The sequence below is a fragment of the Cynocephalus volans genome, chromosome 2 (genome assembly GCF_027409185.1).
Source record: "Cynocephalus volans isolate mCynVol1 chromosome 2, mCynVol1.pri, whole genome shotgun sequence".
NCBI classification, from domain to species: domain Eukaryota; kingdom Metazoa; phylum Chordata; class Mammalia; order Dermoptera; family Cynocephalidae; genus Cynocephalus; species Cynocephalus volans.
The window spans coordinates 75,349,162-75,493,340 of NC_084461.1; the positions used below are offsets into that span (position 1 = coordinate 75,349,162).

Genomic DNA, 144,179 nt, shown 5'->3' on the forward strand with positions numbered 1-144,179 from the left:
TTTTGAACATTCAAGAGATACTTTCAATCTAATTACACATACCCTACAGCTCTAAAAAACAAACTCTGGTATTTTTTTCTAGTTCTTCTCTATAGTTATCTTTTTTATTTCCTCTTCCTGAAATTCCTATTAGTTGAAGTTGGTTTCTAAGATTAATTATCTTTTTCTCTTGCATTTCCATTACATTTTCCATTTCTTTTTCTATTTGTTTTATCTTCTTTGAAATTTACTTAATTTTATTGTTCAACCATTTAATTAGTGTTTTTTAGCTTGACAATCACTTTTTTTTTTTTTGGTGGCTGGCCAGTACGGGGTCCAAACCCTTCACCTTGATGTTACAAGGCTGAGCTCTAACCAACTGAGCTAACTGGCCAGCCCTGATAATCACATTTTTAAACACCAAGAGCACTTTCTTATTGTATAATTTTTTTTACAGCATGCTCATGTTTTATAGCACCCTGTTCTTGTGGGAAGAATGTGTAATGTTTTTAATGTCTATGTGGTATGAATTAGAATTTTAAAGTTTTTGTTGTTGTTTTTCATGAATTCTCTATTTCCTGAAGGGTGTTGCTATCTTCCTGTCTGTCTGTTTCTCTCTTTTTATAACTTGTTTTCTTGGCCTTTCTCATTTATATGGCTGGCTTTCCTCAAAAGGCTAGAGATACTTTGTTTCTGTTTATAATTAGGAAAGAGTAAAATGGCTGACTGGTAGCTCTCTGAATGTGAGTAGGGTCTTGTTTGCTGGCAGTCCAATTAATGAAATGTGATTGGGAAGCTGGCTGTGTATTGAAGAACACATACTTGCCTTAATTCAGAGGTCTTTGCCCTGAGGTATCAACACCCCACAAGCTTCCCAGGAACCATTTTGGCAATTTCTCTAAAGAAGACCCTTCATTATATTTGTCTGGGAAGTGGTACAATTGCCTATACACTACACAAAAGCATCAGGGCATTGATAGTTTCATATGGAATCAATTATTATACTTGTTTTTATTCACACATCTCACTCCTATACTTCCTTACTACCGGTATTTCTGAGCTGTGAGAATTCTAGGGTTCTGCAGAGCAGCCTGGCCCCCTCTTTTGCTGTACTCACCTGTGCATATGTTCTAAGTACTGGCTGCTTCAGCCCTTGTTCATCAGTTGCCATTCCTCCATCTATTTTGCAACATTCAGAACTTTTTCAAAATCTCTTTTTTGCTATTAGCGTCTTCCTGTGTTCTTTGTTTTATACCTTTAAATATGGTTTTCTATAATTTATTAACGTTTTAGGAGGGTCAGACTGCCATATTGAACTAGAGTCTTATGTTTAAAAAATTTTAAAACCTTTATGTACTGTTTAAACTTATTTAATACTACACTTGGTCTATTGCTTTTTATTGGCAATTTTTAGTCAATAATGAACCTGAGTTTAATTTATAGCATAAATTAGAAAGTTCAATTAGTTGTAAGACCTGTATAAATTGGAAAGACTAAATTTATATGTATTTATTTACTGAATAAATTACAGTATAAATTGGAAAGAAAGTTCAATTAGTTCATTATTTGAATGACCCGACATAACTCTTTTTTCAACCTATGCTTCACAATGTGAAGTGGATGTGAAATGTTTACTTCTAGGGGGCCCTAAAGAGCCTAGAAAAGACAACTTTGGTTTTATTAACATGTATTTATACCACATATTTTCAAAAGCAACTTAAAGAAACTAGAAAATCCTACTTGTAACAAAAGCATAAACACCAACCACTGGCATTCCATTGCTAGATTTAAGTTTGTTTATCAACAAAAATGGAATCTTAGATTCTTTCTGAAAATCGTTTTCAGTATGTTCACAATGGTGAAAGCATTATACCTGATACTGCAAACGATACACATTCTTTGACCTTAATTCATACATTCACTTTACACATCAGCTCCACAAGGGCTGTGGTCATATCTGTTTTTCACTACTACATCTCCAATGTCTAGCATAACTCTTGTATATTGTGGTCACTTGATGAACATGTGTCTAGCAAATGCTGAATGAACTATGTGTCCAGACAAGGGTCTGAAACTGATAATTAGGTTTAGGAAATTAGATGTATTAAGATGTATTAGGAGTAAAAGTCTGCAGCATGTGATAAATGTCATAGAGGTCACCTGAGCAAGTGCAATAATACGCATTCAAAGCAGGGAAAGATTGCTTTAAGCCAAGATAATTGGAATATTCAGTAGAAAATAAGGGATTGGATTTTAATAGGTAGAAATGAGAAGAAAAGATCTTTGCATGACTAAAAGGGTTTAAGTTAAAATAAAATCCAGCTCCTAAAATGTTTGCACTCATCGATAGACAGTATTTATTAAAAACAAAAGCCTGACCTAAGAATTTAAGAGTAAGTTTCCAAAGGAATCACAGAAGGCAGATCAGATTTTCTTTTTCAGATCCTCTCTATAAAGTGTACTGAATGGACATAATCATCATAATACATAAAACGACTTTCTTGAGACAAGGCTAAAAATTGCAGACCATATTTGCTTGACTTAGGAGCCTAATTAAAATATACTATTAATTCAATATGCAAATGTTCCTTATTTATGGCTGATCGTCTGCTTAGGAAGTAAGGACAAACACCTCTCATTTGTGATTATTTTACTAATTTTGGCAATTTCGACTCATAGTTCTTACATATTCTTAATGAAAACAGAATGCCTGAATATTTTCATATTCTGTTTACAAATATCCAGGTGTTTGAACTTTGATCAAATAAACCACAAACTGGATCAGGCAGATGTAAATAAACCTGGCTGAAATTCCCCAATAAAGCACTGCCTGGGACAGATTGTGACAGTCAGTGGTGGGTCGATGCACACACTTAACAATGGTATTATCTGGGGCCTCCTTAAGAGCAGAGGGTTGGGGGTTACCATCAATTCCAATTTTCCTGACAAGAGAAAGCAACATCTCAACAAAGACAGGGATACCCATGACTATTTGATGTGTTCCCTGGACCATGGACTTACCAGCCTCCAAACTGTAAGAAATAAATTTTGTTTCTTTATAAATTACCCAGTTTCAGGTATTCTTTTATGAGCAACAAAAACAGACTAATATTGTTTGGGCAATCAAAAAAGGCATTCTCTGAGGTATTCATTTGAATCTCTGTTGGAGAGCCAGATGGAGGGAAATACTTAGTGCCTTTAAATGTATGGGTGGTGGGCACTCAAATTAATTATATTAATAAATTTCAATGCAAACGCTATATTTCTAATGCATAAAACTAGGATAATATGTTGTATTTTAAATTATTTATAAGCTATATTATAACATGTTAAGCCCTCTTCTAAAGTGGTGCATCATGCCTTTAAATGGAATGAATGACCAACAGCATGATAGTAAAAAGCACACTCATAAGATTCTTGAAAGTGTGTACTATGAACTCAACTCAGGCAAGAATCACTTGTGTAAGCTAACCACACAAACCAAGATTTCCAGACATTCCTAATTTTGCCAGATACTCAATACTAGAGACCTCGTAAATCTCTCCCAGAACTGGTTATGCCTTTGAACTGAATTTTGTGCATTTAGCTTTGTTCTGATTTGAGATTGCCCTCTTCTTAATAAACTAAGCTCTACAACTCTAGTCCTAAAGAAATAAAATGTTGTGCCATTTAGGGCTATCACGCAGAGGAACAATATATCATTCAGGATGCATCTCAGTTGTGTAAATTCTTTTTAAAAGGCAAAATTGTTCCTGTCTTCTAGTGGAATCCCACATTACAAGCCAGTGTTTAAACCACCTGGTCATTTTAAATTTCAAAGATTAAACCTTATTTTTCCTATTTTACATAAGCAGGGCTTACTGTTGCGCTACAACATGTAAATCAAAGGTCAGCAAAATAATGCAAGCTAATAGCAAAACAGAAAGAAATCACTAAAACTTGCTTTTACAAAGTTTCAGCCTCCCTCAAAAGCACCAACTTTTTAAATGTTAGTCTCTTGCGTATCTCAAAGGAAAAGAAAGCCATTTGCTAATTTTGCAGTGTCTAAGCCACCTTGTCCACTATTATCCAATTTATTTTCTACTTCCCACATGGCTACACCCATTTAGACACCAAATTGAATGCCCAATATTCCAGCAGTTTTTTCTTCTGGCAAAGCCAAACAATAAAAGGCTGCTTAGCAGTTTGCAGCATTGCCAAAACTACAACCATGTGTGAGCATTGCTTTTGTGGCATGCAGGCTCCAGAACAGAAGCTCTGCTGCCATTAGTGATGAAGTGTTTCTGGACAAGAACATTCCGAGCCCCCACATGTAAAGGAGAGACACCCAGGAAGATTATGAGAGCATTTGTAGGCTGTGCATAGTACTAAAAGCTCTGCCGAATCGTTCCACTGCTGCTCTAGTTGGTAACAAATTGAAGCACTTTATAAAATTTGTAGCTCTTCAATAATTTTGAATCACTTTAAAGTGCTCATGCTCCAAACCATAAAGTCTTTCTTAACCACTGCAAACGTATAAAAGGCACATCATCAAAATGACAGTAATCAACTCTTTCAATTTTAGGTGTGAAATTGTTCTGTTTTTTTCCTCCTTGTTTTTGTTGTTCACCAAGTGCAAAAAAAAAAAAATGGTCATAAGGACATAAGGCACAAAATCTCCATTTTACAACACCACCAAGTAATCAAATTCTAAAAAGTTCTCAGATGAAGAAATATTTTATTTTAGATAAGATATCCTAAGATAGAGAGTATGCGAGTGTTATGTGTGTGTAAGTTAACTCTGTCTAGGATCCTAAATGAACTGAAAGAGGCCACTCAAGGTGCAAAGAAGACTCTGCTGATGCACATCTTAAGGAATGCCTTTGAAACGATAGGTACCATGTTCTCAGGGAAAGAGGAGAGATGGAGAAGAAAATAGATTATGCACTTAAAAAAGCATTTTTGTGTTAAAATAAATTTGCTGTGGCTTAAACCACTAAATAAGGAGCACTGAAACATTGTCACATTGACACAATTTCCTAGTCTGCTTTTGTCTTAAATTACCGAATCAATCCCATTCAGATTAGGTCCTTCTAGCTAATGGATCATATCAACTCTCATTCAAACTTATTCACAACCAAACCAAATAAAACCAAACACTGGTTTTTAAACAAAAGTGTCGCACCAGACTAGTTGAATAATGTCTTCCATTTCTTGGAACAACTGTAAGTATCTTATTGGAAACATTCTATGTCCAGTTTAGCACAATGCAAATTTAGTTTACTTTAAAAGCATATATCAAAATGAACATATCCTTACAAGTTGAAGGCTGTGATGGCACACATCACTTCTGCTCACAGCTCTAGCTCACACTAGTTGGCAGCCTACGGACATACCACCCTGAACGTGCCCCATCTTGTCTGATCTCGTAAGCTAGGCAGGGTCGGGCCTGGTTAGCACTTGGATGGGAAACTAGTTGGCAGAACCTGTCTCATGGTTCCCACCTAACTGCAAGAGCTGGGAAGTGTGGGGGATCATTTGCATATTTGAGAGTCAGTAAATATCTCTGCCACGTGTCCATTTAACCATCAGATGCATCCCACTAACTTTTCTAGGACATATTATTGTTCATACAGAGCTTACTTTCAAGTCTAAGGTGATATTTTTTTCCAAACATAGCATTTTTTTTTCTCCTCTGAGAACCCAAATTCGTAAGATAAGGGTAAAACACAAGCAAGTTTCCGTTGTTTGAGTCCTAGTGGGAAAGAAACAGATCTCTAGCTGACACGTTATGGCTTCTTCCCACTGCAGGTAGACTGTTGTTCACACCCATGGTTTCAACAGCCTGCGCGTCCCATAGAAAACATAGCCCTTCCTTGTCCAGCCAGGGGATGAAGAGCACCACCTTCAGCACGTCAGTAGGTGCAACCGGCTCAGGCTGCCCTGGAGAGAGATGCTGAGTATAACCCTAACTCATAACTAAACACAATCAATCTAACAGTCCTAGGAAAATAAATAGCTAAGAAGCCAATAACACACTTACATTTCATATATGTCATCAGAGCCTTAATTTAAACATTTCAGGGCTGGCCTGTGGCTCACTTGGAGAGTGTGGTGCTGACAACACCAAGTCAAGGGGTAAGATCCCCTTACCAGTCATCTTTAAAAAAAAAAAAAAATTAAACATTTCTAACCAGTTGCTTCAGACAGCTCTATATTTATGGCTCACATGCTTCAATTAATTTAAGGGATATTTCAGTGACAGAAGAAAATCACTTTACAAAGCAGCATTTGGTTTTGAGCCTCTAAACCAAAATAAGCTTAACAGGGGACATTTGCCAAGGCAAGGAGGATGTGATATTTTCTGATCAAAAGAGAGCATTGATTTTACAAAGTTAACAAACTTGATATAGAAGGACAAACTGGTAGTAAAACTGTTCTGAGTCTCCATGTGAATTAGTGTGATGAACCTAAGAATGTATTAGGAAATAGCTATTATACAAACTGCAAAGCACACCAGCGGTTCTCAACTAGAGGAAGGTTGCCCTTCTAGGAGGAAGTTTGAAATATGTTGGTGCTTTATTATTGTTTTTATTTTTTAGTTAGGCCAAAGTTTTTAGTAGGGGGGCCTCTCAGGCAATAGTGAGTGGGGAGTCAGGGATATAAAATATCTTGCAGTATGTGGCAAAATCCTACAACAAAGAATTACCTGCCAAAAATGCCAATAGTGCTCCAGTTGAGGAATACTGAGCTAAATAAATACAAATACAAAAGCTTACAGACATAAGAAAGCACTGACTCTATTTAATATTCCTTTTCTGATGAAGTAGAACTCTCCCTGTCATATGCCCAGAGAAATGCAGGTTAGGGAGACAAGACACATCTAGAGGTTGGAGGAACTTAAAACAAATGTCATCTTAAGTTAGTTTTTGTTCAGACATTTAAAAAGTAATCTTTGACTCCTTCCTCTTTCTGAACAGTGCAATCCTAAAGGCATCAGGTGGGCTGGACATGCTGGAAGGAGGGACATCCAAAGTAGGCAGGCATCTATGCTGGGGGGAGGGGGCCCCCTGCTATGATCTGAATGTTTGTGTCCCCCTCCACCCCAATTCTTATTTTGAAACCCTTCCCCACAAGGTGATGGTATAAGGAAGTGGGGCCTTTGGGAGGTAATTAGATCCTGAGGACTCTGCCCTCAGAATGGGATTAGTGCCCTTATAAAATGACTCAAGGGAACTACTTAGGCTCTTGTGCCCTATCACCATGTGAGGACATAGTGTTTGTCCCCTCTGGAGGATGCAGCAACAACATGTCATTTTGGAAGCAGAGACCTGGCTCCCACCAAAATACCACTGAACTCTGATATTTTGTTAGAGCAGCATGGTCGGATGAAGACACCCTCCCATGGTACAGAGCAGGGAGTTGGAGCCCAAAAGAGGTGAAAAGAACATCCAGGGGGGATGGCCCAGTGCAGTTCTCAGAGCTGAAGTGGGGTGAGGCACCTCTACACAGAGGGTCAATAGTGCCAGTCCTGCACAGGGGGTGCCAGCCCGAGCAGGGTGGCACAGAGCATCCACACCAGGAAGTGCATGGTGCTGGTGATGTGAGATTAGTTATAAACAGGGAAGATGGGTCAAATAAGTAAATATATGAAGGGTAACAGGAGACAGGGTTCTCACTGTCAAAGAAGGGAGTTATAAATTTGGAAAGGAGATTGAATAAATTCTGTGGTGTTAATTTGTAGGAATTGGAGGTATTGGTGTGAATTCGGAGTCGTCAAAATATATTGATGAAAATGAAAGTAAATATAAATGTAAACGCATTTGTATGTGTTGTGTGTATGCACTTATATTCCATAGCTCTGTCCTCTGTCTACTGTCCACTGAGAAGGTCTAGAAACAATGACAATCCAAAAGAAATAAACACACCTCTATGCTCAACTAATGACTTCTAAATACCATTCTCCGCTGAAAGAAACCAGGGTTTCTTGGAGTAATGATTGATTTCCGAGTATGGAAAGTGCAAGATGAGTCTGGAATGTCTTGCTGGTTCAGAAAATAAGAAGTATTCAAAGAAACACGGGGACATGTTAAAGGTCACAGGAGCCAGCTTGAAGAGTTTTCCACTGGCTGACTCTGGGACAATTTAAGCATCAGAATAAACAATGATAGTAACAGTAACAATGAATCAACATGAGTCCGTATGATATAAATGATATAAATAAACTTATGATATAATAAATTAACATTTATTTGTATAAATGACCAAGATATTTAGTTTCAAGCTACTTTTCCACAAAATACTTATTAATAACAAAGGGATAAAAGATATCTTTGCTGAGACAAACACCAGCCTAAAGGATTATGAACACCATCAGTAATCGTGTGCCAGGCGACAGTATCAATGAGAAAAACTTGGTGTCCCTTGTATGTTAATCCTTCCAAAGCTGAATAACCTGAATTTACTAATAAGAAACATCAGGTTAAGTCCAAACTGAGGGCCATCCTACAAAATAACTGGCCTTCAAAATGGTTAAGTTCATGAAAACCAAGACAAGATTAAGGAGCTAGAGACATGACAACTAAATTCAATTCTGTACCAGATCACTATAAAGGACATTATTGGGACGACTGGCAAAACCTGACTGTGGTCTAAAGTTAGATGGAAATCATGTATCAATATCAAATTCCTGATTTTGATGGTTGTATTGTCATTATATAAGAGAATGTCCTTTTTTGGCAAGAAAACACTTAAGTATTAGTGGGTAAAGGGGCATCTTGTGAAAATTTATAAATAAAATAAAATGGTTCATCACATTTCCAAAACATGTCCTTTGTACTGTACTTGCAACTTTACTGTAAGTTTAAGATAGTTTCAAAATAACTAATAATAATAATAATCTTTTTTCTCCCTTCTTTTTTTAGGTCTTGCTATAAATCAAGCTGTTTACTTGTGGGGGGGCTTGGGGGTGGCAGGCCCCGAACCTCCCAGTAGCCCCTTTTATCCCCCTGCCACAGGATGAGCAAGAGAGGGAACCGGTAGGATTATTCCTGCCACCCTAGTGGCCAGGAGAGCCCGGGAGGAAGGTGAGTCTGCCGCCCGCCTATTCAGCCCACAGAGGGACACTCAGATGTGGCAGGGGTTCTGTCAAGCAGTTCCGTTTATTTTCACGCAAGCACCTGCTTTTGTAAGCATATGGCAAAGGGATTTCCTAACTTCAACCTATCATCTTAAAGGTCATGTGAGCATGCATCTTGCTCTAATGCTTTGCTACTGCAATCACACGGTGAGCACGAGAGCGGAAATACCTTTTATCCAATAACTTTAAACTATGTCTTTCCTTGGCCACTCCCCGGCAGCTTCCGTCGGGCGCCATCTTTATCTCTCCTGTCCAGGCGAATGTTTTCAACAGATTACATATGCATATGTGTGTGGGGTTGTGGCTATTTCTCTGCCCTGGGAGGAGGTGTGTGGCCTCAATGCCCCAACAGGTCCCCCTTTTTGTTTTTTATGAGCAGCTGTAGGTGGCTAACCTCACAGCCTTGCCAGGCTCAAGTGGTTGTGCCTGTTGTAGGTTGTCCCCCTCTGGGAATCTTACCCGTCATTGACTATCCAAGCAAGCGGAGGTCTGGTGGAACTCTTCAGTATCTGGAATAAATTTTTTGGAGGGCCATATTTACCCATGGGTTAGAGGGTTTCTTTTCTTGGGCCACCCCGTTTACCACTTGGGTGAGCATAGTGATAGACCCCACATTATGTCTTATAAGGTTAATTATTTTGGTAAGCACCAATGGGCCAATTGTTACTGCTAACAAGAGGATAACAACAGGACCCATGAGGGATAATAAGGTTGTGAGCCAACCATGATTGAAACCAACTTGCCTGAGCTTCTTGTTCTCTTTTGTACTTTTCTAAATTTTCTCTAACCTTAGCTAAAGATTCATGCACTACTCCTGAATGATCAGCGTAAAAGCAACACTCTTCTTTGAGGGCAGCTATGTGCCCTCCTGCTGTAAAAATAAAAGATCTAATCCTCTATGATTTTGTAACACAACCTCAGAAAGGGAGGTTAATGAAGTTTGCATATGGCTTATAGAATGTTCTAATTGGCCTAAATCTTCATCTACAGTCTGTCTTAAATCTTGAATGTTTCATTAAGCATATGCTATTCCTGCTGTTCCTGTGCTGGCACCGATGACCCTGAGGAGGAAGGATACGGCCGCTGCGGCTCCGACGCCTCTTTTATGTAATTGCCTTCCCTTGGTTGTCCAATGTGTGTACATCTCGGATCCTTTGTGCCAATATACCTTGGGAAGAATGTCTACTGCAACACAAATTTCATTATTAAAAGAAGCATTATATATACAAGATGTAATTCCTGACCTGGTGCACAGTCATTTCCCCTGGGAGGGCTTATTCCATTGTCCTGTGAGTGTTACTTGTTTATCACAAAAGGTGGTGTCATTGCCTCCTAAGTCCTACAGATATAGTAGTAGAAAAAAACCTCAGTATCTCGCACCTAGTTCTCATAGTTTGACAGGGAAAACAAGAGTTGAGCAAGTAATTACAAGTACAAGAGAGGAAGCTGTTCAACTGTCGAGATTCAAGGAAAGCCCCTCTGAGAAGGTGATCTTTATGCTAAGGATTCATACACACATAGGATTAGCTGAGTAAAGAGTGAATGAGTGTGCGAGATTGTGTGTATGCGGTGGGGCATAGGGATTTTGGATTTTGTCAAAAGGGTATCACTGGTATTGATATAACAGCATAAAAACAATTAGACATGCAAAGAAACTGATTATTTGTGATGTCCAACATCAATTCCAATGGATGTTAAAGTGCAGATACCAATAGTTTAAGCTTCTCAATAATTAGAATGAATTTATTGAGATAATACCATTCTTATTAAAATGTGTAACGAGTAGAGCAAACTTAGAAAAATGTGCTTTAACATCTTGGTTTTAAATAACTCACTCAAAGGAATTCAATGTATTTTCGTTTATTGTCCATTTTTTAAACATTACTGTTAAGAAGTTGTTTGTCACTACTATTTTACACTTGCGGAAACTGAGGCAAATGACTTGCACAAATTCACATAATTATTTAGGTGTAGAGCCAGGACCACATCCTTAGTTTTTAAATTCCCATTCCAGTGTTTGGTTTTGGTTTCTTGTTTGTTTCTTTGCTTTGCTTTTTAAATTAATTGCATTGAAAATATATCAGCCATGTTCATAGGCTCAGGGCATGAAAAAGAGGAAAATATTTTATACTTCTTTCAACATAGAGACAAAAATGGATTTACAAAGGAAGAACAATATTGAGTACTCAGTACAAATATAGTATTACTTTATCTAATCAATGTCAACTTTAATATTTTTACCACTATAACCTCACTCTACTTCTCTTCTGTCTCAGCACTTTTACTTTTTGATGACTCTTCTATATTTAGAAAATTTTAGACCTTTCCCTCTGCAATTCATTTTCCAACATAAATGAGCTTTCTAATTCAGTGCTTCTTAGACTATTTTTAGACACAGATCTCTGAGAATTTGATGGAAGTTATGAACCTCTTACTATTCAAAACATTCACACATGGAAACATGTGCATAAAATTTCAAGGAATTTAGTGAGCACCCTCTCTTCTTAGTGTACCCTAGAATGAACCCCTGATATTCAGTGTGCCAGCCATTGATTATCTCAATTTTATTTTCATGACAATGTTGTCTTTATAATACAGCAGAGGAAAGTGAGCCGCATCAAGTAGCATACCTAGGATTTGAATCAATGTGTATTGCCTTCCCTAGATTCCTTCACCCACACATTCTTACACACAAAATAGCCCTCAAAACCCATCCACCTAAACCTAAAGTCTACATTCAGCTTCATCCTTCCAGTCAACTTCCTCTATGTGCCAAATCTTTTAAACATTTTCCACCCATCTGAGAAAAATCAAGTCCAGGAAAGCTGCCAGAGCCCCCAGGACACTCACAGAATCACTATTTTAATACCTATTCACTTGCTATATGGTCTCTGGAGGCAGCTTCCTGAAAAAACAGTCTAGCTCTAAACTCACTGGAAGCTGTTTCTAAGTTTCCCAGTGTGAAACGGCTCCTTTTTCCACAGCTTCTATTTGTAACTAAAAGGCTGATGATTAATAGGGGTGGCACTGCAGTTGGCTTTCTAAGTTCTTAGCCTTCTTCTGACCTGCTTACTTCCTTGGTGACAATGTATCTTCATCTCTAGACCATTTCTGTGCCTTTCATCCTCCTCAGTATTAAATAAAGACTATATGGTAGTCATATAGTCAAGATTTTTATGTCTAAATGTGAAATAAAAATTTCATTTTCTTGTATGTCTATGCATCAGCAGGCAGATGAACAAGTTTATTGTTGTTTATTTGACTGATTATTAGAGCAAGAGGAAGAATGAGTTGAACTCCCATTAGATGAATTAAGCATGGACAGATTCAGGTTTTATGGAGCCTGAAGCATAAACAATTTGGGGGGACCTTCTTTAAGAAAAATATATCATTATGTAAACAAAATTAGGTCAGAAAGTGAAAACAGTCAGCCCTCTGTATCCACAAATACTTCATCCATGGATAACTGAGAATCAAAAATATGAAGAAAAAAAAAAAGCAAATAAAAAAATACAGTATAACAACTATTTACATAGCATTTACATTGTATTAGCTATTCTACGTAGCACAGAGATGATTTAAAGTGTATGGGAGGATGTGCATAGGTTATATGTAAATACTATGTCATTTTATATATGAGCATCTGCAGATTTTGGTATCCACAGGGGTCCTGGAACCAATCCCTCATAGACACCAGGGATGTCTTTATAAAGGGATGACTTTATTTACTTAGAATTAAAAAATCACATCAAATCACAATTATAATAATATTGAAAATAGCACAAATATCACATAATCCAAGAAAAATAACAATATTTTTCTTAGGTGACCCACCTCTGGCCCAGCATCTCACAACATGATACCGGATGAGTCAGCACGCTGGCAGTTAGGAACATTCTAGAAGTCAGTCCTATACTTAGATGGCCAGCAATAACTTAACTGTTCATGAAAGCGATGAAACACCAAATGAACATACTCCACTAAGCCCAAATGATATGTACCTGCCATTCAACTTTCCCTTAGCTGGACGCCCAGGCAGTCCGACATCACCCAGCCTCAGGGGCACTGCAATCAGAGGAGAGGTCTGAATGGGGTGAGCCATCTTAAATAACTACAAATTTTTTAGATAATGTTAAAATTGGAAGAGACCCAGGAAAACAGCTGTTGCAACTTTTTTTCATTTTGCCTAGTAGCAAACAACTGCTTCTTCTGAGACTGGCACTGGCACATGGTCTTTGCCTTGGCACTAAAAGTGGAAGAACACGGATTGCCAGTCTCTTCTCTGAAGGACAGAACTTGTCCTTTCTTCCATTTTCTCTAACCCGTTTTTAAGCTTCTCTTTGTCTCTGGATAAATATAGGTTCTATACACTTAGTGGTTTCTGCTACATGTTGTGTTTCATTAGCAACTATAGGGATAAAGAGTTTTAGAAAAGGGCGCTGAGATAGACTATTTTCTTTTACTTCATCTTATGGACAAGGAATCCTGCTCAAAGCAGGTTTATAATTTAGATTCCCAGACTTCTAAAATAGTGTTATAATGTTTCCTACTGCTACTTCTCTATCAGTGACTCTAGAATAGTTTATCTTTTCCTTTCAATGTTATTCCAACTGCTAAGTTTGAAGTTTCTGCCTTGAATACTCTGTCTTTTCTTAAAATTCAGCCACTCATCACACTAACTACAACTTTCAAGACAGCTTTAAGTCTTCCATGAAGTTTCCCCTAAAAATCAAATTTGTATTAATCCTAAATAAAGCACTTATCATACTGTATTTCTCTCAAGTAGATTATGAGCCACTTCAGGGCAAAGACAGTCTTGTTCACATTTACATGCACAGCACACATTCTAGTGGCAAATAGTAACTACTAAATGTTTGCTGGGCAAACTCATGCACATTTGAATGAAGGATACACATCGCTAAAACACACATTTACTTTAAAGAGAGGTATGACTATCAATGAGAACACCTGGAACTTTGCCTTGCTTTACCACACAAGGCAATAGCAGTTGTAAAAACTGATGGAGGTTTTAATTATTTTTAGATAACCTCAAAGGTTAGTCAGTGGAACTTCCAGCTCTTGTATGAAGAAAAAATCCCTAGTTCACTACACCCTAAAACATAAAAACCCACAATTAACCTTTCATTATGGACACATTTCTACCACTCACCTTCAAAATCCATTGCCCTGGGGTGCCTTACTTTCCAGAGTTTTCATTTTCTTCTTCACTGATAAGAGATGATAAAGGACTCTTTTTCTTGGATTCTGAACTTTGGAAGAGCCTGGCATTTTCTCCTACCAGTGGATGCCGGGTGAGATTGTGGGAAATCTTTGCTTTTATTTTACTTGATTCTTCTGCTTCAATTTCCTTTGTTCAGGGGCGCTAGAAGTTTAGGATATCTAGACTCTTAAATACATGTAGAGGTAGATGTAAGAGAAACACTGTAAAGCAATAGTATTTTGGCTCTATTTAGCAAGAGGAGCAAATTTCTGAAGGTTTTCAGAAAATTAGTTGCTAAAGGACATGGATCTCAAACTTTTTGATTTTAGTGACCAATAAGTAACTTTTTTATAGTAGTAGTTTAGTAGTAGACCAAATTTGCCATTAGCACCATTTCAAAGCAAATGGTATTTTAACATCACAAACTCAGGAAACAATCTCAGAATAAAGAATGACTCTTTAAACTGTATAAATTTAGCTTCATGGAAAACATTACTGCATTGTCCTGTTCTCCTTATCTTACTACAGAAGAGCAGACACTCCACATTACATTTAGAAACTTGATTTTGGGCTCTGTTCTTATTCTTTGTACATTCCTGGAGTCTAATATTTATACAATTTTAATATACTTTTTGATAAATGCAATTTTTAAAAATATAAACTTACTTTAGAATAGTTTCAGATTTACAGAAAAATTGCAAAGAGATACAGAGAGCTCCATATACCCCAAACCCAGTTTGCCCTATTATTAACTTTGTATTATATTAGTACGGTATATTTATCACAACTAATGAACCAATGCAGATACGTTATTATTACCTGAAGTCCATAATTCCTTTAGATTTCCCTAGTTTTTACCTAATGTTCTTTTTCTGCTCCAGGATTGCATCTAGGATACCACATTACATTTAGGCATCATATCTCCCTAGTCCTCTCCTGGCTCTAAGTTTCTCCAAATTTCTTCGCTCTCGATATTCTTAAAATTTCTGAGGGTACACAGGCATTTTTGTAGAACTTCCCTCAGTGGGATTTTTCTGATGTTTTTCTCATGATTAGACTGGTATTATGGGGTTTGGGGAGGAGAACCACAGAGATAAAGTGCCGTTCTCATCATATGATAACAAGAATACATACTATTAACATAATTGATCATTGTTGATGTTAACCTTGATCTCTCAGCTAAGTGACTTTTTTCAGGTTTCTCCACTGTGAAGTAACTCTTTCCCCCCCTTTCCATACTGTACTTTTTGTAAGGAAATCACTAGGTGTGTCCCATATTTACAGAATGGAGTTATGCTCCCCTCCTTGAGGATGTAATATTTAGAAGTAGAAACTATTTGGAATTCTCCTCTATTGGAGATTTATCTATTTCTCCTCATTTATTTACTTCTTCAATCATTTATTTATATCAGAATGGACTCATGGATTTTTTTTTTCCTTTAGTTTGTAATCCAGTACTACTTTATTGTCTTGCTCGAATTGTTCTAGTTTGGCCATTGGGAATACTTTTCAGTTCGCTCCTGTGTTCCTTTAACATAGTCTCATCATTTTTCTTGTTGTTTTTCTTGGCTTGATTTTGGTTCTGTTTTTTGTTTGTTTGTTTTTGGTTGTTATTATTGTTGGTGGTTTTTTATTAGTTTTGAGCACTTCCTTACATTCTGGCACAAGAGCTCCATGCTCATCTTGTATGTTTCCTGTATTAATCCTAGAAGCAGCTATTTCTCCAAAGAGCACGGATTCCTTTTATTGAAGAATGGTGTTAGAAACCAAGATCTAGGAGATAGGAATAATACAGTATTTAGCCTTTTCAGATTGGCTTCTTTCACTTAGCAATATGCGATTAATATTCATACAAGTCTTTGTATGACTTGACACCTCATGCCTTTTCATTGCTGAACAGTACTCCATTGTATGGATGTACCAGTTTGTTTATGCATTCACTTATTGGAGCACAGCTTGGTTGTTTCCAGTTTGGGGTGATTGTGAATAAAGCTGCTATAAACATCTATATGCAGGTTTTTGTATTGACATAAGTTTTCAAATCAGTTGGATAAATACCTAGCAGTACAATTGCTGGATGGTATGGTAAGACTATGTTTTCTTTGCTAAGAAACTGTCAAACTGCCTTCCAAAGTGACTGTACCATTTTACATTCCCACCAGTAATGAATGAAAGTTCTACCTCACATCTTTGACAGTAATTGGTATTGTTGGGGCTCTGGATTTCGGCCATCCCAAAGGTATGTAGTGGTGTCTCGTTGTATTATATATACCTATATACGTATTTTATGTATAACTGTATATATATATATATATATATATATATATATATATATATATATATAATATAAATATATGACTCAGTAAATGAATGGCTCATTACATATAATAATGGTACGTAAGTGCAGGCAGCAATAATAACCTACTTCTCTTTCCCAACCCCTGACTCCATAAGGAAAGTTTAAAAGTTAGTTAAGGCAGTAGTAATATGACATGAAGTAAAAGACAACTTCTGTACTGCCTAGATACACGTAAGAACTAAAAATTCTTAATTTGGCCAAGAGTAACATAATAGATCTGAAGATTTAACATTATTTAAATTCACACTGATACACGCTATTTAAAATAGCAATAAAAGCCTGATCCAAAAATGTATGACAAATACCAAATAGTAATAAATCCTGTAATTAGATGTTGGCGTAGATGGTAGCCTAATAGCTACTTAGGATGTATAAGTTACTAATGAAAGGAACTATTTGTCTTCTTTACTATTAAAAATAGCATATGCATTACCCAGATACCAAGGGAATCAATTAAAGATTGAGTGCCATGCTTTGAAAGATTACCTGGGGTTCCTTTAGTCCGCGATATGCAAGGAGCTAAGAAGAAACAGGTAATATAATATTTTAGAGGAACAATGTAAGCAACCATTCAACTAAAAGGTTAAAATAATTATTGATATTTGTCCTTAGAGGTGCTCTATGATTTAGGTGGCATCTCTTAAAACCAAAGTTATTTACTGTACCACATTCAAGAGCAAGCAGCATAAATTTCAAAGTGTAAACTGGTTGATTTAACAATATTGAATATAGAAGAATACTTAAAATGCTGATTGAAACATTTTGTACATTGCTACTCCATTCCACAATAACAATTTGGTAATCCCAGTCAGTGGGATTAAGATTTCAAGTACTAAAAAGTTCTATCGTATAGACATTTTGAGAACCCACATTCAGCAATGAAAAATCTGATTAGCTTTGATTTTTTTCTTTTAGGAGTAGGTAGGGATGGATAAAATTAAGATATTAAACTATACTGGCAGTAAAATATTTTCACATATGATTTCATGTTTACTTGGGGGGCACCATTATTTTAGCAGTCTATCAGATACTTAGTAGCATCATTAATTTTTAACTTTTTCTCTGCAGCATAATATTCATATAGGAAAACACACATACTATAAATCTATAGCTCAGATTTTTATAGTACAATCCTTTAGCAAATACCTACATCAAGAAGCAGTATGATTCCAGCACCTAAGAAGCCCCCAACAAGCTGCATTACAGTCATTACATCATCCTGATTTCCAACAGCATATTTACCTGTTTTAGTATTTTGTACAAATGGAATTGCATTGTTCTTTTCAGTCTCAATGTTTGTAAGATTCACATTGCTGCATGTAGTTGTAGACTATTCTCTCCTGTTGTCATACACTACATATACAGTATTCCATTGTGACTATCACAATTTATCCATTTTAGTGTCACTCATCCCTGTCACTGTATTCCATTGTGAATATACCACAATTATTTACTCATTTTAGTGTTGGAGGGCATTTGAGTACTTCTCGGTTTGGGACTATTAGCAACACTGCTGTTATGTATGGTACAGTACATGTCTGGAATTTGGAGGGTTGTTACCTACCAGTGAAAATTGCTGCATCATAAGAAAATACAGGCTTAGTCTTAGAAGAAACTGTTTTTCAAAGTGGTTGTACCAATTTACATCCTTATTTGCATTATATGAGAGTTCTGATACTCCACATTCCTGCCAATGCTGGATATTTTCCATCTTTTAAATTTTAGCCCTTTTGTGGGATTTGTGGCAGTATCAAAGTGTACTTTTAATTTTCCTGATGATTAATAACATGTTTTCATGTTATTTGCCATTTTTGGATATCCTCATTTGTGAGGTGCCATTTTCTATTTTCCAGTGTTATTTAAAAATATATAAATGTAATTCATTGTAAATGTGCCGTATAGATTCTGGGTATCAGTTCTTTTTGAATACATATGTATATATAAATCTCATTCAGAGGGCTGCCATTTTACCCTCTTGATGGTATTTTTGGTATTTTGGTTTTAAATTTCAGTATAGTCCAATTTATCCATTTTCTTATTTTTCTTTTCTTTTTTAATCTTAGGGTCTACTTCCAGATATCTATTTTCTTTTATTATGGCAGTTTGTTCAATTTAGTCAATCTTTGCCTAGTCAAAGTTACATGTAGATTAGACCTAAAATCTTTCTGGAATTGATTTTTGTATATGATCTGAGAAATAAGTCAAAATACACTTTTTTCCTGAACTCTCTAGTCTGGTTCTATTGGTCACATTTTGTTTTTAACCCCTTACTAATACCACACTGACTTTATTAGATGAGCTTTAGAATGGATAGTTTTATCTGATAGTGTAAGTTTTCAGGATTCTTCTTTTTCAAAATTGCATTCACTATTGTCGGCCTTTATTTCCATATTAATTTTTTAATTGATTCATTAATTTCCACAAAAGTACATGTTGGGCTTTTTACTGGGATTCACTTGCATTGAAATTGTAGATTAATTTGAGGGCATTGGTATCTTCGCAATAATAAGACAACTCATGAACATGCCATACCCCTCCCTCCATTTACTTAGAAATTCAATTCCTCACAAAAATGTTTTGCTTTCAGAGAAGTGGTCTTGGCACATCTTTTATCAGATTTACTCTTTAGTATTTGGGAATTTTGTTGTTATTGTCAATAGCATTTTTAAAAACTGTTTTCAATTAGCTGCTGGAATGTGAAACTGTCTTCAACTGACTTTTTTGTTGTTGTTTTTTTGTTTTTGTCTTTTTTCGTGACCAGCACTCAGCCAGTGAGTGCACCGGCCACTCCTATATAGGATCCGAACCCGCAGCAGGAGCGTCCCCGAGCTCCCAGCGCAGCACTCTCCCGAGTGCGCCACGAGCTCGGCCCTCAACTGACTTTTTTATATTGACCTATGCCCAGGGACCTTACCAAATTCACTTTTTACTTTTGATATTTTGACAGTAGATATTTAAAATATATTTTAGGTACACATACACAAGTATATCATTGAATGAGTTTTGTCTTTTCCAATCTTAGTGTTTTTTTTTTTTTCTTAACGCAGCCTGTAATAAAAAGCCAGTGATCCTAGAACCTCGAAGAACCCAAGCAATAAGAAACAGAGAATACAAGGATTATCATAATCACATTTTTGGAGGTTGAGCACTTTTTCTTGTGCCTTTTGGTCAACTGTGAAGTACCTATTCAAATTTCTTGCCCATCCTTTTAGATATATATAGATATAGATATAGATAGATATCTATCTATATATATAATCTTTTTATATATATGCAAAATATCTGTGTGTATATACTTTGTAGCTCTTTATATATCCTGAATATCAGTCCTTTGTCTCGTTTTGCAAATATTTTATTTCAAGCTGCGACATGTCCTAAGAAAGCTATGTCCGCCACTAAAATTGCCAAACTATTCCCACACTTGCCTCTAAAATCTTTATCATTTTAGCTTTTATATTGAGTTTTTAAAATTGATTTTTGAGTGAAGTATGCGGTTCATTTTTTAAAATGTGGATATTTAATTATTCTACACCAATTGTTGCAAAGATTCTCCTTTCCATATTGCATGGCTTTGACATCTTTGTCAAAAATCAAATGTGTATAAATGTGAGTCAACTTCTGAGTTCTCCATTATCTATCTTTCACCCGTAACACACTGTAGCTTTATAGTACATCTTAAAGTTCTCTTTTTCTACCTTTCCCAAATACTAGGAATATATTCTAAATATTTCACATTTCCATATAAATCTGGATATTCTAGGTATTTCACATTTCCTTATAAACTTGGAATCAGCCAAAATTTTTTGTAAAAAAATTGTTTGGTTGAATTGTTTTATGTATACAATTGTATAAACCTTGAGTCTTTCAATCCATGAATGTGAAACATTTTCATTTACTTATGTCTACTTTAATTTCCCTTACCAATATTTTGTGGATTTCAGTTTGGTAAAAGCTTACTCGACACATGCTCTTAGACACTATTATAACTGGAGTTTTTGTTATAAATTCTTAATTGTTCATTGCTGGTATTCTTCACGTCATTTTAATGTCTGTAGGTAGGGCTGTAGTCATTTCATATTTTTCAAGCCTGTTATTGGTTACTGTTTTTTATTTTTCTTTTTTGAACCAATGTTGGTAAGAATTTAACCAATTTCATTAATCTTTTGGAAGAATCATTTTTAGCTTTATTAATTTTCTCTATTACACATCTAAGGAGTATTCATTGGTTTCTGTTTAATCTTTATTATTCCTTTTATTCTACTTTCCTTAGGGTTGTCTCTTCTTTCATAGCTTCTTGAAATGGAAACTTTAAATTATTAGTTGTTGTAACCTTTCTTTTCTAATATATGAATTTGAAGCTATAAATTGTTCTGATCATGGGTTAAACACCATTAAAATTTGATGTCATATATTCTTTACCTTTCAGTTTAAAATACTTCCTAGTTTTTTAATTTGTTCTTAAACTTATGAATTATTTAGAAATGTAATGAAAGTCAACACAGCTGATTTGTTGTTTTTTTGTTCATTTTTAGCTTAGTTCCATTGTGGTCGGAAAATATAAATGACTTCAATACTTTTTATATTTCTTTTTTTGAATGGCCCAGAATATGGTCATATTGATAAAGTTGTATGTAATCTTGAAAGGAATGTGATTGTCATTATTTGGTGCAGTGTTATACAGGTCAAATTTATTGTTCAGAATTTTTATAGTCTTTCTTTTGTGTTTAGGTGTGTGTGTCAGTTCTTTCAGCTACCGAGCTGTGTTAGCTATTATGATTGTGGATTTCTCTTTTTACTTGCATAAGTTTTTGGTCTCTATCCTTTGAGGTGTTTTGGGGACATACAGATTTAGGATTGTGATATGCTCCTGTTAAGTGAACTCTTTTAACATGATGAAATGTATCTCTTTAATAATGCTTTTTGTCTTAATGTAGACTTTGCTCTAATAGTGCAACTAAATTAGCTTTCTTTTAGTTTTGCCCTTTATTTTTTCACCTTTTTACTTTCAATCTTTTGTCTTTTTTTACTTTAGATTATGGTACTCTTAAAAGTAACATATAGTTATAGTTTTGTTTTCATTAACTAATCCAAAAATGCTTTTTTTGGAGTACTTAGTCCATTTACATTTAATCTAACAAGTGATGAAGTTGTGCCCCTTTCCACTACTTTTGGTTTCACATTATCTCATCTGCTTCATGTTTTTTTCCATCTTTTGAATTAACATTACCATATTTTCCTCCTCTATTCACTTATTATAGACTCTTTTTTTTACTGATTATCTTAGTGATTATAATATAATGTACATCCTTCTTTTATCACAGATACTGAAAGAAAGTGAGCCGAGACACTGTGTACCGATCAAGCTTTATTAAAGGAAAAAAATCTGTTGGGCCCTGCTCAAAATGGAGAGCAGCCGGGGCTGCCCTCAAAATGAAGGACAGCACCAGGTGTGGGGGTGGGAGAGCTTATATAGACTGTTAGGAAGGCTGATGTAATCAGGGAGGGGTTTGGTGCTGGTATGGAGGAGTTTCTACTTCTCAGAAACCATGAGGTTTCTCGTAAGGGAAAAGCTGGTGGCCATTTTGTGCTGAGTGTGTGTAAAATGGTGCCGGTCACGTCCAGAACCTATCAAATACAAATTACTTAAACTGCTTCCATGATACCACTAAAAACATATTTATAACTTCATTTACACACTTTCCTTTTCTGTTGTGTTATTGTAAACTTTAGAGCTGAATTTTTAAGTAACACATTCAATTGTATTTTGCACAAACAATATTTTTTGCTCACATATTTATAGTGTCTCTCTTGTGCATTTCCATGTTTTCATTTGGGATTATTTTGCTTTATCCTGCAAAACTCCCTTAGTATATACTGTAATGCAGTCCTGTTGACAACTAATTCCCTTAGTTTTTGTTTTTCTTAAAAAAAAAAAAGTCATCTTTATTATATCTAAAAGGCACAGAATCCCACATTGGCAGTTACTTTCTTTTAACATATTAAAGATGTAATTCCAAAGTGGAGAGTGATGTCAGCAAAATGGCAGAATAGGAAATCCTGGAACCATCCTCCCAATTCAGCAATATGAGGGTACTTCAAAAAGCTCATGGAAAAATAGAATTAAAAGGTAATTATGAATCCTTCCATGAACTATTTGAAGTACCCTCGTACACTACCAATTCCCTTTGTGAGAAATACAGAAACCAGTTAAGAGGCCCCTGCAACCCAAGCAAGCAGGAAACCAGATGCCTCAAAGCTGGTAGGAAAATTTGTTATCAGTCCCTCCCCACAGCTCAGTGAGGAGGGATTGGGAGAAAATTCCCAGCTCCCAGATTCTCCCTGGGAAAGAAAAGAGAAGAATGAAACATAGAACCAATCTTCAGACTTTTCAGGAGGGTTGGAGGTGGTGCTTCCCTGCGGGACTGGTTTCTCTCTCCCCACTCGGAGCAACGGAGCAACAGAGCAACGGCAGGACCTAGGATACTCTAGTTTATCTAGTCCTTGTTGCTTCTATAGGTCTCTCATACTTTAAATTGTTTTTTGTAGCTGACATGACTATTTCTAGTTGTTGCGGTGAGATTATTGGTATGCCACAACCAAACATATTCTATCCAGAAGACTAATTATTTTGTTAAGTGACATGTAAGACTTTTATCTAAATACATTTAGGACAATAAGTACAGTAATGAATTAACTAGGTTTCTACCATCCATTACTAGTACACAATTACACATTATCTATTATAAAACACAATCAGGGTCTTATATAGGAATTCTGCACATCTTGTGAGAATAATTTTTTTTAAATGTTACCTTGGTGACCTCAAAATTCTGAGAAAAACTTCAAAATCATGTACAGCACCCATGATAAATAATCTTTGATTGTTTACTTTGAAACAGCGTCACGGCCCCTCGGTCAATTCCCAGACTTGAAATAATTTGTAGATCAAGAACCCCTTGAATGAAGGGGAGGGCAGGTTCCCTTGAGGAAGGACTTGGATATGCTACCAAAAATTTATACTGTTAATCTTTTCCTAGCCTTCCCCAAAGGAACTTACAGCCTTTTACCCGAATAACTGTATAGTGGGGGAAAGAGAAAATAATCAGATCTTTGGGAGACTACTCGACACTGGCTGTGAACTGACACTAATTCCAGGGGACTACATCCACCAGTCAGAGTAGGGGCTTATGGAGGTCAGGTGATCAATAGAGTTTTAGCACAAGCCTGTCAGACAATGGGCCCACAGTGGGTTCCTGAGCCCATCCTGTGGTTATCTCCCCAGTTCCGGAATACATAGTTGGAACAAATATGTAAATACTCAGCAACTGGCAGTCTCCACATTGAGGATTCAAGTAATTCAAGAATATAAGGAAAGAATTCAAGTAATTCAAGAATATAAAGAAGATGGAAGAAAAAAATAATGTTCAAAATATTATTTTTCCTGCACTGTGGCATTGCTCTTTTAAAATTTTACAATTAAATTTTTAAAAAATAATGTTTAACACTTTAAAAATAATTTTTTAGTTTATTCCTATAATTCATTTCTTTCTCAATATTAATTTTATTTTTAGTTTATGGTCGCTGGCTGGATCTTGGTGTTATAATACCAGGCACTAACCAACTGAGCTAACCAGCCAGCCCCTCAATATTGACTTTAAATATTAGCCACTTATCCAAATTAGGTACAAAGACCACTTATTATAATGACAGAAAAATATGTGGAAAAACTTACATTTCATGCTTAAAGGAAGTGTTAAAAATAGAAATAAAAGAACAATTAAACATACACAAACACAATTACAGTAATTCCTCTATCATATCTCTGCTATCTAAAGTAATTCAGGGTTTCATTTTTTTAGTCTTTTGGAAATTTTTATGCATAAATTATTTTTCATGTGGAATTAGAGAACAAAAAATGCATTCCAAATAAAAATATATGTTAAAGCTATTTTTTGTACAGCACTATTTTAAAAAACACATCTCCCTCATTTTTAGTACTTCAATAATCAGTACTTAATATACACAAACTGTTTTATACATTTAACATTTTAAATAACATTTAACATTTTAAATAATTAAAAATTGTGATTAGATGCATTAATCCAACTTCGTCTTCAGTAATGTTACCCTTTGTGTAATTGACTTTGTGTAACAGATTATCTGACAGATTAAAAAACTATGGATAAAATTTGTCTGCCAAATGAACACATCATATGGCTCTAGTGCAACTCTTTTGAACTACTTTAAATCTTAAAGTTCTATTAGAATAAAATGTGAATATATCCAAATTGTTAAAAGCACCCAACAGAGAAATTATAAAAAGCAGACCAAAGAGACTACAGTTGTTATATGCTTTACTATTTATTATCAAACACTCAACATTTAATTCAATGGCTATAATCCTTCCTGTAGAACACACCAATTAAATAGACAAATATATAATATTGTCCATTAAAAAAATTTCCTTAGTAACCTCACAATTAGCAAAGTCCCAGCAATCAGGATGTTCTGCCTACTAAGGAACCACAGCGATTTAAGAAAACAACACTACGAAGGTCCTCATTTCCTTCAAGTCATTACTCAGAAATAACCTCAGTGAAGCTTTCCCTAGATGCCTTATTTAAAATTTTAAGTTTATCTCTACCCTCCAACTTCAAATTGATTACTCCCCCTACCCTCAAGTAATTAGATCCCATCACTATCTAACATATCCTATATTAGACTCATATTTATCTTTTTTTTATTGTCTGCATTCCCACACTAGACTCCAAGATCCCAGAGGGGAGTGATTTTGCTGTTTTGTTCACTGTTGTTTCTAAAGCATGTAGAACAATCCCTGGTATATGACAGGCACTCAATAAATATTTAGGGAATAATTAAATGAGTACAAACCAAAATATTCCTGGAGAAAAGACTCTTTATGAAGTTATTTTCAACTAACAATAAATGAATATTCTCTAACATGTTCTATAACGATTCCCGAAGCCAAAAATAGCTATATGCTTTTCTCAAGCTAACACAAAGAGAAGCTGATATCAGATTTAGAAATATATAGCCATATATTTAATGTAAACTCTTCACTTTACAGATTATAAAATTGAGGTCAACAGTGATGATGACAATTCAGTTCTACCTAATCAATATGAATCAAATGCCTAATAAGTGCAAAAAATAGCTAATTATGGGCAGAAATGGGATGAGAAGAGATGTTTCCTGATTCTTAGATTAGCATCCTTTCAACAAAATTATGCTGCTGCTTCATTAAAGGAAATGAATTGTCTTTTGCCACATGGGAGAAAGGAGAGGAGGAGCCACATGTAGGAAGTTACAGGGGAAAAAGGGAAAAACAAAAAAACAGGATGAAAAAATACACACCCTCTGACCCATTAAAAATAGGCCCATCTATCGTAGTTTGTGACTGTTTAAAAAAGGAGTCCAATAGTAACAAGACAAACATCTAAAATGGATATAACTGGTTTTTCTTTTTAATTATGAAGAAAACAAAATATTTTTTATTTCACTTATTTAGTTAAAATATTTCCACTTTAAAAAAGGGAAAAGTTGACATCAGCTTTCTGACCATTTTTAGTGTCCATGTCAGAGTTTTCACAGCATGTAACCAACTCAGCTATAAAGCCAGGATATGGACATAATGAAATGAGTAGGAGTTACAAAATGAGATTGTATGACTATTTGAGACACTAGGTCCAAACTCTAGGATCATAAGCGTGTTTAAATCTGATTCTTTAAGCCACCTAAACCTCTGTGATCTGCATTCAAAAATCACTTAGTTTTATTTTGCTGAACAGAGCCATATACCTTGATAGACCATTTCAATTATGTGATGGCTCAGAAAGTGTATATGAATTCAGAGAATGTTGAGACCTTATGCTTTGCAATACTGAGAATTTAATCTTTCATTTGAAAGAATAAAATCTAACCAGTGAAGTTCCAATTACAGATTTCATAATGAATTCTATTTATTGCTTCCTGGACCTATCAGTTCCATTAATGGATGAATATCTCTTCTGAATCATAACTCAAGAAGAAATGTCACTATTTTACCAATGATATTTATATCAGAAACAATAAGACAATGTGCCCATTCTGCTTGCATGCATTGGCTATTTTATGCACAGCAACTGGAATTCTGGGGGAAATACCAAAGATAACCACAATGCACACGAATATTAAGATAAAATTATACGCTTTTCATTTCAAACAAATCAATGGGGGTAGGAGGGAAAATGATTTTTATAGTACAATGGGCTGGGGAAGGGGGAGTGGGGATAGGAAACAACAAATTGTCAAATAAAATTCTACAAATCATACAAAGCAAGATTATAAAGCTTCCTACTTAATGTAGCTAACATATAATAAAAATAACTGATGTTTGAAGCACACTAGAATCCAATATAAAACATAAAATAACTCTACTGATCTAATTTGGGGATATTAAAATACTATTTAATTTTCATAAAGTACAAACCTTTTTGTACTTAAAGAGCTCAATTACTGGTAAAGACAAGATGCTTAGAATAAACCAGTTCAAATTTGCTTCGAAAGGGTAAAAAAACCTAAACCAAACCCATTACTTCAAATAATGAGGTTTGCTCAAGTTCACAGTGTACCTAGGGAGAGACCAAGTTTTAAAAAAAGTGAATCAACAGAATTTCAGAAATACATGTTATTCCATTCAATAATGAATTCTATGCCTTTTCCTCCAAATTTCTCCACTGTACAATCGTTGAAACTCAAAATAATATGAGATTATTTGAGTCTAACATGTGAGAACATTCACATACAAAACAAATGTCAAACTTTGGTATAATCTTGTTACAAGATACACACTTCTTTTAGTGATGCTGAAATATCTCAAAATATATTAGAAATGCTTCTTTTGGAAATACACACGAATTATCATGAGGCTGGCTTATATTCACAATTTATTACAATCAAAGACTTTTATCCAGTTTAACCATTTAATTTATTATTCAGTCTTTTAAAATATTAGCTATTTCTAAAATATTTAAATATACACCAAAAGACAGGAATTTGCTGTATTAAGATTTTTCAAATGAACATGAACCTAAAGCCTTGGAAGAAATTCCAAATGTAGGGTTCCAAACTTGCCTTTAATAGTGGTAACAGCAGTGTAACATATGTCTCCCAAGAGTTATATCAAAGAACATTTTAAACAAAAAAAGGAAAAAACAAAACAAAACCCTATTTATCTCTTGTAGCCATACTATTTATAACCTTAACCCTTTATTTTGGATTTTAGATGTAAAAAGCATCTAAAGAAATTTCATTCATCATTTTTTCTTTTTTTTCATTTCACTTTTTTCATTCAAATGAACTCAATTTCTGGCTTGGAAATTAAAACTTAATATTTCTAATTATAGAAACTACAAATTTAAAACAAGCCCTATTTAATACAGTAAATGATATCTGTAGATCTGTTAGAGAGAGGGAAAGATTATGATTTTTGAAAATGACAGAAAAAGAAATTTAATCAGGGAGAAATCACCTAAGCATTCAGAAAATGTTAAGTACTCTCACACACAGGCAACACAAATTGCTTGCTCTGCTGAACTTTCAAAATGTATTTTAATCTCATTCCAAAAAGAAATAAAAGTTCTAGGTACAAATACATCTCATTTCAAATCACTTTTTAACATACATTCAGCAACTTATAATATTATAAGAATCCAATATTTTCATCTTTTATAATCTCAATATATTATATATTTAATATATAATATATATATACAATACATACAGGTAGTCAGCAGGATTACAAAGTAATTTTTTAAAAGTCTGATCAGTACTGATAAATATTTTTAGACTATTAAGAGGAACTAATTAGGATCACAAAATGAAATAAAATATGGCAGGCTAAAACCTAATAGCAAGATCGCAAATGTTCATATGGCCAATCACTTTTAAAGAACTCTCAAGTTGGGTAGAATACATTTTAAAACAATAGTCTTGCTACTCTCAAGTAGCAGTACTGGTAGATAGTAAGCATGTACATTTTCATTATAATAACTACGCAGCTTTCTTTACTGTAATATACAGTAACTATCTCTCCTTTTCTGTTGGATTTTGTTGCTATTGTTCGAAGAACAACTAATATAATACCAACAGAAGCAACTTTAGCTCATTTCCCTCTCCTAAAGCATGGCTCAGTTTGAAGATTGTTCTATAGGCAGCCACTACGATGATTAACAGTACCTTAACACCATTAAGAGCAATCAACCAATAACTGGAGTCATATGAGATGTTTCAAAGTCTGTGGGAGGTTTCTGTAAACCAAGGTAATCAGAAATATTACCCTTATAGATAGCCCTCTCACAAAAATACAAAGAGTTAAAATTCCAATGCCACAGTGTAACAGTTAATCTACTCTGTGATTTTAAATATAACATTAATTCACCCTGAGAATACAGAGGGAGCATTTAAAATAAGATAGTCTGATATGTTTTTTTCCTTTGAATTTGCTTTCTTCTGGTTTTCTTCAGCCCTACAAGGGCACAAATATTTGAATTTAAAGTGTGACTTAGATATCTCCTTTTTTGTCAATTGAGATTCAGGCCACAGTCAGATACTGGTGATAGAAAACCCCAAAAAGGCTTGTAGAAAAGAGGCAAGCAGCAATCCACCAGGTCAGAAAAGACAGAAGTCCTCGAAAAAGGAGAGGAGTGAAAATGTTTTTTAAGCTGCTCAGTGCCACTGTTATTTGTGTAACAGTTACCTTCATCTTCCCATCAGCAGACGGTAATTCAGAGTAAACAGAATTGGAGGGTAGACTAGTATCAACTGGCAAGGTAGAAATAGATTCTGGATAAATCCCCCAGGAATGATTACCTAGAAAATTCAAGACACAATACTTGAATAGTAACTAATTCCAAAGCTTCTTATTTGGGGGGGGCGGGGGGGGGGGGGAATTCCTTAACCTATATTTGAAATTAAGAATATGAAGTTTTCTGGCACAGAAAATCATTTTATATTGAAAATAAAATAAAATACTTTCTACATACCTAAAACATTCACTTAACTTGACCAGACTATAATCTAGTCTCATCAAGTAAAGGGACACATAAAAGCAAAAAGTCTCACATACTTTTAATTAAACACACTAAAATCTGGTAAAATAATAACAATTTTTTCCTTGTATAAGACATGATTCAACTGCCTCTACTGGTGTGACAGGGACAGACGCAATAACTTCTTAGAAATCTTTTCTACCTCTAGAATATCAGAATAAATTTCTTTCCCAGAAACTATCTATGATTTCAATGTGAGAAACTATTAACTTCCAGAAACTTTTTTCATCATATACTTTCCTACGTAGGATAGGATATGAGTCATATAATTTACAATTGAGCTACCTACCCCTTTACGTTCCATAGATCCCCAAAAGGAATTTAAATCTATCATCAGCTCTATGGAATCTATTAACTCCACCCAAATAATACTTTTAGCTCCTTTGAGCTTCTTAAACCCCTACATTGGCAGACTGCCTGATCGAAGCAAAGGGAAATGATCAATGCAATAATAGATAGTTCTTAAATAACACCACACAGGGACTTGATAGCACAGTGAAAAGACTTGTAGGAGAACTTCGTACTTTTACAGAGAAGTCTTCACCCTTTTCAACATAAGTTATCTAAAACATAACTCACCAGAGGACTCTGTAATTTATATAAATTTTCAAGTACATTATGACAATTTAAATGTTAGACACTAACAAAATCTTAAATCATCTTCCTATAGCACAAAAGTAACTATGATCAACAGTGCTCACACAAGTTACCTAGTAAATTTGGGAAATAATTTGTAGTAAACAATTCTAACAAGTAAAGCATAAAGTTATAAAATCATATGGGCCTGAGTTTTCAAAAACAAGAGAATAAACCATCTTCTGCAGCTAAAACTTTCCCATGCTTCCTCTTAAAACTTTTAAAGAGAGAAACAATTTTAAAAGGCATATTTCTTTGTAGGTAACAAAAAGGATCATTAATTATAGGTAGAAAGTAAAAGATATTTTCCAGTTTCCAGAACATGCCTACCTAGTGTTTTCAAAAGCAGAGTTGTGTGAAGCAGCATTACCAGAGGTGCCACATACTGCAGTGCAATGACACAAAGGTAATAAAAGACTCGAGCCACCTGCAACCAACAACATTCTTAAGTATCTAATACAGCTAACATGTTATGAGTAAATTAAACTTTCATATAATTGCCAAACTGAAATTTTAAGAAACAAGTAATCCTTTCATGGAAAGGAAACTAAATGTTAACAAGTTTGTACTTCTTTATAAATGTTCTCAAACAGACTTCAGAAAGGGTCACTTTGAGGATAAGTTTTTAGAATGTGAAAATATGAAAGTAAATTCCTTAAAAATAATTCTTAAATGATGTACAAGGGGTCTTCACAGAAAGATCTACATTATCTTTTAACTCTATTTTTCCATATACTTTTTGAAGTACCCTCATACATAAATCAAAGAAAATAATCATTAAGATACAAATGGTATATACATTCACTTAGATTTGAAAGCTTTTTTAAAAAGTTAAAATCTCTAAGGGCAGCTATCTAAAATCAAACTAAACAGCAATAGCAGGCAGAGTCATATGTGAGCATGAACCCCTCATAAATAAAAACACTAAATTTCCATTCTACACGGACATATTTGATTAAGGTCAAATTATGCAGAAAATAAAATTCCTCTGACTGGAGAAAAATCAAATATAGGGGACCCAACATTAGTTCTCCACGAGACATGATCAGGTCTACTGCATTGGTGGATGGATTCCTAGCACTTTCCTTCTCTGAATCACCAATAACTTAATTATGAGGGTGATTCCAAAAATTCATGGAAAGATTCACATAACTTTTTATTCTATTCTTCCACAAACCTTTCAAAGTACCCTTGTACGTTTCATGTTTAAGTACATAAAATAATGTTAAAGGAATAAATTTAACCACTAAAAATATTTCCTACCCTTTAAGTCATAAAGTCTGGATGATATACTACAATGCCATTCGAATCATTTAGAGGGGTCTTATTTAGCAATAGCAAGCATACTGCAGCTTTGCACCACCCAACTATGACACGTAAAGCACTTACAGCAGGAAGAGAAATTGAGACCCTTTCTTCACCGAGCACCAAAATCAGACCGAGGTCTCTCTGATATCTGCCAATGTTAAGACTATCCTATTTATTTACAATAAGAATATTTATTGTGAGATTAAATACTATCTATTAAAGGAAACCAAACTTTTTTTTTCAGTAGAATTTTTGTTCCTTTTCATTTTAACTATGGTATAAAACTTACCATTTTCTGTAGCTCGACTGTACTTATTCGTCCTGCTTCTTTCTTCATCTGATCCACACATTTCTGGGCTAAGTTTAAATAAGCTTGCAGGTGACTACGCATCATGGCCAACCGCAATGCACACAGCAGGATAATTAACCAGAGTCGCAGAGTATCAAATGTAGCTTCTGTCATTCTACAGATCAAAAAGTTGACACGGTGCTCTCAAAGACCACAATATGCTAGCATGCTAGTTATATGTTAACGTTCACCATTTAAAATATGGGAAATCTATACTTAACTACAGTTGGAGACATAAAAGAATTCCACTCTGCCATTGACTTAGCTATATAACAGGTACTTTTGCTTGCATAATAGAACTAGATAGATAAATGCATCATGAAAGTATAAGAAGTAACAGAAACCTAGAAGAGAAAAGCAGAGCAAGACTTGGGATCCTTTCCTATATCTACCCTCCTCCAAGGAGGAAAAATTGGCCATGACATGAAAAGAGATGTTGGGTGCTCTTAAACTGGAAACAAGGGGACAGAAAAAAGGAAACCACAGGAGACTGCCTGTGGAAGTAACCAATTATCCATCTATTATAGACTACAGTTTGGTCTGATTATATTCATATTTGAATGAAATCTTTCATTTTGCTGAGTTCCTAATTGGGACCACTGGAAAACCAATAATTCTGATATATTATGAAGAAATCAGATCTTTCAGATTCCTCTACAAAACTTTTAACTTGTTATGTGCTGAAGCAATTCACTTCTGAGCAATTCCTCAAGGCTAAGGTTAGGATTTCAGGTGAGATGATGTATCTTTAGGACATCTTTTAAAAAACGAGACCTCCTCTGGTGAGGGTTCCTTAAAAGATTTTAGAAAGAAAAAATAATTTCTGATGTCTTTTAGGGGTTTAATGTTTTTAAAAGACCATAGTTCCTGCTTTGATAAAGGACTACATTGTGAGTAATTTGAAAGTAATGACTAGACTATCCTTGATGTTTACTCTAAACTCTAGCACATATCAGTAACATAATATGACTGCTGAAATGCATGGACTGATAGGATCTAGAACTTAGAAGGGTTTCCCCAAAATTCTTAAGAATATGAGGGTAAAATGAATGGATATAAAGAACAACAAATGGGAAAAGATCTTAAAAACCTCCTAATACTTCTCCCTAAAACTGGTTCTATTATTACCCTCTCCCACTGTCCAGCAGCAAGCCTCTAGGAAAGGAACTAAAACTACAATATAGGAAAAGATGCCTGGAGAAATAATGTTAAAGAATAGTACAGGAAACAGAAAAGGCAGAGAAGAGATGAAAAGTGTACAATTTTGTTTGAACTGTTTATGAAATGGAAGTCAAAATGAGCATGAGACAAAGGCTTTATTTTTACATGCTCTCTTCTCATTTCTTTCTTTTACAAGGTCATGAGTGGACATAAAATTCCAATGGAAAAGCTCTGTTGGCTAAGAAGGGTAAAGGCATAACATTTATCAACATGTTTCCACTATAATGAATGATGAAATTAAGGAGTTAGTCATGTGAGAGTAACAGTACACAAGATCCAAGACTATCCACAGCCTTGAAACTTTTCAGAGGACCTATTAACAATACTGTGCTCCCTGGAATTGTACAACAAGGAGAACAGACTGATAGCATCCTGAGGACAGTACTCACAGCCTTTGAGGATAACAGAGAGTAGAAATGAAGGGAATAAAATAAGGAAGTAAATCACAAAATATTTACTCAGTTTATGAGTTTAGGATTTAGATAATGGTCATTAAACAGCATCTTCTAATTCTGATTATTTAAGTAACATCATAAATATTTGATAAGCTGATCTACTGGGGTATCTCAGGAAAAAGCCAGAGCTGGGCTAACATATATAGGTAAAGAACAGGCAGAAGTAGTTTCCATAAAATCCTGATGTCCTTCTGGGCTTTACCATATTCTCTTTTGGTATTCTTTTTACAAGTTCATGAGCACACATGGACTGTGTTTATCTACATTTTACTTTTTCAATGCTGTATCAGAACACATGGATGGATTTAAATACATTTCTGGGTTGGAAATGCATTATAACAATTTTTGCTTCTGACTACAAATAGAGACCTTTCCACAAATCAATTTGTCTATGTGACAGAAGAACTTGTCACTTGCTTTTTCCCCTATCCTACTCTCTTTGCTTGATGGGCAGCCAAGCTTTGATGATCTACCCCAAGGACTTTGGATTTTAAACAAAAATTAAGAACCACTTCTGTCTAATCATGTCATCACTAATTCACAATTAAAGAAGAATAGGATGAAGCAGAGGTAAGACTGTAATTTTGTTTGAACTGTTTATAAAACAGGTTGGAAATGGGGGGATGGAACAAAGGGGGAAAAATGATTTAGGAAGAAGATCCCAGGTCTTCATGTACAAACAACATTTTTCCTATAACTTAATAAAAACCTAAGGGAAACATTCCTTATCCCCCTTTCTGTTAAGCTAAATATTCACTGCTAATAAATCTGCACAAAGTTTAGTCAGGCAGAAAGTGGGAAGGAATGTTGGTTTAACCACCAAATGTTTATATACACTAAATCTGGCTGAATAACCTCAGCCAAATTATTTAATTTCTGAGTCTGTTATTTCAACTATAAAATGGGATGAGAACAGAAACCACAGATGGACAATTACTATAAGAACGAGAGAACATACATAAAGTATCAATACCTAATATAATAACTGGTTCATGATGAGTTTATCATAAATGCTAGTTTCCTTGTTTTATCAATTTAACTGAGGAAAATATAAAATCAGAGAACATAATTACAGGAGTATGAAATCCAATTTCTATGACCAAACTTCAAGGAAGGATTGGGAATGCTTTTAGCATCAAAGACATGAATAACAGGTTTCTTTGAGACTGTCTAGAACATTAGGATCCTTATAATTACTTTTATTTACTTCAAAAATCTGTTAAGTTAAAATTACCACTAAGGTTTAGCTGTGTGGGGAAAAACTACTTCTTCAGTAGATACTGAAATATTGATAACCCTTAATTCAACAGGATTAACTCTAAAAAAAAAAATTGTCATGGTCATCACTGATTATATACTCCAAGAAAAATTTGTACCAGTATCTAAAAAAAGTACGTAATATAAAATGTACACTGTGGAGTTAATGACTAGTCAAGTACTTCTATTTTAATTTTGATGATGCAAAGCAGTGAAAGGAACATTGATTAAGCACTTCCAGCTGATTGTATTACATGTTCTTTCATTTAATTCCAATGATAACTTTGTGAGGTGGATACTATTATCTGCATTTTCCAGATGGAGAAACAGAGGCCAAGAAGTTAAATAATCTGCCTCAAGCGACAGTTTTAGTAAGGAGCAGAGCTGTAGTTTGAACCAGTTCTGTCTGAACCTTTTTGTTACCCTAACATAGTTCCACAAGGCTAATGAGTTAACATATCAAGTACAGTTATTAATGTCTCTTAATAAACTGTTTCTAAGTTTCCTTACCATCTTCTTCTGTTAAAATACAGTTGTCTAACTGGAGAAATATCAACTAGTATTAGATAGTAATGTTAAGCTAAGGCATTGTTTTTAAACTGTTAGGTGTGATGATAATGTTGTTATATAGGAAAATGTCCTTATTTTCTAGAGATGCAAACTAAAGTACTTAGGGGTAAAATTGTTATGTCCGTAATTTACTTGGAAAATACTTCATCAAAAAACAAAACCAAAAAATGGATGAAGCAAATATGGAAAATGTTAGTAACTATTAAATATGGGGGCTGAATATATGAGTTTCCATTTATATTACCCTTTTTTATTTCACAATTTTCACAATAAAAAATAGAAATAAAAGAACTGTGGAAGGTATCTAAATAATAGGCATAATGACAACAGATAAATGTCAGATGTCAACTCGATATCAAAAAGATAAAAAAACTTACAAGTGTATAAGATAATATTAGCACAAGGTAATAATCATTATGTTCATTAACAAAGATCACAAAACAGTTAAATGTAGCTTCATTTTATAACACATATATCAGCATTTCTATTAATGTGTGAAAAATACAGTGTTCTAATTTTATCATTAAAAAACTTAAAGACAGTAAATAACATTTAGGAAAACAGTTTTGATTATATAACGAAACAAAAATTGACCCTCAAATACCCATACTTACAAAGGGACACTTTCTTTACCCAATGGTGGGTTCATAATGTAGTCTTTGGTGATTGGTTTTACCCAGAGCAGAACCATAAACAAAGGTGCCAAAAAGTTGATGTGAAGTAATGTTCTGAAATTATGTAAGAAATAAGTATAAAAATCCAGAAACAAAATGTGCTAATAAATTAGAAAAAGTTGGGTCTTAACTAAAATAAAGGTAGGAACTTATTGCGGCATTCTACATTAAGGTACTATTGTCACCATAATTTTACATTTATCATTATCTTTTAACACTGATTTGAGCCCTTGAGAAACTACATTATTATCTTAATTTTTCAGATGAGAACATTTTAGATCAAGAAAATGTAAATGACTTGCTTATGGCAATATAACAGGTTAGAGGCAGATCTACAACTAAAATCCAGATTTGTTCACATCTATTCTAGTATTCCTTAACAATCTCAATAGTATTCCCTTGATTCAATAAACAGGTACTTTAATAATTCTCTAACGTTATACAGTCAATATATTCAAAAGATTTTCAGTACAGAAAGTCATTTGATACTTTTCAGTGCCACTGACACAAAGTGCCTCTTCATTGTCTACAAGTAAGTGATAGTGATTAGCCAAGTCCACAATACTAGAAGGCATATATGGCAGGTGGCAATTACTGCAACAACTTGTTAATGAAGAACCTCTCAGTATGTAATGATCATGTATAATGTTTAAATTACACTGTTAAAATCATAAGTGATTCACATATTTTTCTTCTTGGACTGTTATGAACATACCTTAATTTCCCTATCTTATACAAATCAAGGAAATTTACTCTTGACAAGGCAGTGTACCTAACACAGCAAAGGGTTTCAGGTCATAACTATAACTTCACTGTTAATTGTCCAAGTTATCCTACAGAGACAGATAACTGGTAAACATTTTTCTTATTTTAGAAAAAAGGGCAAATTCTATAGACTATTTTATTAACATGTACTGCTGTCCTTATCCACCAAATGGAAGGGTCTAAAATACACAAACACACACATTTTTAAATATCACTATATGAGCAAATGATAGTGATCTGTGTGAAGAAACAGAGCTGGGTCAGGAAACCATGAACACCTGCAGGGAAAGGCAGAACTATGGTTCTAACAGCTGGCGTTAAAACAAGTCCTAGTGCCTGACCACGGGGGTGAAGAGAATGCTGCTCTTTGTGCCAGTCATCGAACTCTCACAACAGAACTAGCTTGTCCACACCCTTGTATCAAGGCAGGGTGCTGGAACGCAATTGAAGGGGCTGCAATAAACTGAAAATAAAATAAAACCCCACATCCCCAGAGAGAAAAAAAAATCTTAAAAAGAAGCCACATTTTACTAAAAAAGACACTAAGATGTACACCCCACCCCATCCCAACCACCACTAAATACTTTAAATGTTTTTATAAGGTGATTCTTTCATCCAGCAGCCCGGGTAAACTATCGGGTGCAGGGGAAGAAAGAAGCAGTATTAGGTATGCGGTGTTGCTAGGGAACACTCTAGTATCAAGGAGCAGCCCACAGAGGTTTCAGTAGCTTGTGAAGGGCTCCCCTCCACCCACCCTTTTCAGCTTATTTAAATCATAACACTGGGGTTAGTGGATTGAAGTGTGTGTGTAGAGAGGAGGGGAAGAACCAGGTTTTGTCTTTAAAAAAAGCAATTAGAGAGACGGGTGGTGGGAGAAAGGCAGGATGTAGCCAAGAACATGCTGAGTAAAAGGGGGGGGGGGAGAGGGATGATGGATTGAGTAGTGGGAGGTGAGAATAAGTAAATACACAAAGCATATGTACAAAAACGGAGGTAAGGATAAAGAAAGAAAGACTGTCAAAATTAAGTTAAAGAAAAATGTCATAGGTAAGAGAGATAACCATGTGAAAATAATAGAGAATCAGCATCATTAAATAGAGGTTTTAAAGACAGAAATGTTAGGAAATATTATCACCCAGAGAAACTTAATGACTATAAGTACATATATCAAAACGAAATATTCTCAAGTTGGGCTTCTACTGCAAAACAAAATGATGAGACAGGAACTTTGATCTGGATGAGTTGAAGTAGATATAAGCCTGCCTTTCTGCCAAGGTATCTACATTAATAAAAAAAATTGGTGACAACCACAAGAATATAGTAAATGGGCTATATGTAGTTAAAAGTAATCTATGCTATATAACATTGTACAGTGTTAACAATCCCAAGATAATGTATTATTTTAACAAGTCTAACAAGCAGATCAATAACTTAAAGAAAACAAACATCTTTTATGTATACAACCTTTACTTTTGAAATTTTTAAAAATAAAATATTTTAAATAAAAATATTATTTAAATAAATTTACATAAAATTTAAATCAATATTTTTAGGAAAAATGATTTTTAAGGGAAATTTCCACAGATCTTCAGTTCAGTTTTAAAGATTACAGTATCATAAGTCTCTGAATCAAAGAGAACTAACACAAATTTTGGAATTTCAATTTTAACAGGTAAAACGAAAATTTAGTAACTGATGGTGTATTTTAACAAAAGATTTAAAATTTAAAAGCAAATAAAAGAAACTTGCTTATAGTTGAAAAAAAGTGGTGTGACATCAAATGGTTACTTGATTATTAATTTTCAATACAATAATTTATTATTTCATTACAATAATATACCTTCATTAAGATGAAAAACATATATTTATCTGCATGTGCTTATGTACATTTTCCGCTTACTGTGTAATTTTTTCTGTTGCCAAATTCAGGGCATCCAGATGCATTTGAGCCAGACGTAATCCAGGAAATGTCAAAAAAGCCCCAATGAATGAACAGAAAATAGCCAGGAAAATTTTGAAAGTAAGTTTTGAAACAGGACCCCTAAAAATAAAATTTTTAAAAAAGATTTTATAGTTAACTTTCCAAGAATTTCCTGTCTTCTACCTTACAAATTGTAATAATAACCGTAAAACAAAGTAAATTTCTACAGAAAGAATGTTCTTCGTACTTATAATGGATCTTGGTGAACTGTGAACTAAACCGGGCATACCTCTTTAGTCACAGTCATTAACAACCTAATCTACACATTCAACACAGAATTGACATGTGACTTTATTATAAACTTAGTTTAATCTTCGGAGGCAGAGAAATAACAGCAAATCTACCTAAGAATTCTACGAAAGGTATTAACTTTGTATAGCCATAAAAATTATGAGTAAGGATGTTTCTAGAAGAGACAGTTCAACTTCAAAAGAACTCTTTTCACTGATTAAAAACAAATAACCATTTATAGTAAATACTGCTTTACTAAAAATGGAAATTTTAAAATTTAAATAATGCTTAATGTTTCAAAAACTTACTGAGATTCTAAACCTTGCTTTTCAAAAAACTGCATCGCACTGTCTGAAAAATTTGTAAACCCTGTAGGAAAAAAAAGAGATTATCTTATCGCAGGGGTAAAATATAGAATCTTTCCCTGGAAATAAAATGCAAGAAAACAGATCATCTTAAATTTTGAAGTGACTAGCTTAGCTCTTTCATGTGTTAATTAGTATGCCATAATGCAATAAAATTTGGTTATTAGCAGGAGCAGTCTTTGAAAACATCCCTTTGATATTTGTGCATTCCATGAGTGTGCATAAAATTTGCATTAATTCTTTAACTATGAGAGTAAACTTTAGCATTACAAAAACTTATTTAAGTGTAAGAAAACATGAGGGGACAGTACTGTTGGAGAAAGATTAATAAAAAACAGCTAAAACAAACAAAAAGAGAAGATCTTAAGAAAAAATAAAGGCTAATTAATAAGAACATTGCAGAATATACACCTCAAATCTAATTTTAAAATATATCAAACATAAAGCTGACTTAAATATCAAAGTCAACAATATTAACACTAAAAAAATTAAATAATAAAAAGTAAAAAAAGAAATTAACACTGGATAAAGCAAAACTGATTTTTATAGTTGTATCAAACTATTACCTGTTTCAAGTCCAAATTCCAGATAATTTTCTTTCACAATTAAGACTGCCATTGCTTTGACGAAGAAAAAAAATCCAAAGGTGACACAAACTGATCTTTCACCACCATCTTCTACTTTAAAATAGTGTGTAGTTAATGAAAATAGAACTTTGCTGCAGAAGGAAAAGTTCAGGAAAAATCACTAATAACTTTGTGGGAGCTAATACACAACCATCTTTACAGGATCTGACTCCAATAAAATTTGACCACAACATTTATTTTGATTCTGTAACACGCTTATCTATAAAATATCCTTTGGAAGGAAGTGAAAAACTAATGAAAATCTGAATAATCTTCCAGGAACTAGAATATAAAAGCAAAGAAAATCTATATGGAGTTTATAACATTTTAAAATGAAGGACAAGTGCATCCACATATTAAGTTGTAATTACGGAATGTACTTCTAGTTTATCTGACTCAGATTTTACTAGGAATTCAATGCAGTTTATGAAACACAAAATACTGTTTAAGGGGTGATGGGATTCTAGAATATAGATGCTCAAACTTTTCCCTCAAGGGTATTCTGAATCCCATGTTTCTTACTCATTTATCTCTTCTCCAAAACAAAAGAAAAAAAGCCAGTGATTTATTTTACGAGTATCAAACTCTACAGGTCCATTTCTTTCTTGGCATTATAAGGAAGAGCTTACATATTGGAAGAGGATAAGGAAAGAGGAATAAGGTTAAAAAAACAAAATATAAAAACTCCAAGACCATAACTAAACTGTTTTTAAGATACAGCTATGATTTCTCTTACTGCCTAAGGGCCCTAAGCCCACATTTGAAAAACACCACTTCATTTTTTTCTGAAAATATATACCAGAATCTATAGACAATTTCCAACTCCTTCACTTATACTGTAAAGCAAAATAATATCTTTAGCCAAAAGTAATATCAAATGATCAGAATGAAATTGCCCAAAGATTACACCTATTAACAAACTTTGTTACCCTAGAATAATTAAATAAATTACGAAATATGTCAACAATAAAGGAAAACAAAATTAGATGCAACCTGACCCAGGCACGAAGCATAATCTTGCCCTTATCATTAATACTTAATCTAATTAAGTATTAATCTAATTATATAATTAATCTAATATAATCCTATACCACAAATGCTTAAACTACTATAATCCCTGCACCCTCAATTCATATTGTATACTGGATAAATCTTAAAACCAAGTACTTCCTAAATCCCATGTTAGAACAAAATCTCCCCATAACACATGTATAATACTATGATCTGGTCATACCCACATATTCAAGCTTTCTTTCAATAGTCCCCAAACCTCCACCTAGGTCAGAATAGTCTATTTACCATCTCCTGAATGTAATCACCACAATGTCTTAGATCATAATCTCTTCATCATCTCAACTGTCCTTTTCCCTTTCCTCTACCTAAAGACTCAACTAAAGCTCCACATCCTTCATGAAGCTTACCATTACCTCTCCAGCCCAGATCACTCTCCTCTTCTGAATTTATTATAGCACCTTACTACTATAATTCACTTGCCACGCAATCATATGCTATCTCGAATTGTAGTGTGACAAAGTTGTAAAGAAGTCATTCTCTAGATCTAGAGTGCCAGGCTGAATCCTAGTTCATTTTTACCAACTGTGTCATCTTCCACATGAAAATTAACCTCCGTTTGTCTCAGTTTCTTCATCAGAAAAATGCAGCCACTATATCCATCACCTCAGAAGTCTATTTTGAAAATTAAAAAGTTCCTTCTAGTTCTCAGCAACAACTTGATGTTTTCTAGATAACTGAATTAAATATTGAACTTCTAATACCAAAAAGTAATGGGAATGTATACAAGGACAGATGGATCACATGATGATTCAATTACTAGTTATGTTTAAATCTTTTAACTTTCTTCATGAAAATTTAATTTAAGAGGTACAAGATTCCACAAACTGTAGTGGTATGGTGTGGGCTGAAAATAGAGGTGTGCGTTAACCTCTACCTAAGTAGCAACTGTGCTCTCAACTCTCCCCTCCCACTGCCTTCCTATGCAGACAGGTAATTAACTCTACTTTGAAAACAGCAGAAGACTAAGATTTCACCTCTGAAGAAACTGAACCTGAGGCACAGGAGAGTTTATAGTTAAGCCAACTGTGTTGAAAACAGGATGATTAAGAGAAAGTCTACATGCTCAAAAGTAGTACAGTCAGCTCTCCATATCCACAGGGGATTGGTTCCAGGACACTCCCGCCCCAATCCCCTACATACACCAAAAACCTCCAGTGCTCAAGCTTCTTACAGTTGGCCCTCTGTATCCACGGGTTAAGCACTCGCAGATAGATACATAGGGCTGACTGTACTCACCTTGGAAATGTGCGCAGCAGGACTGCATATTTCAAATGGAAGATTAAGAAACACTCCTCTAGATAAACCAGAAGGCCCCGAAGAAAAGACCAACAAAGATATTATGGATTACCTAAAACAAAACCAGCTTTAGCATTACCAAGTTATTTTTCAGTGAAACCAACCAAGCCCTATACTTGCATACAAAGCTTCCAATTAGCTTTTAGTGTTTGGCTCTTAAAAGTGAAAGAAATACTCAGACATTAAAGCAGGGATCAGAAAACTTTTTCTGTAAAGAACCAGATACTAAATATTTTAGGCTTTGTGGACCATATACAATCTGTCGCATATTCTTCTGACTGCTTTTTCTCCTCCAAATATTTTAAAGTGTTAAAAGCCATGCTCAGCTCAAGAGCTATGCAAAAACAGACTGTGACTCAGACACTACAGGCCATCATTTGTCAACCCCTGTATTAGAACATAGCACCTTATATAAGACGAGATAACATTAGCAACAGGGAAAATGTTACTTAGAGAAAAAAGGGATGATAAAGGCAGCAGAATAAAAAGTTAAAAAAAATATATAACTACACAAGTATATATAGATACACACAAACATTTTTACACACAGATATCTATATATCTCTATATTTCACAAAGCTAAGCAAAGATAAATACATCTCTGAAACAGGAGCAGAATGCTATGAAAAAGGAATGGTCAGAAACCAAAAATAAGCTCAGAAAAATTAAAAACAGGGCAGACCAAAAAAAATCAATAAATTTGAAATATGAAGTTGAGGGAAAGTTTCATCAAGCAGAACAAAAAGACAAAGATGGAAAATAAGAGAAAGGGTGATAAGATGAGAGGGTCAATCCAGGAGGTACAACATCTAACTAACAAAATTGAGAGAGAGAGAAATGGAGGGTGGATGTGGGGGACAAACAGAAGAGAAGAAATTCTCAAAGACATAATAAAAGGAATTTTCCAAACTTGAAGTTTCCAAATTAAAAGAGCCTATCAAAAGCCCAGAACAAGGAAGTAAAAAGGTCTCCAACAAAGTAGACAATCATAAACCTTCAGAAACCAAATTAAGAGAAGACTATAAAAGTTTCCTGAGAAGAGGGCCGGCCCGTGGCTCACTTGCGAGAGTGTGGAGAGTGTGGTGCTGATGACACCAAGGCCGTGGGTTCGGATCCCTTTATAGGGATGGCCAGTTAGCACACATTGGGAGAGCATGGTGCTGACAACACCAAGTCAAGGGTTGGGATCCCCTTACCAGTCATCTTTTAAAAAAAAAAAGTTTCCCAAGAAGGAAAATAAAGCAAAACAAGTCAAATACAAAAGATTAAATATCACAATAATATTCTAATTCTTAATAGCAACTTTTGAGGTTAAGGACAATACAGCAATGTCTTCAAAACTGTGAAGAAAAATACAACCTAGAAATTCGAGACACAACCAAATACTAATCAAATGAATAAGAGTACAAAACTAAGACACTTTCAAAACTGCAAAGTCTAAAATGTAAATACTATGTAAATAGTTGTTTTACTGTATTTTTTTTATTTGTATTAGTTTTGATTGTTGTATTGTTATTTTTTATCGGTTTTTTTCTTTTCAAATATTTTCAATCTGTGCTTGGCTGAATCCATGAATGTGGAACCCATGGACAAAGAGATTGTATAGTGAAATGCTCATGATGATCCATTAATATTAACCCACTATTACAAGTGTTTACTGTGCTTGTGAAACACAAAGTACCATAAAACTTTAAGATTTCAATACAACCTAGTACAGGCAAAGTTCTGACACACACACACACACACACACACACACACACACACAGGCAAAGTTCTGACACACACACACACACACACACACACACGTTCTGAACAAAACAGACTATGTATTTAGCCTATTTCATAGAGAAGTAAACAGGCTGTTTTTTTAAGGGTTATATGCCAAAAGAAAAATGAGTATTTTCCAGCAATAACTCCAGTGCTTAACAGTTCCTGACCAGGAACTCAAAAAAGATTTGCTGAACCAACTGATGTCTATTCGGATCCCACAAAATAGGAAATAAAATTCTTGTGAAAGAGACTTATGTTTCAACTTATTATGAACACTGCTCTACCAAACCTTTAGAGCAATGTGTATTACATTCTAACAATATACAATAAACCCAAAAAGTAGCATATGGTAGTAGACCAAAACCCCCTAAAAAGACAGGCTATTTTTCACATTAGACTTCTCAGAATACAAATCTGGCTTTTCCCCCCCTTTTTTAAATAAAGGGACAAGAGATATAATACAGTGCACTGCCCCATTTAGAGGTCTTCACCGACAACTGTGGTAATTTAATTTTGAGATCACTTAACAAAGAATTTCTATACTAGCTAAAGCAGTAACAAAGTTTGTTAAGCTATTTAGCAAATTTCTATAATACTTACATAACAAATTATTTTGAAATAAGAAAGAAAAATCCTTTTATGATCTAATCCCATGCAAATGCTTATTAATAAGCTATTTATATAGAAAAATAAATCATAAACCACACGTAAAATACTGTAAGAACATCTTTCAAAATAAAACTTCTACAAGAGCTATTTCATTTTTTTTTCTTTTTTGTCTTTTTCGTGACCGGCACTCAGCCAGTGAGCGCACAGGCCATCCCTATACAGGATCCGAACCGGCGGCCTCGGCGCTCCCAGCGCCGCACTCTCCCAAGTGAGCCACAGGGTCGGCCCATAAGTTACACTTTTAATAAAAAATTTTATACTAGCAAATATTCAAGTCAAGGACAGGTGTGAAGATTTACTCAGGAGGAAGTATTTTACACATGGTTACCTTTGAGCTAAAAATAAGAGCTTTCAAATGGTAAACAGGCTTAATTTTTAGTTCTAAAATGGCAAACTTCTCTAGAATCTAAGATAATAACTTAAATAACATATACATATCAAGGTACTATTATATTTCAACTTAGTTTATACTCAAATTGCTTTAAAAGCCCAATTTTCATATTAAGAAAAAATGTCTTCTGTACCCTAACACCTGAAATTATTCAAAGATATTTTACCAATGCTGTTTTGGAAGGAAGAAAAAGAGAGACCATACTCCAAGAAGAAATATTTTGTTGGCAACACACAGATACCGTAGATAGTATCTTATGAAATAAACACAGAGATTTCCCCAAAATTTTTCAGATTCATAGTTATTTTTAAAATAGATCATATTTCTACTCAACTAAATGATTTCATGTAAACTGAAAGTTTTTCTACTCTGTGAAAGGATTATATACTTATTTTTTGTGACCCCCCCATGAATAAAAAAAACACCGTTTTTTCCTATTCAAATGGTTAAACCTTCCCACATATTTTTCCAAAAAAAAATGCAACCAAAATTCTCAAGACACATTATACTGCATTCTACACTGCAAAGAAACCTAGAAACTGTAACAAGAATCTATTACAGATATACACTGAAAACTAACAATAAGTCCATTAATCCTTATAAATGTTAAAAAAAAATAAATAATACTTGGACAATTTTTAACTAAAATATTTTTTCATATTTTCTTAGAAATGCAGGTTCAATATTTTAATTATAGAGAAAAGAAAAAGAACCTAAAAGTCTCTCAGATATAAGCAAAAAACTATCATGCATGTTTAAATCCCCATCCCACAAACAAGCTGTAGTCAAACTCAATCTAACCAGACTGCGGAGGAAAATAACAGCCAAAGATTTCTGAAAGCATAAAATACAAGCTTTATTTAAAAAACAAAAGAAGGCTAGCCTTAAATTTTTAGTTTCAGAAGGAAAACTATCATTTTGTAGCTAAAAGAAGAAAAAAGTCAGACTCAATTATAAATTAATAAACAGAAATAAGGTCCTATTACTCAAGTTTCCTCTTTAACTCTAGGACTCTTACCTGAAATCTGAATAATTTGGCAGCATTAATGTCATAAAAGGTCTCCAAAAGTTTATGAAAGAAACAAGATTTGATAAAACATGCTATATACAAATTTTCAAGATAAACAAGTGCCCTGGAGCTCAGATCCAATAACTTTAATTCTGTTCCTTTCTCACTAGACTTGACATCTTATGCACTCTACTTCAATGTTCAATGTTTCATTTTCCTTACTAATCTACAGCATAACATTTTTTGTAAAGTAAGAATATCATAATTTATAACCTTTTAAGGAATTTAGAAAGGGTGACTAAGTGGCACTACTTTGCTGCAGTTGTCTACTTCCCACAGCAAACAAATGCAGTATTTAATCTTTAGACCTTTAATTTACAAATCTACATATAGAATTGAATATTAAATCAGAAAATCTTAAAATTTATCTTAAACCATTCACAGCTTTTAGCTTTGTATAAAATTTGTATGTCTGGCAACCAAGGCAAATTAAAATTTTAAAACATAGCCATAAAAAGATACACAACAGGGTTTTGTACCTTAAACCATCCACATTGTAAAATACAAGCACTGTGAAAATGTGACTAATGATCCAGTCCTTTAACCAAATATAATAGGACTACTAAGATGCTTTAACATTCTTTGTAGAATACCTTTCTTCTCACTCAAATTCACGTAACTGACTCTGTATTACTCTCTGTGCTACAACTTATTCCTAAGAAAGATTCTTTTTTAAAAAAATCTATACATTGTAGAGAACTTTAATTAAAAAAATTTTTTTCCACCAAAGGATCTCTGGCTTTTTTTGCAAGCACCATTTTTCCTTTTTACTTTTCACTTATTCATAAATGAAAACGATACACTTCATACTCATAAAATCAGTAGACATTTCTTCGGTGACTCTAAGACTTCATGGGCCATCATATAGGAAAGACAATTGATAGAACCGCTCCATCCTCACTGCAAGGCTTTCTTCACCCTTTATATCACCCATACCATGTAACTTGGCATAAATGGAATTGGAACACACAGACTTGGTGAAAGAAGGTAGTTAGAACCACAAATAGGAAATTAAAGCACAGCCAAGAATTAGTTTGGGTTTAAGAATGAGACTGGAAGCTGGTGTGACAGCTGAGATAAATGTACAACTCAGCTGAAGCAGGAAACAGATAATGACAAGAGATGGTTCAATTCTAGGTTCCAGGGTTCAAGGTTTCAGTTTCACACATTTTAAAAAGTCATTCTCGTGCTTTTAGAACTTTCAAGATTCTTTACACATTATAATAGCTGTCCTACATAAGTATGTCAAATATAACTAGTGGGGGAAAGAAAACAAAATGACCATGGAAATAAAAGTTTTCTTCCTCACTTTTAAGTGATAATTTAAGGGACCAATTTTAGGACCAATTTAACAAAGCACATTTCATCAGTGACAACTGAGATAATTTCTGAATTAATTGAAGTATATGTGACTCTGGAATTAAGTACAGTTATTGTGCTATGTAATCAGTGAAGACATGTGTTTGACTAATAAGTAGGCACATATGATTTAAAAAAATGAAGAGAATCTGGAAGTCATTTCTGCTAGACTCCATTCATAGTGTGTAAACGGAAAACCAGATATTTTATAACTAAAATACAAAATACACTATAAACAGACTCCTCCTTGATGTTAATCTGGATATCTGGCATTTAATTCTGGTCTCCTGCATGCTGGTAAAGGCAGCAGGTCATTTTCTCACATGCTGCACGTCTCCAAGCATACACTAGATTCTACTTCCTTCTTCTTCCCTACCCCTTTTGTAGAAGGTCAAAGTTTGTAGAAAACAGGTTGGACTGTAAGCTCTTCGGCACTTTCTATCCTCTCTGGAATAGAGAGAGAGGTAGCTATGAGATTCCTGCGGGGATGCCATTGTTTGGTGCCTTTCGTTGTTGCACTACTTAAAACTAAGCAGAGCCAATTCAGTGCTGAAGACTGTGTGGGACCTTTGCTGCCATTTTATTATGCATTACTCAGTGAAATGAAAGATGAAATTTATTCACATAAACAATGAGTAGCTATTAACAAGTATGTTTTTCTAATTTCTCTGGTAAGTGCATATCAAAAACTGTACCACATTAAAATAAAACTGCATATCAAGAATATGCATTCCCACATATGTATAAACCATGAAGAAAAGAATATTCTATAATAAACAACATTTTGGAAAACATGAGAACTTATTAATTAAAGTGTCCAAAGTAAAATGACATAGTTAGCTAGTGCTATATCAAGTTAAAATATTTTTAGTGTGTTTTATATGACTTGATGCCCAGGGATGGGTTGTTATTCTGATACAATGGTATTTTCACATATTTAATAATACAGAATTAAACAGTAATATTTTAAATGCTTGAACTTAATCTGCTCTTGGAATTAGTGCAACACTGGATATCTGAGGATGTTTCTCAACTGACACAAACAATCAGTATTTCTACCCAGTACACTTTGTTCTGGCCCTTCTGGTCTAAATTATACCTGAATCAATCCAAAAGAGTGAACAGAGAGGTAGCATGGTAAGGTTGAAATGTCAAATCACATCATATATTTAAAATGGTATCCACTTGCAACTTTAAAAGATGGTTCTGGTTGAATACAAAACATGTAAGACATGCATTTCCTCTGCTCACTCCCCAAATCTGACTAAATAAACCACATAAGAAGGAAAGTAAAAACTCTTAAGAACAAAGATTGGGAAAAAAGACAATAGCAGATAAAAAAAATGTCAACAAAATTTTGGAAAACTGTAAAGGGAAGGGTAAGCAATCACTGATTTAAATTTCAGCTTTCTCTGCTATGCTGGGTCTAAGAAAGTCAATTCATTCATTCAACAGAAGCCCTGGAAAAGTCAGGAACTGGAGCCACCAGGCACTTCCAAACGCAGGGTTACAGGATGTATGAAAACAGAAAGACTGGTTGAAAGTCTGTGCTGGTGGCACTTACGATGTCCCAGATCTTCTGTCTTGCCTAATCATACAGACTAGGTGGTGGCCCTTCACCAATTCTTTCAGAATCTGTAAGGACTACTATCTAAAAATACTCAACCAGAAAAATTGGCTTGGGAGTACCACAAAAAAGTTAGGATGACAATGATGAGCTGAAAACAGGAGGGAATTAAATAACTGCACATTCAATGTTAAGCCTCTGAGCCCTGTTTCCCAATCAGCTTCTGTAACACTGGCTGTCACACATATCCCACAATTGGGAGAATGGACAATTTTCATTTGGAGAAAGTGATGGCTCAGTAACCTGCAGACACTGATATTTAGAAATCCCCCAAGAACCATAGGTCCCCACTCAATCATCCACAAAAATGCCTACTAATCAACAAGCTCCAGCCACCTGAACAAAATTTCCAATTTTTTAGTACCTTCTTGAATATAAACAGATACTCAAAGACCACAAGACATCTGAGAACAATCTTTGACCATGATTAAAGCAAAAGAGGGGAAAAACTCAGAAAATAATGCAAAATGCAAATTATAACTTAAAACTATATTAATATCCTTAGAAATAAAAAGATACTACACATTTATGGCACAAGAATGCTATAAAAATGGAACATTCAAAATATAGTTTAAAAATCTTTTTAAAGTTGATATAAAAAATTGAACAGAAAGGTTAAAAGACAAAATTAGGAAAAAAAACCAAGAAAATAGTATAAAATAAATGGAAAAAGGGAGATAAAAAATTGAAGAATCATTCAAAAAACATCAAACATCTCACTAGCAACAGTTCTTGAAAAAGAACAAAAAAAAGAGGATCTTACCAAGAAATAATATAAAATAGCAGATCGAGCATACATACCACTTGCTAATGGTCTCTTCATAAACCCCACCAAAATGATGGAAAAGAAATCTGTTTTTAAGTACATAAATACAGTGAATAAGAAAATAAAAAAGCAATAACATCTTGGAAGCTAGAAAGCAGGTAGATAAATGGTGACTGACTAAAACAGAATGACGAAGCAAATCAGAAAACCAAGCAGCAATCTGATCTTACTGGAGAACTCCCAAAAGAATAAGGAATTGGCCATATGCCACATAATTCTCTGCACTGGGGTGAAAGTGCCAGTTGCTGAATGTGTGTGCTGGGGTTAACAGGAGGTATTAAAAAAAAGTGTTACTGAAAATAAGTCCTTTTAAAAGGTAACCAGTTCAATCCACTCCCATCTGCAAAAAGTCTGGAGATTTATGCTTTGGAGAAGATAAAAAAGATGAGCTCTGGCCTGGCCAGATGATTTAATGACTTGCCTCACCATGTGCTTAGAGCTTCCATTCAGCTTTTTAGTGTCTCAGACTTAAATACGGACAGGCAAACACAGATCACTAGAGCTCTCTGAGAAAAGCCTCTAATATGAAAGAAATCAACCAAACCAAAGCAAAACATAAAGATACTTGGCAGAAAGAAAAATTTAACAAAATCTATTATTAATATCTTAAATAGACATGAGAAGATAATGTAATCATAAAACAAGTAGGATCCCATAAAGGGGTGGTGGAACAGAAGAAAAAAGAGCTCTTGAAAATTAAAAATTATAGTAGAAATTCAAAGCAATAAACTCAATAAAAGGGTTGAGAAGGTTAAGAAAATCTCCCGGAAAACCAAAAAATATATAAAAATATAAGCATGAACATATATATGAGAGAAAGAAAATGACAGTCTTAAAAAACTACTCTAGGAGATCCAATATCTGAACAATAAGCATGGTAGTAAGAGAAAAAGAAGAACAGTAAATCATCAATAAAATAACTCAAGAAAAATTTCTAGTGTTCAAGAACATGAGTTTCCAGATTGGTAAAGTCCCACCACAAAGAATGAAAACAGATTCTCAATAAGACACATCACAGAATTTCAGCACAGTAGGTGCCTAGCTAAGAAGATATGATAAAGATTCCACAGAGGAAAAAATAGGACATATGAAAAATCAGAAATGAATTCTTAAAGAGCAAGAATGGAACTTCAAAGACAATAAAATGATGACTTCAAAATTATCAAGGGAATGATTTTCAACCTGGAATTCCATTCTCAGTCAAATAATCAATTAATTTTTAGGGAAGAATAAAAATATTTTCAGAAATGCTGGTTGCAAAAAATGTACTTTCCATGCAACCTTTCTGAAAATGACAATGGAGGATATGCTCCACCAAAATGAGAAAGTAAACCAATTAGGAAGCAGACATGGAAAAAAGAGGTACAATTCAAGAGAGATGCAAAGAGAATCCCTAAGAAGATGATAATGGTGATCTCAAGGCATAGCTTCACATCGAGTGGGAAAGTCAACTGATCCATACTGGAGCCTGTCTGAGAACTCCAGGAGAACTCTCTCCAAGAAGATGAATCTGATGGCTTTAGAACATATTGAGATTTATACACCCAAAAGAGTCTGAGGTTGAATTAAAAATATGTAGAAACAACAATGTAAGTTAAAAATTAAGACAAGTATTTATCTGTGAATAGTATTTACATGATCATAACTCAAATAAGAAATATTCTTAAAATATGATGTCACTCTATGTAGAAGATGAGATAAATGGGAAATGATTAATGGTGGCAGCCCAAAGTCCTCATTTCCAAAGTGAAATGGCAAGAGTAGAATCCTAAAACTAAAATCAAGCAGTGGTCTTGTAAGCATATAGATATATGGAGGTAAACACACAGAGAGGAGCTGAGAAAAGCTGCCTCTTGAGAGGTGGAAGAGAGCACAGGGAACATGTTTAATTTTAATATATATATTTTTTAAATCAAGAAAACAAAAATATCTCCCAGTAGTAAAACATATGAGTTTCCATACTTTAGGGTAAACCCAGAATTTAAGACAACTGATGATAAAACTTCAGAATAACAAAAGGATAAAGAGAAAAGCTTCAGGAGGGTGTATGTAAGTGGGGGAAGGGTAGGTTAACAGCAAGAGCAAAAGGGCATCCAATTTCTCAAGAGCCTTCAAAATTCTGAGGAAAATCTATTTCTTTCTTAGAATTTTCTATTGAGCCAAATATCAATCATGGGGGGAAATAAAGATAATTCCAGGAATGAAAGAATTCACAATCAATTTATCATAGGAGAATGCACTCTGCCAAAAGGAGAGTAAACCAAAGAAGAAGAGATCATGGGATCCAGAAAGAGGTACAGGGAATTCTTAGGAAGTCAGTAAAGAGAGTCCCAGATAACAGCTATGCAGGAAGTTCAGAGAACTGAGGGTTCCAGGAAGATACTTCCATGGGAAAAGAAAATAAAAATGATGTTATCTGAACTACTGAGGTTCCACTAATTCTGTGGAAGGGTTTAGTTTCTACATGACAAAAGTAAAAAATTGTTCAAGGAAGGTAATAATATATTACAAGTCTTAGTTTTCATAGGCCTAACATGGTAAAACTGACTAATAATATATTGTCTCTACTTTGGGAAAACTAAGGAAAGAAAAGGGAAGAGGGTGAAAGGTACAATAATATCTAAAATTAAAGTAGTGCCATTATCACATAAGGGCAGAGAACTAATATTCTTTCTTTGCATTTTGCTCTTAAACTATTTACTTCTAATACTATGAAAATTTTTTCGATTACATAAATAAGATTTCAACACAGGAAAGTTCTCCAATGACCTAAAATAATTTCCAAATCAGAGATGAGATCTAATGGTGTTAGCTACAAAAGGAACATAAATTCATAAATTAATATTAATGATGTTTTGAAGGATACATTGCAAAAGATAAAACAAGCAGGCACCAGACTAAGCTGATATTCATTTCCTGTGTAGGCTTCATAAAATTATAGTAGACTTCAGTTACTAGATACACAATTGTAGCAGCCACCGTGAAATCCACCAGCCACTGGTATTCTGGAAAGTAATGCAATGCTGAAAAATAAAGGTTAAAAAAAAATTTCACTTATGTTTTCATAAATAGCTTATGAGGATTTATCCATAATTAGCTGTACTATGCCATATTTTATTTGTGGATTTGCAATCCAAGATTTGCAAATATGACAATTTAAAAATGCAAGAAATGGAGATTGTTAGCATACAAAACAATTTTAATACTTCATAAATTAAATAATTGAAATAAATATGAAATAATTACCAAAAAAGTAAACTTTGATTAAAACTGATTAGCTATTTTTTACAGAAATTTTAAGTCTAGATTTCTTTTAAGGATTTAGCTATGACACTTTAACTTCAGAATACAACTTAGTATTGAATACAACAGATTTACTTGTTCACTTCTGTGAAGTATGAGTGTTTAACTTTATGCTACAATTATTAACCACACTGATGGAAGACTAGTAATATTGTGAGTTACTAAAGATTAAAATAATAAATTAAATATATTTTTTATTCCATATTAAAATAATAAATTAAATAAATATACTTTTTATTCCCTCTTCTGCTCTGCAAGAAAAGCTGACGAAATATCTGTCAATTTTCCATAAAACCATACCCCTTCAACAAACTATTCTATTCTTAAGAGTTTACATTAAAATTAACATTCTCTGAAAGTAAAAATAATTCCATCACCCTTTGCATAGACTTCTTATGCAAATATTTTGCATAAGAAGGTATAAATATTTTGGTTTACTTCTAACCAGAGTGTTTCCTAAAATATCATCATTTTTTAGAAGGCCTCCTAAAAATGTGGAAGTAAATCATGTATATAAACATCAATTCATATGTTCTTACTGGCACATAGTAAAATAATCTACAATGCTTTGGAAATTTTTCAGTTGTAAAATGTAATACAATTATACTTGAGGAGACAATATTTTTACAGAAAAAGTATTTTAGAAATATAATACCATTCAACATAAGACCTATTAAAAATATCAAAACAAACCAAAACTTTTATCATTTCTATGAGGTGATTGCAAGATTTTAAAAATCCCAAATCCTTTTATGAGTGGGTAAATTTTTTATTTCAAGTTATTTGAACACTCTTAATTTGTTTCGTTATTTTAACTGCTTTAGGTTTTCTGTTGTGATTGATCTAGCTGCTGAACATTAGCCTGGAAGATTTACCCTAACATGGTTGTAGGATTCCTACCCTCAATCTCCTCTCCTCCTGCAAAGAGGAAAAAAAAAAAATCACCCACATTGAGCCTTTTGAATAATTTTCTGGAAGGAAGACAGGGAAATGGATGGAAAAGATAAAAAATATCCATTTATCCAAAGGTTTTCTGTTTTTATTAACAATAATTGAAATAAGTATTCTCACTGTCCATGCCTGCCTACACTGACACAGTCTTCCTCCATGGAACTCACTCATAACAAACAGCCAAGTGACATTCAAAAGTCCTTATGTTCTTTAAGAGATTCTTACAAGAGATAGCTAAGACAAGTTGAGATAGATTTTCAAGATAGTTATTAGGATATCAATAATATAAACATTCAAGGGAAGTACAAATTATATATGTTCTTGGCTAGAAATTTAACTCAAATGTTGTAATTATATTTTTGCATTCAATAATAAATTATATATGTGCCTTCTAATAGAATAGTGGAGTCAAAAGAAGTTCAGACAGAAAACCCTCTACTTTTAAACACATATATACAACATGCATTCACAAATGATTACATAAATATAAATAAACATCTCCCTGCTATTCTGGTTAACTGAAATGTTCTTGATATTATATGACCAGTTGTTAATCTAGCACCATTTTCAACTTGTTCTCAAAATTGTACAAGAGAAACCAAATACTCCATAAATTGCCACAATATCCTCATTTTCAATTTTTTTAATTCATTAAAATAGCCTAGTTCTCACTGACTGGCTCTACCACACTCATTGTGCAACCCTGCCTCTTCTTTCTAATAAGTTGAAAAAAAAAAAAAGATTGATTTATAAGTTACCTACCTCATAGAATTGTGAGGATGAGTTAATACAGGTACTTAATATCCAATACTCAATACTTTAAGGATTATTAAAGTTAATTAATTAGCTGGTAATTATTCAATAAACATTAGGTATTAGTAAAAATGACAAAAACTGTACTACAAATCAGGGAGAATGTGTATATATTCTTGTATTTATACATGTCTGTGAACATTTTATACAAGTAAGCACATACAGGAATTTTAAAACGAATGCGACAACTACTAATCAAAAAGTCAAAATGCTTCTAAATGTTTTAAATGTTACATGAAGAATAGTTTTTAAAAAAGGATAATATAACCAGTTTTAAAAGTCTGAATGATAGTAGACAATTGGTTTGTATTGTTCTTCATTGATATTTTTTGGATTCTAGGACACCCTTTCTATATACATACATATAATCTTTGTAGATGTAATAATCAACTTTCAAATATTTTGAGGATACTTTGCATCACAAAATAATTCTATATGAGATACTAGATAAATCTGTTAAAGTTTTTTGAACAGTGGTTTGATTTTAACCCAAGTAGGGTCAAATTACATGATGATACTTTTTTATATGACATTATCAAAATTATTTTTTACAAAAATGTGTCATATTATTTCCTCATTTATCATGTGAACCAGTGGTTCCCAATCCTGGTCAAAAATCAAAACCATTTGCAGCAGTTTTAAAAATACAAATTACCAGAACTCACTCTAGATTCACTGAATCTCCAAGTGTGCGAGTAGGAAATCTTTATTTTTTAAAGACCTCCTTAAGTGATTTTGATGTATGGTGAGGTCTGAAAACCAGTGTTTTAAATAACATAACTTTAGATACCTTTTCCTTCTAAGATTCAAATAATTTCCTGTAAATTTAATTTTAAACTTAAAATCATGATAGTCTTTATAGTCCTTTATACAACTGTAGAAGCTGAGATACAGGAGGAGAACTAAATGACTTACTCCAAGAAACCCAGTGGGTAAAAGTGAATCTTGAATAAGTGAAGTTTTCTGACTCCTAATCTAGTTCATTATTCTAAAACCACTTTCCTTTCTACTAAATGTGAGAGCAAAATTAAATTATTATAGATATAGGTAATTCAATTCAAATATACAAATGCAGTTTTGCAAGCCACATTATAAAAAGAGTAGGCTGGCACAGATAGCTAAAGGAAGTCTAGAATTCAAGATAAAAAACTGTGATCTCAACTTAATAAAGAAAAACTGTATAACAAACTTGTGTAAGTTAGCCTCTGAAAAATGGGAAAAATAATATTACAAGTTAGGTGAAATAGAAAAAAAAATTAATTCAAATGAAGTTTTTTTGAACTTCTAGGTTCTTAAAAGATTTCATATTCCGTATAATGGACTTAATTATAAGAAAAACATACCAAAAAGTCTAGCCACGATAGGTAAAATCAAAGTAGTTTCACTACCATAATATAAAACTGAGATTTACAGAACACTTTACCGAGAATTCCCTTACCTAAAGTATCCACTTCTGTAACTGACTTTGTTTCTAGATGAAGGTCAATATCCTTTGGAATGGTTAGTGGCTTACTTTCAATGTGACCATTATATTTCCTATAAAAATCAGACAAGTGACACAAAAAACAAGTTACCTACACTGTTATCCAAGTGCTTGTATCAAACTAATTACAAATGAGTTTTGAAATTTCACAGTGAAAAAGAGAAGCAGAGTTTCTAGAATTTTATCAAAAAGGAGATAAGGTACTCAATAGTTTATTAAAAAGGACTGTAAAATGCGGATGTAAATTATTATGTGAATATACAAACTACCATGAAAAAAACCCTAAATTAATGACAGCAACAAAAATTAGGTTGCTGGCTTAGGATTTCACACCCATTTCTCCTACTCTCTCTTCTGTAGATTTAAAGACAACCTAACATCTCTTTCTTTAAGCACAAGAGTAAAAGCATATGAAGACAAAGTATACTTCTCTTTGAAATGATATATATACATGCACACACACATACATACACATAAACAGACCTATAACTATATATAAGTCAGAGTTAAGGAAATGTATTAAGATTTATGTGCATGAGAAATTCAGAAATATGAAAGGCTAACTTTGAGTTTCATTTACCAAAAATGACAGATGGAGGCAAAATAGAAGAATTCTTCAGGTGTACTTGTACCATTCCCAAATTTAATTTTTAAAGATAATCAAACATATATAGAAAGTAATAAACTAAGTTTTATTAATATTAATTCCAATACTGGAAAACAGTTTTGCATTTCTACTTGAATAACATAAACTGGGAAAACCTCAGTAAAAAATTATTTCATATCAATAAGTCAAATTATTATTGCTACTAGGAACAAGACAGCATCATTTAGGGCATCTTTTTGTAAATATAAAGTATGTTCAACATATAAAAATTATTGTAAAATTATTGATTACAAGGCATTTAATAAGAATTCATATATTTACAAAATAAACACTATACTACATAACTAAATTTTACAAATGTTGAATATGGTAGCTATGAATAGGTAGAGATGGAATAGTTAAAAAGAAACAAACTAAAAACTAAACTGAATTAAAGTCCTAGCCCTTAATAGTAATGTGAACTTGGGCAACTCATTTAACATCTTTGATCAATATCTTCTCATCAGTAAGGTATAATTAAATTTTTAGCTAATATTGAGGGTTGTAGTGTGGAATAAATATACCTTGTGTAAAAGTGTTTTGGAAACTATATTGTCAGGCAGGAATATTTTATTAAACAACCTAACTACTGGAATAAAAAGAAGGAAGGTTTACAATTAATATTACAATGAGCTTCAAGGTTTATCTGTAATGATTAGTGAAAAAAAGAGGATGGCAGTGAGATCACAAAAGACAGTCTTCAAATTTCGAATTTCATGCCAAATAATCATTAATGTTTAAAGAATTTTTTAGCGCCGACAAATGTATTAGGCCAGGCTTACGTAATTTTTATGATATACATGAGAAATTTGGTGACAATTTGTTGTCACTGATATTTCATAATACATTAGAATCATGATTTCAGAGTCAGAGAGGACATGAGAAGTCCTCTTGTATCCCAGGTTAAGGAAACTAAGGCCTATTCAGAGAAGCTAATTAACTTATTCTTTCCCTGAGAATTCAATTTAAATACTGATATAAAATGTTAAAGCCGGAAGGATCTCAAAATGACTATGTTCAATCTTTCCATTTCACAGATGAGGCTACTGTGCCCCATTCAGTGAGGTTTATTAACAGGCAGTTCTCTTCATATACTTTAAACACAGACAGAATATTCAAGAGCTAAATGGAACCTACAAAGTTATACAGTCCACCCCTTCTATTTTAAAAATGAGAAAACTGGGCTGGCTAGTCAGTTCACTTGGTTAGAGCATGGTGCTTTATTGGCCAGCTGCCAAAAAAAAATATTTTTAAATAAATAAAAATAAAAATGAGAAAACTGAGGCCAAAGGCAGGTTAATTTGTCCAATAACATAATACAGAGTAGAATCAAAACCTGGAAAAGAACCCAGACTGGTATCTTTAAATGAGATGTAGGGTAAAGACACTGGGTTATAGTTCTCTCCCCAATCAACCCCAACTAAATTTTATATGATGGCTATATTGTTTTCATAATTTAAACACAAAGAATAAAATTAAACATTCTTGAGTAAAATAATCACTGTTTTGTGCTTATATGTTAGATTACTACATATTGGATTTTCATGGGTTCTGATCTCAAATTTATCAATAGCTCATGGCATAATTGGTAAATGTTTCTTTAATCAAAGCATAAAAATATATTTACATGAAGTGTGTTAAATATTTAACACTTTACAAGCTCAACAAGATAACTTACCTATCTTTTTTGCTTTTCCCTTTTTGTTGCTTCCCTGCAAGAATTCTTAATTCTTCTTCTGTAGGATGTTGATACCACCTCAAGCTAAAGAAAAGAACAATCCTTTTAAATAAAGCACTTAAAATCACCAGAGTTATTCATTTATTCTACAAATATTCATTGAGTTTCCTATCTGTGAAGACACTGTAGGGAAATATCAGGTGAAAACTGTAATCTGAAGCAGATACTACTGTTTAAGTCTTAAAAGGGTTTAGATTCAAATCTAGCAAACACTTACCAAGCACTTACTAGATGCCAGGCCCTGCAATGCTGTTTATTTCTTACAACATATATTAAGATTATATAGGCTTATTATTAAAAGTAAATGAAAAGAACTTTGCAGACAAGTTTGGGCAGGAGCACATTAGTTCTCCACCCGTCCTTCATTTAAAGGAATTGAGAGTTATCTCAAGAAAGTTTGTCCGAATGTTTTCACATTTCCTTTCTTTGCTTCCTTTAATTTAGTTTGAGAATTCTCAAACGTTATGTGTATATGAATTAGAGAAAAATCTTTGTATTACAAAACCGTTTACTCTTGGCTATATCTAACCTTCCTCAGGGCTCTAACAACCTTGACCACATAGTCAAAATCACTTATTTCCAAACATATCCCATGTATCCAAACAAATCATTTATTCCCTCCCAAATACCAACCAGCTCATTCTGAATCTCCCTTCTTGCCTAGCGGTTTCACTACCTACCAGTCACCTAAATTTGATTTTCATATCTTATCTTCAGTGTGCCTTCCCCACGTTATCATCAATTCTGTTCAACTCTTAAAATTCCAAATTCTGCCTGCTCTAGTGCACAGACCTTAGTTCAGCATATCTTCCTCTGTAGCTGTAACTACTACAAAACTGTAAGTGGTCTCTCTGCCTTCCCCTGGACACATTCCTCATCAAATACACTCTGAGTCCACCTTTAGTTATTTCTCATAATGAAAATCTTATCGAGGTACATGCCTGTGTAAATCTTTTCCAAGGTTCCTCACAAGGTAAAGCAATGAGTAAGACAGCTAGGCAAGGACTCTGACCAAGGCACTGATGTCATAAAGGAAGAAACACAGACCTACTATTGCTAGACCCTCCAATTTTTTTAATTATAAAAATCCATAATTTTAATGTAAAATATCACAATTAAAAAAAAATAATTTGCTGTTTTTAAAAACACTACAAAATTGGCAATTTGAGTACTGACTGGATATTTGATAATATTAAGGAATGATTACAAAACATTTTAACTATGATAATGGGATTGTGGTAATTTTTTAAAAGCTTATATATTTTAGAGATACACAATGTAATATCTATGATTGAAATAATATATTTTTTGGAATTTGCTACAAAATAATATGAGGGACTTCAGAAAGTTCATGCAATAATTCCTATTACCTTTTAATTCTATTTTTCCATAAACTTCTTGAAGTATTCTTGTGCATTGGGGAGAAAGGAAATGAAGGGAAGTACAGATGAAACAAGTTTGGCCGCTAGCTATTAACTGTGATGACTACAAAGGAGTTCATTATATTATTCTGTCTACTCTTTGTATGTTTGAAAATCTCCATTAAAACACACATTGAAAGGCCCAGATGTGTATAGTGCTTGTGACCTCCTGTTTCCACAGACCTACATGATCTAACCACTGCCTATTTCTTCAGATTCACCTTCAACCATTTCCCATTTGAGCATGATATATCCTAACTTATTCCTCACAAATTCTTTCATCCCTTGGTGCTTTTACATATATTATTTTGCTTTATAAACAACTATGCCCCTACTTGGCAAACTCCTAACTTAATCTGTTATTGTTTACAAAGCAGTCTGTCTCCCTATGGTATAATAAACAATATACCTGTTTTGTCTCCAGTTCCTGGCACAGAGCTTCAAAAATCCTTGGAATATCCTCTGTGATAGGCTGTCTTTGTCATGCTAATGAGGTGACTCATGGTATGCCCCTAGATAGCTCCAGGATGGGGGCTGATCACCAGAACACCAACCACAAGACTGGAGAGTCGGTACTTTCAGCCAACCAGGGATGGGAGGGGGGGGGCTGAAATTTGAGTTAAATTACTCAAATTAATTTTAAATTAGTAATTTAAAATCACAGCTAAGTAATGAAATTCCATACAAACTGTGGACACTTGGAACCTCTGAGAAACTTCCTGGTTGGTTAACACACTGATGTACCCAGAGAGTGCCATCTCCTGACTCACAGAGAGAAGGCATTCAAACTGAGCTCCTCCCGAGACCTCGCCCTATGTGCATCCTTTATAATAAAATTTATCCTAAATATAGCAATTTTCTGAGTTCCATGAGTCATTGTAACGAATTACTGAACCTGAGGGGATCATAGGAATCCCCAAATTTGTAGCCAGCCAGCCAGTCAGAAGTGCAGGTAGCCTGGGTACCCCCAATATCTTGAAGCTGATATCTGAAATGAGGTAGTCTTTGTGGAGAACTTTGCCTTTAACCTGTCGAGTTTGTTCTAACTCCAGGTAGTTGGTGTCAGAATTAAATTTCAGTACACCCAGTTTGTGTCAGATTAGTTGGATTAAAATGGAATGCTACCCTAACTGAAATATTCTTGGAGTGAAGATTTTATGACTTATTCTTATATACTTCAAAGCTAGTACAGTCACCGGCATATAGTAAGTGCTCAAAAAGGATTAATGAACCAAAATGAATTGAGTTCTCCTCTTAGTTTAATGGTTTCAAAACGAAACATATATCCCAACCAAAAAGTCCCTAAATTACAATTAGGCGAGGAGGCACTTCCTGAAATTGCAACTGAAGTCCAGAATTTTAACTTACAATCGATTCTCGTTATTCGCGGTAGTTATGTTCTATAAAGTCGCCGCGAACACTGAACAATTGCTCCTAGGGGAAATACAGGGTTAGGTTCCTGCGAGCCTCTTGTCACAACATTTTTCATCAACTAATCAATATACAACCTTATTTTGTGTGTTTTTCTGTTTAAAGTTGCCTTTTTTTTTTTTTTTAAAGTTGAGAATATATATTGTTGATTAACACTGAATCCATGACCAACAGTACGGCAACTCATGCCTGAGCAAAGCTTATCTAATACCTGAAATCATAAGTATAGCACTTTCCTGAGTTCTGTGAGTCATTCCAGCAAATTTTCCCTATAAGGCACATCACAGCCTTCTTGCACTTTTGAATACTTGACCATACCTCAGCACAATATTTGAGGGGCCATTTTAAAACAGGAGAATCACCAACAAAAAGCAAAAATATGAAAAACATGGCCTTAAATAGACCATGTTTAGGTCTATTTAGGAGAGATCTGAAACAAGAAGGCAGAATGTTGCCTTTTTAGACCTCAACTGAAAACAGGCATCAGTCAAATTTTTTGCAACTCTGTCTATGTCCAAGAATGACCATGAAAAGACCACAAGTGTTGATTATGGAAATAAATTTTAGCAAGGAGGCAAATCACAAATGCAGAATCCACAAATAATGAGGATGAGCACATAACATTTAGAATACTTAAGCAAAAACTCATATACAGACTAAAATCAGTCATTCAGCTTTGAGAAATAATACATAATCAGTGAAAGAACTCTTAGTATAGGAAAACTTGGGTTATATATAGAGCCCAATAATAATGAAATTATTTTAAGACCCTTACATTTTCTAAGAACTATTTTCTTTTAAAATATACTCAAACTTGTTTAATCTTATATTGTAAACCCATTCTTCTAAAATGAATTATATTTATTACAGTTTTTATTGGATACTCAGGGTCATCTTCAATAGTAACAATTACTGTTCAAAGCTGGAATCTAAGGATGCTGGGTGCTTTTATGACTATTTACTTATAGTCCATTACTCATCTTCCCATTTATTCATTCATTCATCAGCCATTTATAAAGGGCCTACTATGTTCAGATACTCTGCAAGGCAGTGGAGATATAATCATGCCCAATAAAGCCAAAGTCCCTGCCTTTTTGATGCTTATATTCCAGTTGGGGTAGAATCTAACTTATCAAAAAAATAAATTATAAATTGTACCACACAAAAAAACCAAACAAGTGATGAGAATGTGAGAGACAAGCCTTAGATATTAAGTGAAGAAAACTTGCCAGAGACAACATTTAACTAGCACCCTAAAGGATAAGAAAAATGGAAAGAAGAGCATTCCATGCAGAGAACAGCAAGTCCAAAAGCACAGAGGCATGAAAGAACATAGAATATTGTAGTAACTAAAAAGCCATGGAGGCACTAGTTTCAAGGAGTAACACAAGACGGAGGCTGAAGAAATAAGAAGGGGAACAGATCATGTAAAGCCTCAGAGGTCATGGTATAGAGTTTAGATTCTACGCTAAAATAATGGTCTCAAAAACAATGGGAGAAAAAAATTCAATTTACATTTTAAGATCCCTTTTGCTGCTCTGTGAATTAGGAGGCAAGAATAGCAGAGAGATACATTTGGACAGTGAATCAACAGGTCTTACCGATGAACTAAAGGTAGGAAGAAAAAACTAAAGAATGAAGGATAATATCTAAATTTCTCATTTGAGGAAGACAATACATTTTCTAACGTGAAATAGGGTAGGAAGAAATCGAGAACTTAAATATGTTGAGTTTTAAGTACCTATTAGACACCAAGTGAAAATGTCAAGAGCGCAACTAACTAACTGCATTTTAGAATCTAGAACTCAGAGATATTTGGGATCACTGCGTAATTGTGGTATTTATATCCATGGAAAATAAAATCACCTAAAGAGAAAGTAAAACATGGTATACAGCTAAATAGTTGAGTAAGTGAAAAAGTAGCGTTTACACAGACAATTCACGTTAACAAATTGGGCTATAAAGAGAAACAGGAAAATAGGAAAAAACTAAGGAATGAACATGGAAGGTCTTTGTTTTTAAGGGAGGAGGAAGGCAGGATTGTGACTCTTCTTTATTTGTTGTTGTTACTTTTAATGGAAGATCTTGAAAAAAAAAAAAGTGCATGTGAACAGAAATGGATCAATTAATAACATTAGAGAAATGGCCAAAGCAGCAAAGTCTGGATGAAGGTTAGAGGAAATGAGGCCAAGAGCACAAATGAAGGAATCGGGCCCTGACAGACAGGACACTTCTTCCACAGGCCAAAATAAAAATATATAAAAAGTTTCAAAAATAAAGAAGAGAGGTTGCACATGTAACTGGGGTTGTGGATTTGGTAGTTTGAAGATGAGAGTGATGGGCTCTGGTTTCAAGAGCTGAGAGTGAGGCTACGGCTGGCATGCATACAGTTTGAAGAGAAAAGATTCGGGTTGAAAAAGGTATGTGAAAAGTGGAGCATACAAATATTGCAAGGTAGCATGGAGCAGCCATCTAAGGTCTGAGTTCATAGATCCAAAGTAAAACCTATAAGTACAGTTGCATGATTTTCTTTAAACAGTAAGTGCTTCGTACAGTTTGATTCCATACTGTATGGTTCTCATTTACTATATACTTTGTAAATTGGTCTCAATTTTTAGTGTTTTCCTTTGTTTTTAGTTGGTGTGTCTATCTCAGCAAAATGGTGCTTGCTACTGCTGTACTATGACTTTTAATATAGACTTGGAAGACAGAAAAGTTTGTTAGATTTAAAGACTACATAGCAGTTAATAGTTAATGATAATGGTCACAAAAATACAACTAGAGAAAAAGTTTATGTTACTATGTTAAGCAAAAGAAATATGATACAAAATTGCACATATATCACAAAGAGGGGGAATATATAAATGGAAAAGATTAGAAAGACATACAACAAAATTTACAGTGATTGTCTTTGAGTGATGGTAATATAGTCCATCACCTCTTAATTTTACTTTTTGTCAGTTTACCATCTTTTTCTACATTGTAAGCATGCACTGCTTTTGAAATGGAAAAAAATAAACTTCTTAAAAAATAAAAAGTATTAAAAAGATCTCAATAAAAATCTGATTCTATTGCATTTAACTAAAATATATTAATTTCAGTGTATTTTATGACATTTATCTTGCCTACTCAGTGGCTTTTTTTACACGTTCAGATGGCAGCAGTAATAAAGCCAATCTGGTATTGTTCTTCAGTAAATTACTGAAATAACTTTTCAGTGATCATTCTTGTATAAACCACTACATAAAATATTATCACACCACTATAAACTCTTACTAAAGCAGTTCACCAGCACTGAAAAAATATGTAGCAGAAAATATAGAATGTACTGACCTAGAGTTTATTTAAAAAATTTAAACAGCAATGTCATTTTAAAAATTTAAGCAGCAATGTCATTTATAGCAAACCACTTCAGAAATTTTGAGAAATAAAACTTTCAGAAATTTAAAATGGAAACCTGAATATGAACCACTATAGAAAAGCAGAATATTGATAGAGCAAGGTAAAAAAGCTTTAACATAAAATAAATGTTTTTATTAAACTATTTTTAAAATAAATATTTTATAAATAATCATATAAAACTCTATTTCAGGGTATAAAATACAACTTATGAACCGAATGTTTTGTGTCCCTCTAAAATTCTTATGTTGAAATCTAATCCCCAAAGTGATGGTATTTGGAGGTGAGGCCTTTGGGAGGTAATTAGGTCATAAGGGTGGAATACCTCATGAATAGGATTACTGCCCCTTTGAGAAAAGGCCAGAAGGTTAGCTTGCTCTCTTTCTGCCATGTGAGGAAGTCTGCATCCTGACTTCAGACTTCCAGTTTCCAAAACTGTGGGAAATAAATTTCTGCTGCTTATAAGCCACCCAGTCTATGGTACTTCGGTATAGCAGCCCAAACTGACTAAAAGGTCACTGAAAACAATTTTAGTCTCTACTCTAAATCTTCATAATTTTGACCAGTGAGGGAAAAAAACTTAAGAGAAAACAAATACTAATTAAAATTTAGACAATCTTTTGGCACAGGTAGCTAAAATGCCATTTGTTATATACAATCTTTCTCCTGTTATTTGTTAATGGAATATCATGAACATTCTAAAACCTTAAGTTAAGATAGCTAAGTCAAGAAGAGCAAGGACTCAGGCATTCCATAAAGTTAGTAGCTGAATTTAAACCCTTCCCTTAGCTCATAGTTCCCACCTATGGTGCATCTGAATAGTAGGTTTCTCTCACCAAAGGGAACTTGAAGATTACTGGATCAGGCAACATGCAACAGAGAACAGGCAAAAAGAATTAGAGCAACTGAATATGAAGGTGTTGTAACACCCTCTTTATCCAATATGGGATAAGACAAAATCAGAATAAATCTGACAGTAACAGATTTTCGATGAGGGGCATATGAAGGGAAGTAGCAGACCAAAGTGAGAGCTTAGGGAGATAAAGAGGTAGAGGAAAATGCAAAAGTTTTGAGGTTTGGACTGAACGATTAGGACAATAGCAGGTTCAGCACTATCCTACTCCTCATGCAAAACCCACTATTCAAAAGTACAAAGAATGTAACCTATCACTTACCTCTCCATGAAAAGAGGGCCAAGCAAACTTCAAAACAAAAAGGAACTTTAATTACAGTAGAAAGGAGAGAATACTTTGGCTACAAATCAGTGGTATGCTGAACATGATAAAGTACACCTTCAGGTGATTGGAGGAACTGTTAGAACAAGTGTTCCTTATTTTTGGGAAAGCAGTTCACACAGAGAAAGCAACTTCTCAAGATTTTTCTTCCCTTTGGGAAGGGAGGGAGAAATAGTCTGAAAGCTTTAGGATCTTCATAGTTGAGTTTTTCTAGGTCAATAATACATCTCATGGGTTCTGAGCCAAAGAGATCTGACTACTCAAGTTCCTGTTAAAGCAGGAATCACTTCAACAAAACGTGACAGTCATAAAAAGGCTTGTAAAAAAGGACAACTAACAGCATTTTCTATAATATTTTTCTATTAAAAATCTAGGAGAATGACATACAAAACATTATGATTTGGTAACATGGAATAAATTTAAACCCAGATGTTGAGGTAAGAAGTTTAGATTGAACAACAGATGATATTTCTTAAACTCTACTTCATATTTAGCATGCTTTAGAGTAATCAAAATCAATGCTGACGTGCTTTTTAATTTAGTCTAGAATAAAAGCTGGCTATGTAGCCATAAACAATACATACAAACACAGTGAAATCATATATTACCTATAAACTGAAGGATTTATTATAAAAGGCAAAGCACAGCTAGAAAAAAAGGCAGAAAGATGAAAATAATCTTTAAATACATTACTCTGTAAACTGCCAACAGAAGTCGCAGTGGTTGTAGAAAAATTATATTTGTCTCCCCCACCAAATTTAAAACTTTGTTCTAGTATGACAGTTCCAGGACAAAATCTGCATCTGATGAGCAGCCATAAATCAAAATACTAGATTGCGAATCAGACTTCCAGGGTCAGAGGACTGGATCTGTTTCATTTCTCAGTATGTGAACTTGAGTAAGTCATTTAAAACCTGTTTTCTCATTTGTAAAAATAGATATAATTTTATAACATAAAAATAGCAGAAAAGAACAAGATACTCACCAATCTTGTTTTTACTTCTTAGGTACAATAAAAACTACATTTCCCAGCCTCCTCTGCACTTTGGACAGAACGAGTCACAGGACCCCAGCCTATGTAATGTGACAGAAATGATGTATCTACTTCTAAGCTTGACACCCTAGAATCTCCTGAAAGATCCACAGCCCACTTTCTCTTCACTTGCCAACTGGCACAGAAATGTAACAGAAGACTCCCAGGTAGTAGGAGGAACAGAGGAGCCACAGATGTAAGAAAACTAGAATCCCTAACTTACCACTTGGAGGACAGATGGATCCTTGAATCATCATTTAGTGAAGGAACTGCCCAACTCCTCTCAACCATTTGACCCGATTACTGTCTGAAGAAACTGTGTAAGGTACTTTTACGAATTTCAGACACTGAGATTTTGAAGGTCATAACATACCCCAACAAATCTCCCCTCTTACCTAGCTCAGAGTGTACAGATCAAAATGAGATAAAAGATTAAAAAGTTTTATCACTATAAAGCTTTATGCAATTATAAAGGTAATATTAATGGAATTAAACTAGGCTTAGGAGACTAAACCATTTTTTAAAAAAGTTAAAATGTACAATTTTCTTAAAAAGAATACTAACAGCAATATATGTTATTTAACAAGAGCTAGAAAATTAGTCACTTTTTTTTAAATCAATGAGCTGCCAATTTATAAGTAAAATTTGCTATTCCTTCAGGTATAATTGTTTATTCCTTCAAGATACTGACTTATTCCTTCAAGATACTGATTAAGTCAACATATTAGAATCGGATGCCACTTTAAACTCTCAATTTCAAGGGAACAGAGGTCAATAAGAGATAGAAACAGAGACTAATTAACATGATTCCAAAAGAGAAACCATAACTTTTAAGAAAAATATGAACATTTATTTACAATTTGAAGTCTGTATAATACCAGGAATAAATGAATACTAAGACAATATACACAGAAACTGAAAACAAGTTTCTTCTGCCATGCTCATGATTGGACGGCATCTACACATCTATTAACTTGACTATTTCTATTAAATAGTTCTAGTCAGTATAGTCAATTCTAAGCTATCCCATAGATTCATAGTTTAAAAAAAAATCCTCATGAGCCCCACCACTTAATCCCTTTTAAGCATTTTACAGATCTTAAAAGAATGCCCTCAGGTTTCTTAACTCAACTGCATCATATGATTTAAAATGCAAACTGTCATCTCTGATCAATAATATTTTTAAATGGACAATTTAGAAAAGATTCTAGATTTTTTCAATATTAAAACAGTGTCATTTCACATCACAAAAGATTGATAAAACAATAATTATGCCAAAAGGATAAAACTTATGATTTTATTCAACTGAACTGGCAACAACACTTAGCAAGTCAGTTTTCACGACCTCAAAATTTCAGAATATCAAAAAAAGGTAGGTGATCTTAAAAAACAAAATAAATTGGAAGAAATGAAACTAACTGTAGCAGAAAAGTAACCATTACTAGCATATCGTGATATCTTTGAAAGCTGATTTGGCATTAAAGACAGCATTAATTAACACAAAAATTAATCTGTTTACAAAAGCAAGTCAAATCACACAAAAAATCAACTTCATTTTTATTTTTAAAGGCTGAGCTCCCCCTCAAATTACGTATGTATATTTATGAAACATTCTTGTCAAAAAAGTAAAGATTTAAAATATAATACATTATTTCAATATTAACAAAGAAGATAAGCGGGTTTTTGATCTCTATGTTTTAGTATTTACTGGTGAATACATGTTTTATAGAAACAAATGGAAAACAGAACATGTAAGAACATGGAAGCACATGTAGACTAAAATGGGAGAAGACTTCCAAGATCTTTAGAGACAAAAAGAGATCTGGACGTCTCATTGGATCTCAAGGATAGAGTTTAGAAATGTGCAATTCTCAGGAGAATATAAGCTAACTTAATGTATTTTATGTAGTTTACTAACTCAGATTCTGTTTACTTAGAATTAATAATCTGTCCAGTTGAGTTTACCCTTCTATGACCTACAGAAAACGGCTTTGCTAAGAAAGTAAGTAAACAAGATGGCACAAGGCATATTAAAACTACACAGTAAAAAAAACTAGTTATATGATTGATTTTCACTCATAAAAAGGACTGACAGAGGCTTTTAACTTTACCAAAACTTTAGTCATTAATTATTTTGTTAATAAAATATACATTTGTAAACAGCTATTCTTTCACACATTCATTACATACACACACACATCTGTGTTCCAAAAAATTTTTTTAAGCAGTCTGAATATTTTTCTATATTTAAGCATCAATTTTGAAAAAGTATAAAGCACAAAGAATATAAATAATAAAAAACAGAAAACAAATTATATGAAAGAAATTCAAGCTCTGTAGATGGAACGGCCCTGAAATAAAGGCTAATTTGTCTTGGCAGAATATGAAATCATTAGTAGGAGAGCTATCCATTGTTATCTAACTTCAAAAGGTCTAAACAAAAGAAAATGGGCATACAAAGTGGTAGGAGAATTTGGATACTTACTGGAGATGAATAATTAAAGAGTCACAGGACCAAATTTATCACTTACCTTACATAAATACTTAGGATATCGGCATATAATTTCTGTGTGCAGACTTTTCTTGCTTTGTCCTCTCTATATCACCTATATTTAACTTCTTTTTATTTTATTGTTTTATTGTACATATTTCAGGACAACTTAGCTCCTTTGTGAAAGGAGTGGAGATAGCAGTGAACTTATAGTACAACAGACAAAGTTAAAATCCTACAATATATCTTTATCCCCTCCTTGCTAAATTAAACAGTTTAAAATTCTTTGGAGTAAAACAAAGAACCCCTAACTCTCATAAACTCTGAACTGAGTCACCAATAATAGGACATATGCTTTGAGTCATTTTCTTCCAACAATGGTGAAATATTTAAGTACTTCAATTTATAATTTCTTGCTCCCTGCTGACCAACTTTATTTTTTAGGGTAACTAGAAAAGATAGGTGGTACTCTTAGTGGCCACTGACAGAACAAAGCAAAGGGAGGTAGAGGGGACTGAATTCTTGTGCATGATCCTATTACCTCTGTGCTAAACAAACAAACTACTAATATTTCAAGTAAGAGAAATAAGGAAGCTAGAATTTTCTTATAATTTTCCTTCATCACACTTTTAGAAACAGAAATTAGCACTTAACTTCTAAAAAGTTAATCAGCCTGGTAAATTAGAGACTGACGGTGCCAGTCACAATCAGCCTATCCTTGCCTTACCTGCCATTACAGAGTAGCCATCGAGCAAGAGAATAGTGAGGTATTATCTTCTGCATGACACTGGCCATCACCATGGTAACGACCAGCTGTATACCTATCACACCCTGTGTGAAAAAACAAACAAATAATTTTAACAATGAGTGAATTTGGATTTGGGAACACTGGTGGTAGACTTTCTGTACATTTTGAAAAGTACATTTTAAGAAAAATAGTTTAGTATTAAAATACATTATTATCCTGGCATCTAGGTATTCAAGACCATATACTTTAACTTAAAATATGTAATCTCATCTCATAATCCTCTACAAGCTACCCAAGGGTCACATCCATGTGAATTAGCATACACATTCAAAATCTATTCTCCAGAAATGTTTTGTATAAATTAAGGGTGTCAAAATGAAGTAAAAAATAGTGATTCTTCCTTCTTCAGTTTACTCAACACATTTAAAACATTAGTGTGGGAAGCTTTAAAAGTAGTATGCCTATTTTTTAACTCTAGGATGGTAGTGAATTATTAAAGAGCATTAACTATTAAGTGTGATGGCAGAACTGGCCTTAAAGTCACTAGGAAAGAAAATTGAACTCATGTTGTCACCACCACCTTCTCATAGGTGGGTCTTTAACAATGTCCAAAATCCTCTTGGTCTGCTCTCATCAATCCCTCCCCTATTCTCCATGATGGCTAAGTCAAACCTTCTCCCCTCTCCTCACACTTCAAACTTCTAACTCTTCACTCAGTAGAAGACATCTTCTATTTAGAAATAATAGACATCATCAAATGGGAACTCTCTCAACTGCCCCCAAAAAGCTCACAAAGTCATCTGCATCTGCATCCATCTTTTTCTGCACCTCCTAGAAATAACAGATCTATATAAAACAAATTCCTAAATCTGTACTTATTCACTTTGATTTCCAGGACTCTCAACCATTGAATAGCCTCCTTCCTGTATCTTCTTTGATCCCTATTTAAATCCTATCAGTACTGTAACACCTGCAAGTCTCTTACATCTTTCTAAAAAATAACAATAATTTACTCTTATTCTACAGCCTTTCCCCTTCCTCATATTTACAGCCACTTTTCAAAAGATACATTGTTTCCATTTTCTCACATCCCTCCACTCAGTACCTATCTGACTTCTGCTTCAGACCATTCCATTAAATGCATACCATCAAGATCACTCCATTTTGACATATTATCTTTCTTTATCCTAAATCTTAGCAATATCCTAAATGGCCAACCATATACCCTGCTTTACTCTTACCCTGATGATCAATCCTTCACACTCCCTTTTGCTGGCTCCTCTTCTAATCAAACAGTCCAAGAAAAAGTTGAATCCCTTCCACAAACCTAAGTTACCAAAGAAGTACATAAAAATATATAAAAATGAAAATATAAAATATTTTACAAAAATATAAAAATAAGTCAATACGGCATATTGGTTTAACAACACAGATTCTGAGTCCAAACTGCTAGTAGAGAGAGTTCTGATAAATCAATTAGTAAAAGACCAACTGCAGAATTTAAAAAAAAAGAAAAAAATATGTACAAACGGCTGTCAAAAAAAGGAATTAAAAATGGTACTTAAACAGAATTTTAAAATGTCTACCAAACCTGCACAACTATAGTTTTATTTTATGCTGTTTAAAGTCTGCCAATTGGGTTAAGATCCAGATCATTTTTATATTTACCTAATATCAATGGTTACATTTTTACCTTTTCCCCCCACATTTCCTATCACTTGAATTTACTATCCTATTTTCTATGTAGTTTGTGATAGAAGTTCTGCAATCTCCATACAATAAATGCCATAACAAAAAACTCTTTCAGGCAGAACAAGGTCAAGAAATAATTAGTAATTACATCAAAAGGTTGGTCTATTTGAGATTACAGACTTAAAAGCAAAAGGTCATTTTTTAGTCAGAAAAAGTTCTGTGGACAAAGTGAACCTCAACCTAGTCTTGAAAGAAGTGACAGTATCATAGAATCTTCAACATCATTTAGTATAATCTCTCACAAACATATCTTATATAATAATTTATGTTAGCAATATCTAATAAACATTACAGCTATTAAATGGTATTTCAGAATGGCTGATCTGGAAGATGTATATGATGGAATGTGATAAAGCAGGGAAGGGACACATCTTGCCCAATTCTCTCCCCCACCTCCAAATCACTAAACATAAGGAGATATTGCTGATAGACCCACCTTTAAAGACATAAATCACGTGAAGACAAAAACAAACAAAAATCAGTGAAGTGGGTTAACTATAATTAGGAAAATAAAGTAGGAGTTTCTGCAATAAACCAGCCTAGAAATAATAAAACTTTAAATTATAGTGGTATCTTTGGTATTCAAAAGAGAAATTTCATTCTAGAGATATTGTTGAAGAACTCAATGACTGATCAAATATGGAAACAAAGGAGGAACTAAAGAGACTAAACTTGAGAAAGGCAATAATATATACTAACTATTGTACCATAGTATTGCATACCATAGTATAGTATAGCTATATATACTATTGTACCATACTACAGTATACCATAGTATAGTATATTTGGCACATTCTGTGCTGTAGTTAATGTTTGACTAAAAAATTTGTTCCCTGCAAAAGCGTAACCTCATTGTTCTTTTACTTTACTACGCCACTTCCCTCTTTTTAAATAAAGCTGAAAGTACTTTCCCAAAAGCTCACCTATATACTGTGCTAAATAAATATATTATTATATAATAGAAATCTTCTTATAACTCTCTAAAAGAAGTCAATAAATCTTTCCTACAATGTATCTGCTATTAAATGACTATGTATGTGCTACTGAAAAAGAAAATGTCACTTTTACCCCAATATAGGAATGTATATAATTTTTTGGAGAGATAATGCTTAAATTATGTGGGAAATATTTCACCAAAGTCATTCATTTTCACATGTATTTAGAAAAGAGTTCTTGGAATGTACTTTCAAAATAGCAATCATTTTAGAGAATTATGTATTATCAACTTAATACATTATTAATACTGAATTAGATCAACTTTTAAGACATTACTGTGCAATTGACAATTACAACGTACATTCCAGGGCTTAACATAATAAAATATAAAGTATCCAACTCATTAACTAAGAAACAGTCATTTAAAACTCAAAAACAAACCACTGTATAGCTCAGCCGGTTAGAGCACACCTTTATAACACTAAGGTCAAGGGTTACCCACACTGGCCAGCAGCCAAATTTAATAACCTGTCTTTGCTGTTCCACTTCACATCTATGTTTTTCTAGTTTATACAAAAGAAGAATTTTTGAAATGTCTAAAAATCAAATTTCTCGAATATTTTTCGTTTTTTTTAATTAATGAAGAATATTTAAATTTAACTTCACAATAGAAAACGGTTAAATTGGGCAGAGATGCAATGAAGTTACTAAGTCCATCATGTTTGAAGTCTCAAACACATGACCATATGGGTCATTGACTCAAATAGCCTTCATGGTTTTATTAATACTTCAAAACGATAACTTGAACAAAGAGATAGTTTCTGTCTGGATTTATTGCCCCTAGGCCTTGATTCTCTTGATAACTGGGACTGGGGAAAGTAATTTATGAAATAGCTCATAAGCATCCAAGAAGGGTGAAACACTGGGATAACTTAGGTTTCAACCTTTCCACATTTATTAACCTGAGGCCATGAAGAGCAAGCAAAAGTTATTTGCTTTTAGTCTCTAGAAGAAAGATCATTTCAATTTTAGTCAGTAATAGTTTTCGGGTAAATTAAAAAAATTCTTATGAAGAAAAATTAAACAATTTTCCAAGAAATAAAAGATACCAAATAACAATATTTTATCTTGCTTGTCAATACTGAAAATAAAACTCTCAAAACTTAAATACAAACATGTTGCAATTTTAAAATTTGAACTTCAAATATTGTGTCAACCTCAGTGGAGTTGACATTTTGTTATGTTTCATTAAACTAGCTTTCCTGTTGACAAACAGATTGAAACAATGCATACATTTTTTACCATGAGAAGGTATATCTGCATATATTCTTGGGACTCAGACCACTCCAAATGGTTTCAATTACCATTTCCCTAAATGTTAGAAGATTGAAAACTAAAAGAGGATATTACCCAATGACCTTCCTATTTTTTGCTTCTCAACTGTTTGTTTTAGTGATAGGCAGCTAGACATGTTGAAACAGACTTCTTAGAACTGTCCAAATAATTTATACTCCAAAAGAAGGTGTAAACTTTGTTATTTCAATCCAGGTACACATAAAACTTAGAATTCACACTGTAAGAATTTAAATAAACCATCTCTGAACAATTTACAAATGAGGAAAACAGGGCCCAAACAGCCAAGCTCACAGAACTACATAGTTTTAGACTTATCAGGAATTGAGATGCTTAATTTCCAACTTAAGGCTTTTTCCACTAAAGTCTATTCAGTGCAAATAAACATTTATTGAACAACAAACTACTTGTGTGAGGCATTAGACCACTAGTAATAGGGAGAAAGTTCACAGTCCCTGACATTCATAAGTAGCCAGTACACGAGGAGAGTAAACGGACCATTACAATACAAAGTGATGACAGGACAGGAAGGAGATTCTATGAGAACACAGAAATAGAGAAAGAAATTATTGAGCACAAAAGGTATGAAAGGGCACTTTGAAAAGTAAAGCGTGAGTCAAAACACAGTGGATCCAGTTTGGTGAATCATTAGTGATATCTGCTTCACGTGGAAAGATGACAGAAAAGTTGTAGACTGAAAGAAACTTAAGGGAGAGGGCTGATAAGCCTCAGACTGGCCTCCCAACAATAGCACCTTGGCTGCAACCTCAGTTTTTGAGAACATACAGAAAACAAGCTTTTGCTGATACAGAAAGGATGCTCAATCTGAGACAGACTGGCATTGCTGAAGTATGATGAAACATACAGAATACCTCTTTAGAGTGTAAAATACTCTCAACCCCAAATAGTTCTGGGAAAATATATTTAATTCTGGCTATTTAAACAGTTTTTCTAGAATTTCCACTGATAAAACTATTTTCCAATTGATATACTCTCTCTTTGGATAAAACCTATCTAAAAATTGCTTTTGATACGAAAATGCCATTGATTTGGCTACAATCTAGTCTACCTTAGGTCTTGAGACCAATCCATATCTAAGTTCAAGGTGAGAGGATATAACTCATTTCTTTCACCACAGGTTGGTTTTATCAGATTCTTAAACTGTTAACCTCCCCTCACTGCCACATACAAATAATATGTGATAAGCGGTATATGATACAGGTCGGTGCCCAGTGTTACGGGAACACGCCAAGTAAGGAAGCGATTAAATCTACAAGGGAGGTCTGGGAAAGACTGGTTCACAGAGGTGACAAGGTTAAAGGTTGACAAGGTTAAAAAAGTATCCCACTGTCAGAACAGGAAAAGGAAGAGAAGTTTGGGCAGATACACCTACCTGTACAAAAAGAACAAATTGCATGATCCAGAAATAATGAGAAGTTCCCCATGGCCAGACTTTGGTATGGTTTGCACACAATGTACTTTTCAGCAGGAAACTGGAAATAACTCCAGGATATTAAGCCTGGAAGTAACAAATCAAATATATTTTGGAAGAATAACCCTGCAACTACAGTGAAGAAAAAAAAAATGGAGGGGTAGAAGGAACTGAATTAGAAATCCACTGAAAATAGTCCAAGCAATACTATAAGTGCCTGAACAAAAAGAGCCTCAAAAACAGGAGCGAAATAAAAAAATAAATTAAAAGATTTTTAGAGGAAAAAAGAAATCAAGCATGAGATAGTAACTGCAAGAAAAGGTTCAGTAGGTAAGGATAAAATTCAGGTGATTACATAAAGATAAAACGGAAATAATGGGCATAATTATTCCTTGGAGAAACATCAATAAGAAGAAAATCTGATGGTTGCTAGAAATATATAGAAATATATATTATAAGAGAGAAACGTACATGCTTAAGGTAAAAAGAAAGGAACAAATGTTAGGAAAGTGCTAAATATTCTAGAAAGGAGTGCAGGAACTTAATCACTTAAGGATCAGAAACAGATGAGACCAAAGACATAGGAAGAAAGTACAACTTCATGAGAACTCATTTATCCTACTAAATAGAAGCACAAATAGGTATGGAGAGGCACTAAATTTGAAAATTTAAGTCTTCTGAGTTACACGAACTTGGCCAGGACAGTGGAAAAAACAGGCCGAAATTCTAGATATCCTGTTTTCTAGTAAAATATAGTTATTTTGGAATACTCATCACAGATTATTTCAAAGTTCTCAGATCAGCTCCTAAGAACCAGAATGGGGTAAAGAGTTAAACTGTAAAAGAAAGGAAAAGGGGAAAGGACAGTTGAAAGTTGTGAGAATTCTGACAAAAAAAGGAACATAGGAATTCAAAGAATGATTGCCAAGCAACCTCAAGTCTGCATGATTCAGCAGTTTAGGTACAACATCAGAGAAATGATTGATCTGGAGTTAGAAACTTGTTACAGGAATAGAAAAACCTAGGATAATTAAGTGGCTAATCAAAAGAGCTAAAGAAAGCTCCAAAGTAAACAAAGTCTGAGAAAAGACCTTGAAGAAAAACCACACCAAGGTCAGATCTTTGAAAGAGGAGAAAAACGTCACAAGATTAAAAACCAGGATTACCATTCTGGCAATGTGACTAACAAGAGGTCTAGAAACTTGAGAAGAAAGATCTGATGAAATTATACGTGTGGATGACCGATAGGCCCAAACTGGGTTTTTCAATATGATTATTTCCAAACAGGTTCTTTAATAGGATCGAGGACTGCCTAGGTTTAATCCAAAAAGGAAATTCTTCCATAAAATGCCAAAATTGGTAAAAGAGGCATGAAACAATCGTGAACAGACAAGCAGAATTCCTTCCCAAACACCATCTTTAGTATCCTGGGGTTGATTATATGGGCTAACCTGGCCTTTATCTGGTTTCATAACATAGCTCCGTCACAGACATAACAAATTGGATTGAAAGTAAGAAAAGGAAACCTATGCTAAGTATGAAATGAAAATAACAGAAGGATTTGGAAGGAAAGTAGGTAAGAAATAAGGTCACCTTTTGATATTTAATATAAATTTACTGAGTGAATCATACAAAATTGCTAATATGTAACTGTCTTGACCTGCAGAATGGCGATTACATAGTTCACCTTAATACCACAAACAAAATTATATATAAAACGTAAGTATTAACAGTTATAGTTTGAACTAAAGCAAATGTGTTTTCAAATTTAATGGTCTACAGAATTAGTTTGGTTTGCCTGCACCACTGTTTCACAGCACAAAATACGTTTTTAATTTTTTTAAAGTAAAAACTACAAGTATAAACCTTTTGTTATTTTCTAACTCAAAAAAATAAGAAATTTAACGTACTTTAAGGTCAAGAAGCATAAATCCTCAATAAAATGCCTAAATATATTCTAACTTTTTTAACAATATGACCTACCATATAGTAGAATGCATGAATTGGATGTAACTATATTCAAAAACAGGAAACTCTAGACTTTCTGGTGCAGATGATAACATAAAGTCAATCATAAGAATTTCATTAAATTTAGATATAAGAGAAGACATTTTCCTCAATATAAATTTATAAAGCAAATGGAAGACTAACAACAAACTGAAGGCAAGGATAAAAATACTTTTTCACAAGAATAGAGGATGACCTGATTAAATATAATTAACCATTTTACCATACTGATGTTGAAATTAATAACTTTATTTTCAAAGATAATTTTCCAGAGTTACAGTAAGTTGAATAAATAACACAGTATCTCATATAAAGCAATATCATAGCCATTAAAATGTTGATGAAGAGAATAAAATATTTTTAAAGTCACTTTATCTCTAGCCAAGACATGCATAACTGGTTCATTACAGTACTGATAAGTAAAAAACAAAAGGTTCCATGGAAAAAATCCTAAATTCTGCCACTTTTCCTTAACTCTCAAGTATTTTCTGACCTTATAGAAAGTAACCCTACAGATCTATAATCAAAGAAGCTACTAGCCAAAACCAATATAAATTAAAAGACATATCTGAGATCTACAAATCGTTCTGTTCAGATCAATTCCTCCTCAGTCTTTAACATTCATTTCCTCTATAAAACCTTCCTTGACTTTCCAGCTTCTACTAAAAAATGTATGCATAATTCCAGCATCTCTCCTCCATTAAAATTATATTCATCTCATTTCTTCACCTAGGAAAGTGTCTAGCATGACAGGTTTTCAATACAAGTTGAATAAATTATTACCTTTTGATGAAACAAAAGAATAAAGCATAAATTTGGTCACCATTCTTCAGTACATTCAAGGTCCTACTATGTGTCAAGGACTGAACTTCAGCATTAAAAAAAATTATTCACTTTAAAAGCAAAAAACAATATATTGTGCTTTCTACATATCTAAGAGGAAGAGGTATATCTGTTTATACAAGATAATCTTCTCAAGTTAATGCAATAGCTATTTGTGTTACAAGTACCTTTTTTTTAAACGAACTAAAAATTACAACTTTGGTAAGTGCCCTAATACAGCTTCATTAAATAAATTTAAAATAAAAATGTCAGCTTAACTCTAAATTTTAAGCCATACAAAAGCCAAGAAAATTTATTGTATACCCTAATGTTAACTGTTATGTAAACACATTTGTTGTGAATATTTTAATGCATTAAATAATTAAACACAGTATGATCTAAGTAGCTCTATCACTAAGTATACAACAATTAGACAAGCTCGCTCTGGGATTCATTCCTTATCTACAAAATGACTAGAGCTGGTAAATGATCTCCAAAATCCCAAGCAGATCTTATCATCTATAATTACAATATTTTAACTAAATACACAATAAATCATTGGCATTCACAGATTTAACATTTCTAAACCACCATCAAAGCTTAAGATGTGTAGTTATTGCTAATGGCAATGAATAATAATCCCCTCCTCATTAGGATTAAATGAGCTAATATTTATAAGAGACTTGAAAGGAAATCAGAGTTCTAAATTAATGTACAGGAGTAAATCTAGCCCAGCACCCAGCATTTTCACCTCAGTTAGTGGTTTGTGGGAATTTCTCTAAGGAAAGACTACACTCTTTACAATTTGGGAAGGAAACATAGTTCTAGTTGCAAGCAATAGGAAGTCGAAGTAGAAGGAAAAGGAGCAAGCCAATCCTTAGAGCCCTCAGGAAGAGAAATAGAATAACTGAGACAGGCTTGGAACAAGTGTGACACACTAAATATTCTTACACTGATGAGAAATTCCAGTTCACCACAGCTCTTCACCCCCAATTTCTCTAATTGCTCCTAACTTCATCAGTGTTACTATAAGTCCATCCCCAGGACTGAGGGAAACTAATGCTTTGGTATGAAGGAGTGCCTTAACAGTTAAGGTAGAAGGGATAGATAGGAATCTTTATTGTTACTTACTGCAGCAGTGGAAGATGTTTGGCACCTGAGTTGGAAATATCAATCATTAGTCCTATGCATGACAGTAAGGATTAATTTCTCTAATAGAATATGAGATGTTTTATTAGGTATTAACTAGGTTTGGGGAAGATTTTTGAGAAATATCATCACTAAATATATTATTTCCATTGAAAAATGTTTTGGAATTTCAAACACCGGGTTAAACTTCTGAAATTCAATCCTTTCATAAGTTGAAATTTAGCAAAGATAAACAATTACCAGACTGGCTCAGCAACACACTGGCCAAGATTGAAGTCAAATTCCATCATCACTAGCTGTGTGATTTTGGACTACATACTCTAATCTTGCTATGTCTCCATTTTTATATCTGTAAAATGGAGGTAAAACACACACACACACACACACACACAGAACTTAATTACTTCGTAAGAATTTAAATAAGTTAATATAAGTAGAGTTTAAAATAATACCTGATACCTATTAACTGCTAAATAAATGTATCTATTACTGCTATTGAGGAAAAGTAAAATTCAATTTCTTATCCACCTGATACACTTCTACTTATGCTTAAGGATCTAGTCTAACCAACCCTTTTTTGTGAAACCTTTCTTGAATTCCATACAAACTGAATATTCCTCTCTTTGTGCCCTACAATGTACCTTCAATGAAATGTACATCAAAAACATTCACAAATTCATAGTCAGAATCACAGAATCTTGAACTATAAAGGTTATCTAGTTTTAGTTCAAGAAAACTTTCAATGTCATGCATTTATTTTACTATACAGATTTATTTTAGAAATAACTGTTTACAAACAGATTTATTTCCATAATATCTCAATTAAAGTTTTTTTTGTTTTTTTTAAAAGCACAATCAGATATTTAGATCCTGAGTCTCAATATCAAAGTAGCAAAAGCTGAAATTGTTTCGGGTTTTCCTAAATCTTATAGTTTATGGCCAAGATGCAAAAGATACAAAAAGGTCTTCAAAAAGTTCATGGAAAGTGTGCATTACAAAAAAAAACTATCCATAGACTGTGAAATTCTTTTGCACCAAAATAAACTTGTAGTGACTTGTTATACCATGTCTGAACAGGATCTAGTTTGAGGCACTAAGAAGGATAAGACATCAGTTTGAAAAGAGCCCCTATCAGAGCAACATGAATTCTCCTAAAATTGAAGCAAGAACAAACATCAAATTGATGGTGAAACTTGGATGGAATAATGGTGAAATCAATGATACTTTATAAAAAGTTTATGAGGGCAATGTCCCAAAGAAATCAGCAGTTTACAAATGGATAACTCATTTTAAGAAGGGACAAGATGATGTTGAAGATGAAGCCTGCAGCAACAGACCACCCACATCAATTTGCAAAGAAAAATTAATCTTGTTTGTTCCCTACTGAAAAGGACTGATGATTAAAAGCAGAAACAATAACCAATATCACAGGCATCTCAACTGGTTCAACTTAGACAATTCTGACTAAAAAATTACGGTTCAGCAGACTTTCCACTCAATGGGTACCAAAACTGTTGCACTCATATCAGCTGCAGCCAAGAGCAAAGCTTTAAATGGAAATTTTTAAAAAGTGGGATCAAAATCCTGAAGAATTTCTTCAAAGACCTGTAACAGGGGATGAAACATGGCTTTAGCAGTACAATCCTGAAGACAAAGCACAATCAAAGAAAGCCATGGTTACCAAGAGGTAGAAATAGTCCAGTCAGAGCAAAAGCAGACCGGTCAATGGCAAAGGTCATGGCAACAGTTTTGGGGACTGCTTAAGACATTTTGCCTGTTGACTTTCTGGAGGGCCAAAGAACAATAACATCTTCTTATTATGAGAGTGTTTTCAGAAAGTTAGCCAAAGCCTTAGCAGAAAAACACCAGGGAAATCTTCACCAGAAAGTTCTTCTCCACCACAACACTCCTCCTGCTCATTCGTCTCATCAAAGAAGGGTAATTTTGCAATTTGCAATGGGAAATCATGCAGGCATACACATTACTTTCCTGATTTGACTCCTTCTGACTTCTTTTTGTCTCCTAAACTTAAAAACTCTTTAAAGGGCATCCATTTTTCTTCAGTTAGTGATGTAAAAAAGACTGCACTGACATGGTTAAATTCCCAGTACCCTCAGTTCTTTAGGAATGGACACATACAAAAAAATTTATCTAGCAAAGACCTTATTAACTCAAATGGATCACAGACCTAAATGTAAAAACAGAATCATAAATTGACATGTCATAATCACCCAGAGTCGATAGTTTACATTAGGGCTCATTCTTGGTGTTGCACGTTGCATGGGTTTGGGCAAATGTATAATGACATGTATCCATCATAAAAGTCCTAGAAGACAACATGGAAGAAACCTAGATAACCTTGGGTATGTTAATGACTTTTTAGATACAACAAGATGCACAAAATAAAGTTGATAAGCTGGATTTCACTGAAATTAAAAACTTCTGTTGTGCTAAAGACAATGTCAAGAAAATAAGAAGACAAACCACAGACTAAAGAAGAAATATCTGCAAAAGACACATCTGATAAGGACTATTATGCAAAATATACAAAGAATTCTTAAAACTCAACAATAAGAAAACAACCTGATTAAAAACTGGGCCAAAGACATTAACAGACACCTCACCAAAGATATACAGACAAGCATAAACACATTCATAAACATACGAAAAGATACTCCATGCTGATGAGGGTGTGGAGAGAAGGGAATACTCCTACACTGTTGGTGGGACTGTAAATTAGTACAACCACTATGGAAAACAGTATGGAGGTTTCTCAAACAACTACAAATAGATCTTCCATACGATCCAGCAATCCCACTTCTGGGTATATACCCAGAGGAATGGAAATCATCATGTCGAAGGGATACCTGCACTCCCATGTTCATCACAGCTCTGTTTACAATAGCCAAGATATGGAGCCAACCTAAATGTCCATCAATGGATGACTGAATAAGAAAACTGTGGTATATACACACCATGGAATACTACTCTGCCATAAAAAAGAATGAAATTCTCCCATTTGCAACAACATGGACAAGCTTGGAGAAACTATGTGGAGTGAAATAAGCAAAGCACAAAGGGATAAATACCGCATGTACTCAGCCATAAGTGGGAGTTAAAAGAGAAAGAAGGAAGGAAAGAAAGACCACAATGGTGTGTTGGCTTGCAGAGGGAGAGAGCATACCTAGGGATACAAAGTGGAGTGGTAGAAAGAGGGATGTGGAGGGAGACTGGAGGTAATTGGGTGGGGGATACAGGGTACAATCGCAATTTGTGGTAATGGGCATGCTGCCAAGTATGAATCTTGCCTTCACATCTTAGACATTAATAATCATAACCAATTTTTTTAAAAAAGCAAAAGAAAGAAAAAAAAGATATTCACATCATATGTCACTAGGGAAATACAAATTAAAACCATGAGATACCACTACATGCCTATTAGAATGGCCAAAATCCAGAACACTGACAGCACCAAATGCTGGCAAGAAAGTGGAGCAATAGCATCTCTCATTCATTGCTGGTGGGAATGCAAAACAGTACAGCCACGCTGGAGGAGTGTTTGGCAGTTTCTTATAAAACTAAACATACTTTTACCTTTTGATTCAACAATCACATTCCTAGATACTTACCCAAAGGAGCTGAAAACATGTCCACAAAGAAAAAACTGCACATAGATGTTTATAGCAGCTTTACTCATAATTGCCAAAACTTGGAAGCAACCAACATTTCTTTCAGTAGGTGGACAGATAAATAAACTGTGGTACATCCAGAAAATGGAATAGTATTCAGCTGTCTAAAGAAATAAGCACACTGGCTGGTTAGCTCAGTTGGTTAGAGCACAGTGTTAAAACACCAGGTCAAGGGTTTGGATTCCCTTAGAGGCAGCCAGCCACACACAAACAAAGGAATGAGCTATCAAGCCATGAAAAGACCTTAAATGCATATTCCTAAGTGAAAGAAGCCAATCTGAAATTTCAGGCTACATACTGTATGATTCAACTAAATGACACTCTGGAAAGGGCAAAACCACAGAGACAATAAAAAGATCAGTAGTTGCCAGAGGCTGGGGAGGGGGAAGGATGAACACACAGGATTTTCAGGGTAGTGAAAATACTCTGTTTAATACTATAATGATGGATACATGTCATTATACATTTGCCCAAACCCATGCAATGTGCAACACCAAGAATGAGCCCTAATGTAAACTATCGACTCTGGGTGATTATGACATGTCAGTGTAGGTTAATTGTAAGAAATATAGCACTCTGGTGAGGGATGTTATAATGCAGAAGGCTATGCATGTTGGGGGAGCAGGAAATATATGGGAAATCTCTGTACCTTCCTCATAATTTTGCTGTGAACCTAAAACTGTTGTTAAAAAATAAAATAAAATCTTCAAAAAACATTTTTAATGTAATACAAAAATAAAATCTATTAAATAAAACTTCATCTTACCTACTACCATAGATTTTTTTTAAAGACCCATTTCTACTATTTTTCTACTCACTGTTCTGAAAGGTGAAAATAAATAACTGTATTGAAAGATTTATATAACTAAAAATGATGTGAGCTTTGTGCCTGCTTTATATATAATACAATAATTTTTTAGGGTGCATTTACAAAATTTGTACTCCTATGTACAGGCACATGGACTAAATACATATATGAATTCAAATTTTTTAAATGTCACCTCCTCATTTTCCCTTACATGCTCTATTTAAAACAGCTACCCTAATCTTTTTCTTTCCCCTATTCTGCTTTATCTTTCTTTGTTGCATTTACCATGAGTGAAATATTATGTGTCTATTTCATCATAAGATTATCATCAGCTTTTCCCAATAAAAGTAGGGATTGTCTCTATTTTATAAACAGTTATATTCCTGTTGCCAAGAACAGTACCTGGCATATAGATTGTGAGTAAATAAAAAATGAATGACTGACAATTACCTTTAAGATAGAACATTATTTTTTAAATGTTTATCTTTTTTAAATGTTTACCTGGTGAAACAAAAGGTTCAATTATCTCAATTAAAACCAAGAGAATATTCATTTCATCAGAACTTTAAAGACTTTAGGGTCGGCCCGTGGCTCACTTGGGAGAGTGTGGTGCTAATAACATTAAGGCCACGGGTTCAGATCCCTATATAGGGATGGCTGGTTAGCTCACTTGGGAGAGCGTGGTGCTGACAACACCAAGTCAAGGGTTAAGATCCCCTTACTGGTCAAAAAAATAAAAAAGAAATTTAAAGATTTCAGAGTAGGAAAGCAGTTTACACTCAAGGTTACTTCTGCAATGTTCCTTTGGGATAAACTGCATCCATCTTAACATAGTAGCACGGGCAAAACCAAGTCACGACAGTAAGGAAATAATAAGTTCTCTCTTATAAATGAGCACTTTAGAATATCTTTTGATTTTCTGAAATCAACTTAATTCATGGTAAGCTTTTGTCCTAGAGCAAACAAAAGAACTAAATTTTTAAAAAAGTGGATCAAAGCCCAAAGTATAAACCAGTCTCAAGAATCAACCTTAAGAACTCTCAGACACTGCTGGTGAGAATGTAAATTAGTACAGCCTTTATGGAAAACAGTAGGGAGGTTCCACAAAAAAAAAAAAAAAAAAAAAAAAAAATTAAAAATAGAACTACCATATGAGCCAACAATCCCACTGCTGGGTATTTATCCAAAGGAATGGAAATTAGCATAATGAAGAGATACCTACACTCCCATGCTTTATACAGCACTTTTCACAACAGCCGATATATGGAATCAACCTAGGTGTTCATCAACAGGTGAATGGATAAAAAAAGTGGTATATACATACAATGGAATACTACTTAGGCATGAAAAAGAATGAAATCCTGTCATTTGCAGCAACATGGATGAGTCTGGAAGACATTATGTTAAGTCAAACAAGTCAAGCACAGAAAGATAAATACTGCATGTTCTCACTCATATGTGGGAACTAGAAAAATATAATAAAAAATAAATTGAACTTATAGAAGTAGAGAGTAGAACTATGGTTATTACTAGAGGCTGGGAAGAGGAGGGAGAGAGAGGGAGAGGTCGGTTAATGGACACAAATTACAGCTAGATAGGAAAAATAAGTTCTAGCAGTGTACAGTAGTGCTAGGTGTCTATAATTAACAATTATTTATTGTACGTTCTCAAATGGATAGAAGAGAGCAGCACAAATGTTCCCATCACAAAAAAGTTCTGAGTGAAGTCACAGAATGATTAAGTTTGATGAATATGCTAATTACCTTGACTTCATCACCACAAATTGTACTCATGTACTGAAATATAACTTTGTACCCCATAAATATGTACTATCAATACATCTCAATTAAAAAATAATTCCTTTAAAAAAAAAATCAACCTTGAATCGACCAAATACTAACCAAGAGAACAGTCAGTCTATGATATTATTTCAACTCAGCCTCTTTAAGAAAGAAATAGTGAAGCAGAGAAGTCAGAAGAAAGTCAAAACTGAGAAAAAACCCAAATCACTGCTACTATGTGGTTAACTGCTAAAAACTGCTGTCAAAGGACTACCAGCTTCAGACCTAATTGTAGAACACATTAAAAATAAGATTCTGAAACTTCACACACACATACACAGCCACCCAATAATTGGGCCCAAATAAACATTTTTATCAAGTATCACAGTTCATTCCTATGCAAATTCAAATGTGTAACTACTATCCTAACCCACTTTTCAGAACTCAGTTATAGTCACATACTACATGACGCCTCCCTCCAAGTTAGAATTAATTTTTCTTCTGTACTCTTTCAGCATATTACATGTACTTCTCTTATAATATTTACTACATTATCTCTTCCCAACATTCCTCCCCACCCCCCCAAAGAAAACTTTTTCTCATTAACTCCGATTGGCTATGGCAGGGGTTTACAACCTTTTTCTACCCCAACAGACCATAGCTCAATTCCAGCAGTAAACTACTACAGGATGCTACATAGATAAAGCAAGCCATGAGATACTTGCAATTCCAGGAGCTAGCTCTCATCTACCTTTCTCCCACAAATCAGCTTGAATGATAGAAAGATTTCTATTTGATTAAAGTTGGTCTGTAATACTCAAAATGTAAAGTACAATAGAACAAATGGTTTTATTCTGTTAGGAAATTTTCTATAAACTTGAAAACATAAAAATTAAGAGTGAGCTCAGTATTTTTAGTCTGGATCATAATTCTATTGTCATTTGCTCACAAGAACCTTATTACATGCATAGGCATCTACTGAATTTTGGTCTACATAATTACATCAGAGAATGACAGAGCAGAATGAGTTTATAATTGATTAAAACAAAAATAAAATCAAAATGTTCCAGGGCTGGCCAGTTAGCTCAGTTGGTTTGAGCGCAGTGTTACAACACCAAGGTCAAGGGTTCGTATCTCTACAAACCAGCTGCCAAAAAAAAAAAAAAAAAAAAAAAAAAAAAAGTTCCAGGAGTTACTTTCCATTCTGGAGTAGTATTTAAGACAATTAACAAAATACTTGGCCAAACATCATAGGGACCAAAATTCCAAGTGTTAACTACTAATGTATAAAAAAATGAAAGGGGGAAGGATAAACGACATCAAACTTAAGAAACCAAAATAGCAAGGGGGGAAAAAAACCCCACAGTTTATTTATCAGAAATATGTACCTATCCTGAAAAAAGTTCTGAGTGAAGTCATAGATCATAAATGTAAAAATTAGAAGGTGACTTAATTCCATCAAGTCCCACTCCTATCTAGGAGGAATTTGCAACTCTTATGAAAGTTGAGTGATTTTACCAAATTCATGTAACTAATAATGGGCAGAATCTAGATCTTCTGAGTTCAAGTCTAGTGTTCTTTGCATTATACCATCAGGCCCAAGCAATATAAATGAAGTTCTCAATTCAATCCTAAATAAATTGATTCCTAAATAAAGTCAGCCCATGTTCATTTCGTCTAATAGTTAAACCCCTTCTTTTGAAGGATTCCAAGCACTGACCACAGTTGCATATATACAGACATTATCAATATCATAGATGGAAAAGTTAAAACTCTATAGAGAGTTAGAAATCTTGATTCCTATTTGATTATTAGATGGGGTTTTTAGGTAATGCATGCATGGGACAAAAGTCTTTGGATAGGAGGCAAGAGCCTGCAGCTAGGAGGCCAAGAGCACACCAAATCAATTCTAATCAAGTATATGTTGATTCTCAGTTGATTTTTAATATACGGTTTTTAGGTAGTGCATGTATGGGACAAAAGTCCTCAGACAGGAAGCAAGAGCTTACAGCTAGGGGGTTAAGAGCCCACCAAATCAATTCTAATCAATGTTTAGGTAAGGGATTATATACACTGATTGCCAACATAATGGGTTCATTAGAAGATTTTGTAAGAAGGAAACCCACTCGGGTTTAAAGCCTTTAATGTGAACAAGAGAACTGAAACAGAACAGGGATTGTTCTATGGGGAATAAGCTTTAACACAACAAAGCTTAAATGTTGGGAAAACTTGAATTAAGATTTCCAAGGACGTTTTGCTAGATTAGTTAGTACATGGGGGTTTTTCCACATTTTGCTTTAAGCTGTTTCTGTGAGTTTCTCAAGAAGTCAGGCACTTTCATGACTGTTTTATTGTTTCTCTCGCATGTTACATAGCTTAGATGTATGACTCATTTTTTGGTATACTGTTTAAGCTATTTTGAACCATGCATGCTTGGATGGAGATTGTTACATAGCCAATTTCTGTATGTTCTCACTATTATTGATTAACCATCTGTTCTTTTCCTGCAATTTCCTTGTCTTTTCAATAAAAATTGAAGCAAAAACCGACTCGGGACTGCTACCCAGTTCCTCCTTCTAACAGAGGAGTTGCTGAGGTACAGTCCTTTCGGGCTCTCATCACATTCATGTTGCTTTGAGTAATCTTTTGCGTCTCTGTTACACAGTGAGAGGTGTAACAAAACTCAGTTGAGTAACTAATTCAGAAATATAAGTAATACCAGAATGGAGAGAGCCAACTATGTGGCCCCTGGTAGTTCTTAAGAGACATTCTGAGAAATAGCATGAGATCGCATTAGTTTAAAACATAACTACCTCTTTTGAGCTGGCAGGAGTAGAGGTGTTCTTCTACTATTCCAGAATACTGGGAACAAGGTCACATTGAGCTTCTCCATAATTATGACAAATTTAAGGATTTTTAATTACACTCTATCTTCAACTTTTCAGGCCAAGAAACCAAAAATTAAGCTTAAATTACAGAAGCAAAGATCTGAGTTTTAGTCCAGACTGTGCCAAACTATTGTTACCTTCGGTAAATCACTGCCTGTTTCTAGACCCCCAGATTCTTCCTTCTGTAAAACTGGATGCGGGTTGTGGGGTGGCAGGCGTAATTAGGCTTTGGTTCCTTCCAGTTCTACTGTTCCCTATCTTTGTCCAATATCAGTGATATGAAAAGAAAAACCAAACAAAACTCTCTTAAATGAATAGAAACCATATCACTCACTGAAGTTAAAAACAAACAAACAAAAAAACCCCACCAACACAGTGCTCAAAGAGACATAGGTTATCTGGTAGAGTGCACCAGGAATTACACTATTTTGGAAGCCTTCGTTTTATATTCAGTCAAGTTTCAAAAAGTCATTCAATAGCCGAACATTTGGCCCTGAAAAAGCATGGCAAACTGAAGCTAAGTTCCAAGACGGGAAGCCCCTGCAGATGAGGGTTTGAAATTTTTTATACAGTCAAGTAACTGACAATGTTGAATTTTACCAGAGCTCTGTGATCTTGAAAAACAGCAAAGGTTAAGCCATTTCCCCCACCCTTTTGTGTTCCCTGAAACAGCTTACTGCAAAGAATCACTGTTCCTCATAAAACTTGGATAAGACTCATGGTTGTCCACCCCTCTTGCTTACTTATGACAAGGCCAGACCTACACCCTCCAAATCCCCATTCTTTGATTCATAGATGACTTGCTGATCTGTCCCCAAAGATCAATTACAACAAAATGCGTGTTAACCAAACTTTAAGATTCTCTTCCCCTAAGTCCCTGAACTTTAGCCTACCCTCAACACAAAACAGAATATAAACCCTACTTAACAGCTCCTCCACAGATAAGGATGGCCTCAGGGTAAGATATTCTTTGGGTACTGTTAAGTCATACCACCCTTTCATCCACCATCCCACATCCAGTTCTTTCCAGCGTTATTTACCTTCCCTAGAAAAGAAACCCCCTTTTTGCCTAACCTTTGAGAGGCTTGTAGATCTTTTGATCAAGGCATTCTCCCTACTGCAGTAGTTTCCTCCTCCACGACCTTGCAATATTCCTTTCCAGGAAAGTCTGTCCATACTAAATGTGGATTTTTTTCTCACAAAATTCCGAAGTGGCTGAGTTTGAAAGACAAGCTGACTCTGCCGTTTCTTTAAGTGACAGGTGCTGATTCTCTACAATGAGGTGACCCGTTGCGTCTACCTGAAGAGGCTAACGGCGTTTCTAAGATCTGAAGGTCTTGGCCATTGCCCTACGGCAAATAAGGTGAAAGGAAGGAGGTCCCAAGGTCAACTCTGGGACCACCTGGTGCCATGGGCCACACACAGTGAATGGAGCAGAAAAAGGCAGGCTACCTACTCCGTACTACCTGACAGTCCGCTCCCACCCTCCACCTCGCTAGTCTCGCGGCCTGGCAGGACGGATGCTGCTTCCTCAGGGGCTGAAGTTCTCCGGGGCAGGTGGTGGGTCCTGCCCAGCGGCTCATCCCAGCGCTCCAGCCGGCTTCATTCTAAGCACGGAACCCGACCAGCTCCCTTCACAGGACTGACTCCCCAGTCCTTTCCTCCCCACTGTTGTCACTCATGCCCTCACAGAAGAACTCACCATGGTGCCAAGGACAGGTCGTGGACAGAACACCTTGCAGCCGCCGGAACCGTTCCGGACCTTCCCTCCGCGTCCCGCTGCCAGGAGCCTCTGGAAACCGCGAGTAAAGGGTCTTCCGGCTCTGCCGGAAGTTCTGCCCGCGCGGGACAGGAAGTCCCTCCTCTCTCCTGAGCGCCGGCGACCCCACGCCACGCAGAGGTGAGGATACGCAGGACGTCCTTTAAAGCAATTTCCGTGGGTGCTATGTTAGGGGCTGGGGGCGGTACTGACCTTGGGAGCGTGCGGGCGAGGCGCAGGCGCAGCACAGGTAGGTGGGCGGGCGGAGTGCGCTTGCCGCGCCTGCGAGGATCCTGAGGTAGGTTGGGTGGTTTCGGCCGGAGCGCATCCTCCCTTTGGATGGTGATGGAAGCGCAAGATGGTGGCTGGAGTGGGAGTTGACCCCAGACCCAGCGGATTTAGTGATGGTAAAGATCACGGTTAGGCTGTGCTTGTGCTGAAACAATACAGTGATTGTCTCAGCTTAACCAACGCCCTTTCTCTTTTTACCCATTCGTTTTCCTGACTCGTTCTCTTGGAGTCTTTCATCATCTCCGTAGATCCTCTTATCGTTTCTGTTCCTGCAGCCCTGCCCTCCCTCAGGACCGTAGAATTTGATTTTGAGGAGTTTCTTCACAATTTACAGATACCAGCTGAAGCCAGAAGGACATCTACCAAGAACAGAGAAGCCAGGAAGAAAATTCTACTTTGTAAATTCATTCCGATATGGACGGTTTCCTTTTAGTTTAAAAAAAAAAAAAAAAAAATTGACATCAGATGGAAAGAATGAAATTCCCATATATACCTCTTAATTTTTTGTTTTTGTTTTTGTTTTTCCCCAAAACCTGTACCAGTCAACCCTTTCTGCCTTTTTATTTGATTATAATGAAACGTAATACTAGAAGCAGGCTTGAAATGGATATACAGAGCACCTTCAACCCAGAAATGATCTCATGATTGGGAGGGCCTTACTTAAGTGGTGGCTATCTGTAATTTCATCCATGAGTTCTCTTTTTGCCATAGTGTCAAATTTTGTCATGATGTTGGACTTGGGGAGGAAAAGTAGAAAGCTTCGGAAGTTAAGAAGCTTGGGCAGGCAAGGAAGGGGTGGGCAATGGATATTAAGTTTCACTCTCCTTGTCAAAGTACTTGTAGGGAATGATATTCAAGCTATAAATGGCCCAAAGGCCCTGAGGATCAGAGTTTTGAGCCATCCAAAAGAAGTGTACGTAGCGCAGATGTTTATATTAGAAAGGGGGACAGAGACTGGGTGTATGTGTTATGTTTTTTTTGTTGTTGTTGTTGTTTTTACTTTAAATTTTGTTTTGGGGGTGGTGAATAGTGTGAAAATTAAAAATGCAGATGTCATAAGTGTTGGCAGAAACAGTAGGTGTGGTAGGGCTTGGCAATAGTTTGTGAAACAGATCCTGCTGAGGGTGAGTCCAAAACTTCTCTTATGCTGTATAGGTTTGTAAATAGACAAGCTGCAGGGCATCTACAGATGCTAAGTGTGGTAGAGAGAGATTGGAGTTATCTTCCTGTGTATCTGTCCTTGAGGTAGAAAAGGTGGAGGACGAAGGTGGCTTTTAGTCTGTAAGTGAGGACACATCCTGTTAAGTTTTACTCTTTCATTTCTGCCACCGGTTCTTACATCCGGCAGCCTTACTGAGCTTCACAAAGCATCTCCTATGTTATAGTAAGACTGGAATTATTATCAGGATGGAATCCATTTATTTCTGCCAGAGTAAACCCCCAAAAATCACAGTTTTTGTTATCTGCTTATCATTTTTAATAGATCAAGGGGTTTTCTATTCCTTATTTGGTGTATGGCAAGTTGATAAATAACCCTTAGTATCATTTGATGTTTATATTTTACACAGTTATAATAGAGATCTATTATAGTGTGAAAAATGTGTTATATAAGTAATGTGTTTTAATGATTAAAATGCGTATATGTTATATGGCAGTGTTGCCCAGTCTTTTTTACCCTGTAGAATAATGTGTGTGTGTAAATATACATATGTATGTATATATATATGTATATATATATATATATATATATATATATTTTTTTTTTTGGTTACTTACCTTGAAATAAAGGAATTTGTTTCTGTTACTTAAAATAGGTGGAGAGCTTTGACAAAAATACACAGAAAGGGGAGAATAACGAAAGGGAAAAAAATGTGTATGATGGAGATTAAAAAGAAATTCAACAGTTTTGGCAAAGGAGTTAGGAGTTCAATCTTTGAGAAAAGTCTTGGTTGCTTACCATTAGGGTTTTGTGATGAATTGAAATGTTCTGAGAACTGTTCTCAGATACTTAAGACAACAACAAAACCTACCTCCTTTGTCAGAACCCATACCTATGTCCATATATTTTGCAAAATGTTCTTATTAGTTTCCTCTCTAAGAAATTTCTGCTGCCTTTTAAAAAAATAAGTATGATTATTATATGATTTCTTTGTAATTGTTTTTTTCTTTTCTTCCCCTAATGTGTATTGCTTTTCTAATCAGACTATAAATGCCTAGAGTTGGGATCTTGTTTTTGTTCTGTTTCTCCCACCCTCCTGTTAAGTATAGTACCATTTATTTATTTATTTATTTATTATTATTATTATTTTTTTTAAAGATGACCCGTAGGGGATCTTAACCCTTGGTGATGTCAGCACCACGCTCACCCAGTGAGCTAACCGGCCATCCCTATATGGGATCCAAACCTGTGGCCTTGGTGTTATCAGCACCACACTCTCCCGAGTGAGCCACAGGCCAGCCCAAGTATAGTACCATTTAAATGAATGTTGTGAACAAAATCATGTTAGTTAAATTGCCCTTAAAATACTTTATGAACAAAGATGTTACTTGTAGCAGTACTTATAATGGTAAAAAGTTAGCAACATTCTTATGTACAACAATAAGAGATTAGTCAAATTCTGTCATGTAAGCTGAGTGGAATATTATCTAGATATTTTAAAAAGTCAATTGTCTTTCTAATGGTAAATGTTCATTTTCTAAGTTAAAAGAGCATTTTATGCCATAAGCCCCAATGGTGTGGTATTAGTAGGTGGAATCTTTGGGAGGTGATTAAGTGGTGAGGGTGGAGCTCTTATGATGGAATTAATACCTTTGCCAGAGACAGTAGAGAGCTTGCTTCCCTCACTCTGCTCTTCACCATGTGAGGACACAGCAAGAAGATAGACATCTGCAAACCAGGAAGAGGGTCCTCACCAGAACCCAATCATCGGGGCACTCTGATCTCTTGATTTCCTAGCTCCAGAACTTTGTGAAATAAATTTCTGTTGTTTAAGTCACCCTGTTTATGGTAGTTTTGTTATAGAAGCCTGAACTAGAAGCAGGATGTAAAATTGGGCCCAGTATGATTACTTTGACATGAAAGAAATCCTGAGCGCAGAGAGTAAAAAGAAACCAAAATATATACTAGTTACCTTTTTTTAAAAAATTTATCTCACCTCTCGTATGTTTATTTTCTCTTCTTTTGTCTTCTTCTAGACTGATTATTTTTAATTCTATTTCTTCTACCCTGTAAGCTTGACAGTTATATATTTTTTAGTACTCTTTTTAGTGTTTGCCTCAGGTATTACAACATGGAACTTTGGTTTATCAAGTTCTAAGATAATTTAGTATTGTACCTCTTCCTGGACAATGTAACCACCTGAGAATACATCAATTTCAGTTACTAATTTACCACCCCACTGTATTAGTCTGTTTCTGTTGCTTATAACATAATACACAGAACTGGGTATTTATAAAGAAAACAAAATTTATTGTTTACAGCTTCTGAGGCTGGGAAGTCCAAAGTCCAGGGAACATATCTGGTGAGAGCCTTGGTGGTGGCAACAGTGATGGCAGAGTATCACATTGTGAAAATGATGGAGCAGAGGGAGGAAAACAGTTCCTCATGCACTCTTAAAGTCCTTAGAACCACACCCCTGACCACCATCATTAATCCATTCACTATGGCATGGTCCTGCAATCTAATCACTCTTCAAGGCCCCGCCTTTCAATAACCATAATAGGATTTCCCACCATTTTAACAGTCACAGTGGGGGCCAAGTTTCTATTACATAAAACTTGGGGGACATAATTCAAGCTTCTAACAAGTTTCGGGGGGGACAATCAATCCACTACACCCATCCCATGTTATAGCGATTGTTTATTCTTCATATATATTTCCTGAATGTTTGTTTTTTTTTGCGGCTGACTGGTATTGGGTGTATTTTTTTTTTTTTTTTTTTCCTTTTTTGTGACCGGTAAGGGGATCGCAACCCTTGGCTTGGTATTGCCCGCACCGCGCTCAGCCAGTGAGCGCACCGGCCATCCCTATATAGGATCCGAACCCGCGGCGGGAGCGCCGCTGCGCTCCCAGTGCCACACTCTCCCGAGTGAGCCACGGGGCGGCCCTTGGGTGTATTTCTTAAGACATTGTTATTTTTATATAATTAATGTGTGCTTTCATTTACCCAAACATTTACTTTTTCTGTTTTCTGTTACTTTGTGACTCCTTGAATCTGAACTGCCATCTGGGATCATATTTCTTCTTTCTGAAGGACATGCTTTAATATTTCCTTTTGTGCGTATCTGTTGGTGACAAGTTCTCTCAGTTTTTGTATCCTGAAACTGTCTATTTTGCTTTCATTTTCAAAGAACCTTTTTGCTGACTACTTTATTATTTTGAAGATACATTCCATGGTTTCTGGCTTCCATTATTTCTTCTAAGAAATAATGTTAGCTTTATTTTTGTCTTTTTAAAGGTAATCTCTTTTACCTTCTGGCTGCTTTTAAGATGTTTGACTTAAGTTTGATGTACCTACATGTTATTTTCTTTGTTTTCTGTTTTTGTCTTTTTTTTTTTCCTTTTGAGGTTTGTAATGCTTCTTGAATCTGGATCTGCTGTCCTTAGACTGTTTTGGAAAATTCTCAGCTTCTTATCAGATGCAGATGCCCTTGACTTATGATGTAGTTACGTCTTCATAAATCCATAATAAGTCGAAAGGCATTTAATTCACCTAACCTACTAAACATAGTTTAGCCTTAAATGTGCTCAGAGCACTTACATTAGCCTACAGTTGGGCAAAATCATCTAATGCAAATCCTATTTTGTAATAAAGTTTAGTATATCCAATGTAATTTATTGAATACTGTACTGAAAGTGATAAACAGAATCCATGGTTACAACCCATCAGTAAATTAGTAAATGAAATTGATGGATATTCAAAGTTCAGTTTCCAGTGAATGAGTATTTCTTTCACACCATCTTAAAGTCAAAAAATCATAAGTCTGGGATTATATTGCTTCATTTCCACTCTTTTCTTTCTCCTCTTCTGGTACTCCACTTACATGTATGTTATACTATTTTACTTTAATCCTTACATTTTTCATTCATTTGTCTATGTTTCATTCTGGATAGTTCATCTTACCTTTCAGTTCAGTATTTTTTTTTATATGTTAAAATCTGATTGTTTCTTTTCTCAAACATATTAATCAAAGTTATTTTAAAGCCTGTGTCTAATAACTATGGGGGTGGTATTATCTGAAGCTTCTCTTGTTTTTTTGTTGTTGTTTATCATGTCTTACTTTGATGTCTTTTATTTACCTTTATGTTGTGTTATTTTTACATTATTTACATTTAATTTTATTTTGTTACTTATGTTATTTTTGATTGAATGTCAAAAATATTTTGATTGAATTTTATATGAAGAAATTATACTTTGAGGTCCAATATGATGGTATTTTCTACAGAAAGGATTTATGTCTCCTGGCAGGGGCTTTGGCACTAGTAATCCAAGATCATTTTAATCCAGTATGTGATTGAGATAATTAGACTCTGGGCAGGTATACTTCCAGTTTATACTTTCCCTCAGGGTATATACCTATGAAGTCTCAACTCAAAGCCTGCAGAGTTTACCAGAGCAGACTTTCTTTGTGCTGTAAACTCCATGAGTTAGAAACTTTGTACAGCTTCCCAGCCATCTTTTCAAGAATCAACAGATGCCCCAGAGGAAAAGCTTTCATAAATACTGGACTTAAGAACTCTGTTTTTTTCTTGTGGGTTACTCACTGCCTCATTAGTTCTCTAATAACTTCAGGTCTTTGTTTTATATTTTGTCCAGCTTTTCTAGTTGTTCTCAGATGACTAATCTAAATTTTACGTAGTCCATCATTACTAAAAGTAGAAATAAATCTTTTAACTACACACAAACGATTTTCAGTTTTAGAACATTTTTATCACCTCCTAAAGATCTTGGTGTTATCAACACTGCTCTAACAACATATTTTTTATTTGTTCATTTCTTGCACTTAGAATACGTTTGGTTACATTCTTGTCCTGAGATTCTTTGCCATAGTCACTAGTACAGAACTGCAACCAGCCACCTTATGGGGTTTTCCCTCTCTGTCATTTTTAGAGGCCTAGCCATTCCCTTTGTCTTTTCTTGTCATCAACCTTAATTAGGTTGATTTGGTGTTCAGCACAAAGGGACTTCACCAACTTGACATACACAGGCTCATCACAGTTGGATGCAAGCACAGAGATGGTCTTGGCGCTTTTCTGGGCTTTGGCAGCTTCATGAATTCCATGTGCTAGGCCATCTGGAGTGAGGGCAGTCTTCAGCACCTCTTGTAAAGCAGTGCTCATGTTAATTACACCACCAGCAGCAATGCCTTCCTTGGCCATGGCGATGAGTTATGGGTGAAGCTGAATCTTGAATGTATCCGAGCCTGAGCCTCCACCTGCACCCAACTCAGTAGCAGTGGGAAAGAGCAGTTTCAAGTGATTTAAAATTTAGGTGTGAAAGGAAAACCAATTAAACCTATACAAGTCAAGATAGAATATCTGTATGATATTGTGGTAGAGAAATGTAAAATCTATAAAGAAAATGGTAACATTTAAATACATTAAAATTAAAAACTGCTGCTCAAAAGACACCATAAATGCTTGGAGTAGTGGCTGATTTCAGTAAGGCTCAGGAAATGCACAAGATGAGCCTGGAATATTTTGTTGTACAAGATAGCAAGGAAACCATCATAGACTGCTAGGGTCGTGTCAAATGGACTCAAGACAGCTGAAAAGCATCCCACTGGCTAAAGAATGTCAAAGGACAATTTCAGTATCAAAGGACACTAAATGTCATGGGATTGGAGCATATCAAATGTTTTTTAAATCCGTGAGTTCTTAACGATAGTAAAACAAACAAAAAACATCTAGTTGGTCAACATTAGATGATGCTATGGAATCAATTCATTATTTTGAGAACGAGAAAAAAGGTAATTAAGCATTTATCCTGCCTTTCCTATATGAGCTGTAGGTAACCAAATGGTAGATAATGGGAAGTTTCTCTTTATACATGTATTTCAGCTAATGAAGGAGGAATTAGAAAATTGCCATTTTAAAATTCCTAATAAATAAATGGACTTATTCATTGTACATCAACAGATGCCATCATGACAAACAGAAAAACGTTACGTGCTTCTTAATGAAAAACACCACCACTGATTAAAAATCTTCCCCCCAAAAGTGAACCTAATACTAATTGGGTTTTAGATCCATCTGCCAATTTACAGGAAATATCAAAAACATGTTAAACAACATGCCTGTTCAAATGAGGAAAATCCAACCAGAAAATCTTGGGACAAATTAATTTCAAGAAATACGTTGCAAGAGAGAGATGGGGAGAAGGAGAAGTTCAAGGTGGAGAAAACTAATTTAAAAGAGACTTAAAAGACATATGAAGCAACATGTGAACTCGTATTAGTTTTCTATTGCTGCATAACAAACTACCCTAAGCCTAAAACTAAAAATATTTGTCTCATACAGTTTCTAAAAGTCAGGGATCCTGTAGTGGCTTAGCTAGCTGTTCTGGCTCAGGCTCTCTCATGAATTTGCAGTTGAGCTGTTAGCTGAACTATAGTCTTTTGAAGGCTTGACTGGTGATAGAGGATCTACTTCCTAGGTGGCTCATTCACAGGGCTGCCTGAGTTTCCTCACAACATGGCAACTGGCTTTCCCCAGGGCAAGTGATCTGAGAGAGAGACAGACCACAATCACTCAAAGTGATATACCATTATTTCTACTGTATACTGTTAGTCACACACAATCCCTGATATAATGTGGGAAAGGACTACACAAGAGCATGAAAATTAGAAGGCTGGCTATCACAATTTGACTTCTAATGACTCACACTCCTTGATATGTAAAATCCATTCATCCCCTCCAAAAACTCTTATCCATTAGAGCATTAGTTCCAATCTAGAAATTTAAACCAGGTTCAGATGTGGACAATACTCTTCAGGTATACTTCTGTAAGTACAACTCCTCAAATAGAGTTCCTTTTGATCTGAAGACCTATAAACTAAAGACACAGTATTTGTCCCCAAAAACTTAATAGAAAAAAAGATAATCACTGTGGACATGTTTATTTAAAAAGGGAGGAAACTGAAGGTACACAGATTGACAGAAATCCCGAAATTCGTTCACCTGGGCACAGACTGGCAATTCCTTGTTTAGACTGAAGTCCTAGAAGTAATTCTCCATGGCTCTTAGCTCTGCCTTCTGAGCTCTTGGATCTACTCACTGAGTCATCTTCCTTTTCCATGTTTACAGCTCTGCATGCTCTCTGCCAATAGAAGCTTGGGTGTCCACAAGCCTCTTTTCATTTGGTACTCTGCCCCTTTCAGTCCGGGCTGGCAGTTTCTGCTAATATAATTCTGAAAACTTTGTGGGTCTCCTGTGAATTTTATTTGAGTTTATTAGACAAAAACAACACCTGCAGATCTCTTCTATATAAACTCTTCTCTACTTCAGGCTTTCACTGTTGTGAACACCTTTAAACTTAGAAACCTGTGATTGGACTTAGAAGTTTTCTGAGGCACACCCTTTATGTCTGAATGAAAGTATTCTCAGGGCTGGGTGGTTAGCTCAGTTGGTTAGAATATAGCCTTATAACATCAAGATCACAGGTTCAGATCCCAGTACTGGCCAGCTACCAAAAGAAAATGGGGAAAAGAAAATACTCTGAGGCTTACTTTAGATCTTTCTGAGGTCTTAAAGAACTTTACAACTCTACCTCCAACTTTATGTTTTCCTAGAAATACCCTGGATTTGTTCTTAGCTCAGAGACATTTCCTAACATCATGTGTCATCTGAAGAGGCTGGGAATCTTGAAATCCAGCAAGTTCTGCCTCTTTTTTGCTTACCAGTTGACAGATTTTGGATGTGTTGTCTCCACCAAAACTCATGTGGAAATCTGATCCTCAATGTGGCAGTGCTGGAAGCTGTTTGAGTCACAGAGGCGGATCCCTCATGAATGGATTAATGCTCTCCCTAGGTGGGGGGATTAATGAGTGAGTTCTCACTCTATTACTTCCCGTAAGAGCTGATTGTTTGAAAGACCCTGGCACCTCCTCTTTCTCTCTTGCTTCCTCTCACCATGTGATCTACTTGTACCTGCCAGGTGCCTGCCACTTTCCACCATGAGTAGAAGCAGCCTGAGGCCCATGCAAGATGCAGCTGTCACAGAATCGTAAGCCAAATGAGCCTCTGTTGTTTATAAATTACCCAGTCTCAGGTATTTCTGTTATAGGAACACAAACAGACTAATATACCAGTCCTTCCTTTAACGTAACTCCTCACACATACTAGAGGCAAGAGGAAGAAACCAGGTGACATCTTTAGCATTCTGTCAGGAAGTCTCCTTAGATAGATCACTCAGTTCCTTAGGTACATTTCCTACCTTGTACATAACTGCAGGTAACAAATTTGCTAAACTTTCTGCCACTATGTAACAAGAGCCACTTTTCTTCCAGTGTCCAATGAGACTTTTCTAATCTGTTAAGACTTTGCCTTTGACCTCCTTAAAGGTTATCATACATCTATAAACAATTTCTTCAGGGCTTCTCAAACTTTCACTAACTCCTCCAGGTCTCTTGTGAAATAGCAGTCAAAATGTCAGCTGAGGCCACAATCATCTGATGGCTTAACTAGTACTAAAGGATCCACTTTCACGATGTCTTACTCACATGGCTGTTGACAGGATACCTTAGTTCTAAGTGGCTGTTTGGCAGAATACCTCACTTTCTCACTATATATGCCTCTCCATAGCACTCCCTGTCTCCCCCTAAAACAAGTATTACAAGAGAGAGAGAAAGGCAGAAGCTATCATGTCTTTTATGTCCTTTTGACCTAGCCTCAACAGTGACATATCATCACACAGACCACCACAGACACAATGTGAGGGTAATACACAAGGGTGTGAATACCAAGGGGTATGGATCACTGGGTGCCATTTTGGAGGTTAGCTATTGCAGGATTTTATCTGGATTATGATTCAAACAAATGTGTTTTTAAAAGTCATATTTATGATAGAAATTTGAATGCTTACTGAATATTTGATGATAGTATGCAATTATTATAAATTATTTTTTGTGTAATCATAGTAATTTCTATTGTTTGGGGTTTTTTGGTGGGGTTTTTTTTTTTTTTTTTTTTTTTTTTTTTTATCTATTTTCAGTGGCTGGCCAGTACAGGGATCTGAACTCTTTGACCTTTATGTCATAACACCATGCTCTAACCAACTGAGCCAACTGGCCAGCCATATTTTTTAAAGATTCTTTATCTTTTAGAGATTCGTATTAAAATATTTACAGATGTAATGATATAATGTCTGGAATATACTTCAAAATAATAAGAGATGGAGAAAGTAGATGGCAGTATAAATGAAGCAAGACTGGTTATGAGTGGATAATTGTTGAAGCTAAGTAATAGGTAAATGGGGGCTTATCATTCTATTATGCATACTTTCACATATGTTTTAGCATTTTCCACAATAAAAAAAAAAAAAAAAAAGGACACCATAGGGAGAGTAAAAGACAAGTCACAAACTGGGAGAAGATCTTTGCAACACATATTATTGGCAAAAGGGTTAGTATTCAAATTGTGTAAAGAACTATTATAATTCAATAAAAAAGAAGACAGATAATGCTCTCCACCCCACCTCCATCCCAAATAGGCAATTTGTAGAGGAGAAAAACCTAAAGAGATACCCAACCACAAAGAAATACCATTTCACACCCACCATACAAGCAAAAATTTTGAAGTCTGACAATGTCACCAGAACATTTAAACATTACTGGTTGCAGTATAAATTGATGTCATCAATTTGGAAAACAATTTGGCATTATCTAGTAAACTTGAATATGCACATCTTTTATGGCCCAGGAAAATGTACCAGGAGACATGAGCAAGAAAATTCATAACTGTATTATTTATAACAGTAAAAACTGGAACAATCCCACTGTCCATGAATAGTAGAGTGGTTAAATACATTGTGTATACTAATACAATAGAATACAGCAATGGAAAAAATAAATTACAAGTCCATGGACATGGATAAATCTCATTAACAAAATGCTGAGCAAAAATGCAATTTACCAAAGGATGTTACAGTAGGTTCCACTTATATAAATTAAGAAACCGATTAAACAATACCTTAAGATTAGAAACATAAGAAGTAAATCTATAAATTAAAGCAAAAGAATAATAACCACAAAATTCAAGATAAGGATTTTCTCTATAGAGGGAAGGGGATGGAAAAAAAAGGGGTCACACAAGGAGCTTAAGAGTTTGATGATTAGATGTTGGTTTAGCCAGTCAGTCCAGGTTTGCCTGGTGCAGTCTAGTTCACTAATTTTCTTAGTATAATGACAACTAGCACTCTCACTGTCAAAAAACATCATGCTTGAGATAATAAATTATATGTTCATTCTTTTTAAAGTAATTTTCCCCCTTAAACTGGATGGAGGGTGACTCGGATTGAATTATGTTCCCCAATATCCATGTATTAGAAACTTAACCTTCACTGTGACAGTGTTAAGAGGGTAGGAAATACTATTCTGGTAATTGAAACGTGGGGCCTTGAAGAGGTAGTTACATTGTGAGGACCATGACTTAGTAACTGGAATAATAAGTTGATGGTTTAATGCTGGTCGTGGGCATGGTTCTGAGGGCTTTAAAAGGAGAATACGCTCTGCCATCTTGCAATGTTATACCCTGTGTCACTGAAGTCACCACCAAAGAAGGCCTTCACCTGATGTGTTCCCTGGACTTTGGACTTCCCAGCCTCCAAAATTGTAAGCCATAAATTTTGTTTTCTTACAAATTAGCCAGTTCTGGGTATTTTGTTATAAGCAACAGAAACTAATACAGAGGCTATATGGGTCTTCATTGTAGCATTCTTCCTCACATCATACATTTATTTTATAAATATTCATTTGAAACATGAGAAGTCAATATTTCATGATATAATTTTAAATTGTAACCAGTGATGACACAGTTTTTAACAAAACTATGTAGGATAAATGTAAATAGGATCTCAATGAAACCCTTATCATCTGAGTAGATGTGGAGATACATAACATATAATGTGCCTGGCATTGTGTTCAGCTCTTTACAGATATTACTTCATTTTTATAGCAAGGCTTTTAAGTAGGTAATATTATCTCCATTATATACATGAAGAATTTGAAGCAAAAGGAGTATAAATAACTTAGCCAAAGTCATATCATATGTGACAGAGCAAAATTTGAACCCAGGCAATGTGACACCAGACTACATACTCTTAACTACAATGCCAAAATACAAGATAGATGTTCTTAACCTTTTTTCATGCCATGGATCCCTTTGGTAGTCTGGTGGAGCCCTTTTTAGAGTAATGTGCATAAAATATAAGCATACGATTATAAATGAAACCAGTAATACTAAAATATGGTAATCAGCCTGGCCAGTTAGGTCAGTTGGTTAGAGTGTGGTGTTATAATACCAGTGTCAAGGGTTTTGATCCCCATACTGGCCAACCGCCAAAAACAATAAAATACAGTAGTCAAAATATTTAATAAATATGCACTATACATGTGTTTTTTCATTAATGCATTAAGTAGCAAAATCTAGCAGAGGGTATAATATCTATAATTTTGAAGTAATGAAGACCAATTGTATTTTGAGATGTCTACAACTGTAGGGATGTGACAAGAAAATGTTTGTGATTTTTATAGATGAAAGTCACCAGTATTTCTAATAACACTGTGGTTTATCGCCTATATTCATAATAGAAAGAAATGCTAAATTTTGCTTAGAAGTTAGCAAAATTAAGGTATAATATTTTTTTCCATCCAAATTCATGGTCCTCTGCTTTATAATCTTAATTCATAAACATAGTGACATATAATTTACTTCAAAGAGGTGATATTTCCCACCCCACCTCCCATTTTCTGGTTTGGGATTACTCTAAAAGTGTGATATGCAAATAAATTAGTTTATTAGAAATAAAAAATATTTCTTCATGCAGTGAACTTGAGTGGGGGATGAGAAATCAGAATGTATTAGAATAACCAGATGTACATGTAGACAATGAGAAGTGTGGAACTGCTGTACAGTGTTTTATTTAAGGGGTTTAAAACAGGATTCAGACATGTACTGCCACATGCGGTTCTTCAAAAAAGAATTCGTTGTTGATACCACAGTTCCCAACAGTATATTATTTGTAAATACCTATAGCAATGCAATAATCAAAAGAAAATTCAAATAGCTGGACATCTTTTAAAAGTTTCACTGGGCTAAAATCAAAATATCTGACAAGTTTTTGATTTGTCTTTCTCATGATTTAGTGTTCCAGCAGAGCAACTGGGGAACCTAATTCTGACCAACAAGGAGGAATTGCTTGGCTAATTGGAAGTGACAGAAACCTTGGGAGAAAACAACCACATACCAAGGATAATTATAAGAAAGTAACATGGACCCTAAAGGATAGTGTCAAGAAACCTGAAGCCACCAAATGAGGTGAGACTTGCAAAAAAATGCTAAGAGAGGACAAAGAATGGGCTTTTTAAAATTCTGTTCAGAGGCAGAAGATGATCAAGGAAGGGAAAAGCACACTTGCAGCTTCTGGTGTAGGGTTAGAACTAACAGAGAAAGCAGAATTCCCTAACTACTATTTTGCTTCATTCTGTACAAAAGAAATTTGAGAAGTAGATTGACATAATGGAAAGAACATATGTTTGTAAGGTCAGGCAAACCTGTGTTTAATTATCTGTTTCAACAGTGTTAAACAAAATTTATGGGAGGCCATTGTTTTGAACTGAGCTCCTGCAGTAGCCTCCAATAGACCAAACCAAAACGGAGTCAGTCATGCTAAAGTTCCACATCACCAAAGTGAAACTAAGTTGTTTATCTGACCTTCCAAGAAATCAAGAGAGAAAGAGATAATAGTCAAATCCCCAGACTGGCTAGTTTTAGCCAGCATCATGAAAAAGTTCCCTCTGCTTCAACTTTTATAAGGAAAAAGTAACTTTGAAAAGACCAAACCACTTTTTGTTCTCCGTTTCTGCTCTCCTCAGCTGTTTTCTGTCGATACAGCCAAATTCCTCTGTTCGGCTCATCAGAATACTCATTCCATTTTATGTAATGAGGTGTTGCCTGGCATTCGAGTTGCACATAAAAGCCAATTAAGATCTTTAAACTAAATTTGTTGTAATTTTGTCTTTTGGCAATACTTACTAGTTATATTATTTTGTGTCTCCTTTATCCCATATGTAAAATGGAGACAACTGTATCTTTCTTTACTCAGAACAAAGTTGTTCTGAGTAATGGAAGAAACACATTTAAAACACTAAGCTAGGCTCACAGTAGTAACTCAATAAATAGCAACTTACTACTCAAAAGTGTAGTATAAATGTTGACAGAAATCAATACTGTTCCCAAATAGGGGAAGAAATTCTAAGAATGTACTTAACAGTTTGAATTTAGATTACATCACTTGCTATGAATGATTTACACTCCAGGCTTTGGGGGGTAAAGTACAAATGAGATCTGAGAACAATGGTCCCCATCTTTGAGGAATTATGGGAGACAAGGTAGGCCCCAGAATACTAAACATGGCTAAAATGTCTGTCTCAGAGTGAAAAGTAAAAATCTTAAACCCTGAATTATTTGCTTTTTGACTAAGCAGCTTCCCTTCCTATTGAAGTCATATTAATTTGCCCCAAAGAAAGGGAAATTCCAAAAACAGTAACTGAAACAAAGGAATACATTGAATTTGCCAAAGAAATACTTAAAGTAGAGGCATAAGTCTTATCTGGAAAAAAGGTCTTTGCAGATGGATTTAGGTTAAGGATCTTGAGATCATCCTGTATTATCTGGTGGGCCATAAATCCAATGATATATATCCTTATGTGACAGACAGAAGACACAGAGAAGAGGAGGAAGCAGTGTGACCATGGAGGCAGAGATTGGAGTAATGTGGCCACAAATCAAGGAATGTGAAAGCCTCCAGAAGCTGCAGGAGGCTGTGAACAATTTCTTCCTTAGATCCTACAGAGGAGTACAGCCATGCTGACACCTTGATTTCAGATTTCTGGCCTTAGAACTGTAAGAGAAGAAATTTCTGTTGTTTTAAGCCACCAGTTTGTGTTAATGTATTGCAGCAGCCCTTGAAGTTACTATACATATCTCTAGTAGACAAGTGTGTTAGTCAGGGTTCTCCAGAGAAACAAAACCAATAGAATATAGATATTGTTAAATAAATTAAAATGGAGACTGGGACTGAAGAATTCCTGAGCAGACAAAGCCAGTTAGGCCTCATAAGTTAACCTTGCTTGATTTGCAAACATAAGTGATACTTGAGCTATTTATTGTAAATGCATATATTAAAAAAAAACCAGAACTTAAGCTCAACCAATCAGAAGCAAGCAACAAACTTATGTAAAGCTAGGGACTTTCCAAAGGTATAATATACCAAATAAAGCAACTGTATAAACTGTAACCAATCAAATATTTTCTTTGTTTTACTTTTGTATTCCTCCTATAAAAGGCGTCCCCTTGGAATGCAGTGTTTATGGAAAACAGTATGGTTGTTTCTCAAACCACTACAACTAGGACTACCATATGATCCAGCAATCTCACTACTGGGTATATATGCAAAGGAATGGAAATCATCATGTTGAAGGAAAACCTCCTATGTTTATCACAGCTCTATTTACCATAGCCAAGATATGGAACGAACCTAAATGTCCATCAATGATGACTGAATAAAGAAAATGTGGTATATATACACAATGAAACACTACTAAGCCATAAAAAGGAATGAAATTCTGCCATTCACAGCAACATGGATGAACTTAGAGATAAGTATGTTAAGTGAAATAAGCCAGGCACAGAAAAAGAAATACCACATGTCCTTGCTCATATGGGGAAGCAAAGAAAGGAAAGAAGGAAGGACACAATGATACTTTGAACGTTCAGAAGGAGAGAACAGAACTTTGATTATTAGAGGGAGGAAAGTGAGAGGGGGAGGGGGTTAGAGAGAAATTGGTTAAAAGAATGAGTATGTTTTGTAATGACAAATATGCCGACTATCCTGATTTGATCATCACACATTGTACACAAATACTTATAATCAACTCTGTACTCCACAAATATTTATCATCAGTTACATTTCAAATTTTTAAAAAAGCCTTCTCCTTGGGTTCCCTTGGTGGAGTTCCTAAACCACTTCTGGTTTGGAGTTGCCCAATTCATGAATTGATATTTGCTCAAATAAACTCTTTAATATTTTACTGTGCCTCAGCTTACCTTTTTAACCCAGATAGATAAACAGATAGATAGATTTAGATAGCTAGATAGATGATAGATAAGAAGATATTATGGGAATTAGCTCAAGTGACCTTGTAGACCCAAGATCTGCCTTCTCCAAGCTGGAGAATAAGGAAAGCCTGTGGTGTAATTCAGTCTCAGTTCAAAGACCTGAGACACATGGGAGCCTATGGTTTAACTCCCAGCCCAAGGCCTGAGAATGGTGGGTGGGGATGCTGGTATAAGTCCTGGAGTCCAAAGGCCCAAGAACCAGGAGCTCTGATGTCAGATGGCTGGAGAAGATGGAAGTCCCAGCTCAAGAAGAAAGTAAATTTGCCCTTCTTTTGTCTTTTTTGTCCTATTGAGGCAGGCCCTCAATGGATTAGATGATGCCTACCCACATTGGTGATGGCAGATCTTTCATTCAGTCCACTTATTCAAATGCTAATCTCTTCCAGAAACACCCTCACGAGCACAGCCAGAAGTAATGTTTCACCAGTTTTCTGGATATTCCTTAACCCAATCAAGTTGACACATAAAATTCACTTCACTGCCACAATTAGATTTTTGGGGGTTGGAGGGAATGGGAGATGATGAAATGGGTGGCAGAGGGTAGGGAATGTCTGAGAGACTTCTTGGAGGGATTAGTGAAACAGAGTGGAATTAACAAATTACAGACCACACAGTCTGCTTTGACAGAGATTGCCAAGATTTGAAAGAGACCTGACAAAGTTACTATACATTACTAGAACCAGGAAAGCATATGGCAGCCAAGCCAATACCCAAAGGTCCCCCAAAGAGTATTTCATGTGATCAGAGGGAGCCTCTGTTTGATGAACAAATGTTTCCAACTTCTCATCTCCTTGATCTGTAGCAGGAGTAACAGGTGTCTGTATGTAGATACTTTACTCAATCCTATCCAAACTTCTCATAAGAAAAAGTACCTTTTCAATATTCCCAAGAAGTCACAAACCCTCAGAAATATAAAAAGGATCATGGACAACTAAAGGAGTTCCAATGATATAAAATGGACATCCGTATCACTGAAAAACCCTCCCTTCAATCTTTATTTGACTGGGACTTTATTCATTCAACTGAGATTTCCTAACACCTCTAATCCCCAGCCAGGAAAATATTGATCCTACACAAGAATCTACAAGAAATTATTAAAGAAAGTTCTGGGACCAGCTATAAGAGAAAGCAGCAATCAATCCAATACAGCATGAATATACCCACAGTAATATATTTCAGTCTAATTTAATTTTCTTCCTGACAAGATTACTAGGCTAGTATACCACTGAATGCAGTAGATAATATTTATCGGGCCAAAGAGGTATTATTGACATTTTTCATCAGTTACTTGTGAGTAAGTTGTGGGTGGAGGAAGGGGCTAGATGATAGTACCTTCAGAGAGTGACTTAGCATCCAAAGGGTCCTGACTACGGGATGGCAGTCAGCCTGTCCAGAGGTTTTTAGAGTAGATCCGTAGTCCCTATATGGGTCAACACTGGGTTTCATTGACTTGAATGAAGATATAGGATCCATACATATCAAATTTTTACCTGGGAAAATTTGGGAAAGATAAGGTATTTTCCAAACTTTAGAACAGCTAGATGTTGACTCTGGGCTAAATTCTACATGGTCATAATTAGAATTGATAAAATTTTGAGAGTGTATAACAATATAGGCAGTCTAACAAACTAGTAAACTTTTTCATTCATTCACTAATTTAGATATCACAAATTTATGGAATATCTACTCTAGGTAAGTGTCTATGTTAGTCTTTAGAATGATGATTAAGATATTGTCCTTGGACCATAGGAGTTTAAAGTCTGGTGAGTGAAACAGACTTGCAAAGAGATAAAATATAACATAAATGTTAACTGTAAGCCATTATATTTAGTAAAAGTTAAAAAAACAGTTAGCTACATTTAATTGTATGAGATATACAGGCACTAACATGTATGAAGCACCTTTAGGAGTTTAATAAGCTAGATAAAAATAATATTTGCCACAAATGGACACATATACTGCTGGTGCAAACATAAAATGGTAATTCTGTGGAAAGCTCTTATATACAAGTCATACTATTTGATGCAATAGTTTTCTTCTAGGGAAATACTTTAAGAAATAATCAAATACATACATAAAGTTTTATATAAGGAATTTTATAATGGCATTATTTATAATAGCAAAAACTTTAAGTTGAATAATTAAAAAGATATAGTACAGCCATGTGATAAAATGTCATAATCATAAAGAATTGCATATCTAAAAAAAGGATGTCTGAAATATTATATGCTATCATATCCTATTATAGCATAGCATAGCATATTATATTCAACTGGAAAACTGGGAATCATGACTTTCCACTGTAAACCTTCCTTGACATTTTGAATTTTGTACCATGTGCATTTAACACATTAAAAAATTAATGCAATTTAAAAATAAAACATTCAGCTTAAATTTTAAAAAATTCATTTATAATTTCTTTTTTAATAGGAAATATTCATGATATACAAAGTGAAAGGCAAGGGAAATTCATTATTTCCTGCACTGGATATGTATAATTAGAAAATGCATAGACTCTATCTATATTACTAGAAATAGCTTGTTCATTATTTGCACCATAAGAAATCTAGGACTGGTTTACAAAAAAGCAAGCAGGATGGTAAAGAAGCTTACCTTAGGAATGGGTGAAGGAAACTGTCAGTGTTTAGCGTGGAATGTATGTGTGAGATTATGATGACTGTTATCCAGTATCCGAAGTCCTGCCATGTGGAAAAGGGATCACATTTCCACTGGAAGATCTCAGAGGATGGAACTTGGCTCATCAGCAAAAGCTATAGTAAACTATCTCAGCTCATTGTCAAAATACTTACAATTTGTTCACTTGTTTGTAGGTCATTTCAGCTCAATGTCAGAAAGCACTTCCTAAAAGAACATGGCAAGAAATGAGTGGCTTCCCAGTCATCTGAAGAATTCAAGCATAAATTGTCACCTTTTCGATGGGACATTATAGAAGAGATTCAAGCATCAGAAGTGTGGTTTTTGGTATGATTCCAACTGTGTGAGAAGTCATTTAACCTCTCTGGATCTCAGTTCCCTGTAAAATGGGGAAGTTTGACTAAATTACCTCCATGAAATTACTCCTTTTGAGTTTTATTTATTTATTTATTTATTTATTTTAAGATGACTGGTAAGGGGATCTTAACCCTTGACTTGGTGTTGTCAGCACCACACTCTCCCAAGTGAGCCACAGGCTGGCCCCAAGTTTTAAATTGTTTTGATTCTGCATTGGTGTAATTACATTAACTATTTTTTCTAGACTTACATATTGGTTTTTTATTACTTGAAATACACCAACACTGTACTTGTGGGAATTAATTGAGATGTTTAAAACATTATTTGTAAAAATGCAAAACATCATGTAAGTGTAAAACATTATAGTTCAACATCATTGGCCATTAGATAAATACAAATTGATACCTCAGTGAGATATCGTTCCATACCTGTTAGAATGGCTAAATAAAAAATACTGATGATACCAAGTGCTGACAGTGCAGAGCAAATGGATCTTCCTTACATTGCTGGTGGGAATGTAAAATGGTACAGCCACTCTAAAAAATAGTTTGGCAGTTTCTTATAAAGTTTATATATTTACCATACAACCCAGTAACCCAACTACTGGATATTTACTCAAGAGAAATGAAAATGTACATTCACAGAAAAACATATACATAAATGTTCATATAAGCTGTATTTGTGATAGCCCCAAACTGGAAACAACCCAGATGTCCTTCAGTTGGTGAATAAATAAACCATGCTACATTCATATAAGGGAATACTACTCAGCAATAAAAAGGAATAAACTATTGTTACATACTACAACTTGAGTGAATCTCAAGGCAATTACACTGAATGAAAAAAAGCCAATCTCAAACAGCTATGTATTGTATCTTTTTGTTTATATAAAACATTCTCAAAATGGCAAAATTATAGTGATGGAGAACAGATCAGTGGTGCTAGGGGTAAGATAGGGGAAGGTGTGACTGTGAAGAAATAGCATAAGAGAGTTTCTTTGGAGTGATGGAATAGATCTGTATCTTGACTATGGTGATTACTACATTAATCTATTGCACATGATAAAATCTTATAGACACTATATGCGAAAAATAGTATGTTTATTTTTAAGATTCTAGAAAGTAAGAAAAATTTGTATCTTCATTCACTTTTTGTTTTCAGTGACACTTTTCATGTTTGAACTTTTCATTCAATGAACTCTTGTAATCTATAATATGGAAGGTTTTTTTTATATGAAACATTTTTCTTGTTGAACAATGCCATAGAAATAAGGGTGTCAGGTTTACTTACTTGACAAGATAATTTTACTCCTTTTCCTTAAAGGACTGAATGGTCAAATGTGGAAGTAAATTTAGGCAAAGCTCATTTTTATTTATATTTTATTCTTGTTTTTAAATTTTACAATCATCTTTTCAAGGAAGCCTCTGGAAAAAAGATTTTTCCCTAAATTTTCACAACTTACTCAAATGTGTTTTAGTTTTTTCCTATTTATCTTATGATTGAAGAGACTGCCCACACCTTGCCAAATTCTACTTTAGCTGCTAGTTCTCTCTGTTTATACTTCAAATTACATAATAAACACAGGAGCTTAAATTTACTTGCTTTCCTAGGATAATATCTATGCAGAGAGTTTTTATGAAGAGTGGAATTCTCTTAAAGATGATACTTATGGATACTAAATATTAGCCTCCCTTGGACAGTGTAAGACTGTCCTTGTAACTGATATTACCAATGTTCATCAATATTTTCAGTTCTTTTCCCCTTTCTGGTTTGTAAAAGGATACATTTCCTGGTTCTGCAAGTTGATTAGGGCCATGTGACTAGTTCTACCAATAGACAGTGACCAAAGGTGATATGTGTCACTTGCAGGCCAAAGCATTTAAGAGTCAGTGCATGGTTCACCATACTGTCTTTCCTGGCACAAAGAACCCTGAGGCATCACATTAAGATGGGGGTAACAGAAAAAGGGAGCAATCTGGAATATTACGTCACCACATGAAGGGCTGATCTGGAGAAACTACTGGATTTAAGCATATTTGCCTGAGTAAGAAACTATGAGATAGGCCTCTGAGATTTGGGCATAGTTTATTACTATAGGAAGTAATACCTAGCATATCCTGACAAACAGAATCTGCATACTAACTTTGCTTCTTTGTTAAGTTTTCATGGCCTTTTGTGCACCCAGACATCAGATGAACAGTTATATATAAACTGCCAGCCTTCCCAATAAGAAAGTATTTAACATGATAAACAGTTCAATGAATAATTTGTTCTATTAATCTGTAGCACTAATTTAAGATTTCAAATTTCTAATCTAAATGCACAATAATATTCTCAATTATAAAGAATTTTATCTTAAACTTACACCTACATTAATCATTACCAACCAATAAAAGAGGATACATTTGTCTATTCAGTCTTATTACTTACTAAATACCACTAATGTGTCCGATCATGTTCCCTGGGAAGCAAACCCTGAGATCAAGATTTGTTCACAGGAAAATGTGTTACAGCATGGTCTTGGAATCAACACTGTGGTGAAATATAGGACTGGGCAGAGGGAGAAGGTGGGCTGTGATGTAGTTACAGCAAAGCCTAAGCTGACCTTTGTTGCTTTTCCCCCCATGGATTTGTCACCCCTCTTCCCCTGGGTGACGGAGCCACAAAGAATTACTCAAAGCCCATTTCTTCTGAGCAGTGAGGAGCCCTGAGATGGTTAACTTCCTGGAACCCTCAAGCGAGAGGCATTCCTTCCATTTGGGAAATAAACCTCGAGTTGGGGTTCTCTTCCTGCATTTATTCTCCAGCCCAGGAAGTTACAGGAAGAGACATAGGTGGGCTTAAAGTTTTAATAAGTTTAACAATAGAAGCTGGTAACATTCAGTAAAAACAAATCAGATGACATTCCATTAAGGCAATTAAGTGGTCCACCAACAAAAGCTTGAACTTAGCAAACATTCCCTTCTTACAGCAATTTCCCAGTATCTTTACATATCAGTCAGTAACCTGTCTGTCTTTGAACCAGCAGCATTGCTGTGTAACAACTCTTTATCTTACAACAAAGACTCGATAGCCTGGGGAAAATTTCCTGTTTTTTGTAAAGTCAATATTTGAAACTGCAAGGCTTTGGAAAACCAGGCCCTGTGAATTATGTATGCTTTATGCATCTTCTACATCCCTTAGGGATGGCTCTAAAGCTAGAGTGGCCTTTCAGAAGTGACCTAAGTTGAGGCAAGGGGTTGGACCTGTGTATACCCATCAGTGACCAGTCATTGGATAAAGGCTATCCTCAGGAAGTGGGTGTGACCTTGAATAAAGCCACAGGCAATTGCTGTTTGGAGCTGACATTTTGAGAGCTGTCAGCCAATGGCATTCCTAGCAGCTAAGCAAATCCTTCGATCCTGAGAGGAATCTGGGTAGTATAGCTCAGTGTTCAATAGAGCTGATAATTATAAAGAGCTGTGTATCTATCTGAAGTTGTTGGATGATCACCACCACCATCATCATTATCATCTTCTTCATCATCATCACAAACATTTACTGACAACTTTATTATATGCCAGGCATTTATCCTAAGTGCTTTGAAATCATTAACTCATGTAATTTTCAAAATAAACATATGATCTTAAATGTTTTGTCCTCAAAAATAAAAATCAATATAGGTGCTTTTTCTGCAACACACCCCAATGCCAGAAGTGCTTTGCTAATGACCATTTAGTAGTTTCCATTGTGAATCACTCTATCTGGGATAAGCAACCCCATTTGGTGACAATCATTTGCCAGAATAGTTACTTTTACATGGGTTACATCTTCTAAATTGTGAATGTCATTATGATGTCAGTAATTTACTTTCAAATAATTAAGCATAGATAATGTGATATTATGTGTGGATATATGTGTGTGTGAATTTAGGCTACATCATAAATGGTGTTGCATGCCAAAACTAAGAATCCACAACCCAGGTATAGTCAACTAATATTTAATCAAAAGGACACACTCAAGAAGAAGCTATGACAACTGCTTTGGTTATACTTACCTTGAACACCACCAGAATTTTGCTAATTAGTATAATGAATATTAACAAGTGGTTTTCATTGGTGAAATTACTTTGTTCAAAGTACATGGATTGGCTAACATGTTTTAGACATTCTACCTTTGCAGAATAGGGTATAAAAATCCAGCAAGCAGCACAACCTGTGTCCTTAAGAATGGCACCCAAGGTTTGATCCCCAAAATGTCCTGTATCCAGCTATTGATTAACTGGGTTCTGGTTATCTGAATCCTGTCTTACAATATAGATGCATCTGCCTTAAATGAACCTTCCATGCATGTTGTAGTCATATGCATAGCCTTATGGAAGGATCCATATGGGGAAGAGCAAAGTAAGGTTTTCTACCCATACTCAAGACTAACTTGCCAGTCACGTGAGTGAGCTGTCTTGGAAGCAAATCCTCCAGCTTCAATCAAGCCTTCAGGTAACAAGCCTGGGCCAACATCTTGACTCATGAGAGACCCTGAACCAAAACTACCCAACCAAGCGGCTCTGAAATCCCTGACCTACAGAAACTGTGAGATAATAATATTTATTGTTGTTTCAAATCGCTAAATTTTGGGGTGATTTGTTATGCAGCAATAGGTAACTAATACATCATGGTACATATAAGGACAGAGAGCTGAAACTTAATTGAGCTTATTGAAGATATATGAACTATTGTATGTATGACTTCCTGTTAATAACTATTTTTAAAATGTCTATTTGTATGAGGAAGTTAAGACTTGTTTCACTGTAACTTAGTAACCATCCCCTTCACTAACAGCTGGTGGCTACTTTTATCTGTCAAAAAGAAAATGCTTACTTCTATGTGACCAAATTGGCTTATATCATTTGCAAGAGTCCTATTGATTTTTCTGCCTGTGATAACTTTAATCTGTATACTTCCCTCGATTGTCATTCCAGTTCAGTCATCTCTCACCTGGACTATTATAATAACCTTCCAACTCATTTGTTCATATTCTTGGGTCTTCTTCCATTCCATTGTCTACATTAATTAGGGAGATCCCTTTAAAACATAAATCTATTTATGTAATTCCACCACTTCTTCTCCCCACACTTAAAATCTTTCAGTGCTTAGAAAAGGTCATAGGTAACAACTTAATTTACCATGTCCTACAAAACCCCTGCCAGGCCTACCAACCTTTCCAGCCTTGTCTTGTACTCTTCTCCCTCTTGTTCTCTGTGATCCCACCTCACACTGGCCTCATTTCAATTACTAGTGTTCTTCCTGTTTGACTCACCACAGAGGATTCGTATATGGTGTTTCCTGTGCACTGAAATCTCTTCCCTGTCCTCCTTATCTAGTTTAAGGCTGCCTACCCTTCATACCTACTGCATATGTCAGTTCCTCAGCAAAACTTTCCTTAATCTTCCTAAACGACTTTCGTAGAGTCATATATCCCTCCTTTGTGCACAAGTCACATTGCAATTTTGAACTGGTTTGTGTAATTATTTGATTAATGTTTATGTTCACCACTAGACCTTACTTTCTATGACAGCAAGCACCATATCTGATATAACTCATTTATGTATGCCCTGGAGCCTACCACACTGCTGAGAACAGTGCATATTTGATAAATATTTGATGAAAAAAATGAATAACTGATCAACTAATTTAATGAACTCAGGCGGCTATGAATATTGCTTCAGAGCCAGAGTCCTAGGTTCAAATTCTGGCAGTTCCTGACCATATAATGTTAGGGATGATTTTATTTCATCATTCCTTAGATTTGTTCTCTGTAAATTGGTGAATAATAATTCCCTCCCAGAGTTTTGAAAAGATTAAATGAGTTAATATACATTAAGAGCTTAAGGTAATTCCTGACACAATAAGTACTGTATATGGCAGCTGCAGTTATTATTATTATTAATATATTTAGTCATTTTGTCACACCAGTTATTTAGGTCATAACCACCTGTTCCTTGGATAAGTTCAATCTTTCCTTGTAGATACTAAATTTCAAGTGTCTGTATAAAAACAAGAAGGTGTGTCAAAGACATAAATTGAAGGCGAGAACTCATAAGTCTTTGAGGGCTGTCCAATTTTGATTTAGGTGTAAGGATACGAATGTTAACCCCGATATCACTTGGTGTTAATTTGGTAATTTACTGTTTATACAAAAAGACCAAGGGAACAGGGTTTATAATTAATGAGAATCTCAAAGAGTTCTATACCTACCTTTTAGGAGTTCACCAAAAGGTGTTGAGTCCACCATCTCTCTAAGAGTTTTTTGCATTGATTACTTACTTGTGGGGCTCTCTTATTAATCTTCATTTGATCCTCAAATAATGGCAACATGTTAACTTTATATGAAATGCTGTCTTTGGGCTGTAGACCTTCCACACTAAGGCAATGACTTTAAAATGTTAAAGCTTATAGGATTACAACTTTTGAACACCATATGTTATAAACCATTGAAATGATGTTCCTTCTTATTTGACAGTGGAAATATTCTTCATTCTTAGTGCAAAAGCAACAATGGTTGGACCTTTTTAGCTGCTAATGGTTTTTACAGAAGTTGTGACTGCTGGCATATTATTGTATTCAGGGTCTCTACCTACAGACAGGTCCATTGTAAGCTGCCATTGATTTAGGCAATAGGTCATAAACTGACGGGTTGTTTTTGGTTAAGTGTTATCAGTGATGCCGTCTGTTCCTTGTTTACTACCAACCATGAAAAACAACACTTTGTACTTTCCAGAGAAACTGAGATCACCCAGTCCCTGCAAGTTGGGTCATTTCAGTTTGGGTGAAAAAAAAAAAAAAAAAAAAAACTCTTTTCAACTCTTTGCCAGTTCCTACTGGCTTTTTGAGAAGGGGATACCTCTGAAAGAAAACAGATCAAAGTTACATGGGACTAAGAGCAGATCAGATAGCTATACTTTGTAGTCTGTTGGAAACAGAACTAGCTTTACTGGAAAAGAGATCATGTGTTCTAGCTATAACACCAGAGGAAAGGTTAGAGGGAAGGTTACTAACCTAAAAATCCAACCACCAACCCTCTAACAGTTTGTCAGACTTTAAAATTCCACCATCAGAAATTCATTTTGAAAGATAATTTAGAAGATGTTAAAAGATACTTTCTTAAAGTAGTTACCTGTGGAAAAAAGTGAATTCTCTTTCAAATCCTTTTCCCAAAAGTGAATTTTGAAAGCACTGAGACCAAGAGGTAACACTGGCTCCTGGAAATTCTGATTTGACTAGAGGGGTGCTGTGGAGAGAAAAGATTGGAAGAGCACAGACTGCTTTTGAAGAGAGACTAGAGGGAAATCTCTGGCCATAGGCAACAGTGATTTCAATGTGTAATAACTATGAGAGAAAACGGAAAAAAGAAGTGGATTTTTTTTTTCATTTGCTTCTCTGGGAATCTATAAGAGAAGAAAGAAAATATGTTACCAGATGATGAGATACAATAAAAGGGACACAAACAATTGGAGGGTCATTTCCTTGTCATTCCTAGAATGTGAGAGATATTTTACTTTAATTATCTTGGTCATTAGTTTTTTGTGACCATAATCACACTAACTTCATTTCCTGCTTATAAAGTGAGTAGTATATGCAGAGGCCCTTAAGGGTAATAAAAATGTTTAACTTTTCTGTCTTAGGGGAGCTCTCCATGTGTTCTATCTCCTGGTAATTCACTCTTCAATACATAAATCATTTACCTGTTAAATTGAATATGCTAGATTGAGGCTCCCTCCATGAATGAGTGAGAAAACACAGGTCACTTTGTCCTGTAGTAAAGAACCAAAGAGCATACAGAAAGTAAAGATAGGATAAATATACAAGGAATGAGGCTGGTACAGATTGATACATTTAGTTGTTATTATGTGCTTGAAATTTGCCAGTTGAATTAGAAAGGAAAAACAATGTATGAAAACAAAAAACAAAAAACTATCACCTTGTAATGAGCAATAGATGAAAATTTCCTAGGAGTTGGAGGGGAGCTAGAGTAAATAAATTTCACCTCCTCAGAAAGGCTTTTCCTGACCATCCTTTTGGAAATAGCATCCTCTGGTCTCAGTTTATACCCTAATTCTTTCTGCTTTATTTTATTCTTCATGGTACTTATCATTATCAGACGCATATCACTTATTTGCTTATTTGCTTGTTTCTTATATGTTTTCTTTACCAGACTGAAAGCTGCATGAAGGTAGGGACTCTGTTTTGTTCACTGTGTTATCCTGAGTACTTAAAACAGTGCCTGACACCTAGTAGGCACTTTCTACATATTATCTGAATCAATGCATACATGAATGAGTGGCTGAATGAACAAAAAATTCCAAACCTACTCTCAACTTTTGCCACAGTTATCTTTTGAGTATTAATCTGATAGTGTCTGCCTTCTATCTTTTGTGCTTTCATGAGTTCCTTAACATTTCTGGTCTGCCAATAGGACCTATTCTTGTTTTTAAGTAAAATTATAAAATTTGTTATTTTTTCTGAGGTTTTTGTTTTGTTTTGTTTTGTTTTTCTGGAGACATAAACAGATTGATGAGCTCACTTCATCTTGATCTTATCTTGTCTGTGTATTTAAATCATTGGTCAGGATAATTTTTAACATGTTAAACTTTACGGCTCAGAGTTTCTCTGCTTTAAATTCATCATGATAATTTAAAAATAAAAAAGTGGTTTAGCTTATCCAAATCCCCCTACAAAATGCACCTCTAAATTAACACAAATTCTTTGCAACTGCAGAGTATTGTGCAGGCTCACTTGTGAGGCATGCAGGAAACTCCATAGTTGGCAGGGAAAAAGCTCGAAAATGGCAGTCTGGATCTGGGAAATAATCTTAGCTGCAGGGTTTGGCCCTGAAGAGGGTGACAGCAATTTAAATCATATGGCATGGCAAACTCAGACTGATGTCATGATCCAAGAGGCTTCAATCAGACAGGTGAACTGCAGCAGTGGAAATCTCCAGGACAGTCATTTTCCAGTTTGGCAGGAGACAATCTTCAGTCTGGGAAGTCTACCACATGATTAGAAAATAGTGATCCAAGAAACAACGTTTGGGCCCCGAGTGAGGGGCTGGGGCAACTGGTTGATCTCAGTTCGAATGAGATCAAATCAGGAACAGAAGAATCTGCTCACGTCTCTTTAGTGGTTCCCCCTCACCTTATCAAACTTCCCCAGAGACAAGATGATGGAAGAGAGTGAGGTGATAACCCTGAGGACCTGACCAATAGCTTTAAAGCAGGCAGGCTCTGCTTTAAATCTGTTGGATTATCTTTAAAATTCATTGAATATGACATTCTACACTGTAATATATTTGTTTTTGCTTCAATATAAAAATTATGCATTGTTACATGCCATTGGGTATAATAAACTCTCTGGGAAGATATATTGTGTTCTTCCTATGGCTTTCCATTCTCCATGTCCTCTACAATTTGAAAAGTGTGAAGTTGAGACAACAAGATAGTGTTCAAATTCCTTGGGATGGCATTCAAAACCATCCAAAGGCCAACCCCTGACTACTTCTCCAATCTTGTTTTTTTTTTTTTTTTTTTTTTTTTATAAAGATGATCGGTAAGGGGATCTCAACCCTTGACTTGGTGTTGTCAGCACCACGCTCAGCCAGTGAGCCAACCGGCCATCCCTATATAGGATCCAAACACGTGGCCTTGGTGTTATCAGCACCACGCTCTCCTGAGTGAGCCATGGGCTGGCCCTCCGATCTTGTTTTATGCCTCTCTGAACTTTATGTTCTAGTAATTCTGAACTGTGTGTATCAATTTATCTGTGTCACCTTGCGTTTCACACTTCTGAGCCTTGCTCATGGTGTTATTTCTTCCTGTATTTCCTGTCATGCACTTTCTTCTCCACATCCCATATTTGACTTACTCATGCTTGAAGACTTAGATCAGACATTCCCTTCAGAGAGTTTTCCCTGCCTCCTCTTCAAATCTCTCCTCCTCTCCCTCCCTCCTCTGCTTATGCTGCAGTAAGTACCTCTGCTCCCTGTTCCCTTTGTTTTTCACTTTGTTTGGTCAGAGAACTAGCTACATCTTGTTAAAATTGTTTTTCAACTGTTTCGGTTATCTTTTTATTGCTTAAAATGCAGTAGCTTAAAAACAAGTTCATTATTATTTTTTATGGTCCTGTGAGTTGGCCTCTCTTACAAACTCTCATATGGTTGAAGTCAGATGTCAGCTAGGATATGTCTGGTGCCTCCACTGGAACAGCTGGAGTGCTTGCTAGGAATCTCTCTCTCCCTGTGGCTTCTCCATCTGACTAACGTGGGCTTTTCCATACCATGGTGAAATCAGTGTGGTTGAATTTCTTAGATACTGTCTTGCTAGAATGCTAAGACGAAACACAGAAGCTGCAAATCTTCTTATCACATCGACTAGGAAGTCCCAGGACATCACTTTTGCTGAACTCTATTGGTCAAATTCTATTGATCTCCCAGCCCAGCTTCAATGGGAAGGAAATTCAGGGTCCACCTCTTGATAGTATGAGCAGCATGCACATACAGATCAGAAAGGAACTGGTAGAAACCATTTTTTGGAGATCATGTATCACCTGCTTTATCTTGCCAACAGCGTAAAATGTGTTTTTTTAATACAATTTCATTTTATAACCTTAATTCCTAGCATCTACTAACCTTTCAATAAGTCTTTGTCAAACAGAACAGTCATAGAGATTGAATAAAATCATGGATAAGCATAAATGAGAAAGGCTATATCTCTGTAGAAAACCTGGGCTGATATCAGTTTATGGGATACCAGTTAATCTACAGACCTACAGTTGTGTCTCTGAGTATGATAAGAATTGAGTCAGGAGCCAAGTCAGGAAAAAGGTGCGGTTGAACCTTCAAGCTCCCCTACTTGTTTAGTTACAAGAATTATCTAGGACACTTAGTAATTTTCTTCCCTCCCCTGAAGTTTCTTCTGTCAGTAGGTCTGGGGAAACCATATTGCGACGGTCTGAATGCTTGTTTCTTCAAAGCTCATGTGGGCGCTTGATTCCCAATGTGGTAGTGTTGAAAGTTGGGGCCTTTAAGAGGTGATTGGATCATGAGGACTATGCTCTCATGAATGGATTGATCCATTCATAGAGTAATGAGTTAGTGGTTTAATGGGTTTTCATGGTAGACTGGTTGCTTTTTAAGAACAAGTGAGCCTGTAAAAGTGCTCTTCCCGCTCCTAGCCATGTGATACCCTATGTCACCATGGGACTCTGTAGAGACTCCCCAACAAGAAGTAGGCCCTCATCAGATGTCCAAGTCCCCAGACCTTGGACTTCCCAGCCTCCAAAACCATAAGAAATAAATTTTGTTTCTCTATAAATTACCTAGTTGCAGGGTATTTTGTTATAAGCTGCCAAAAACTCACTAAAACACCTATATACTGTAAACTCTATGGGGGTACAATGTTGTCCATCTTCACTAATTTATTCTCAGTGTCTAGCACACTGGCTGTCATATTGTAAACACTCCATAACAATTTGTTGAATATATGAACATGCAGGGCTACAAAACTGACAACAATTTGTACAGGAGAAGATCCAATTTTGTACAACCTTAAGCTTGTACAATTTAGGGGATCTTCTTTAAAAGAGTTTGAAATTCTAAATTTAAAAATTGGGTAAGAAAGCAAATGTTTATTTAGAATGAGAAGAAGTCAGAACAAATTATAAATTTTTAAATTTACAAATTTACAAATCGTAAAAAAAAAAAAAAAAAAACAGTTCTTCCACAAACATAACAGAATCTGGATAAATAACACACTATTTTTATTATTTAATTGCCATCATACTTCTATAGTACTTGTCCCCCTGCATTTTCTCTCTTTATAGTTTTACATTTCTGATAATTGGAAGACTAACCCACAAACTATCTTCTAGCTGTGTATAATTTAAGCTGGGTTTCCCCCACACTATCTACATAACTTCCATTGCTGGTTACAATGGAACACACTCACATCATGATACGCCTCTAGGCTCTGCAACTTTCCAGGGTGTGTCAGCACAGTGAGAAGGATTTCTGAAAACTTTTCTAACATGAGGGGGTGTGATCAAGAAAAGTTAATTTTTCACAAATTGTACCACCTAAGTATATCACCCCTAAATCCATTAAATAAATTCCTCAGCTCATCTGCCCTCGGGCCAACTTTCAAAAATGTCCATGGCCACCCAGTGTCACCTGTCTTGAGAAGTATAACAGACATGAATTCACAGAGGAAACAGAAAGTGGTCAAATTATTATTTTAACAAATATTTTTAAATATTTAACTATTTTACATTTTAAGGGAGTTTTTTAAAAAGAGTAGATGTGAATACACACACACACACACACACACACACACACACACTTATGTATGCAGAGAATGTCACTGTAAAGATTAAAAAGAATTTGAAAAGTGGATGCCTCTGGGGAAAAGACATGGAAACTAGAGGATTGGAGGAGAAGGGGGGCAGGAGGTTTCCCCTTCACTGTCTTCATTTTAGTAACTTTTAAAGTTTTTCTTCATTGTTTTTTGTTGCTTATTTTCTTTTCTCTGTACAGGTATTATTTATTCAAGTTATGAAAGAAAAAAATAATTAGGTTATCTTTTAAAATCCAAAAGAAAAGCATAAAACATTATACCATGAAGCTAAGTCTCTTTATCAATTTTCCTGCTGTTTAAACTAAAACAGATACTTTCCTGCTTTATTATAGGCTTAAATGTTTAATGTTTTCTCAGTTTAGAATTATATTGCCCTGCCTTTAAAATTGCTTCTATTTATTTAATTTATTGGGAAGTGCTTCTTCCTGCTACATTTCCTAAAAGAGTTTGCATATGACAGGTGTTATTTCTTCTTTAACTGTTTGATAGAATTTACCAGTGAAACCATCTGGGCCTGGACCTTTCTTCATGGAAAAGTTTCTTATTAAAAAAATTTAGTCTTTTTTTCAAATGAAGGACTATTAAGATTTTCTGTTTCATTTGATGTCAATGAATTATATTTTTCAAACAATTTGTCCATGTCATCTAAGTTGTTGAAATTATTGGCATAAAGATATTCATAATATTCTCTCATTATTCATTTAATGTCTTTAAGATCTGTAGTGATATACCCTATTTGATTCTTGACACTGATAACTTGTGTTGTCTCTCTCTCTCTTTTCTTCTTGATCAGTCTAGCCAGAAATTTAATACTCTCTGTTATTTGTTTTCCATTTCATTGCTTCCTGCTCTTATTTTTATTATTTCCTTGTCCCACTTATTTTGAATTTACTTTGCTTTTCTTTTTCTAGCTTCTTAAGTTGGAAACTTAAGTTACTGTTTGTATAACTTTTTTCTTTTTAATATATACATTTAGAGCTATAACTTTTCCTATAAGCACTTTTTTGGCTACATCCCATAAAGTTTCATATGTTATATTTTTATTATCTTTCAGCTCGAAATGTTTTCTAACTTCCATTATGCTTTATTTTTTAACCCATCAAATTAATTAAAAATGTAGTGTTAATTTCAAATATTTGAGTTTTTAAAGAAACATTATTATTGGTTTTTAATTTTATTTTATTGTGATCAAAGAAAAATACTTTGTTCTTCAGTCTTTTAAAACTTATTAAGTTTTGGTGAGCATATCATATGTACACAAAAAGAATGGATATTCCAAAAGTAAAAAGTCTCAAATTCCACCATTCAAGCAGAACCCCACTATTAGTATTTGGGCACACTGACTACCTTTTTTAAATATGCGCTTTTTAACATATTTACAATCAGTATCCTGATTATCTTATAAGCATCTTCTTATGCTATAAGTTTTGTTTTAAACAGCAGCCTAATATTTTACTAAATGTATGCTATTATTTAAAAAAAGAAAGAAAAGAATGAATATTTCTAAAGCTGTTGTGTGTAGCATTCTATAGATGTCAATTAGATAAAAACAATTGGTAGTGTTATTTAGATCAACATTTGTACTGATATTTTTCGAGCTGTTCTATCAATTACTGAAAAAAGGATATTAAAATCTTCACCTGTGATTGTAGATTGGTCTATTTCTTCATTCGATTGTCAATTTTTTTAGATCACTACCTTATAATGCTGAAGTAGAGAGTTCAGTCCCCATATCGGACAGCCATCCAAAATAATAAATTCAGATTTGGGAAATATGAGTTGCTATGTATGAGTAAAACAAATACATAAACAAATAGGCCACTGTCAAGCATCAATAAATCAGGCTACAAAGAAATTGTCAATTTTTACTTCATGCTTTTTGAAAGAAAGTCTGTTATTATTATTATTACCTCTCCTTAATGAATTGATCCTTTTGTTATTATGAATTATCCCTCTCTATCTTTGTTAATTTCCTTTGTCTGAAAGTCTATTTCATCTAGTATTAATATAGTTATGGCAGCCTTCTTTTTATTGTTTGCATGGTTTATATACAGTTACATCTTTTTACTTTCAACCTATGTATGTCTTCATAATTTTTTTTTTCTTTGCAGTTGGCAGGTATGGGGTTCTTTATAATTAAAGTGAATCTCTCTTGACAGCATGTAGTGTTCTAGCTTTTTTTAATTCGTTCTGAAAATTTCTGCATTTTTGTTGGAGTTTTTAAACAATTTATATTTAATGATTTAATGTAACTGTTGTTCTGGTACTATTCTACCTCTCTACTATTTACTTTCTATTTGTGCCATCACCTTTTTGTTCCTCTGTTTCTACCTATCCACAATTTTTAGGCTAGTTGTATATTAGTTTAAGCCAGTAAGACTACAGGTTTCTATCCAGTGTTTAGTTACCCAGCATATCACCAGCAGACAAACAACAAACAAAAACAAAAACCCCACAGACCAAGAAAATGAAAAACAGCACCACCAACAAAACCACAAAAACAGAAAACTCATTTAATTTTTTACTCGCCTCCAGTTTTTGATTACTTTTGGTCATATTCCTGTGCTTTCAGATAGTTGTTTTTGATATTTTATTCATATTTTACCATTATCTGAGGAACGGTTTGCTCAGTAGGAGCTGTTCTTCCATTACCAGAATGGAACCTAATTTTTAAAGCTAATCACTACTTCATTGTAATGCCCTCACTAATAAATCTAGGTGTTTAACTGACATATGCCATTTTGCAGCTATGACCTTCTGAAAGTATTCACTAGTAGATCTGTATTTCTTTAATGAATCGCTGCTGGCTCTGAAATTTATTATTGGTGGCATTATGAAGAGAAGTTTGCTAGATGATTTTTTTTGTGTTTAAAGTATTTAGAATGCTGGTAAGAAAATGAAGAAGCAGTATCTTAAGTGTGTACCTTTGGTAGTGCAATTATAAGGCAATCTACTTTCTTTTTCTTGCTTTTTAGAATTTTTCAAATTTTTATAACTGAATTTCTTTACAATTGGAATAAAGAATATTAGGTCTTTTTGAATAAAAACAATGAAAAGAAACATCTACTGAGTGTCTACTATGAGTGGGGTAGGGAACTAGGCACTATCCCACTTCAAACTTTTATGATTTTTTTTTTTTAAACCAGTGAAAACTGTTTTTAAAATTAACCATTCGGGTGCAGTTAAAAGAATATTTTTCATCCTAATGATGCCCTTTGGTGTTTTTTTCAACAGGAGCCTTTCTTGTCCTCCCTACATTAACAGTAGATGAGATCTAGACACACATCAAAAACTGGGATGCAGTAATAGGTGAGAAAAACCAATGTTCCTTCAATGTACCTGGAATTAAATTTGACCTCTGGCACTCTTGGAAAAAGACAATTTTTCTATTGCCTTCCTGACATTTTTGAGGTACCTAATCTGTGTAGGATCTTGTCCTTTCTTCTAAGGAACAATAAAATAGTTCATTTAGTTCAGGAGCAGTAACATCCAGCCTCATTTAATTTTACATTTTAATTTTTTTCTTCTCACTCTTCCAGAATGCTTAAATAAGAAGAGTAAATTCCAAAATCAACTGTGTTCATAGTAGAGCAAGACTGAGCCAAGTACAGCCAACTACTTGCACAGAATCAGAGGCCAAGCAAACTCTTCAGCCCTCATTTTCTGGGGACCAAAAGCAGCTTCTGTGTTCTTGCCCTAAGGCTCACCCTCAGTGCCTTCTAAGTAAAACTGTCTTGGCTTCCCTTTCCTAATCAGGAAAAAGGTGATTGGATTGAGTCGTGTTTCACCTGAAGTATTTTGGCCGCTTATCTGAACCACTCATTACGTCTTGAGGCAATTGTAACTAGGATTGCTGTAATGATCTGACAAAAGACCTATTCCTCCCACATTACTAGTCATTAACTCTCCAAGACAAGATGTGACATGCCACAGCCCTCAGACAGTTCATCCAGAAGGAGTCTCTTCTTGACAAATATAATCCCTCTTCACCTTTGTTCATGACAATTTTATTTCTTCCGCAGTGTCAAACTACCAATTTTTCCAAGTCAGCACTTCCTAGTTGGACCAAGGGATTTTTTTTACTTCAAAGGAAGGTACTTTTATCTTTTCACTTTTCATTGTATTTTACTATAATAATCTTTCTTAGAATAGTAGTTTTAATTAGTTAATATTTAAAATAGCAAAGCCTGATACTAACATCTATAAATGTTTTCTTTCTCATTATTTTTGCTGCAAAATTTACAGTTTGAAATATAAAAGCCTGTTTTAGTCATATGTCACTACTTCGTGTTCAGTATGCACAAATAAAAATTTATTCCACAAATATTGTTGGAGTGAACAGGACTGAAGCTATGTTAGGACTTAAAACTGCATGGGCTGTAGGCAAATTTTAAAAGGACACAGTTTTTTTCTTGGCGAGCATTTCTCTGAGTTTCCTCTTTTCCCGTGGTTATTTGATATTTTGAACCTTGGTTATGGGGCAGGATGACATTATTTACATAAACGTAAAGTTGTTTTCCAGCCAGCCTGAAGCTGTAAACTTGCAGACCCTGGGAAACCAAGGAAGACGATAATAATGCTAAGCTGATACCACCCTTCCAGCAGGATCTTGAGATAAAGACAAAGATGGGAGAAGAAACCAGACAGTCTTGGTGAGACTCTGCACCTGAGGCCACACATAAAGCCCCTGTGGCTCACATCTCCTAACCTCCTCTTTTTCATTTCCCACATTCTATTCTCTCAGCCCCCTCTTTATTTTTTTTTTTATTTTTTGAATTTTTTAAAAAATTTTATTTTGTCAATATACATTGTGGCTGATTATTGCTCCCCATCACCAAAACCTCCCTCCCTTCTCCCTCCCCCCCTCCCCCCAACAATGTCCTTTCTGTTTGCTTGTCCTATCAACTTCAAGTAATTGTGGTTCTTATATCTTCTTCCCCCCCCTGCCCGGTTTTGTGTGTGTGTGTGTGTGTGTGAATTTATATATTAATTTTAGCTCCCACCAATAAGTGAGAACATGTGGTATTTCTCTTTCTGTGCCTGACTTGTTTCACTTAATATAATTCTCTCAATGTCCATTCATGTTGTTGCAAATGGCATTATTTCATTCGTTTTTATAGCTGAGTAGTATTCCATTGTGTAGATGTACCACATTTTCCGTATCCACTCATCTGATGATGGACATTTGGGCTGGTTCCAGCTCTTGGCTATTGTAAAGAGTGCTGTGATGAACTTGGGGAACAGGTATACCTTTGACTTGATGATTTCCATTCCTCTGGGTATATTCCCAACAGTGGGATAGCTGGGTCGTATGGTAGATCTATCTGCAATTGTTTGAGGAACCTCCATACCATTTTCCATAGAGGCTGCACCATTTTGCAGTCCCACCAACAATGTATGAGAGTTCCTTTTTCTCCGCAAACTCGCCAGCATTTATCGTTCAGAGTCTTTTGGATTTTAGCCATCCTAACTGGGGTTAGTTGGTATCTCAGTGTGGTTTTGATTTGCATTTCCCGGATGCTGAGTGATGTTGAGCATTTTTTCATATGTCTGTTGGCCATTTGTATATCTTCCTTAGAGAAATGCCTACTTAGCTCTTTTGCCCATTTTTTAATTGGGTTGCTTGTTTTCTTCTTGTAAAGTTGTTTGAGTTCCTTATATATTCTGGATATTAATCCTTTGTCAGATGTATATTTTGCAAATATTTTCTCCCACTCTGTTGGTTGTCTTTTAACTCTGTAAATTGTTTCTTTTGCTGTGCAGAAGCTTTTTAGTTTGATATAATCCCATTTGTTTACTTTTCCTTTGGTTGCCCATGCTTTTGGGGTCGTATTCATGAAGTCTGTGCCCAGTCCTATTTCCTGAAGTTTTCTCCTATGTTTTCTTTAAGAAGTTTTATTGTCTCAGGGTGTATATTTAAATCCTTAATCCATTTTGAGTTGATTTTAGTATACGGTGAGAGGTATGGATCTAGTTTCATTCTCCTGCATATGGATATCCAGTTATCCCAGCACCATTTGCTGATGAGACAGTCCCTTCCCCAGTGAATAGGCTTGGTGCCTTTGTCAAAGATCAGATGGCAGTAAGTGTGTGGGTTGGTTTCTGGATTATCTATTCTATTCCATTGGTCAGTGTGTCTGTTTTTATGCCAGTACCATACTGTTTTGGTTATTATAGCTTTGTAGTATAGCTTAAAGTCAGGTAGTGTTATGCCTCCAGCTTTATTTTTTTTGCTCAGCATTGCTTTGGCTATGCGTGGTCTTTTATTGTTCCATATAAATGACTGGATAGTTTTTTCCATTTCTGAGAAAAATGTCTTTGGAATTTTGATGGGGATTGCATTGAATTTGTATATCACTTTGGGTAGTATGGACATTTTCACTATGTTGATTCTTCCAATCCAAGAGCATGGGATATCTTTCCATCTTCTTGTATCCTCTCTCATTTCTCTCAGCAGTGGTTTGTAGTTCTCATTATAGAGATTTTTCACCTCCTTGGTTAACTCAATTCCTAAGTATTTTATTTTTTTGGTAGCTATTGTAAATGGGCAGGCTTTCTTGATTTCTCATTCTGCATGTTTACTATTGGAGAAAAGAAATGCTACTGATTTTTGTGTGTTGATTTTGTATCCTGCTACTGTGCTGAAATCATTTATCAATTCCAACAGTTTTTTTGTAGAGGTTTTAGGCTGTTCGATATATAGGATCATGTCATCTGCAAACAAGGACAGTTTGACTTCATCTTTTCCAATCTGGATGCCCTTTATTTCCTTCTCTTCTCTGATTGCTCTGGCTAGTACTTCCAACACTATGTTGAATAGGAGTGGTGAGAGTGGGCATCCTTGTCTAGTTCCTGTTCTTAAAGGAAAAGTTTTCAGCTTTTCCCCATTCAGGATGATATTGGCAGTGGGTTTGTCATATATGGCTTTAAGTATGTTGAGATACTTTCCCTCTATACCTAACTTATAGAGGGTCTTTGTCATGAATGAGTGCTGAACTTTATCAAATGCTTTTTCAGCATCTATAGAGATGATCATATGGTCCTTGTGTTTGAGTTTATTAATATGGTGTATCACATTGATTGATTTGCATATGTTGAACCAACCTTGCATCCCTGGGATGAATCCCAGTTGATCGTGGTGAATAATTTTACGTATGTGTTGCTGTATTCTGTTTGCTAGTATTTTAGTGAGGATTTTTGCATCTATATTCATCAAGGATATCGGCCTGTAGTTTTCTTTTTTGGTTATATCTTTACCTGGTTTTGGTATCAGGATGATGTTTGCTTCATAGAATGAGTTTGGGAGATTTGCGTCCGTTTCAATCTTTTGGAATAGTTTGTAAAGAATCGGTGTCAATTCCTGTTTGAATGTTTGGTAAAATTCTGCTGTGAATCCATCTGGTCCTGGGCTTTTCTTTGTTGGGAGCCTTCTGATAACAGCTTCAATCTCCTTTATTGTTATTGGTCTGTTCAAATTTTCGACGTCTTCATGGTTCAGTTTTGGGAGCTTGTGTGTGTCCAGAAATTTATCCATTTCCTCCAGATTTTCAAAATTGTTGGCGTATAGTTGTTTATAGTAGTCTCGAATGATTCCTTGTATTTCAGATGAATCACTTGTAATATCGCCTTTTTCATTTCTAATTTTTGTTATTTGAGTCTTCTCTCTTCTTTTTTTTGTTAGCCATGCTAATGGTTTGTCAATTTTATTTATCTTTTCAAAAAACCAACTTTTTGATTCGTTGATCTTTTGAATTGTTTTTTGGTTTTCAATTTCATTCAGTTCTGCTCTGATCTTAATGATTTCTTTCCGTCTGGTAACTTTAGGTTTGGATTGTTCTTGTTTCTCTAGTTCTTTAAGGTGAAGTGTTAGGTTGTTCACTTGCCATCTTTCCATTCTTCTGAAGTGAGTGTTTAATGCAATAAATTTCCCCCTCAATACTGCTTTTGCAGTATCCCACAGGTTTTGGTATGATGTATCATTGTTTTCATTCGTTTCAATAAATTTTTTGATTTCCTGCTTGATTTCTTCTTGGACCCATATGTCATTAAGTAGAATGTTGTTTAATTTCCATGTGTTTGTATAGTTTCCAGAGTTTCGTTTGTTATTAATTTCTAGTTTTAATCCATTGTGGTCTGAGAAGATACATGGGATATTTCCAATTTTTTTGAATTTATTGAGACTTGATTTGTGACCTAATATGTGATCTATCCTGGAGAATGATCCATGTGCTTCTGAGAATAATGAATATTCTGAGGTTGTTGGGTGGAATTTTCTGTAGATATCTGCCAATTCCAATTGGTCTAGAGTCTTGTTTAGATCTTGTGTTTCTCTACTGATTCTTTGCTTAGATGATCTGTCTAATATTGACAGTGGGGTGTTCAGGTCCCCTGCTATTATGGTATTAGTGTCTATTTCCTTCTTTAGGTCTAATAGAGTTTGTTTTATAAATCTGGCTGCTCCAACATTGGGTGCGTACATATTTATGATTGTTATGTCTTCTTGATGGATCAGTCCTTTTATCATTAAGTAGTGTCCCTCATTGTCTCTTTTTATGGTTTTTAGTTTAAAGTCTATTTTGTCAGATATAAGAATAGCTACTCCAGCTCGTTTTTCTGTTCTGTTTGCATGGTAAATCTTTTTCCATCCTTTCACTCTTAGTCTGTGTGATTCTTTATGGGTGAGGTAGGTCTCTTGTAGGCAGCATATAGTTGGGTCCTCCTTTTTGATCCAGTCAGCCAGTCTGTGTCTTTTTTTTTTTTTTTTTTTTGGTCGTTTTTTCGTGACCGGCACTCAGCCAGTGAGTGCACTGGTCAAGTCCTATATAGGATCCGAACCCGCGGCGGGAGCGTTGCCGCGCTCCCAGCGCAGCACTATACCAAGTGCGCCACGGGCTCGGCCCCAGTCTGTGTCTTTTGATTGGGGAATTTAAGCCTTTTACATTAAGAGTTGTTATTGAAAGGTGTTGATTTATTCCTAGCATTTTATTGGTTGTTTGGTTGTCTTAGGTGTCTTTTGTTCCTTGCTTTCTGATTGACTGTTTGGTTTCTGAGTTTGTTGGTTCCTTAGGTTGTAGATAGTGTTTTTATTTACTTGTTTTCTTTTCATGAATGCCATTTTTATTATACTAGTGGGTATTGATTTTTCTTGGGTTTTTATGGCGGTGGTAGTTATTTTTCAGGAACCAAACCCAGTACTCCTTTGAGGATTTCTTGTAAGGTTGGTCGTGTGGTAGTGAACTCCCGCAGTTTTTGTTTGTCTGAGAAATATACTATTTGCCCTTCATTTCGGAAGGATAGCCTTGCAGGGTAGAGTATTCTTGGCTGGCAATCTTTGTCTTTTAGTATTTTGAAAATATCATCCCATTCCTTTCTAGCTTTTAGGGTTTGTGATGAAAAGTCTGATGTTAGCCTGATTGGGGCTCCCTTATAGGTGATTTGACGCTTCTCTCTTGCACCTTTTAAGATTCTCTCTTTGTCTCTGAGTTTTGCCAGTTTGACTATGACATGTCTTGCAGAAGGCCTTTTTGGGTTGAATACGTTTGGAGTTCGTTGAGCTTCCTGGATCTGAAGATCTGTGACTTTTCCTATACCTGGGAAGTTTTCTGCCACTATGTTTTTGAATATGTTTTCAATGGAATCTCCATTTTCCTCCCCTTCTGGAATACCCATGACTCAGATATTTGAGCGCTTGAGGTTGTCTGATATCTCTCTCAGATTTTCTTCAATGTCCTTGATTCTTTTTTCTTTCTTTTTGTCTGCTTGTGTTATTTCAAACAGCCCATCTTCAAGTTCAGAGGTTCTCTCTTCAACTTCGACCAGCCTGCTGGTTAAACTCTCCGTTGTGTTTTTTATTTCGCTGAATAACTTCTTCAGTTCAGCAAGTTCTGCTACATTTTTTTTCAGGACATTGATTTATTTGTACATTTCCTCTTTCAGATCCTGTATACTTTTGCTCATTTCATCATGATGTCTAGCTGTGTTTTCTTGTATCTCATTCAGTTTCCTTAGAATTATCACTCAAAATTCCTTGTCAGTCATTTCAAGGGCTTCTTGTTCTATAGCATCTAGAGTTTGAGATATATTAACTTTTGGTGGTGTACTTTCTTGATTTTTTGTTTTTCTGGTATCTTTTTTTTGATGTTTATTCATTGTGGCAGAGGGTTTCACAGTCCACTGGTTTGAGACTAATGACTAACTAGGATGTTGCTGTGGTTGCCAATTTCGTATGGCTCCCTCCGTGACTGCTCAGTTGGCCTCTAGTGCCTTGTGTGTGTGGTTGCCTCGGGTCTTGGGCTTCTCCGGGGAGCCACCTTTCTGGTCAGCTTGGACTCTGCTGGGCTGGTGGATCACGTACCACAGGGTGTGTGATCGCTGTTGAGCTTTCACTTCCTGTGCAGGACTTCTCCCTGTTCCTGTGCTCTGGCGCAGGCTGTTGGATCGTGCAGTGGCGACCCCACAGGTTGTGTGGTTTCTGTCGAGTCTCCGCCTCCCTGGCCGCACGTCTGCCCACTCTGTGTGCACTGTGCTGGGCTGGGGCGTGTCTTCTGCAACCCTCGTCTATCAGCTGGGCCTTCCAGACCCTGCTGGGCACCGCCTCGCCCAGGAAGTCTACCAGGTTTCTGCTAGGCACAGACCACCGGTCGCTCTGGGTGCCTTTGTGGCACTGTGTAGATCTTTCTCGGGTCTTGTTCACCTTTGTATCCCCCCAGTATAAACCGAGTCTAGCGCCCGCCTGCAGCCAGCTCTTGGCAGGTTCAAGCGGACCTGGGAGCTCTCCTACCACACTATTCCCAACCAGAAATTGGTTAGGCTTTTTTCCGAACTGGTGGCCGCAGAGATGGTATCTGCCTCCCAGTAACAGGAAGTTTACCAGGGGCCGGAGTCAACCCCCTCTTTAAAAAAACCTTTCCTTAAATCTGTCTTTGAGATGGCTTTAGTCTGGCCATTCTCCTTCAGGTTTACCAGAAAGATGGGTTAGCCTAACGTCTCTTCTCAGGTCACAGATATTCCTGAATGAAAGCTGACTTCCATCTTCACCAACATCTGACTTTTGAGTGGTTTGTTTTTTGAAGGGGGACAAGCCGCCAGACCTGTGTGCCTGATAGCAATATTATGTCAGAATGAATGAAAATTAGCAATTAGAATATTTGCCTGAAAGTAAAAAAACAAAAAAAGCAGAACACTTGGTAGTCTTTAATTCTTAACTTTTTAAGTAACTTTTCCTACCCAGGAAATTATAAAAAGATTTCTTTTGTAAAAATTGGACCATTGCTGCAAAATATCTCTGTCATTTTCCTCCAGTGGTTAAACCTATATAAAACTATAAAACTGATACCAAAATTGAGAAGAAGCAGTTCTTTCCAAAGACTACATTTCCCTTGGAGGGTCTCATTAGCTAGAATCTCTGTGCAAGTATGTGTGACATAGTGCCAGGTTCTGAACAAAAATAAAATAGAGCATGGTTCTTTGACTTAAAATGTAACTAAGCAAACAATACAGGAGTGCACAGGAAGCTAAGCTCATAAACTAAAAGGAAAGATAGATGTCAGAGAGCCTGATTGCCTCCTAGCAGTCTGAGATGGCAACCTGAAGAATGGTCAAGGAAAGGCATTCCAAGTCAAGCTCAGGAACTGGCTGAATGGAAGAAAGGAAAGTGGACTGTGCAACTGCCAGATGATGCCTAAAGGCACAACCGTATGGGCTCTTGTTTTAGAACCAGATTCTCTCCAGATAACCTTCTCCGTAGTATAGAATAGTGAAGTTCAATGAAATAGAGTTTATGAAGAGTTAGGCTAAGATGACAAAGTGAAAGACAAAGAAATGTAAAAAGGAATAGAAACTACAGTGTCTTGTTTAAGTTCTTGTTCTCTCTTGAAGACATTCACACTGAGTTTAATACAGGATTTATCTGCATAGTGATGAGAGCTGAATGGATGAATTCTCTCAAGAATTGAAAGAGATCAAGTGCTAAGGTGTATGTGATGGGTGGTACCTACAGAGCTGAGGCTAGGAAGAGAAAGAAAATTCCCTGGGGGAGATAGAGAATAAGGATCAATGGATATAGGAGAGTAAGCTCATGAATAGCCTTTAAAATTAATTATTGACCTCTAGGTAAATTTCAGCTATTCAGTTACAGAGCAAACCCACATTTTGAGGTTAAAAATACTTTTCTTCTCTTAAAAGTTTGTTAGATGTGGACCGGCCCGTGGCTCACTCGGGAGAGTGTGGCACTGGTAGCACCGAGGGCACAGGTTCGGACCCTATATAGAGATGGTCAGTTCGCTCACTGGCTAAGTGTGGTGTGGACAACGCCGAGCCAACGGTTGCAATCCCCATATCAGTCAAAGAAAAAAAAAAAAAAGTTTGTTAGATGTGCTTTACTTTCCCAATATATGTAATTAAAATAATAATTGTCTGGATTATGAGCTAGAAAGGCTAGTTATTACCATGTAACTGTCCTACGCAATGTGATATATTTGTTTCATGTTCTCTCTCTCTCTCTATCTCTGGTTTTTTTTTTTTTCTTCTTACAAGTCTGCACTCTAACCAAATCATGTTCTCTCATTTTTTGTTTCTTTCTCCTTTAATTAGATTTTTAGTAACTCCAGAGCTGGACAAATATAATGCAATACTTAAAGGCCTAAACTCTGAAGGCTGATAGAGGTGAGTGTGATCCCAAGCCTTGTATCTGTGTGGACTTGAGAAAATTATTAATCTCTAAATTTCAGTTTCCTTGTGTGCAAATGAGAATAATAAGAATGACTTCCTCACAGCATTGTATTGAGAAATAAATAATGTAGGGATGGCCAGTTAGTTTAGTTGGTTAGAATGTGGTGCTGATAACACCAAGGTCCAAGGTTCTATTCCTGTACCAGCCAGCCACCAAAAAATAAATAATGTGAAGTGAATAAAATAATGTAACATAAACAAAATGCTTCCATTTTGTAATAAATAGCACAGCATTTAAATATGCTGAAATTAAAATAAGACATGTCTACTGTATTTTCTTCTATCATGTATGCCTTTACCTCTGTGTTGGAAGGCTTATTGTGTACAATGTATTGTTTGTCCATTATCACATCATGTGAAAAGTTCAGGACTAATTTGAGCCAAATTTGAGGTTATGTTTAGTGTGATCTGACTGAAACTAAAGATTCTAAAATGTAATAATCCCCAGGGCATCTGAAACGAAGGCGCAATGCTGGGGGTCATGTGACTACACACTAGCAAAGGCATGCCATAGGCAATAAGATGCAATGGAAAGGAATGAACAAGCAGTGATTTCTAAGGGTCAGGGACTCCAAGTGCAATTGCAAACCAACTGCTTCCCACTTTGGCAACTCTAGATATATGCTCCAGAGAAAGCAGCATCAGCAAATTATTTATTTCTTTTATATATTTGTTTTTAAGGCAATTATGAAGACATGAGCACAGGAAAGAAAAGTTACTAAGTTAAACAGATGAAAATATTTATATAACTTCATATAATTGCAAATACAAAGCCAAGAAGTTGATTGGATTATAGTATGTGAAGAAACTATTGGACAGAGCCACTGAGCTTCCTCATCATTCTCTATACTTCTAGACCCTCTGCATCCCCCTCTGCTGTCCCCTCCCCAACCTCAGTAAGGAATGTAAAAGTAATAGCATTGTTTTAAATTGAATTGTGATTAGTGTAGCTGATTCATATCATAAACTGGAAAGAGCCATCCAAGGAAAAAGGAAAACATATACTATAGTTGAAGACATATAACATTCACTCATTCTTTACTTGCATTTCTAAAGAATATATATATATATATAGTTTTATATAGCACATATAAACATAATGTGCATAAATATAGTCACTAGGCGATCAACATAAAGTATTTAAAGTAAATTATCTACATGATCAAAATCTGTCATATATTACAAGTACTTATTCTATTTTATGGAATAATGTGTTGCCCAATTCTAGAATCACAATAACACCAATTAAGATGTTTAACTAAAAAAAAAAAAAAAAAAAAGTCATATGTCATCTATCATACTTCTGTTTAGTGCATTCAAATACCCTGATGATTACTGAATGAAAGCAAGATGATAAGCTGCTAGTTATCCCTGGAAAATTGGGCATAAGACTACTAGGAATCTTCCAGGAATAGAAGTAAACAGAAAATAACTAAGCTTAATTGTTTGCATAGTTGTAGTTATAATAAGTTAAAAGTACCACATAGTTTTTAAACTTTTGATTTAAGATATTAAACAAAACTTCTTGGTTTTTAAATGTGAAGACTGCCTCCTCTAAAGTATATGTAAAATTAAAAAAGAACATTTAATTACATAAATAACTGTGATAGAACTCATTATTTCATTCCCTTGTTTTTTTTTTTTTTTTGTCTGGTGGTAAATGAAGGATTTCAGTCCCTCATTTGTCATCTTTCAGAAGTACTAAGTTTGCAAAAAAAATTAATCATATTTTTCTTTTTTTATGTGCTTCCAGAAAGTAAACAAACTGGTTGTTTTATTAAGCATCTATTAATCTTGTTAACAAGCCACAGATTTAATGTTAAATGTTAACATTAGACTTAAAAATATAAATATTAATATCTATATACTAATTTTTTATTGAAACATATTAATTGTACATACTTATGGGACACAAAGTTATGTCTCAACACCTGTGTACAATGTGTGAAGATCCATTCAGGGCAATCAGCCTATTCATCCTCACAAAACCCAATTATTTCTTTGTAATATGCACATTAGATCTCCTCTCTTCTATTCGTTTGGTAACAGAGAGTAAATCATTGTTGATTATAGATTCCTGGGTCAACTGTACACCAACTGGACTCATTTTTTTCTATCTATCTGTAATATTGTGTCCATTAACCAGCTTCTTACCATGCCCCATCCGCCTCTTCCCTGCCCCTCCTGCCTCTAGTAACCACATTTCTTCCCTCTACATTTAACAGTTCAACCTATTATTATTATTTATTTGTTATTGTTTTGTTTTGTTTTGTTCTCTTTTTTAGCTTTTACATGAGTGAGAACATGCAGTATTTCCCTTTCTGTGCCTGGCTTATTTCACTTAACATAATTTTCTCCAAGCTCATCCATGTTGCTGTGAATGGCAGAGTTTCATTCTCTTTTACAGCTGAGTAGTATCCCATTGTGTATAAGTACCACATTTTCTTTATCCAATCATCTGTTGATGGACATTTAGGTTGGTTCCATATCTTGGCTATTGTGAATAGAGCTGTGAAAAACATGGAACTGAACGTATCCTTTCGACATGATGATTTCCATTCCTTTGGGTATATTCAGTGATGGGATTGCTGGATGGTAGATAGTTTTATCAGTATGTGTTTGAGAAAGCTCCATACTGTTTTCCAGAAAGGCTATTTTGATTTACAGTTCCACCAACAGTGTGTAAGGGTTTCCCTTTCTCTGTATCCTTGCCAGCATTTGTTGTATTCTGTCTTTTTGATAATAGCCAATCTTACTAGGGTAAGATGGTATCTCACTGTGGTTATGATTTGCATTTCCCTGATGATTAGTGATGCTGAGCATTTTTTCACATACCATTATTGTCTGTTGGCCATTAGTATGTTTTCTTTTGAGAAATGTCTATTCAGCTCCCTTGCCTGCTTTTAAATGCGGTTATTTGTTTTCTTTAGTATTGAGTTGTTTGAGTTTCTCCCATTCTGTGGGTTACCTGTTCACTCTGTTGATTGTTTCCTTGGCTGTGCAGAAGATTTTTAGTTTGATATAATCATATTTGTTCATTTTCGCTTTTGTTGCCTGTGCTTCCTCAGTCTTATTCATAACATCTTTGCCTAGTCTTATGTCTTGGAGCATTTCCCCTGTGTATTATTCTAGAAGTTTGACAGTTTCAGGTCTTATTTTAGTCTTTAATCCATTTAGAATTGATTTTTATATATGGTGATAGGTATGGGTCTAATTTTATTCTTCTACACATTGTTACCCAGTTTTCCTAGCACCTTTTTTTTTTTTTTTTTTTTAAAAGATGACCGGTAAGGGGATCTTAACCCTTGACTTGGTGTGGTCAGCACCACGCTCACCCAGTGAGCGAACCGGCCATCCGTATATGGGATCCGAACCCGGGGCCTTGGTGTTATTAGCACCGCACTCTCCCGAGTGAGCCACGGGCCGGCCCCCTAGCACCTTTTATTGAAGAGGCTATCCTTTCCTTGATGTGTATTTTTAGTGCCTTTGTCAAAGATCAGTTGGCTGTAAGTATGTGGGTTTATTTCTGGGTTTTCTATTCTGTTCCATTGGTCCAAGTATCTGTTTTTATGCTTATACAATGCTGTTTTTGTTACTATAGCTTTGCAGCCTAATTTGAAGTCAGGTAGGGTAATGCCTCCTGTTTTACTCTTTTAGCTTGGGATCGCTTTGGCTATTTGAGGTCATTTGCTGTTCCATATAAATGTTAGGATTGTTTTTTCTATTTCTATGAAGAATTTCATTGGTATTTTGATAAGGATTGCATTGAATCTGTAGATCACTTTGGGTAGTATAGACACTTTCACAACAATTCTTCCAGTCTATGAGCATGGAGTGTCTTTCCATTTTTTGTGTGTCCTCTTTGATTTCTTTCATCAGAATTTTGTAGTTTTAATTGTAGAGATATTTCATCTCCTTGGTCAGATTTATCCGTAAGTATTTTATTTTGGGGGTAGCTATTGTAGATGGGCTTGCTTTCTTGATTTATTTTTTCACTAGTTCCTTGTTGGTGTATAGAAACAGTACTGACTTTTGAGTACTGATTTTATGTCCTACAACTTTACTAAATTCTTTATCAGCTCTAAGAGATTTTTAGTGGAGTCTTTAGGTTTTTCTATATATAAGACTAGGTTTTTCTACATATTAGATAATGTCATCTGCAAGCATGGACAGCTTGACTTCATCTTTTCCAGTTTGGATGCCCTTTATTCCTTTCTCTTGTCTAATTGCTCTGACTAGAATTTCCAGTACTTTGTTACGTAGAAGTGGTGGGAGTGGGCATCCTTTTCTTGTTCATGCTCTTAGAGGAAATGCTTTCAACTTTTCCCTGTTCGAGATGATGTTAGCTGTGGGTTTGTCATATATGGCTTTTATTGTGTTGAGATACTTTGCTTCTATACCTAATTTCTTGAGAGATTTTTATCATGAAGTGATGTTGAATTTTAGCAAATGCTTTTTGTACATCTATTGAGATGATCATATGGTTTTGTCTTTCATTTTTTGGTGTGATGTATCACATTTATTGATTTGCACATGTTGAACAATTCTTGTGTTCCTGGGATGAGTCCAACTTGACATGGTGTATAATCTTTTTGATATGGTATTGTATTCTTTTTGCTAGTACTTTGTTGAGAATTTTTGCCCTTAAGTTCATCAAGAATATTGGTCTGTGGTTTTCTTTTTTTGTCATGTCTTTGTCTGGTTTGATATCAGGGTGATGCTGGCCTCATAGAATGAACTTGGCAGAATACCCCTTGCTTCAATTTTTTGGAATAGTTTGAGAAGAATTGGTATTAAATCTTTAAAAGTTTGGTAGAATTTATCAGTAAAGCTATCTGGTCCTGGGCCTTTCTTTGTTGGGAGAGTGTCGATTGCTGATTCAATGTTGTTGCTCATTATTGGTTTATTCAAGTTTTCTCTTTCTTCTTGGTTCAGTCTTAGTCGGTTGTATGTGTCCAGAAATGTATCTATTTCCTCTAGATTTTCAGATTTTTTGGCATATAGCTGTTCATAATAGTCTCTAAAGATTCTTTCTGTTTCTGTAGAATCAGTTGTAATGTCTCCTTTTTCATTTCTGATTTTTGATATTCTGATCTTCTGTCTTCTTGATTAGTCTAGCTAATGGTTTTTCATGTTCATTTATCTTCTCAAAAAACAACTTTTTATTTCATTGATCTTTTTGGTTTCTATTTCATTTAGTTCTGCTCTGGTCTTTATTATTTCTTTTCATCTACTAATTTTGCGGTTGGGTTGTTCTTGCTTATCTAGTTCCTTGATGTGTAATGTTAAATTGTTTATTTGGGATCTTTCAACTTTTTTGATGTAAGCATTTATTGCAATAATCTTCCTTCTTAGGACTGCTTTTGCAATATCCCATAGGTTTTGGTGTGTTGTGCTTGTATTTTTATTTGTTTCAATGATTTTTTTTTTATTTCCTGCTTCATTTCTCCTTTGACCCACCGGTCATTCAGGAATATGTTGTTCAATTACCATGTATTTGTATAGTTTCCAAAGTTTCTCTTGTTATTGACTTCTCGTTTTATTCCATTGTGGTCTGAAAAAATACTTGATATGATTTCAATCTTTTTAAATCTGTTGAGACTTGGTTTGTGGCTTATCATGTGGTCTATCCTAGAGAACGATTTGTGTGCTAATGAGAAACATGTACATTCTGCAGTTGTTGGAAGAAATGTTCTGTAAATGTCTGTCAAGTCTATTTGGTCTAAAATGCAGTTTAAATCTAATATTTGTCTGCTAATTTTTGTCTGGATGATCAGTCCAATGTTCAGAGAGGTATGTTGAAGTCCCCAACTATTATTGTTTTGGAATCTATCTCTCCTTTTAGATCCAGTAAGAATTCCTGAAGAATTCCTCTTCAGGTATCTCACCAGTTTCCTGTTGTTTGGGATCTGGTACTGGAGAATTGTTGTCTTCTTTTGGGAGTGTCATGCTTCCCTGTTTTATCATGCTTCTCATATCTCTACTTTGATGTCTAAGCATATGGTGATGTAGTTGCTTCTTTTAATCGTTGGAGTAGTTTTTGAAGGGAGAAATTCTTACCTGTAGAAATGTTCTACATTGACAGTTGAGTTGGGCATTTTAAGTTTGGTTCTGGGTGAGCATGTTAGTGTAGTCTTCGTGTGACTTCTTCCATTGTGTTCAAGCTTATAGTTTCTTGTGGGTGCCTTCATGGCCTAGATTTTGGGGCCCTTGGCAGTTTCTTGTTGAGGTAGTTGACACTGGGCAGGGTTGTTATGGCTGTGAACAAGGCCTTGAGTACCTTGAGAGTGTGCTGGTGTTCTTGCTTCCTGAGCTGAGGTAAGCTACCCTGTATAGGGTCACTGGGGTTACCAGTGGGCCTTCAGTTTTTGGCATAGGTGTTATGGCAATGGGCTGTTCCTTGCTAATATGGGTAGAGTTACAAGGGTGCTGTGTGGGTTGCACACCCCTAGGAGAACTTCTGGGGGCACTTCTCTGAGTCCCTGGGCAAGGTGGGCAGGCTCTCTGGAGCTTCCCTGCTGGAGTATGTAAATCTAGGTAAGTTTACCAAGGATGTGGGACCTGGGAGGTGTCTGCTTACTCCCTGCATTCTCTCTGCTGAGTAGGTTTGCTGAATTGGGTGAATCTCTGAGTTCCTGGGGAAAGGTGGGTGTGGATCAGAGATGCACAGAGCTGTGTGCACCCAGGAATGGCTGGCACACCCCCAAAACCATTTCTGCTGGGGTGGGTGGGTTTGCTGTGTTGGGCAGGTCTCTGAGATCTGGGGATATAGGGAGTGGAGGGGTGGGTGTGAATCTAAGCAATTCACCAGAGATGCATGGAGCTGCATGTACCTGGGGGTGGCCAGCACACTCCCTATACCCACTCTGCTGGGGCAGGATGCTCCAGTGAGCTTGCTGAATCAGGAGGGTCTCTGAGTTCCTTGGGGAAGGTGGGTGTGGATCTAGGTAAGTTCACCAGAGATACATGGAACTGCATGTACCCAGGAGTGGCTGGCACACTTGGAATCATTGCTGGGGGTGGGGGGAGGAGTAGGCTTGCTGCATCAGATGGGTCTCTGAGTTTTAGGAGATAGAGAAAAGGGGAGGTGGGCATGAATCTAGGCAAATTCACCAGAGATATGGGAGGCCAGCTCACTCTCTGCACACTCTCCACCAGGGTGGGAGGCTCTAACAGGCTTGCCAGAACCTGGCAGGTCTCTGTATCTTGGTTCCTATTCCAAAATTGTGATGTCCAACAGCAGTGCAGGGGTCCCAGTAGTCTCTTCAGTCTCTGTACTGGTCTTGGTCTGGTGTTTCCCTTGTCTGTCTATGTTGCCATCTCAAGTTTCCAGATCTTGGGGGGTCTCCCTCAATATTTTGCTGGATTCTGTCATTTTCCCCTAGACACTCTATTCTACAGGTGACTATCCACTTGTTGCTTTAGAGTTTCTTTGCATTAGAGGTGAAGGCTGGCTACCTTTAGTCAGCCATCTTTCTAGACTCCAAAAAAATATATTTTAAGTGGAAAGAAAATAGACTATTTCTTGAAAGGCAGAAATACAAAACTAAGAAATATGCATGTTTACTTGTCCTGTGGTCTAAATGTGTCCCTCAGGAAGCATATGTTTTAAAATTAATTCTCAATGCAAAAGTGTCAGGAGTTGGGGCCCAGTGGGAGGAGTTTAGGTCACAAGGGCTCCACCTTCATAAATGGCTTAATGCCAATTATAAAAGGGCTTGAAGCTGTGAGTTTAATCTCTTGCTCTCTTGTTCTCTCTTGTCCTTGTACATTCCGTACAGTCCATCGTGGCATGATGCAGCAAAAAGGCCCTTGCAAGATGCCAGCACCTTAACATTGGACTTCCCAGCCTTCAGAACTTTGAGAAATAAAAACAAAGAACTTTGGGAAATGAAACTTTTTTTAAGTAAATTACCCAGTCTGTGGTATTCTGTTATGGCAACATGAAAGGGATTAAAACAATTTGCCATAAAATTTAAGCATCATTATTTCAGAG

The 144,179-nt window shown here is 35.1% G+C and overlaps 1 protein-coding gene, 1 long non-coding RNA gene and 1 pseudogene across 7 annotated transcripts; 1 reads left to right on the plus strand and 2 right to left on the minus strand.

Moving 5' to 3' along the window:
- Window positions 1-28,501: 28,501 nt before the first annotated feature.
- LOC134370041 (transmembrane protein 161B) lies at window positions 28,502-91,425 on the minus strand. 3 transcript variants are annotated; one of them, XM_063086969.1, is made up of 12 exons: window positions 91,317-91,425; window positions 70,977-71,080; window positions 59,180-59,263; window positions 56,811-56,908; window positions 53,172-53,328; window positions 40,165-40,316; window positions 39,542-39,602; window positions 38,922-39,062; window positions 36,197-36,310; window positions 32,020-32,194; window positions 30,753-30,849; window positions 28,502-29,547 (listed from the first exon to the last, which is right to left on the minus strand). In XM_063086969.1, exons 1-12 carry the CDS (start codon window positions 91,317-91,319, stop codon window positions 29,270-29,272), a joined length of 1,464 nt encoding a protein of 487 aa, XP_062943039.1. In that variant the 5' UTR covers window positions 91,320-91,425; the 3' UTR covers window positions 28,502-29,269. The 3 variants fall into 3 exon arrangements, with proteins under 3 accessions (XP_062943039.1, XP_062943040.1, XP_062943041.1); XM_063086970.1 differs by lacking the exon at window positions 70,977-71,080; XM_063086971.1 differs by lacking the exons at window positions 70,977-71,080; window positions 91,317-91,425 and adding an exon at window positions 61,070-61,134.
- Window positions 91,426-91,550: 125 nt separating this feature from the next.
- LOC134370332 (uncharacterized) lies at window positions 91,551-107,920 on the plus strand. 4 transcript variants are annotated; one of them, XR_010022662.1, is made up of 3 exons: window positions 91,551-91,623; window positions 105,027-105,198; window positions 106,597-107,920. It is a non-coding gene; the product is annotated as an uncharacterized LOC134370332 (long non-coding RNA). The 4 variants fall into 4 exon arrangements; XR_010022665.1 differs by lacking the exon at window positions 91,551-91,623 and adding an exon at window positions 91,628-91,671; XR_010022663.1 differs by lacking the exon at window positions 91,551-91,623 and adding an exon at window positions 91,720-91,780.
- On the minus strand, window positions 91,837-98,043 carry LOC134369454 (small ribosomal subunit protein eS12-like; annotated as a pseudogene).
- Window positions 107,921-144,179: the final 36,259 nt, after the last annotated feature.

What these genes read in the sequence shown, in the direction of transcription:
- LOC134370041 (XM_063086969.1), bottom strand. An exon ending in GGGAAAAGCAAAAAAGATAG is followed by an intron (nt 56,909 to 59,179) that starts GTAAGTTATCTT and finishes TGATTTTTATAG; the next exon opens with GAAATATAATGGTCACATTG. An exon ending in CTTGTTTTATCTTTTGCAAT is followed by an intron (nt 40,317 to 53,171) that starts GTATCCTTCAAA and finishes TTCCTTCTGCAG; the next exon opens with CAAAGTTCTATTTTCATTAA.